The sequence below is a fragment of the Puma concolor genome, chromosome A3, assembly GCF_028749965.1.
Source record: "Puma concolor isolate L17-30 chromosome A3, mPumCon1.1.hap2, whole genome shotgun sequence".
NCBI classification, from domain to species: Eukaryota; Metazoa; Chordata; class Mammalia; order Carnivora; family Felidae; genus Puma; species Puma concolor.
The window spans coordinates 50,602,020-50,710,502 of NC_141669.1; the positions used below are offsets into that span (position 1 = coordinate 50,602,020).

The 108,483-nt window shown below is 47.7% G+C and overlaps 1 protein-coding gene and 1 non-coding gene across 7 annotated transcripts; one reads left to right on the top strand and one right to left on the bottom strand.

Annotated features, from left to right (window-relative positions):
- Positions 1-1,037: 1,037 nt before the first annotated feature.
- On the bottom strand, positions 1,038-107,127 carry TET3 (tet methylcytosine dioxygenase 3). 6 transcript variants are annotated; one of them, XM_086700817.1, is made up of 12 exons: positions 107,000-107,127; positions 104,204-104,943; positions 90,145-90,201; positions 51,651-53,784; positions 33,011-33,101; positions 26,693-26,786; positions 19,896-20,104; positions 17,954-18,104; positions 15,183-15,272; positions 14,534-14,671; positions 9,483-9,819; positions 1,038-8,898 (listed from the first exon to the last, which is right to left on the bottom strand). In XM_086700817.1, the coding sequence occupies exons 2-12, from the start codon at positions 104,504-104,506 to the stop codon at positions 7,121-7,123; spliced, it is 5,382 nt and encodes a 1,793-aa protein (XP_086556943.1). In that variant the 5' UTR covers positions 104,507-104,943; positions 107,000-107,127; the 3' UTR covers positions 1,038-7,120. The 6 variants fall into 6 exon arrangements, with proteins under 6 accessions (XP_086556943.1, XP_086556944.1, XP_086556942.1 ...); XM_086700818.1 differs by lacking the exon at positions 107,000-107,127 and adding an exon at positions 106,562-106,711; XM_086700816.1 differs by lacking the exon at positions 107,000-107,127 and adding an exon at positions 105,786-106,008.
- Positions 65,302-65,403, top strand: LOC112869730 (U6 spliceosomal RNA). The gene has a single exon (XR_015249620.1). It is a non-coding gene; the product is annotated as a U6 spliceosomal RNA (small nuclear RNA).
- Positions 107,128-108,483: the final 1,356 nt, after the last annotated feature.

Consider the following 108,483-nt stretch of genomic DNA (forward strand, 5'->3'; position numbering starts at 1 on the left):
TGAGAAGAAATGATATTAACTCTTTAAATGTTTGGTAAACTTCTCCCATGAAACCATCTGGCCCTGGACTTTTGTGTGTTCGGAGTTTTTTTTATTGATTCAATTTCATTGCTGGTAATGGCTCTGTTCAAATTTTCTGCTTTTCTATTTTTGGTAGGTTACATGTTTCTAGGAATTTATCCAGTTCTTTGAAGTTGTCCAAATTGTTTGTATATAGATTTTAATAATATTCTGTTACAATTGTTTGTATTTCTGTGGTGGTATTTTTCCACTTTCATTAGCGATTTTATTATTTGTTTGATGAATCTGGCTAGAGGTTTATCAATTTTGATCATCTTTTCAGAGAACCTGGTTTCAGTAATCTGGTTTCAATAATCTGTTCCATTGTTTTTTTTTTAGTTTCTATATGATTTCTTTCTGCCCTAATCTTTATTTCCTTCCTTCTGTTGGTCTTCAGTTTTCTTTTTCTAGCTCCTTTAGATATAAGGTTAGGTTGTTTGAGATTTTTCTTGCTTCTTGAGGTAGGCCTATATTGCCATCAATTTACCATTTACTCTTAGAACCACTTTTGTAGCAGCAGATTGGCAATCTGAATTAAAAGAGGTAGCCCCAGGCATGGGACCTTATGGGAATGCTCCTCTCCCCAAGGACAGCCATATTTGGCCCTCCCTACTAGAGCTAGTGCTCAGGACCATCAGAATGAAGCAGTAATCAGCCATCCTTTAGCAAATATTACATCAGAAGTGAACAATTTTAATCAGTGTGGGGGGAGTCTCCAAGTTGAATAAAAGGAGGAAAAACAGAAACACAGATGAGAAAAAGGCCATCTCTATCTTGTCCCTTTCTATGCAGCTCTAAAAGCTCATGGCCTTTGAACATTATGCCGGTGGTGACAAGGACAGGCCCTACTGCTGCTGTCAGTGAGGGCTTCGTTGGTGCATCTACAACCTACAGTGGGAGGGTGGGATTATAGGGTATCTCAGATACCACAATCTGGGCCTGGTTTGAGGTGAGGGGAAAAAAGGACCCACTCTGAATTTGAGTGCAAAAAATAAATATAAAATTTATTAAAACACCCACAATATTTTAAAGATACCAGGAGTAATACAGTTCACAAACCCAGTTGTTTGTGTAAATTATAATAAAATACAAATCAAAAAAGGATACATACTTGCAATTTCTAGGCACCCTAAATTAAATTTACTGAAACACTGGGGGAGAAGGGAAGGTAAGGAGGGGTAGCTCAGGAGGCAAACCAATAAAGTGGGAGGAAAAAATATTAACAGAAAGGTAAAAATTATACAAAATAAAATTATCAGCATAAATTTACTGTACTAAGAATATCTACAGTTTAATAATACACATCCTATTGCCTTGAGACATTGCAAAAATCTACCATTCATCCATCAACCCCAGATAAACTTCATTTCAAGTAGCCACAGTTACAAAGTCAAGACGGAATATTCAAGTATGGTTGTTAAGTTCACCTCCATTGGAAGCCAAGTAACCAAACAGGAATTCAAAGAGAGAAGAAATAAAACACATCAAAAAGCTACAGGGATTCTAGGTTAAGTCTAATGCATTAATATGCCACAATTATGACCTGCCCTTATTTGTTTTTATAATTAGAATATGCGAAAAAGAAATGACACCACTCCTGTTTTTCTCCTCCTTTTTCCCCTCAAAAAAACAAACCAACAAAAAGCACTGGAATCAAGAAAATTTGGATGTTCAAAGGAGCCAAATAGTATTTTTTAAATCCCCATGTGAATAGTGATGAGTTATCCCTGAATGACGACGGGTAGTCAAAATGAGAAAAGAGCGCAAATGATACCACTACAAAAAGCATCCCTGATATCAGAATAGAAGCGAATGAGGAAGTAGGCCAAATCACTCAGATTCTCAGGCAAAAAGCAACTTTAGACCTTGCATTTCTGTGCCGCAGCCTCTGCTCAGGGGAGAAGCCTATTGCTCTGCTCTTGTCTGCAGCTCTGCGGGAGGAAGGGCTAGGAATGCCAGGACAGGGTCTCACATGGAAACACTCTGCGCACGTGTGGGTGTGGGGCCGTATAACCTATGCTGGGATATGCACCTCAAAAACAATTTTGGTCCAGGGTATGTCGAAGTTGGCCATGTACTACAACAGATGCAGCTGGCTAATAAAGTAAGTTTTGAGGAAGTGATTTCAAATGACAACAATGCCTGAAAAAGCTCAATGAGATGGGCATACGAGATTCACATTTTGTTCAAAAGCAAAACTTACAAAGAGAATGAAGTAAGTCAACCCCACTCCTTCCTTTAGATATTCTGCCATTTCAACTGCTGAAGAATGAAAAATAAGATGACCCCAGATTCTTCAAGGTCAAGTAAGTCATCAGATGGACAACCTGCAGGTATCAGACCTTCAAGGAATCTACTGAAGTTGTCACGATGTCCTGTTTTTGAGGTATTTAAAAAAATTGTGACAGTGGATGACATAAAAGGGAGCTTCCGGTTTTCAAAACATCAACTTTTGTGGACCCAAGAGGAAATTTAGAGTAGCACCAACTAAAAAGCAGCCTCAGTGGCGTCAAGTGAGCAAAGAAATCTCCTTCCTTTAGTTCGAACGTGAGGGGTTACCAGTGACAGGCAGAAGCAACACTGAAAGGTTACCAGTGATGGGCAGAAGCAATGCTGGGGCAGGGGCCGTGAAGAGCAAAGCAACAAGCCCACTGCCCACCACGGCGGGGCCAGTGCCAGGGGAGGAAGGAGGCCTGCTCGGAACGCCTCGGTGTACGAGTGCCTTGGAGGTCCTCAAAGGTGTCTGCTTGGCACCCTGCAGGTGGAAAATGTGTGTCCTTGGCAATGAGAATGCCTGCCATTTCAGAAGAGGCAGGAGTCCCACACTCCCCTTCCTCAAAAATGGAAGGGAAAAAAAAAAAAGCCCTTCACCTTTCCTTTCTCATTAGGCCTGAGGGGACAGATGTGTAACCAGAGCACCTGCCAAGCCAGGAAGGCCCACTCCCAGTACAGTTAGGGAGCTGGCTGTCTTCGGAACTTGCCTTTCAGGTTTTGGCCACCAAGGGAAGAGTACTAAAACAAAACAGAAAAACTGCTCAGAGCAGGTTTTAGCACGATAAACAGAGGTCTAAGGAGACAGCACCAAAGGGGGGGGGGGAAGCCAAGAGAGACTGGAGCCCACCTTGTTTTTGGTTGGTTGTGGTTTCAGAACCTTGATAGCACCTCAGCAGGACAGGATCAGGGACAGTCACATTAAAACACCATAGCACCATTTTATTTAGACTACGTCAATTCATAAAAATGCTTCCTAGTCCATAAAACACACTTCAGTAACAAAAGGAAAGAGATTGGTTGAGGCACGTCAGGGACATCACTTAAATTTTCCACCAGCATTGCCTTGGTTTGAGATCTGGTGGTGGTTAAACGTTACAAAGTCTGGCTGGATTTCTCTCCATGAAATCAGGTTACCATCCTACTGATCATCAACCATCCTCACGCCTCTACTGCTGTTCGGTGCAGAGCACTTAGGCTCTGCTACTTCTGTCCTTGCTTTAGCACTTTAAAAATCCCTTGCTCTGCAAACTCCTGTTTCCAAAAGAGTCTGGTGGAAGGACCAAGAGGGGGCAGGGTATGATCTCTTTCCATGCATACCACGGTCACCTCGGTGAGAGGGAAAGCCGGACCCACGAAGCCAGCGTGTGGGAAACTCAGGCCCTGCCAAGAAACAAACTACAATGACAGCAAAAACAACAAAACCTCAAAAATCCATGAAACAACTTTAGTCAAGATCTCTGATGGTTAGATAACGGTTTCTTGAGCTAGCACCAGTTATTTTGTGAGAACCTGCTGCAAAGTGATTTTTATTTTAAAAATCTCTCATTGAACTTTGCAAGCACTTCCCTTGCATGCAAAAGGCAGGGGGAAACAAAACGAAAGAGGAACCAAATATTCGCACTGCATGTGGATGGCATCTGTGGACAGGGCACACTGGGGAGATGAGGACTCCATCATTTCTCATTGCTATAATATTAACTCTAAAACTTGGTCATGCTGTTAGGTTCTTTAGTTGCAATGGCTTTATTTTTCTTCTCATGATAAAAACGTCTGTTAATCATCTTTAGGACTTAAAAAATGATAGTGCCAGTAAAAAATAAAAATTTGATTTTTCTCTTTAAGAAACCTTCAGCAGCAAGGAGGGGATAAAGAGCTGTGCATAGTTACTTTTTAAATATACGTCTAAAGCATGCTAATTTTAATGACTGAGATTTGAGGTAGGTTATACATGTAGTGTGTAAAAATCAGCATGGGCTCGAGCATAGCAACAGCACCACCTAATTTCTGAAACACCATTCTGAGGGGAATGGGAACATCCAATGGAGACTGCCTCTTGACTCACCTCTCAGCAGCCTATTTGCTAGTCTAGGAATTTATGAACCAAAGGCTGTTGGGGCTGCGGGGACAGACATCACATGCTTTTAGCTTGTATTGGTTTCTCCTTTCATCTAATGGCTTTGCTATCAAAGGGTGACGAGGGGAAGAGTATATTTAACATACATCAGGAAGATTCACACATGCCAAGGATCAGAATCACCTGGGTTACACTCGGGACCTTCCAAACCAACAGCCAACCTGGGGCTTTCCCGGGTCATACAGACGGTCACATTCTCCAAATGTTTCGTAAAATATTGTATTTCTTGCTTAAGATCATTTAAAATGAAGTTTTCAAGGCACCCCCGCATCTACCTAAGCACGGAGTCAAATGAGACCTGCATAAAAGTACGGATGCGATAAGCAAAATAGCATTTAAAGGACCCAACTTTTCCTCAAAACTAGAAAATTAGCATGCTTATTAAAGACTCTGCTTCCTTTAGCTTGTCACACTGAAGGTCAGAGGTTTTCCTATAAATCTGAGTTCTGAATAATTCTAAATCCTGATAAGCTCTTGGGTATTTATTTCAAAAGCAATAATATTTCATTTTTGTCCTGTAAAATAAATGCAACTTTACAGAATATGGTAAAAGTGAAGGATAGACAAAGCACGTTAAATATTCAGCTACTATTTACAATTTCTCCCACAATTACATGTTAAAACATACTTTTTTTTTCAAGTTGCTGTTTAAATCTAGGCAAAAGTGCTTAAAAAAATCTTTCACTATTTACAATTAAAACCAGACCACATAAATGCTCAGGACATCTTACAGCGACTCTCCGCCAGTGCTTCTGAACAGTTACAGCGAACAGCCAGCGGGTCGGTTCTCAGCTCTTACACAAGGCACCTGGAAGCTCAGGGACTTGCCTTTAGCATCGTCATCTGATTGTTAAACTCGTTTTACAAAGACCCACATCTGAAAAAAAAAAAAACTGCTCAATAAATATCTGACATTTATCTCAGGGCTTGGTTGTCATTTCACTGTGTGGCCATGATCCCCTCTGTGTGTCCTGATGAAACCTCCCATTCACCACACACATCCACATGGGTAGCTTCATAGGAACTTTGCTAATACCACAGGAAAAACAAACACTCCAGGAAGTCTGACTTGCTGTCGACAAATGTTGCTTCCACCAGTTAGGCCCAGCCTCTCTCAACGAAGTTGCAAAAATTAAGCACCACATTCTCATTTCAAAGAACTGAACAAATGCACCAGAATTTTAGAACGGGCGAGTTCAAGTGGGTGGAGAGGGAAGGAAGGAAAGGAGAAAATGATCAAATAGAGAAATGGCACCAATTAGGGAGGACAATCATAGCTACCTGCTGAAAACGTTTGACTCCTGCATTTTAAAATTGATAAGTGTAAGCCCACCCCCACCAATGGTAGCATGGCGGGGGCTGGCTTGGGCGTGAGGCCTGCACCATTGTCCAACATGGAAATCCAGGAATAGAGAGAGATGCGTTAACTGCCGTTACACTGGTGTGCTGAGCTCCTGCAGGATGTGACCTGCCCAAGAGTCAAGCAAGTCCCAGCACAATACTACAGCACCAGGCTCTGCACAGCACTGTGCATGGAGGGACGGCACAATGCTGGCTTTTCACAGCTTGGGTTCAACTTCTTGTTTTTAGAGATACAGTAGCCCTTTTTCAGGATCAGCATAGACTCTCGGGCATTTTAGGAAAGGCTGCCACTAAGACAAATTCCTTCAGCCCAGTATTCATTGGCTTGTCAACCCCGGTGGAAACGGCTCCTAAGAGCCTCTCAACTCCAGCTCCATCAGGAGGTGCTGCCTAGGGAACCATGACATCATGTGACTTGATAAATAACGGACAGAGAGGATTCAGTGTGGAGACTAGCAAGCTTGAAGCTGTCTACTACCAACCTAGTTTCTGGGGAAATCTACACCAGCATCTCAGGTGCCTGGCCTGGGGTGCACCTGCCCCCCGCCCCGTCCCCGATGCCAAGCCGGTGACTGGAAAAGGGACTCCAGCTGTTTTTCTACAGATTCTCCCATCCTACTGGAGAGGACAGAAGCGGTCCTGAGGGATCCCTCCCCTGAAGGGAAGGTGCATCTGTCAGGAGGGATGGACCGGGTGGCTACAAATCTGCACTTGGCTCATGAGGGGCAGATGGCTGAGAGAACCTTGTCAGCTCCCAAGAGGGCCAGGCTCACTGGGCCCAGCAAGACTGGGCAGGAAGGAGCGCTTTTGGCCTTTCCTGCCGATCCTTTACCATTACTATTGTCGCTTTTTAAAAAATCCAATAAATACACATTTTAAATGGAATTTAAAACTACTCCTTTGTGAAAGGACACTATAAACTTTCTTTCCATTATTGTGATATACAAGGATAAAGTTTTAAAAACAAGAGGAAATAAAAGCCACCCCCCCCAAACAAGGGGGGGGGAAAAAAAACCAACGTGGAGATATAAATATTAAGATCACGAAAAAAATCACCCGACAGCCGTAGTTTCTTCTTCAAAGTGCTGGGGAAGTGGGGGAAAGGGAGGGGCGGGTCAGTTCTGAGGTTTGGACCATAAATACATATATATGCATATCTATATATGTATATATAGATAAAAAGACTTCTGCACCCCCAACCCGCCCCCAGGTGTGAGGGCAAAAGCACCACAGAGGCAGCTCGGGCGGGGCCCGACGCTGAGGTACGCTGGCTCCCTGGCACCCTGGCACCTAGATCCAGCGGCTGTAGGGCCCAGTGACCTTCGTGTAGGCGTAGGAGGACACGGTGACTGCTGAGTCTGTGGGCATGGCCAGTGCCTGCCGGGTGGGGACAGTCCCCTTCTTCTCCTTATGCTGAGGCTCAGCAACCATGGCGCCCCCCCATTTGCGCTTCTTCCCGTAGAGCTTGGCCTCCTGCTGGCCCAGGCCCAGCCGGGCGGCCTCCTCCTGCCGCGCCCGGGCCCTCTCCGCCAGCTGCTTCATCTTGGCCTCCCAGAGGGCCAGCCCATGATTGGGCTGGTTGAGGTTCTTATGCTGGTAGAAGACCAGCGAGATGCGGGTGGGGTGGCAGCGGTTGGGTTTCTTGAGGGGCGTGGTGGCATGCAGCTCCCGCCGGGCACACTCGATGAGGATTGAGCCGTGAGCAGGGGCCACGGCCACGCCGCCGATGTTTTCGTCCAGGAAGTTGTGTTCGCTGTCAGACCACAGCTCCTCCTCCTCCTCGGCCCCACCGTTCTTCTCCTCCTTCACCGCCCCCTTGTTAGGGGGGTCCTCAGCAGCGCCCTCCTCCAGGCTGAAGGGATCCCACAGCTTCTCCTCCGACTTCAGGGCCCCAAACAGCTTCTCAGTGGAGCCCAGGGGCAGGCCGAAGGACTGCCAGGCTTTGTCCAGCTGGCTCGCCCCCGGGGTTGGAATCCTTCCCTCCTCTCCCTTCAAGGGGCTCCACAACTTGTCTTGGAAGCCAGAACCACCTTTCAGGGCAGAGCTGAAATCCCCGGCCCCAACCCCCCAAGGCTTCTCAGTCAGGCTGGGCCCGGCCAAGGCCGAGGTGTTGGTCCCAAACTTGCAGGGGCTCCACGGTTTGCCTCGGAGCCGTCCTCCAGGCTGGGGGGCTGGCTGCTGCCCCTCCCCAGGGAACAACCCCCACTGGCCATCTGGGAAGTGGGAAGGGGTCAGGCAGCCAGCCCCAAAAGAGCTGAGCTTGTCGGGGATGATCGCAGGGCTCTCCCCAGGATGGAACACACCCCAGCTGCCACCCACACTGTTAGTCCTCTTAGGGGACATGCTTGGGCCTCCTGAGTACTGTCCCCATAGGTGGTTGGGTCCCCCGTTCTGAGAAGCCTCGGGCAAAGGTGTTTTGTTCATCTTACCAGGGTCTCTGGGTATAGATTCGGCCTGGACCAGTGGGTCTACTGGCTCTTGCTTGATGGATCTGTTGTAGCAGTTGGAACTCTGTGCAAAGGGAGAGGGGTCCCTGGATGCTGGGTGGATCTGGGGAGCCTTGGGAAGCAGATACTCCTGGGGGCCTGGATAAGCAGGCTGCTGGTGGTGAGGAGTGGGGTGGTGGGTGTCCGTGGGAACAGCCTGGCCAGGCAGCTCGGCAAACTCAGCACCACCGTAGGCCGGGCTCAGGCTGCTGTGCAGAGCGTGGAGGTCTGGCTTCTTTTCAAAACTGCTGCTGCTGCCACTGTGTCCCCAGGTGCTAGGACCCAGGAACTGCGAGGGGAAGACGGGGTTGCTGGATGGAAAGCCATAGTAGCCGAATGACGGAAGAGCATACTTGGAGTGGAAGCCATTGACAGAGGTCAGGCTGGGCTGTGCATAGTAGGAGTGGTAGGAGTACACGCTGTTCATGCTGTACGGGTCAGAAGGCCGGCAGTTGCCCAGCACCGAGTAGCTCTCCACGACTGCGTTGCCGCTGTACTTAAAGGAGCTGAAGTGGTTCTGCGGCTCCACTTTGAGGGAGGGCTTCAGGCCTTGCTGGGAAAGTCCACCCTTCAGAGCCAGGCCTGGGGAACACAGGAATCAACACGGAGAAGGAGCAGAGGGAACCCCGGCCCGCAAAGGCCCTGGGCGAGGGGGCCAGGGGTGCAACCTCCCTGTTCCCTTAGGGGTTTCCCGGCCCCACTGAAGCACCGGGAAAAGCGGGGGCAGAGCCCACACAGCACTCCTCCTCCTCCCTGGCACACCCCCACAAGTCCTCGCTGAAACCCCACCCCCCTCATGCTGGCCTCTGCAGGACAAGGGTCAGGGGAAATGAGAGCTGCCCCCACTGCAGACCACGTGCCTGAGGCCGTGGGATTCTCTGCAGACGCTCAGGCAGGCTGGAGGAGAAGCCCAGCTCCTCTTCTGCTGGCTCCGCAGGTGCCACCCGCCCCCGCCCCCAGGTACTCCGGCGTCCTGAGGCTGCCGTGGATACTGCGCCGGCTGAAAGTTAAGGTAACGTGTGGTCCACAGGGCGGAGAGAGGCCCCGGACTTTAGTCTGGAGTGCAATCTTGAAGCAGGAAGAGGGGCAGCGAAGGAGCTGTCCAGGGCCACAACCCTCCCCGCTCCGCCCGTGCCACCTCTGGTGGGCACCCTCTCCCTACACACCTGGGTCAGTGGAGATGCCGGCCAGCTCCAGGGCCTCCTGTTTGATCTTCTCGGGAGTACTCAGCTTCTCTTTCTGAACCTTCTTCTTCTCGGCTGCCGCCTTTCTGGCTTCCAGCTGCCGCTGGCGGCAGGACTTGGCAGGCTCGGGCAGGCGCCGGACCTCACGGGGGAAGGCGGTGAGCACCTGGATGGCCCCGCTGCCCACCTTGGCATTCTGGTTCTCCTCACTGCCAAACTCGTCTGTGTTGGACATCTTGTACAGGGGGAGCACGTGCAGCTGCTCGTCCTCGGGAATCTTGCCCACGCAGCGATTGTCTTCCTTGGTCAGGGTGCAGACCTGCCCCGGGCAGAGAGAGGGAGGGTACATGGGGTTGGGGGGACCCGGCGCTCAGAGAAAGAGGCTGAGCATCTGCATGCATGACCCACCCACCCTTCCCCACACAGTCCCAACACCAGCCATCCATGGTTTCTAGAATGTCTAAAAGCACAGCTGTCCTGGTTCATGCAGTAACAGTATCCCCAGCACTTAGAATCTCCTCTACACCTTCAAAGGACATCCATTCACTTTGCCTCCTGGGACCCTCATGTGGCTGAGGAGAAGAGATGACCGGCCCAAGGTCGCATGGCTGGAAAGGGGCCGGGTCAGGCCTAGTGGCCATGCTCTGCCCGCCAGTGGAATATTATTGTCACTGTGCTTTATCACCTTGCTGAGCCTCAGACCTTCTACCATTACACTCCTTGCCCTGAACACTCAGCCTCCTTTTGCTCTTAAAATACTTTTTATTAAAAACTATTATGTGCTGGTTGTAGAAAATTTAGGCCACCAAAAAAGGAAATAATAATTTTCTCCATAATCCCACCACCCAGAAATAACCACTATAAACAGTTTGATCATATATGCATATATACACATACACACAGTTTTTGTATAATGTGATCCTATTTCATTACCACAGTTTTATAGTAACTTCATTTAAAAAAAATTTTTTTTTAACATTTATTTATTTTTGAGACAGAGAGAGACAGAGCATGAATGGGGGGAGGGCCAGAGAGAGAGGGAGACACAGAATCTGAAGCAGGCTCCAGGCTCTGAGCTGTCAGCACAGAGCCTGATGCGGGGCTCGAACTCACGGACCGTGAGATCGTGGCCTGAGCGAAGCTGGACGCTCAACCGACTGAGCCACCCAGGCGCCCCAGTATAGTAACTTCATTTTTAAAAGATAGTATATTTTCTTATGCATTAAATATTCTCCTTCAGTATGATTTAAGAACTTGCATAATATTATTCTATTGTATCAATGTATTCATTTAACTAATCCCTCATTACTATTAAAACTTGTTTCTAATTTTTTCCTATCATAAACAGTACTTTTAAGCTAAATCTTCCAAAACACGTAATTCCTTAGAATAAATGCTGTGAAGTAAACAGCCATACGTTGCTGCCCTCCAAACTGCCCTCCAAAATGATTATCACATTTTTCACTCATACTGGCTGAAGCTGAGCTTCCATTTTCCTATACTTTTGCTTATAATTTTGCCACTAACTTCTGAAAAACATTTTGCTCATTATCAAAATGTATCTCGTTGGTCTGCATTTCTCTGATTACTAATAGGGCTTAATCTTTTTTTTTTTTTTTCTGTCAAGTTTACTCTTTAACTCTTGGGTTGATTATATTTTATTTTCTGTGTTCTTGATGTTCTGGCAGCTGGGGCCTTGACCCTGGAGGGACGTCCTTCCCCGAAGACTAGCTAATTCCTGGAGATAGCAAATGACCCCCCTTCAGGTGCACTCTGATATACAAACTGACCAATCCAGGGCCCACACCCCTAACTCTCTCTTCTTATCAAACTCTCACACACCAAGCAAATATTCCCCCTGCCCTCCATCACCCAGGACCAGGGAGGACAACTGGGGACCACCCCTATGGCCCAGAGCTCACAAACTATTCAAACTCTCCAGTTCTCAGCTTACTTAACTCTGCCTTGCCCACTCGTTCTCACCAAATCTCCAACAACTGCGCTGGGCCACACTCTCACCACTCACTCCTCTGCCTCCTGACCAATCCTGGTGCTTCCCTGGGTGGCCTTGTGGGCACATGCTTCTTGGGCTCTGTGAGTATAAAGTTCGGCCCTCCTGACAATCCTGTGTCTTCCTCTCTTATCATACTTCATTAAAACAAACCTTGGGTATATTTTAATACAACTCTCTTCTTTTTTTGGTGAGTTTTATGCCTCTTGCCCATTTTTATACTAGACTATTCATTTTTTTTTATCATTTATGTAAAGTAATCTTTGTCTATGAAAGTTATCATTCACTTTGTCACTTGTTACAAATGCTGTTTTCCAGTTTGTACAGGCCTTTCAATTTTGATCACGGTGTTTTATTATTGAACAGAAACTGTACATTTTTATGAAGTCAACCATGTTCATGCTTTCGTCTGCAGTTTCCCCTTTGGTGTGATGCTCTACCAAGTGTGTTTCTTCCCAGCGTATGTATGTCTCTTCAGACTTGACCTGCTCTGAGCGGACCCCACAGGCTTTCTGGGTTTGACTGACCACCGGCCCTGCTTCCCATCATTCCCTAAAACCCAATGTGATAAACAACACAGCAAAAGTAAAAAGCAAAGGATGAGATATGATAGAAACTGCGTTTCTCTCCCTAACATAGATACCTTACCAATGTCGACAGACAGCTATCCTTGTTTAAAAAAAAAAAAAAAAAAAAAAAAGGACATACGGGTAGTCACAAAGATAAAATTTAAATGGGCAAAAAAAAAAGAGAAAAAGACGTTCACCCTCTCTAGTCATAAAAGAAACACAAATTACAGTGAGCTCGTACATTTGCCGCTCAGGTGGGCAAAGACTAAAGAAACTGTGAAACCCCTGTGTTGCCAAGTAAGCCAGAGAAGCAGCACTCTAAACTTATAAATGTCCTTACTCTGGGACGTCAAGGGGATTGTTCCACCACCGCACCAAGATGTGGTAAGGATGGACCCCCACTCTGGTTTACAGAGGGGGAGTCTGGAAACACTCACTGTCCATCCACAGGGGAAGTGGTCAAATAAATGATGGCAGAGCCATACATACTGCCTTACAACACGCTGAAGTGAGTCTACATCCAGTGACACAGAGAGCTGTCCATCATGCATTCTTACAAAAAGCGGGTCATGGAACAGCACATATACTGTGATCACATCTGTGTAAAACTGACACAGCTGTGCACACACGCACATGCATATATTCAGGTGCCTGAACGGATGGTCATCACAATGCTAACACTAGTTAGGTCTCTAAGATTTCAGGCAATTTTTACTTTATGCTTTCTTATACTGTTTACTTTTTTAGACAATAAATAGTTTAATTGAAAAAAAAAAAAAACACTGTTCATTTTGGAAGAGGTTTACTTTTTTCCACTCCAAATGCTACAAAGCTCTGGGATCAAAATAACCTCACTGTGCTCCTATCTCCTGATGTCTCCTCCTCCTTCCCTGCCCCTCTTCTAATCCTGGAGGTCCCTCCCTTTCTCTGTGTGTCAGCTCGAAACCCTCACAATACAGTGTGGACAGGGGCCTGCCTCATCTTGCTTCTAGCCTTGCACATAAGGGAAGGAGGACAAGGTAGAGAAATAAAATCTCGTGCTGGGCCATCAATCCCTGTGTTACACCCCAGTTATACCCAGACTCTGGGAGCCCCCTTTCAGGTGAATTGCCATTGCGTCTGCCTCTTCCACAGTTCCCCGGGGAGCCCTGCCTTCCCAGGACCTAGTTAAAAAGCAAAGAAGAGAGCTGGCATCATCCCTTTGAGGGGGTCCCCACTGAAGTCCAAACCTCCCCTCTTCTCCATCTGCACTCACTCCCCTAGTGACGGCATCTAGCCTCGTGCCTGAAACTGTGAACTACATGTCCTCCAGACAGCCCGCTCCCCTGCCTGCTCCACGTGTCCACCTGGACATCTGCCAGGGATCTCAAAACAGAACTCTTCATTTTTGCCATCAAACTGGGCTTCTCCTGTGATTCTACATCTCAGCGTGTCGCACCAACACTTGACCAGGTGCTCAAGCAAAAAGCCTTGGGTGGCTCTCTAGTCCTTCCCTGTCATATCCTACATCTGTCCATCAGCAACCCCCACTTGGCTGGCTGTATCTTCGAGATCACCCAAAGTCTGTCCAACCACCCGCCTCCCTACCCTTGCTCCTGTCCAAGCCCTGTCACCTCTAGCCTAGACACACACTGTCCCAGCCTAATTGGCTTTCTCCTTTGATTCTCTCCCACTCACCCCATCTCCACATACTTCTTTTCTATCTGCAGGAGCAAGAGAGCACTTTATCAAGGAGACCCTACCACTCCCAGCTTCCCCTCACACTCGGAGCACAACCCACAGCCCTGCCCACCTTCTGGGCTCACTGTGACCTGGTCCCTGCCTGCCCCTGAATCTCTGTGTATGCTGGTCCTTCTGCCTGGAGCACTCCATCCCCAGACATTCGGGTCCCTTACTCTCTTGCTTCATTCATGTCTCAGCTCAGGTACCCCTCCTCAGAGGGACCTCTCTGCCCATGGCATCCCAAATGGCATCTGCTATCACTCTACCCCTTACCCTATTTCATATCTTCCTCACAGCCTTCAACACTACCAGACATTAACTGTATCACATACTTGGGCAGGGCTTGGTCCATTTTATTCTCCAATATCTACAGCAGCATCTGGGGCACAATAAACATTTGCTCGGTGGATGAATCAAGAGTGGTTTGGATTTAAATCCAGTGTTCAGAGACCTGGAACAGTCTTTAGGTAAGGACTCCAGGTGCCCAACAGACTGTGTCCTACAGCATCCACCTAAGACATGGAGACGAGACCAGCCTTGTCCAAGCATTCCGGTCCATGCATTTCTCAGAGAAGTGGGCAGGGGCAGCCAGTATGGCAGGGCACCTCCCAGAGATCTGAGACTCTTGTCTCCAGGTCCCTCCCTACTCTGAGCCCTCCTGTCTGCTTAAACCAGTCCCCCTCCCAGGACCATCCCGCAGGGGGAGCTGTGACAGGTCCAGAGTTCCTTACCACTGTGCAGCCGTTGTAGAGGTTATGCTGGTCCTTGTGGGCATGGGCACAGAAATCCATGCAGGCTGTGACCCCCGAGAAGGGCCGCCCTTCCTTCAGCCCCAGGCGGCAGTCAATCGCTATTTCCTCATTGGTCACCTGTGTGGACAGCCAAGGAGAACTGCTCGTGTGACCTGAGGTCAGTGGCCTAGATTCTGTGCTGAGGAGGCAAAGCTAGGTCTTGGAGGGAAGGAGGTTAAGGACCATGGAGGCCTTGCAGAGGGGCTGCAGGAGGTAGGCTTTCCGGATGAAGCCTCCGTAGAAATTACTTCCTTCTGAGTTAACTCAAGTCCTCCTCACCTCATCTGGGAGATGCACAGGTGACAGGAGAGAGAAACTTGAGCCTCCCCAGGAGAAGCCAGACCAGGAGAGGTGAAAGATTACTATGGGGGGATGCATGAAAGCAAGGGATAGGGGAAAGATGGTCTGGGACGCAGTTAGCTCGTTGTCAACAAAGGATCTCATCAAAGACCTACATCACTGCTCTATCTCTAGCTGAGCTTTTCCCATAAGGAGCACAAATGAGCCCACTCTCCCATTTCCTGACTTCAGGGAACACGGACAGAGATGCAGATGACACGTGGGCAGAGAAAAGCCCAAGACCCAGTACCTGGTTCTGATAGGCCTGGGGGGCTAGCCTCTTGTACAGGGGAGCAACTTCAGTAGCCAGGTCCTGGAAACTCTTCCGGAGCACTTCTTCCTGTGGAGAGAACAGCAGTCACACGTATCCAAAGCAGCCCCACCTGGCAAACTCTACACACTGGAAATTAACCTCCATTCTAGAACCACTGCTGGGTTGCTGGGAAGGTAGGAAGTGCCATCAGGTGTTTTTACAGGTTCCGTCTGGGAGGCATAGGGTACCATGTCTGTTTTAATGTTGGAGACACAGAAGCTCAGGAAAAGCTGTGGCCTGAAGGTCCAGCCATCCTGACTGCTAAGCTACTAACTCAGTGCCGCTCAGAACACATAAAACAGGTTGTTGGTTTTGAGTGCTCAACACCCTAGGTCAGAAGTTCGATGAAGTAGGCAGGTAAAAGCAGGATCAAAAGGTGTGGCTTTTTCTTCTGGTGTTGCAGACAGGCAAATGAAGGCAGAGAGGGGCGGGTCAAAGTCTAGGCCAGGAATTCCACAGCCAGCCAGGCCCAGAGCCTGTCATGAGCCAGGGACACTCTATTCTCTAGACCTGCACCATTGCATGTGTTAGTCATGAGCTCTGTGCTGCTTCTGAAATGTATATTAAATTTAATTAAAATTAGATAAAATTGGGGCACAGAGAGTCAGCTCTGAGCCTGTGTGGCTCAGTTGGTTAAGTGTCTGACTCTTCATCTGGTTCAGGTCCTATCTCACCCTTTGTGAGATTGAGCCCCATGTGGGGCTCTGTGCTGACAGCATGGAGCCTGCTTGGGATTCTCTCTCTCTCTCTCTCTCTCTCTCTCTCTCTCTCTCTCTGCCCTTCCCCCACTCACTCTCTTTCTCTCTCGTAATAAGTAAACATCTAAAGAAAGTTAAATAAAATTAAAAACCCAGTTCCCGTTTTACGAGCCACATTTCAAGTGCTCAGTGGTTATATGTGGCTCCTGGGCTACACGTTTTTTACAGAGAACGTTTCCATCATCACAGAAGGAGTTCCACTGGATAGTGCTGCCCCAGACAAAGCAGCCGCACCCCAGCTACATTTGGCCAAGGGTTTCAGGTATCCACAGCCTCTCCCTGGCCCTCTGAGGGTGGCAGGTAGAGCTGGGGGGCGGGGGCTGTTTCTACAAGGCCTTGAGCACAGACAGGCATGAAGAGTTTGCAGAGAAGAAAGAGGAAGAAGGGAGAAAAAGAACCAAGTTCATAGAAGTAGAGATGGAAGAGCAAGACCAATGGCTCAGCGGTCTGTCCAGTAGGGTGGCCAGAGCTGCCAGCCACTGCCAGCTGCCTGTCTCTGGCTGCAGCCCAGAGGCTGCCACCAACACGGTAAGCCCACGGCCAGCACAGCACAGGGCTGAGGCCCGTGAGCTCTGGGAAGACCCAGACCTGACTTCACCATTACTGCCACACGGCCCTGGGCAAGCCATTTGCCTCATCTGTAAGGTGAGTAGCAACAGGGCCTACATCTGGGGTGTCTTGAGGTTAACGGAGATGCACACCTGGGAGGTGCTGGCCAGAATACTCAGCACTAAGTGCACAGAAATGGCAGCTGATAGAACAGGGGAAGTACGTGTGAGAAATTAAAGCCATGCCTTTTCACTCCTGGTCATTCCTAGTTCCTGTGGCCCTGGGGCTCCTCTCTTCATTGAAACAACTGCATTGAAACAACTTGCTTCCAGGGGAGGGCGGATGCCACCATAGAGAAAAGTCCAGTGTCAAATCAGACTATCAAACTAGCTTGTGCAATAGTCGAAAAGCCAGGCTTTGAGGCAAATAAAGTTCTGCACTTGAAAATGCTTCCTTTTACTTCTGAAAAGCACGACTGGATACCCAGAGCATAGAAGTTTATTACACATAGGGTAGAAAAACGTGTGCCCCAGGGGAGTCCCCACGCCCATGGAAAAGGAGGAAACCCTTCTTGTACAAGGAGCTCGGGGAGATGTGGAAGGTAGAACGGGGGATCAGGATGTTGCCTAGATCCCCACAAAGGGACCCAGTACCCTACCTCACAAGAGCTCAGGTAGTGGGGAGGGGGTAGGGTCGGAGACAGATGGCAGGGAACCCAGACAGACCTGTACCTTCTCTGCATTTGGAACTCTGCGTGGAGACCACCTCCTGGGATGGCCTTCACAAGCACAGCAACAGAGGGGAAGGGGCAGGGAGGAAGGCAACCTGACCTGACCGGGAGGCTGCAGACAGGAGGCCATTGTGGACCCTAGTCCGGTGCCTAAGAGACAGGCTAGGCTCCCAGCAAGAAGACAGCAAGAGCCTGGAAATGTGGACAACCGCACAGAGACATGTGCCTGGCTGCCAGGTAGAATGAGGGGCACTTCGGGAAGCCCAGCACTGGCCCCAGAAAGTGGCCGAGGCCTAGAGGCCTCTTCCTGCCATACCTCCCATCCCTACAAACACACCTTAGAAAGAATGAAGAAAAGAAATGACTCTTGAAGAAGATCAAATTCTGGTGAGGAATTTGACCATTTACCTCAAAGAGACTGTTTTAAGCTGGGAGAGTCTGAAATGCCCATAATTGGTTAGGTTTAATTTTTCACTCATCACACCCCTCCACACCACACCCCACATACCTTACTTCCCGGCAAGATAAGGTCAGTTAAAAAAATAAAGCCAGTTGCATTATCTGCACATGTGAGTCAGGGTGTGCTAACCCACCCCCCACCACACTACCAGAGACAGGAGGCAGGGTAGGACGAGCCGGAGGGCCCCACTGCTCCGCGGAACTCTGCTTACCTCCTTGGGGTTGTCCCCCACGAGGCGGAACTTGCGAGGCGTCTTGCTCCGAGCGTATTTGCAGCCGTTGAAGTACATGCTCCAGGAACAACCAAAGGAGAAGGAGGCACCGCAGGTGTTGGGGTCTTTGCCTTGACAAGCGCAGGTCCGGCTGCAATACGCATCGCACGTTAGGCATACAGACACATTTTTTGTTCGGAAATCGTCCTCCTACATCAGGGGTAGGTCCTGCTGAGGCCTGGCACCCATGGTCTCCCAGTGACTGGGACCACATCCCTCCCGCCTTTAACTCCTTCCCCAAATTTCCTCGCATAGGGAGTCAGCTCTGAGCAGCTCTTTCTGCTCCCACCCCTGAGCCTGAAGGTCTAAGGATCTGTCTTTGGGAGGGCAGCCTGGGTGGCTCAGTCGGGTTAAGCGTCAGAATTCGGCTCAGGTCATGATCTCACGGTTCGTGAGGTCGAACCCCATGTCGGACCCTGTGCTGACAGCTCAGAGCCTGAAGCCTGCTTGGGATTCTGTGTCTCCTTCGCTCTGCCCCTCCCCAGCTCGCACTCTGTCTCTCTCAAAAATAAACAAACATTAAAAAGATTTTTTGTGGAATCTGTTGCTGGGAGAAACCCCTGGGTGTTTTGAGGCAAGTGGGAAAAATCTAGTCAAAACCCCAGTAAGGTTTATACTTTGCCTTAACACTAATATCATGACGGGTTCCAACACAGACGACACAATCAGGGAAGTGACATGGGCTACAGAGTTTGAACACACCTGCTTCCTTCAGGCTCAGGTGCTGACAGGCCTTTAAATAAATAAGCACTGACATTATAATCCAACAACTAATCAAACCTGGAAATGCTCCAGATGCCCCTCAACTGGGGAGTGGGTAAATGAACTGTGAGGCGTCCAGCAGTGGCAAACTACTCAGCAATCAGAAAGAATGAGCTACACACCTCCACAGCTGAAGCCCAGAAACGCTATGCTCAGGGGAAAAAGAAGCCAGACTCAGGAGGCTACACCCCGTATGGTTCCGTCTCTACAACCTTCTTGCAAAGGCAAACTCACAGGGACGAGAAGCAAGAGTGGTGGTTGCCACGGGCAGAAGGAAACTTGCTTACAAAGCAGGCACAGGGGAACTGGAGGGGATGATGGAATGGTTATACATCTTCCCGGCGGCTACGTGACTGTAAACATTTGTCAAAACTCTTCAAACTTGGACGCCTGAAACCGATACTATGTTGTATGCTACCTAAATGGAATTTAAATACTTAAAAAGAAACCTCTTCAAACTGTATATCTAAGTAAAAATACCTTAATTTAAGAAGTGGGGGTGGGGGACTCGGGAGCTCAGTCGGTGAAGCGTCCGACTTGGGCTCAGGTCATGATCTTGCAGTCCGTGGTTTCGAGCCTGTGTTGGGCTCTGTGATGACAGCTCAGAGCCTGGAGTCTGCTTCAGAGTCTGTCTCCCTCTTTCTCTGCCCCTCCCCTGCTCACGCGCACTCTCTCAAAAATTAACATTAAAAATTAAAAAAAAAGAAAAACACCTTAATTTAAAAAGTGGCATTTAATTTAAACACCTTAATTTTAAAAGACCCTAGAGGGGCAGGTTTTATGAATACCACTGATGCCTTAGATTTGTGGGACACTCATGCACTCATAGCTGTTCCACCATTAGAACCTCAGAGTCCCTCTGAGGTTCACCAGCAGAGCCAAGCCAAGTCAAGGGACCCTTCTCTTGCCGGGACCAGAAGAACCCAGGTCAGGATTGTGGGAGAACTTCTTTCACCACAGTCCCGACTGCAGGACAGACAGGGCCCTGGGAGGGACCTGGACACAGCGCTGCCCTCAGGGGGGCCCAGAATCTCCCCCTGCATCTGCCCCCCAAGGCCCTGCCAATGGACACTTGGCCCAGCCACCCCAACCCTTGCACGCCGAGATCCCACCCACGTACTCATCGTTGAGGCCACATCTCCGGCTGGTGGGGTTCCCGTACTTCCGGAGGGTGTCGGTGAGCTCTTGGTAGAGGGTGTCTCCGAGGCTGCGGGGGATGCCCTCCCAGGCCAGGATGAGGATGACGATCACCGCGTTCTGGCAGTGGTGGCCTGCCCGGTGCCGCACCAGGCACAGTAGCTTCTCCTCCAGCGTGTGCCTGCGGATCACCTGCAGGGGGGTGGGGTGGGGAGGGCACTGCTAACTGTGGGAGCCACGCCCCCACACTCCTCTGCATGGGATGCCATACACCCCCCACCTCTGCTGACCAGACCTGGGGACGCAGGTCTTTAGGGCACTGTCCACAGGATACCACAACCTGGTAATGGCAACCATACAGGCTAAGAGACCATTACAATTAAGGAATAATAAATGCAAAAGTTATTTTTTAAGAGCAAAATAAAAAATATTTACTACAAAATGGAAGTTACTGATGAATCACACAGACTTAGGACTAAAAACACACAGATAAATTGGTAAGCCAAAATATATTCAGAGATTTTTATGTATCTTAAGATATTTACAGAGAAAATGCTGCATATCTGTATGATTTTAATTAAAAAATAAGGGCCTTGGTGCTGTGGAAAACAATTTTGGGTAGTTTCTCCAAAAGCTAAATATGTAATTACCATATGACCGAGCAATGCCATTCCTAGGAATATACCCAAGGTGACCGAGAGCAGGGACTGGGTCAGGTACTGTTCATAACAGCCAAACAGCGGGCACAAGTGTCCATCAGTGGATGCATGGATAAACAAAATGTGGCCCCTCCAAACAACGGAATAGTCCTCAATCTTAAAAAGGAAGAAAAATCTGACTCATGCGACAACATGGATGAACCTGGATAGCATCATGTTAAGCGAAAGAAGCCACACACTAAAGGATCCACACTGTGTGATTCCACTTACAGAGGGTACCTAGAATAGTCAAATTCGTAGAGACAGAAAGTAGAACAGTGGCTGCCAGGGTTGGGGCGGAGAGAGTGGGGAATTATTACTTAACAGGTATAGAGTTTCTGTATGGGATGGTGAAGAAGTTTTGAAAACATAGAGTAGTGATGGTTGCAAAACAATGTGAATGTTGGGGTGCCTGGGTGGCTCAGTCAGTGGAGCGTCTGAATCTTGATTTCAGCTCAGGTCATGAACCCAGGGATGTGGGATCAAGCCCTGTGTCGGGCTCTGCACAGACAGCGTGGAGCCTGCTTAAGATCCTCTCTCTCCCTCCCTCTGCCCCTCCCTTGCTCTCTCAAAAACAAAACAAGAATGTGAATGTAGTGGATACCACTGAACAGTACACTTAAAAATGGTTAAAATGGCCAAGTTTATGTTATGTATACTTTAACACAACTTTAAAAAATAATATACCCCAAACCAGTGAACTATATACTTTGAATGGATACACTGTATGGTGTGTGAATTATATCTCAATAAGGCTCTTAAAGAAAACAAAAAGCAAGGGCCTTGGGCTCTGCACTGCTGCCCAGCCAGGTTCTCACCTAACTCTCACACCCAGAACTCTGTCCAAAAAGATACGGCATGGCAAAGGACCCGGGAGCTGGGGGACGAGGTGGCTGATCTCCCATTAAGAGCCCAAACTAATTCTGTGACCTGATAAGATGAGGGCCTGTGAAGAGGGGAGGGATGAGGGCAGACTGGGAAGGGCTTTCAGGGGAAAAGAACTCAAGGCAGGGGTTCCACAAAGAAGTCTGTACAAGGGGCTTTCATAAGTAGCTTCCTGCTCTAGAAGAGGAGCAGGCAGATGGCAGGGTGGAGGCGGAGAGTGACAGGGAGACCACTAACAAACAAAAAACAAAAGTGGATAAAGTGCTGAAGTAGGGCAGCGGGGAGTGAAACAGGAAAAGAAATGCATTCAGACTCATTGAGGAGAAAGGTGACCTTGGGACCATCTGACTCTAGGGGCTGAGGGACCGGGCAAAGTCTTAAACGGACTTCCACTTTTGTGGCACAGGACAGTGGGTGGGGTGGGGGTTGTTTACTGGGATGAGTTAACTGGGAACACGCTGGGGCTGAGGTACTTGGGAATGTCTGAGTGGCTATTTCTAGTAAGACCCCAATACACTGGGTCTGGAGGTCAGGAGAGGCCTGGGCTGGAGACGCACTTGGTCATGAGTACAGCAGTGCAGGGAGCTGTCCAAAGAGGCAGCCAGGCAGGCAGTATAAATAAGGAAAGTGGGCCAGATGGACAACTGGGGGTGGTGTGGACCATGGCCAAGTGAAAAAGCACACGCCCCTTCAAAATGGGTAAGCCAGGCCTTCTCTCCATCAACCACTGCCTGATGGGAATCCCAGCCTAGTGCAACTACCTCTTCCAATTTTAACAAGAAGAAAACAGAAACCTAGATTTTTACATGAAATCTCCCCTTTTAAAGATGTGAGCACCTAATTCAATTTTTAAAATCACGGTAAAATACACATGACGTAAAATTTACCACTGCAGCCATTGTTAAGTGTATGGCTCAGTCGCAGAAGTACCTTCACGCTGTTCTGCAGCCGTCACCAGACCTCTGTCCACCTCTACAATGTTCTATCTTCCCAAACAGAAAACTCTGTACCCACTTACCACTCACTCTCCCTTCTCTCTGGCCCCTAGTCCATGGTAACAACCATTCTGCTTTCTGACTCTCTGAATAGTTTGACTACTGGCAGTGCTTCATACATGTGGAGTCATACAGAATTGGTCCCTGGCATAACAGCCTCAAAGTTCATCCAGGTTGTAGCAGAGGTCAGGATTTCCTTCAAAATTTTTAGGGACACGTTAAACAAAACATATCCCTGGCCCATGAGTTCCTGCTCTGAGCCAACCCACAGAAGCATCGGTTATATCCTTATTTTTAAAACTTTTTGGGATCGGGGCACCTGGGTGGCGCAGTCGGTTAAGCGTCCGACTTCAGTCAGGTCACGATCTCGCGGTCCGTGAGTTCGAGCCCCGCGTCAGGCTCTGGGCGGATGGCTCAGAGCCTGGAGCCTGTTTCCAATTCTGTGTCTCCCTCTCTCTCTGCCCCTCCCCCGTTCATGCTCTGTCTCTCTCTGTCCCAAAAATAAATAAACTTTGAAAAAAAAATTAAAAAAAAAAAAAAACTTTTTGGGATCAGTAACACACGAACATGTCATTAAGTCATGCAGTATTAGAGCTCCCTGTGTGATTGCCTGGCCTCCGCAGACTGAGCCGGGCACATCGTGAACACAGGTTCACGATCACACATCACAGGTACTGATAAGACAGCAGTCCCTGTCACCAGGGTTTCTGAGGCACTACTGTCAATCTCTGCTCAGTGCCCAGGGTAGGGCACTGGCTAATTAATCGCCCTCACGTGCAACATGTGTTCAGAGCACACAGGGAAACACCTGACCTACCAAAGCTGAGGTTGAGGCCACGTCTCTTTGGTTTCCCAAGTGGCAAACACATAAACGTGATAAGCACAAGCAGACAGCTCTCTGTGGCCACACCCTCACAGGCCGATGGGTACACTCAAAAAAACTATAAGAAAACAATAAAGTGGAGCTCCCTACCCACACTATGAAGGAAGGAAGCCAGCAGGACTGAATGCCCCAAGCGCAAAAATCAAAAGGCCAAGGGAAGGCAGGAAGACACCAGTACCTGAGTGTGGCCATACGGATAGTTCATATCCCATCACAGAACACAGACAGCCCCCCCCCCCCCCCCCCCCCCGGCCAAGCTGGGCAGGAATCTCCCGTGCACTGAACAAGAATAGCACAGCACCAAAGGAAGCCCACATCTGTCTTCCTACTCCCGGTACTTAGTTCCAACCCTTGGGGTTCCCCAGGAGGTCTGTTCCAATCCTGCCCTCAAGGGGCCTTCAAATATCTGCTTTCTGACCCCTGTTATCTTTACAGACTGGCCCAAGCAGCATCTCCAAGGTTCTTGTATCCAAAGCGCATTTTTGCTGTCTGTGGTGTTTGCTTCTGGCACGTCTCCATTTATTCTGAGCCTTTGGAATGCTACCTGGTCACTCCCTTACTCCCATGCTTGCCGACTTCCATACTCTGTACAAGCCACCTCAAAACTGCAGGTTATCAGTGGGCTCCCTGGGCTATCTCACTGCTTTCTTAGATCCTTCTCTCAACACACATTTGCTGGGTACCCATGATGCGCCTCAACTTTGTCCCCCAAGAGCCTGGCCAGGCAAGTCGAGAATTTGTCAGACACACTGCTTTTAGATGAACCTACTGGTTGGGGGTTCAGGCTGTAGACAAAGACATGAACCTGGTTCAGATGAAAACCCAGGCTCTAGATGGGAGACCAGAACAGGCGGTGGGCAGGAAGAACCACAGGAAGCACCGTCCACCACAGGCAGCTGGATGCTGCCGCTTGCCCGTAGCCACAGACTACTTCCTGGGTTCTTGACGCCACACTGACACTAAGGACAATCTGCCCCTCTTGGCACTTATGGGTCACTTCCCAGTGTGTGTGTGTGGATGGGGGGGGGGGGGAAGCAGGTGAAGGGAACATCTGCCCTTCTCTAACTTCCAAGGAGGTAGAACTCTTTAGATGAGCTCTACCACCAAAATAGATAGGGTATTTGGTGGCTGTGTAGGCAAAAACCAAGAGAAGTCCACTGCACTAAGGGAGATAGCTAGAAAAGAAAAACACAACTCCGCACCACCATTTTCTTACCACTGTGATAGTCTATGACTACCACCATTTGCCCTTCCTATAAAACACCATTTCTTTCCTCTCTCCTTTTATCTTCCCTCGTCAGATACAAGAATTTCCCCACCTCTGGGAACGTGGTCACTATGCATTCCCTTCTATCTGGGCTTTTCTTTCAAAGCTGGCATCACCCACTGGGGTTTGGTGATACCCATAAGCTGTTTCATCTTTTGGACAAAACATCAGGTGCCACGTGTGCTCCGCTCTGGGCATCTGCGCACAGACCCTGGAGGACCAACGTGTGAAGACCAAGTTCCTCCCCCTCCATCATTCTGCTTCCCTCTTCCTGCCCCCAGGAACTAAGCTCACTGCTTCACCTGGGCACCTCCTTCCTCAGCCCTAGCAGAGACGCACAGGTGCTGCTCCCCAGAGCTCTGGGGCCAGAAATGCATATTCTCTTCTTCGACACCACCTACATAGCCAGTTGTTTTCTTCCCTTGATCCAACTGTTTCTGAAGATGGAAAAGTCCCCAGGCTCCACCTGTGTGAGGATCTTCAGTTTCCCATCCAGGACTGTGGAATTCTCCAATGACTACACGGATTAGCAGAAATAAGGGCAGATGCCATGTCGCCGATGGGTTCTCTGAGGGATAACACTGCACCCTGATCAGCCACAGACGGATACAGTCCCCCTCCCACTGTAATACCTATCTTTCAGGAGGGTGGGGACACTATATTTCTTCATACCTGTGAAGGCTCTATGTAGCTCCAGATTCTTTTATTATATATAATTCTGCAATACTGACCGAAAATTGCTAAAAAAAAAAGGTATGTGATAGTTCAGGTACAGACACCTTTCATATTCATTAAAAACAAAGGTGCAAAGGTATGGCATATATGAGACAAAAACAGCCATGTGCACATGGACACAGGCTGACAAAGGTCTTCTTCCCACCTTCCCTCACTCAGTGACCTGTATATTCACACAGCCTGTTACCTTTGCTCACATGACTCTCCTTGCCAGAAATGCTTCTACTCTCCCATCAGCCCATTTATTTATTTTTTAAAAGAACTTTTTAATGTTTATTTATTTTCGAGAGGGAAGGGGGGGCAGAGAGAGAGGAGACACAGAATCCCAAACAGGCTCCAGGCTCTGAGCTGTCAGCACAGAGCCCGACACGGGGCTCGAACCCACGAACCATGAGATCATGACCTGAGCCAAAGTCGGACGCTTAACCGACTGAGCCACCCAGGCGCCCCTCATCAGCCCATTTAATGTGGCCCTGTATTTGTGATCCCATGCACATCACCCTCCTCTGAGAAACAAAGCCTCACATTCCTCCCACCATTCATATCGCTTGACCCTGAACTCTACCGCACTGAGTTCGCCTCTCATAATTGGACCTTGATCACTCAAGTCTCCGTGATCTTATCTCATGTGTCTCTACACCATAAGCAGCTTGAGCACAGGGACAGACCCTTTCATTTTCAAGGCATATCCCCGTGCCGAGCACCCAGCACAGTGCTGAGCTCACACCTGATGACTTGCTGCTGCTCTTGAGCTTCTGCAGTGATGCTAAATATCTCCTCGAGGACTGGAAGAGCAAGGTCAGAAAACTGTGTGGGGGTGAAACGAGGGTCACAGTCACTGACGCTCCCCTCGCTGGGACACTCAGGCTGCCTTGTAGGGAACAGTGGCTCAGAAGTAAAGTAGATGCAAGATTGTCCCGACCCTGCCTAGAGGCCTAGCTAGTTCTTCTGGACCAGAGATAGGAACGCCACCGGCATATGGAGGGGCAGAGGGGTCAAATGGTGCACAGTGGGGCCCAGCTTTGAGTAAGATGACATCTTTCAGCCTCCCCTCAACCACATCCCTGATCCACGGGGAGAGTATGAACCAAGCATAATGACTAGAGCTTTTCTGAGGCCAGCCCAGAATGCCAGGGGCTGGTGTTTAGATAAAACGAGGCTAGCTCAGGCTGGGGGAAAATGACCCTAACCAAGCACAGATGCAAGCTCCCACGTTCCCCTAAACAATAAACATGTCTGTTTCCACACACACACCTCTGGCCTGGCCTGCGGTGAGGGAAGTGAGGCAGCAGCCCCGGCCACAGGGTTGACACTCACCCACTTTGCAATGGGGCAGCCGCGTGAGCTCTTCCCCTCCTTCCCAGTGTAGATGACCTTCTCGATCCGGATGGCTTTCCCCTTCTCTCCATACCTGGTGAGGGAGACAGAAGCCACCATCAGCACAGTGAAGCCCCAGAAGAGAGCAGTTTATGGTAAGAAGGCAAGCCTCAGTGTGCTTCAGCATGGGTTTAGTTACTGTGGGGTCAACAGAGAAGGAGAAGGATTTAAATGTTTGTTCTGTGCTTAGAGCCTCTGGAGACACAGCAGCCACGTACAGGTCCACAGGGCCTCCGGTCCATCTTGCCCAGCTCTGTCTCAGGGTAGAGGGGGTCATCAAACACAGTGTCCCTGATTATTATTCTGAACCTCCAGGGAAGGTACTCAAACCAAAGGCTAAACATGGGTATTTGCATCCAGCCTTGTTAGTGGAGTCACCCTGTTCTTTATACAGTCAATAAACAGAAGAAAACAAATGGGGGAAAATCTTACTGTTTTCTTTCAACAATCCCCAGCTGACATTTCAACACGATGAGGACAGAGAGCTGAGGCCAGGGGAAGTGACCCTACCAAGCACCATCTGGCTCCGAGACTGCCCTGGCAGTAAACACACACTGCACACACTCGTGCCCTGGCCCACACACACTCGGGGATTCCGAGACCGTCTAATTCAGAAGTGATCAAACTATGGCCCCAGAGCTGAACTGACCTGCCCAAGGCCATACAACTATGGTGCCACAGGCATCGGTGGCTTGAATGCTCTCCCAGCCACTTTCTGGCTGCAGCACTGTAGTCAAATGACTGAAGTTCTCAAGGCCTGAGTTTCCTAATCTAACATGAAGATAGAAAGGGCCCATACTTCCCAGGCTTGGAAGGAGAACAAATTACATAATCCATAGGGATGCACTGTTTTAAGTGTTTTGAAGCTCCTGAGTGAGGGTTAGAGAGCCTGCTAAATATTAATTCTTAACCACGTAAGTAGCCATCTTACTGAACCGTCTTATTTTTAATAGCTTTTTAGCTTCAGGCACAAAATCATATCATCGACAAACAGGGTGATTTGTCACCTCCTCCTGTTCACTCTTCATGCCCTTCTTTCACTCTCTTGCCTCACTGTACCAGCCAAGGCTTCTGAAGTGCTAGTGGGCATCTCTGCTTATTTCCTCACTTGACTGTAAAATGTTGCCAACTATTCATCACTGAGAAGGAAGCTAGCCGAGTTTGGGAAAGAGACAGAGATTGACTTAGTTTGAAGGCATCTTCAAGCCTTGATTTTTAATCAAGAATGGGTTCTTTTTATCAAAAGCACTTTTAGCAACAAAGGACACAGATGACTGTTGTTTTTTTTTTTTTTCCTTTGATCAATTAATATGAATGTGCTATTTTAACAGAGTATCTAAATCAAACTATCCTTATATTTCTATAACGAATCCACTCTGGTCATGGCCCTTTTTAATATACTACTTTAATAGAGAGATATCTCATCATACACACTACAGTTAACATAGTCTCTACAAACACACATAGACAATTACACATACAGGTATCCCTCACCTTTCAGAAGCTCATGTTATGCCACTTTGCTTTTACGAAAGACCTACATCAGTACCTGTTTTTTTGGTAACCAAAAGAAATCCAAAGAGAATTTTTGCTTTTACGAAAAAAGGCAAAGAGTGAAAATAGCGTTCAGCGTTCGTTTGGCAACGCGCCATTACAGAGGCAATGCACACCCCAAGTGGTGCCGCGAGAGTGGCGCCACCAAGCTCCTGGCCCAGGAACTGCACTCAGCATTCCAGCCACCAGACTGCGGAACTGTGTCTGTGAGCATCTGTGCTTTATCTTGATTTATCTTAAGGTATCAGAAAAGCCTAAAAGAGATTATTTTTGGGGGTCCAGGAACTCAGACGTTTTCCCATATACATTAATGGTAACTGCTTCTTCGCTTCATTGCCATTTTCAGTTTAGGAAAGTTTTCAAAGGGATGCTCTACTTTTGGGTAGCGAGGGAGATCTGTATTCCTTTATCTCATCCACTCCACTTTCAGGAATCTCCACACCTCTGAAATAACTGTACAGATACACCAAGACTTAGGCACAAGGTGTTCCTTGTGCCAACAACTGAAAAATTAGGAACTGAAATATCTAGTACAGAATTGGCTAAACTATAATAAATATAATAAACTTCCGTATGTTGGAAAACCATGTAGCCATTCAAAGGGATTCGACAGAATTCTATGTACTAACATGGAAGAAATTAAGCTGGGGGCTGGAGGGGTAGCGGCTACAAATAGTGGGTACATTATGACTGATCCCATTTGGTTTAAAATCTCTCTCTATATATGCGCATCTATAAATGCTGACAAAAAACTAAAGAGTAGACATCAAACTTTTTAAAAAAGGTTTCTTCTGGATAATTGCTGGAAGGCTTTATTCTAAACTTTTTTTAAAAAAGACTTTTATAGACAGGTTTTATTTTGGTAGTTGGGAAAGAGAATACATTTTTTTAAAGTATTGATGTACGGTTTCTTTGGTTTCTTGAGTGAAACAGAGCACACTGCCAAGGTGAAAAGTGTTTCTGATAATTAGCACATTAAAATTCTAAGGCTATGTTAGTCCCTTATAGAATGTGTTTGGAGACAGGACTCTGGGGGAGTTTATATAGTGTAGCCTGTCTCAAGAGGAAAAGACCAGATAGTGCTGCTTTTGTTTGGTTCCTGGAAAACTTTCAATTTCACAAACATTTATCAGGAAGTGGCCCCCAAGTGCAAAGCCTGGGTGCGTGGTGTGTCCTGGGGTCCCTGTGGGATGAACAGCCCGAGGCGTCCACGCTGCTCTCACCGAAACAGGATATTGTGTTCCCCTCAGGAGGGTGAGCAGAGGACACTGACGCGAGCTCTCTGACCAGTACCTTCCCCCCATCCCACCCATCAGAGGAACACTTTCTGCACTGAACTTCGTATTCAAGAGCAAATAAAAGGGCCAAGCACTCTGATCAGCTAGACCTTTTCTTTTTTTTTTTTCCCTTCAAACGAGAAATTTCTCTGTGCTTAATGACAACCAATCAACTCCGGATTTAGCTCTTTTTTCTTAAATGTCTTACTCTCTGGCCTAGCATTAAAATGATATTCTAGAACATCTGAATAATGTTCATTCCTGCATACAGATGAACTCCTAGACCCTAAGCTAAGTCTGAAAAGAATAGGCTGAAACCTTATCTTGAAAGATAACCTGATCATCTTAGCAAGTGGTTCTCAAAGGATGGTGTTGAGATCAGCATCACTTGGGAATTTGGGAGGAATACAGACTCTCAGGTCTCATCCCAGCCCTGCTGGGTCAGGAATTCTGGGGTAGGGCCAAGGATCTGTGCTTTCACAAGCACTCCAGGAGACCCTGAAGCACGCTCAAGTTTGATAACCACTGATCTAAAGTTGTACTTCTTTGGGGTTACCTTTATCACCCAGTAATGAGACTAGTTCCCTAAACTCAGAGGATCTGCTAGCACAGTGGTGATTCTCTGTTTTCAGAATGAACATTTAATGAGCTCCTAGGCTGCAGAGAATCCCCTTCCCAGATAGACGACATGGGGCTCTGTGCAGCACACCATTCTGAGATACGGGTTTGTACAACTGACCACAAGAATGTACATCAATGGGGACCTGGATTCCCATGTGTGGAACCCATAAATAAATTGGGATAATATTTTAGGATTTGCGTTTGACCGCCCCTCCTTTTTCCAAATCTTTACCAGAGAAGCTAAAAGCACCAACGTCTCCTTGATTTCAGCTCGTTTCCCCTTCCTGACTTTGGCCCACTTCTGGTGGTAGAGTGGTCCTGTAGAGAGAGGGTGGGGGAGACAGCCTGGACCATTCACAAACTAGACCCCCAGCCTGGTGATGTTCACTGGTTATTCATTCCTCTCCTTGTCCCACAAGAAAACTTAAAAAAAAAAAAAAGATGTCTATTAAGATAAAAACAGGTGATGAAATCAGAGTAAAAGGGGGGGGGGGAAGATGAACGTAACGTTGGTACACAGAATGCAAGCAGTACGGTCTTGTGTGTATTTTTGAGAGATGAGCCTAGAAAATTTCATCATAGGAGAAATCAGGAAGCTAATGAAGGTTCCTTAGGATTATGTCAAAAGGACTCAGGAGTGAACCTGAATAGGTTCTCATGGGCCAAAGATGAGAAATTACATTCCTCCCAATAGGGGGTACACAAATCTGGCTCTAAGCTTACCCAGTAGCCAACAAAGATGGAAATACAATCTGTTACATAATTTACAAGGTCCTTAAGATAAAAATAAACCAGCTGCTGAGGAAAAACACAAGTATTCCTGGTCTCGACAGGAATTCCTCCCTTGGATCAGTTTCTGAAGATTCTACAGTTGGCTGTTATTTTTAAAGCAATGGGGGGGGTGGGGGAGGACAAATCTCAACTTTATCACTATCTCTTAATCCTTGTTTCAAAACATACTCTTCCATAACTAAAGGTTATTTAGAGAGCTGTCTAGAAATTTTGTAGAACTGTTTCCAAGAAACAAACGCAAAAACTGTCCCAGGTCAACTTGTATATGTGACTCCCCTGCAGCCCTCAACCTGCAAATAAGAGCGTCGCTATTTCTCACCAAAAAGTCACTGGCCAAAATGCTGCCTGCCCCAACCCTGGCACCGCAATGCACACGCACGTTGGCACACACGTGCAACACACACCTTGTTTTAAATGTTTCGTTCTCACGGCCTCAGAGGTCCACTTTCAAGCAGGCTTGAATTTACAGATTGAGTCTTTGAATGCTTTTCTGATGGGCTACTTTGAATACAAATGTTGCCAGATGGTACAGGACAATTAAGAGTCGTTGGGGGAGATCACAGTCCTCTATCCATCTTACCATTTATTGACTCAAGGATGCCAATACAGTTTTTCAGTTCAAATTCACGTTCCCTGCTAGACTGATGACAGGATTCACTTGGCTCCCCTGCTCAGACAAAATATGGTACCCAGATCTGAGGAAACTCTAAGCCACTCTGCCTTCCACACATCTGTGTGTATATGATGTATACGAATGAGCAAACATGTTTATGTCTACATAGTCTTTGCCTTTGCTATACTAATGCTTGTTATAAGATCTCAATCAGTAGATGTTGTATGAGACAAGATACCCTATGTGTGGTACTTCCCTATAAGCACTAAGTGCTTTCCAGACATCAATTCAGTTTATCTTCATAATTCTCCTACAATGTGTATGTACTTTTACATTATCTCCATTTTGCAGATAAGAAAACTGAGTCACAGAGCAGTAGAGCAACTTACCCAAGGACTCAGCAGGAAGTGGCAGGGCCAGGATTAGACCTTACGTCTAGTTTCAGCATTCACATGCTCTCAATCACCAAGCTATTTTACCTTTCTGTACATTGGAACTCATAGCATTTAATATCTGCTGTGGACCCACCCATAAAATTTAAAGTCTCTAGCTACACGAGCTGCTTAGAAAAACAAAACTGGGCTGTTATGTAAAAACCGTGTAGTCTTGAGTTTGAATTCTAGTGTCAATGTAAACTCATGATGTATTTAATCACAATCAAGAACAAAAATAAAAAATCTACACATACATCTTAGCTCTTTCTACTGAAATGGCCTAGAAATGATGAGCACACCTCGTACCAGAGTTTGTTTTCTGAAAACTTTTTCCCCCAATAAAAAGGACCAGGACTTCGTGGATAGACACAGAATGTGAGCCCAGATCCTACAGTCGTACAAGGAATCGAGAAAGCTATGAGAGACTCCTGGGATGGTATCAGAACGACTCAGGACACACTGAATAGGCGCCTACTGGCCAAAGAGGAGACATTATATTCTTCCTAGTGGAGGTACAAAATAGCACCTATAAAGTAGTTTTGAAAAACAAGAAAGAAAGAAAAAATGATGTGATTTCCATGAAGTCTTTAGCTCTGACTGTGAACTTATAGGCCACAGAGAGGGCAGAAGAACATGACGATAGCACAGAAAAGCCAGCAGCAAAATTCAGACCTCAGGAAACACTATGGGACACAGAGTCATTTAACCAGACCTCATCAGTAAGAAAATATTTCAAGAGAGAGAGAAAAGCCGGGGAGGGGAAGATCTAGAGGGCAGACCAACAGACAGAGAGAGAAATCCAGAAGCACTGTGGGTGAGAATCCCGTATTCAACCCTCCACAGTCCAGATATCCTGGCTTCCTTTCTGTGTGTGGTCTGCTCAAGGAAATGAAAACGACAGGTGCTTCAATTCCATGCTCTACTAACAACTTGCCCAGCTCTCCTTGGACATTTGTGCGTCACTCACCGCTCCTCCATGAGTTCCCGGATAGAGGCTACCGTGGGGCCAGATCCCAGGTGAGTATAATATGGACCTTCATCTTTCTCCACTATTTGTTCTGCAGAAACACAGAGTAAACATTATTTGGAGGCATCAACTCATCAACATTAATTTAGCAAGTCAAACCACCAACAGGAAAACTAACGGGCACGTTACAAAGCAGGAAATTTGAGTGGCTTATAAATATGTGAAAATGTGTTCAACTCCATCAGGAATCATTAATACAAATTAAAATAACAGTGAAACACCATAACACACAGGGCATATTGGCAAAAACTGAAGAATCTGGTAAAATCAAGTGTCGTCAAGATTGTGGTGTAACCACTCTGCAATTCAGTTTACTACTCTGTGTGTTTAGACTGGGGTAGGCAAGCCACTCTACTACAAGGGATATACACAAAAGAATAAAAAATAATGACTCCAACAGATACTTGGATGCCAATTTCACAGCAGCATTATTCACAAGAGCCAAAAGGTGAAAACAACACAAAAGTCCATCGATAGACGGACAAAATTCGGGGTATCTACACAATGGAATATTACCCAACCAGAAAAAGGAATGAAGTTCTGATACATGCCACACCATGGATGAGCCTGGAAAGCATTATGGTGAAATAAGCCAGACACAAAAGGACAACTATTGCATAATTCCATTTAGATTAGATATCCAGAATAGGCAAGTTCATAGAGGTAAAAATTAGAGGTCACCAGGGGCTGGAAGGGGTGGAGAAGGAGGACTTATTGCCTCGTGGGTACCGAGTTTCTGTTTAGGGGGATGAAACAGTATTGGAAATGGGTAGTGGTGACGGTTGTACAATATTGTGAGTGTAGTTAATGCCACTAAACCGTACACTTAAAAACAGTATACAAAAATGGCAAACTTTATGTTACGTACATTTTACCACAATTTAAAAAAAGAAAGGAATGAAGGACTGACACATGCTACAATGTAGATAAACCTCAAAAACATTATGCTCAGTGAAAGAAGCATCACATAACCTCCAGAATGGGTGAAGCCACAGAAACAGAAAGCAGACTGACAGCTGCCGGAGGCTGGGAGGAGGGAAAGAACGTGTGAGTAACCACTAAGTGAGTACCGGGTTTGGTTTTGGGGTGACGAACGTGTTTTGGAACTAGACAGAGGTGGTGGTTGTCCACTGTAACTATACTAAATGCCAGGCAACTGCTTACTTTAAAAGTTCATTTTATATGACGCTCACTACAATTTTTTTTTTAATTATTATTATTTTTTTTAACGTTTATTTATTTTTGAGACAGAGAGAGACAGAGCATGAACAGGGGAGGAGCAGAGAGAGAGGGAGACACAGAATCTGAAACAGGCTCCAGGCTCTGAGCTGTCAGCACAGAGCCCAACGTGGGGCTTGAAATCACGGACTGTGAGATCATGACCGGAGCCGAAGTCGGACGCTTAACCGACCAAGCCACCCAGGCGCCCCTACAATTATTTTTAAAAAGAACAAATTATCGCTGCACACAACATGGATGAATTTTAAATGAATTTTTCTCAGTGAAAGAAACGCGACCCAAATGACTATGTAATAGTAGCTGTGGAAAGCAGTTTTGACGGGCTACTACAAGGCTAAAAACAAAAAGAACTTTCCACAAATACTGTACTATAGTTGGTAAGTTTGTTTTATGTCTAAAGAAAATACAACAACTAAATGCAACGTGGTATCCCACATTGGTCCTCGAATAGGAAAAGGACATCAGTGGAAACACTGACAAAATCCAAAGTCTGCAGTTAATAGTGTTGTACCAACAGGAATGTCTTATTTTTAAATGCACCGTGATCATGTAAGACATTAGGGGCAGCTGGATAAAGGGTATACAGGAACTCCCTGTACCAATTCTGCAACTCTTCTATAAATGTAAAATTATCTCAAAATTAAAAGCTTTCAAAAAATAAAAAAACTAGGCAGTGCACCCCACTTTACTGATTCTGTCCTAGAAGAAATCTTAGTTACATGCATCAAAACACAGGTACAAAGATTTTCAGAGCAACACTGTTTGCAATAGTCAAAACTGGAAACCTATAATCCAGCAACAGTGAATAAATACAATGTAGCACAGTCGTGCAATGGGTTCTATCTAGCACTGAGAATCCACAACCTTCCACAACATGGTTGAATACCACAACATCACGGCAAGTGAAAGACACATACCAAAGAACAAAAGCAGTAAGATTACATTTAAATAATATACAAAAACAGCCTCAACTAAACTATACTATTTAAAGGCCCACACAGAGGTGGTAAAATTACCAGGTTAAAATATGAGCTTGCAGACATTCAACGGTTTTTTATCTACAAACAATGGTGATTTTATACGGTTGTATAAAGAAACACAAGAAAATGATTGTCACAAGTTGAGAGAGTTGTTGCCTCTGGAGGGTGGAAGAGGAATGTGAACAGGGCCGGTACAGGGATCAAGGTTGTGATTACACCGGTATTCACTTTATACATTTTCATTGAGTTGTATATGAATGTTCTGCATACTTTCCACTATCATTCACGATTTTTTTAATGCAGAAAAAAAAAAAAAAACCTGTCACACCTATTTTATGCAGAACATTATGCTCAACTTTATGGGGGATTCAAGACGGGATAATAGGTGATGGCTGCCTTTCAAGAGTTTATGATCTACCTGGATAGAGAAGATCCACACAGAAGAAGCTACCTAATGGCATTTCAAATTAATGGGGAAAGATGAATTTTTCAGTGCATGATACTGACAAAAAGTCTGATCCACACTTAATACCTTACCCCAAAATACATTCCAAATAGAGGATTTTTTAATTTTTCTTTAAAAATATTTATTTACATTTGAGAAAGACAGTGCATGAATGGGGGAGGGGCAGAGAGGTTGGAGACAGAATCTGAAGCAGGCGCCAGGCTCCGAGCTGTCAGCCTAGAGCCTGATGCGGGGCCGAACCCACAAGCAGTGAGATCGTGACCAGAGCTGAAGTCGGATGCTCAACTGACTGAGCCACCCAGGCGCCCCTAGTTGGAGGATTTAAATACAAAAAAAATTTAGACGATGCAAGTTCTGAAAGGAAAACAATGGGAGGTTTTTTGTTTTTTGTTTGTAAGTTTTTATATGAGAGAGAGAGAGAGAGAGAGAGAGAGAGAGAGAGAGAACAAGCGGGGGAGGGGCAGAGAGAAGGAGAGCCAGAATTCCAAGCAGGCTCTGCGCCATCAGCGAAAAGCCCGACGTGGGGCTCAAACTCACGAACCCGTGAGAACGTAACCTGAGCCAAGGTCAAGAGTCGGATGCCCAAGTGACTGTGCCACCCAGGCACCCCAATGGGAGAGTCTTTAAAAATAATCATGGAAATGGGAAGTCTTCACAAAGTATAACAAGAAATTCTAAAGCTCCCCGCCCAAACCCTGATAAATTTAACTTAAAAAAAAATTATAATAATAACTAACAAAAGTCAAGCTGAAAGACAAACAACACACTGAGGAGAAATATCTGGAATCATACCAGATAAAAGGCTAATTTCCTTAATATATCAAGAGCACCTGTAGCTGAGTAAGGTCAGTAATTCAAGAAAAAAATTTAAAAAGGATAAAAAGGGAAATGCAAATGGCTCAAACACATGTAAAGCTACAATAAGATACCCGTTTTACCCTTCCCTTCAGATGAGTTACCACCATCAGTGTCTTGTGCTGATGAGGGTGTAGGAAAACAGGCAGTTATGGAGAGTAATTTAGCAAAATATTAAAATAACAACTGCACATGAATCCATTCGACTCAGCAATTCCAAAGAATCTCAAGTCTTCTAAGAATTTGTTTCTGGAAATGTGGATATGTACACAATTATATGTATATTCGTATATATGAATATATTCATATATATGAATACATATATATGAATACTCACTGCATCTTTTGTAATGACAAAATCTGTGCAATGACAAAATGTTCCTCATGATACGTTATGTATTCTAAACATATTATGGCATATCCATATAATGAACTACTGAGCACTATCAAAAGAAACCAGGCAGCTCCAGATTTACTGACAAAAAATGACCTCCAAGATATTTTAGGCGGGAAAAAAAGAAAGCAAATTTCAATATTTCATGTATAACATACCATAGTTAGTATATACAGTCACACATACGTTAGTATATACGCACCACATCCAAGTAAAAACAGTGTTTGGGTTACTACCCACACTAAGTGTAAGAGCAAGTCTGTGAAAATGAGTTCAGGTGTGTTCCTGTCTTTAACAACAAAGGGTGTGGAAGGCTTTCCGGCGATTATGAAGCTGGGGAGATCCTGGCCAGACTGAGGACGTCAGATCTCATTGAACCTTTCCCTGAAGCCCCTCAATAAAAACGGTTTGATTCCCTCCCTCCCGCCCCCACAAAAAAGGTTTGCAATGGTGTGTGCAGTCCCTGCGGATGAACTGATGGGACACGCCTACCTCTTGTGGCTGCCACTCGTGGAGTCTCTTCATCCCCTTCATGTCCTGGGTCAGGCTCTTGTCTAAATTATCCTACCCAATCCCACCAGTTAATACACCCAAAACAAAAGTCTGACCACACCACTTCCCACTGATGACTTGGCGTGAGACAAAAGAAAGAACCCAAATTCCAGAGCAGCATCCACAAGGCCCCTCTGGAGCCGCCCGTGCACAGCGCTACAGCCGGCAGCGTTCCTGGCACACAACTGTGCCGCCCCTCCGTGTCTTTAACGTGCTTTCTCACTGACAACGGTGCCTTCCTTTATTTCTCTCTTTGGAAGAACTCTCCTCTTAAGGTCTAAATGCCACCTCTTCTGTGAAACTCCAGTGCACTTCTCAGGTCCGCTTTGCCTCTGGATTCCCAGAACACCTTGCATACAACGGAAATATCCAGGCATGTATCACAGCACATTTTTATCATTAGCATGGCACAGCAGAACGGACATGGATTTTGCAGACAGTCCTGGGCAAATGTGACGAGTTACCTTCCCGGCCTCTAATACTCATGCCTTCAACTACACAGAGGGCTCTGTGCAGTATTTGGCGCATAATATGAATTCAATAGGCAGCTGCTGTCCAGACTCTGCCAAACAAATTGTGCGACCGTGGCCAAATTACACAACCCTTATGAGCCTTAAAAGCAGTTAAAATAATGTTCCTACATTACGGAGTTGTTAAAGATTAGATGAGATGCAGTCACCTAGTACTGTTCTCAACCGATCAATGCTTAAATGTTTCATGAATGAAGGAATATTTTCAAGTAAAGGATTAAAAATGACTTGCTCCAAATATACACTATTTTGAACCATAAAACAGAGAGCATTACAGAAGGGAACATATGGAGTGTGGGGGTGGGGGGATACCAGGGGAGGGGAGGGAAAGAAAATGTAAGAATGTGGGTGCTGGAGGTAGTGGTCTGAAAGCTCTTTATAGGCACTAGGAGACTACATGGTATATAAAAAGTAGAACCTAAGAATATGCCAGAACTTCTGGGCCCCATTCCAGTTTCTATTATCTGGAAAAAAGTCAAAGTAATGGACTGACTGCAGGATCTTCCACTGGAACTAGAACATAATGTAGCTTTTAGTGACTACCTTCTGCCCCAAATCAGAAAAGCTCAAAACTTACACAGTTAAAGGCAGAGAAAGATTTTCAAGGAGAAGATGCAAACTAAGTCTTGGCAACTCCACCCTAGCAGCTATGAAAAAAGATAAAGATCCAAAACCGAGCCAACCTAGAAACTGGATGGTCGGTCAGGTTTCTCTGGGAAGGCCCTTAGAACACCAAGGGCAGACATAGCTCCAAGTACTAAACAAAAAGCAAAATTATTCTTTCCCTTTTAGAGGTTCATAAGGCAGCCCAAGGAGCCCTTCGGAAGCATTTTCTTTTAATTATATCCTTTTTCCTGTTTTACATATATAAAAAATACGTAAGATATATGTACAGATAGACTTTAAATTATAGAGACAAACAGATCCCTTTCCTGGATTATACGTCTATATCAGGGAGAAGATATTCTATGGAAAAAAACTAAACTTAAAACTAAGTATGCTTAGCTATAAAACTAGTATACATGTACAAACTTAATTATCCTTACATGTTTATATATCCATAAGGCTATATATCTCATTATATATATTTACATAAATATGAGAAAATACATCTCATTATACACACATATAGATAGATAAATCTCGATATATCTTCTGTGTAGCAATGGGCTTATCCTCAGTTATGGTGGTGGGCAAGTGACAATACTTTGTCAGGTTGGGGGAATGTTCTGCAGAATGCAGTATATACAGTGAATCAGTGACCAATATGTGCTTCTGTTTTTTCATAGCAAAATAAGATTTATTAACCTTTTGGTTGTGTTTAATGCTATAATCTTAAATTTAATACGTGAGTTTACCCTATTTTAGTTATAACCTATGTATGGTCTTCTGTCATTTTGTTTTCTGTGCTTGTATCCTTGGTTTTTTTCTTTCCTATCTTTTGTTATAGGTTTTGTATTTTCTATTACTCCCCACCCCATACCCCTGGTAATTTGGAAAAATCTACAGTATGTCTTTAGTGATGCTAAATGTACTTTTGCAGAGAAAGAAGTTAGCACGCTTACAATTTTTCCCATCTCCTCCTTCATTTCATCTCCTGCTTTTTGTTGGTGTCCTTGTGAACATATTTCTTCCTCTCTATTATAAAAGAGATATTTAATATAAAATAATTTAAAGTATAAGTAAGTATATCACCTTCGTTTTAGGAAAAAATTATCACACTTCTTTAAATTTAGACGTCACATTTGAATACATTTAGTGTTCACTACCCGCCCCTTCATAACACAGAACTTCCCCAATCTGTTACTCATCAGACTCATCTCTAGAAAATGTGAGTTCTTGCATATTCGGAAATGTTTCAATCAAGTTTTTATGTGTGAATGGCAACTTAACTGGGTATAGAATTCCTGGGTCAAACATTTATCTTAATATTCCGAGAACTGCAATGCGCATATCCAACAAAAAATGATATCCAGCATAAATAAAGAACCCCCAACAATCAATAAGAAAAAGAGAAACACAACAGAGAAACAGGCAAATGACTTGAACAGGTATGAACAGGTATGAAAAGGTGCTTAAACTCATTAGTCATCAGGGAAACGCACATTAAAGCCACAACGAGATACACCTACCACAGTGACAGGAAGACTTAATACTGTTTGCTGGTGAGGATGTGGAGCACCAGCGGTAGGAGTTTACACTGTCACAACCACTTTGGAAAAACGAATAGTACCAACTAGAGCCGAACATACACAATTTCAGTGTCATTAGGTATATACCCAACAGAAATACGTAAATGTATACGTGTATGTTCGGAGAGACATACAGAAGAATATCTTATATCGGCATGATTCATAATAACCCCCAAATTGGAAACAATCCAAATGATCAGTGGTCAAATGGATAACTGTAGCCTATTCATAAAACTGAGTAGTACGCAGCAATGAGCATGAACAGATCATAGGTACCTCTACACACACATACATAAACCTCATAAGCACGGCACTGAACAAAAAAGTCATAACATAAAGGAATACATGCACACGTATTTATGGTAGATACCTATGAAATTCAAGAACAGGCAAACTGATCAATGTGATTTTAAAAGTTAGAAAAGGAGTTACCACCTGAGGACAGGGGTTGGCAAAGTTTTTATGTTAAGGGCCAGATAGCAAACATTTAAGGCTCTGCGGGGCATGGAGTCTCTCTGGTAAGAGCTCATCTTTGCTGATGGAGTGAAAAGGCAAACGTAGATAATACATAAACAAATGAGCGTGGCTATGTTCCATTAAAGCTTACGGACACTGAAATTCGGGCTTCGTATAATTTGTCAGTCATGAAATATTCTTCTTTTGATATATTTTTTAGGCCATTTAAAAACATAAACATCATTTTTAGCTCACAGAGAAGAGCCAGATATGGTCTGCAGACCTAGTGTGCTTTCGAGAGTCGGGTGCAGGTGACTGGGTGTGGGGCTGCTGAGGGGCTGGAAAAACTCTGTTTCTTGACCTAGATGTGGTTACACAAGTACGTGCCTTTCATAGCACTGAGTTGTACACTTAAGGTTTATGTACCTTCCTACATGTGTTTCAATCAAAAGAATGTTTTTTAAAAGTATTTCTTTTAAGTTAAAAAAAACTGAACATGTGTGACTAACAATTTGTCAGTTAATTTATTGGTAGACTATTCTTCATTCTTGAAATTCAGGAAGTTCCTCAGGATCGTTATTTGTTGATTTTTATTCGTTTTCTTTCATTTCAGAAAAGTTTTCTATTCTTTGACTCTTGCCTTTGTTCAGTTTGTTCTAGGCTCTTCACCAGCGACTGCCAGTATTTCTGACAGAATGAATCTGTGTATAGAATCCCTCCCCCTGCCTCTCTTCCGTACCCCTTATCTCCCCACTCTACGATCATTCCTGTTTTCTTTTCCTGTTTTGGAGTGACCTCCAAGTCCCTCTTCCTCACTGATTTGCCCTTCCTGTAACTCTGATTCCGCTTTTTCCAGCCTCTAGTGCAGCTGTGCGGGCTTTATGCAACAGCACACTTCTGGAATTTAATCCATACCTCTTGTGGCTTCTTTGTAACTCTATTCTAGCACCTCACCTTTCACCTCCTGTTTCAGAGAGAACATCTTTTTCAACTTCCTTGACAGTATATATCAGTTCTTCAAGTTTCTGTTTTTTCTAATGTAAGTTTTCATTCTAAATGTTATAATAATCCCTCCCCTTTCCCCATAGAATCTGAATGGGTTGCGTGTTGGTTGCTTATTAATTCATCTTTCCGTGGAAAAAGTTCATCTCCAGGGTTTCTCCCCTTCGGCACTATAGTTTGGACTAGATAGCCCTGTGTTGTAATGCCCTACATATCACTGTAGAATATTCAGCAGCATCCCTGGCCTCTACCCACTAGATGCCAGTAGCACCACACCGACTGTGACAGCAGAAACTGTCCATGCATTGCCAAATGTCCCCTGGGGAGAAGAGGGGCAAAACAGCCCCTCGTTGAAAGCCACTGGTCTACTCATTTGCCCCAAAAGAGAATGAGGAGAATCTCCTTATTGGACACTGCTCAAATTCTTCCTTACACTTTAAGCTAGAGAACTGGATGCTGTAGAGGTTTCAATTATTAGTTCAAAAGTTCAACAGCCTGAAGGGGGATGGGAAGAATTGGGGCTGGCTGTTGACTGTCGCAGCTGGGAAATTTCATCTCTAGGCACTCGGTTGTTGGGACCAACGCCTCTAAATATACACCTATTTTGTGTATTGAGGGCTGGGTCATGCTCTGCCTTGATGCTAGGATTTTGGTTCTTTTCCTCATATGGGAGTAAGCTGGTCACTCTGATAAGACATCAAGTTAAAATAAAGCCCCACAGATTGCAGGATTTTTGTTTGGTGGTTCAGCAAATATTTCTCTGTGCACAATGGCCTTTGTTTGGTGCTGCTGGCCCTCGGCTACAAAGCTGGCTCCTAGGATATGGCTTCCAGTCTCTCTGGCCAACTGTCCTCACCCCATACCTCATCCCCATCAGAAGCTGGAATAGGCAGGGAAAAGGGGCTGGTTTGCATCCCCCACTTTCCAGAATGTCTTCTAGATGGATGGTTTCCAGCCCATCTCTCCAAGCTTCAGGGTCCCTCTGAGACTCCTCCAGTGTTTCTCCCAACAGTAGGGGTCGTATACATCATATCATCCTTTATTTTAATTCAACTGATCTATCTTTCTTTTTCTTTCTTTCTTTCTTTCTTTCTTTCTTTCTTTCTTTCTTTCTTTCTTTCTTTCTTTCTTTCTTTTCTTTCTAGCATTTATTTATTGTTGAGAGACAGAGAGGGACATAGCATGAGGGGGGAGGGGCAGAGAGAGAGGGAGACACAGAATCTGATGCAGGCTCCAGGCTCTGAGCTGTCAGCACAGAACCCGATGCGGGGCTTTGAACCCACGAACCACGAGATCATGACCTGAGCTGAAGTCGGATGCTTAACTGACTGAGCCCCCTTAAATTCAACTGATCTTAAGCTAGCAGACAGCCCCTGGAATTCATGGTTTAAGATTGGGGCTATTTCCAAACTTCAGTTGACGAATTTTCTCTTCTGTTTTTGTCGTTCCTTTCACCAGGTGTCAGGAAAGGGTTATTTTGCTACCTTGCTTTAAGTCATTAATTCTCCTTTTAGTCTCCAACACTGTAGTAGGGTCTTCCTCCTCTACAGAGGTAGAGCAGGGAAACAGCTCAACTCTCCTTAAAGAGAAATCTGTTTTAGGTCTCATTTTGAGCAGTTGGAGCAGAAAGAAGTGAATTTTTTCCCTAAAATACATGGTAGGAGCTCAGGAGAGAAAAATCCAATCTTTGAGAAAATGTTGGTTATGTGGCTCCAGGTGCTTTTCTCTGCCCTATGCACTTAATTTTACGCTCATTAAGATAGAAAAATATGCTCTGTTCCACTTGTGTACTAGGCTAGGGAAAAAATGAAATGTATCCTTTCTGCTATCTGCAAGAGATACTAAACACAAGAAACTACTCATGACTGCCTAACAGAAAGAAGGATCCTTAATTTCTAAATGAACCTCCCATCTTCCTGGGTCAAGGCATTTCTTCTCTTTATGCCATTGATAGAGACAATAACTGGTATAATTAATGCATAGGTGTCAAGATCACACAAAAGGTTTATGTACTGGTCTTCTTTTTCCAAACAATCCTATATAAATGCCTCAGTTTCCTGTATCAATTTCAGTGTACTTCAAGCTGACCAGATTAAGCTTATAGAACTAATTAGATTCTATTTCCATAACAGTCAATAACCAACTGCTAGCTCATTGCTTCCTGGCAGCCATAAATCCACACAGTGGGCAGGCAGATGGTTGGGCCCTACCCTGGATTAGGTGTGCTAGATGAATTTTTGTTTTGTTTTGTTTTGCTTTTAAACTAAAATCACAGGTCAGGCTGCCTGCAGGCAGCATGCCAGGCCTGCTGGTTATAGACACAAATACCTTTATAACATGGATACACTCACTGATGACAAAGATTAAAGGGAAGGAGATCGTGCCTAAACCCATCTGACATCTTTGTAGAGTTTAAATATGGAAGTAGAATAAGGTTGACCAGTTAACCAAAAAATATGAAGAGCACTTACCACAGTGCTCAGCACTAGTCTGAATGTTTTAGAAATACAACATTCAGTCCCTGATCCTAAGGAACCTGGGATTTAACTGATGAGACTAGTGCACATATAATAACACATCATGGGGGTGCCTGGGTAGCTCAGTCGGTTGAGTGTCCGACTTCGGCCTAGATCATGATCCTGCGTTTTGTGGGTTTGAGCCCCGTGTCAGGCTCTGTGCTGACAGCCCGGAGCCTGCTTCAGATTCTCTGTCTCCCTCTCTCTCTGCCCCTCCCCTGCTTGCACTCTGTCTCCCAAAAGTAAATAAATATTTAAAAAAAAACACACATCATGGAAGACAAAGAAGAATTCAGCATTAAATCCTGGGTTCTTAGCCCTCCCAACCTCCCAAACTATATGCTGGTCCTTTAAGCTTCCCTTTCCTCAATTTCCTCCCACCTCTCTTTCACACCTCCTTCACAGTCTCCTATTTGAGACCCTCTAAACGCTAGTATCCTCCCTTCGCACGCCTCTTCTCAATCTATACATTTAACCTGGTGAAATGATCATAATTGAAACTTCAACTGCCATCAGTTTGCTCTAGAACCTCCAATTCACAGACCCACATGGATGCACACCTTCAGACCCCATAGACATCTCAAAGGCTGGATGTCCAAACGTACTTCCTTCCCAGTATTTTGATTCTTGGTGAATGGCACCACCATCCACTCAGCAACTTCAGGAATCACCTGTGGCTGTTTTTTCTTCCTTACTCTTTTTTTGTTTTGTTTTAAACAGGTACTATTTCTTTTTTTAATGTTTGTTTATTTTGAGAGAGAAGGAGAGCATGAGCAGGGGAGGGGCAGAGAGAGAGGGAGAGACAGAATTCCCAAGCAGGCTCCATGTTATCAACCCACGGCCTGATGCGGGGCTCGTACCCACAAACTGTGTGATTACGACCTGAGCTGAAACCAAGAGTTGGACACTCAACTGACTGAGCAACCCAGGAGCCCCTCTTCTTCCTTACTTACAACCAACCATTAGTTCTTTTTCCTAATCTTACTTTTATCCACTCACTCCTCTCCTCCCTCCTACTCAATGTCATTCTCTGAGTTCAGGCACTGATTATTTCTTGCCTGAACCACACCTGAGCTTACAAACTGGTTTCTCTACTTTTGGTATCGTCTCTTCTTCCCCTGAACTCCCCCTCTCTGGCCACTCCCAATCTTTCATCCAATGTACCAACTACTTGTATTTCCCCATGTCTTCTCATCTCTACATCTTCATGTGGTTTTTCATGTATTTTTCATCTCCATAATCTTCATGTCCCTTTGCCTGGAACACTCTACCTTCTTCCTATTAATCCATTAAACTTCCACTTATCCTTTAAAACTCAGATCAAACATCACCTCCTCCAGGAACTTCTTTCTGATACTCACCTACCCAAAGTCATATTCTCCACCTTTATGCTGGGATCCATATATTCCACTGTCTAAAAAAATACTTAAAACACATACAATTCCTCTTTATCTCCAACTGAGTGGGGGGGAGAGGGAGATACTTTCTCATAAAAACTATAGGAAATAGACTTTCCATTACTGCAAACAGAGGTAAGTCTCTGTGTCCCCCATTCAGAACTATGGTCTGTATTGAAGCACCCAGTGGACACTGCTACCAACCACATTTTCTGGACAACACCCCCCCGCTCACCCAGACTCTCACCATGCTCTAGGCAAAAGGAGAGGTTTTTTCTTGTATTGGCCTTTGGCTACTCCTTTAGGGCAGGATGATCGACTGGATAAAAATACAGCATTTCTGTGAAGGCGACTCCCACCATCTAACTCCTAATCTGCTTCTCCTACAGTTTGATGTCTCTAGCTGTCTGTAGGATGCTCCTCAGAGAAATCAGGACAAGGTTCAAAAGGGGCGCCTGGGTGGCTCAGTCGGTTAAGCGTCTGACTTCGGCTCAGGTCATGATCTCACGGCTCGTGAGTTCGAGCCCCGCGTCGGGCTCTGTGCTGACAGCTCAGAGCCTGGAGCCTGTTTCAGATTCTGTGTCTCCCTCTCTCTCTCTGACCCTCCCCCGTTCATCCTCTGTCTCTGTCTCAAAAGTAAATAAACGTTAAAAAAAAAACTTAAAAAAAAAAGTTAACACAAACCAGTTTCCTTAACCATGAAATGATGAGCAGGTGATCTCCAGGGATGCATTCCCACTAAAAAGTCACCTGAACTCATCCCCTGTCCTAAACTGGCTCTTGTGAATTTCCCCATTTCTAGGGATAGATAAAATACATAGAGCCTAGTTATTGCAGCTCACTAGCTTGTGACAGTGGTATTACAGGATGGTTAAGGGGATCTCAAATGTGTGTCTCAAGATATTAGAAATGTATCAATACTCTCTTCCTCCAATAATTCAATATAGAACTTCAACTTGTACTAAGATTCCCCAAACCTTTACATACCACACTACCTTCTGGAGGAAGGCATTTCCTTTCACATATTCTAAATTTATTTCTTTGAAGCTTCAAGGGGTGCCTTTAATTCTAGTATTTCAAGATTTGGAGAATAAGTCCATACGAAGGCCATCCATACCTTCAGAAACTCATAGTCTGTATACAAGGGAAAAACAGTGCTCTTGGTGTTTGGGTTTCTGGTTCTCCAGTAAAGCCTATATTGGCCAAAACTGCCGATTTGGCATACATCACCACATTGAATATTAAGTTTCTTTTGCTATGCTATAAAACCTTTCAAAGTTGTTTGTTATTAGTGCATAATGGCATCTCCAAACTTCACCGTCACTTCCATGGAAAATTCTTCCTTATACTGACCTGCTCTGCACCTACCTACCACAGTTGAGGGGATGAGTTTCTGGAATATGAGATGGTTCCCATCTGACATCAATCCCAGAGTGAGCAGCCTTTATTCCTAACCCTTGTCCTGAGCCCGAGTTCACAGAGACAAATTCTGCCATACTGGCTGATGGAAGCAACAGTCCAGAAATGGGGTCTCCAGATACTTCTGGAAAACAGGATGGCTTTCCCTAGCATGAACCCCCAGCACCTAGAAACTGTTTCTAAGTGAATCCCTTCTTCTTTGCCCCTCTTCACACCTAATACCACTATTTTACTTAGGACTCATTTCTCAATTAAACAATTTAAGAGTCCAACTGCCTAGGTTCAAATCTCACTTTTACCATGTGCTAGATGTGGACCTGGGTAAATTGCTGAATCTGAGTTTGTTTCCTTCGTCATTAAGATGGAACTACTGACAGTACCCCCTTCATATATACTATTGGGATGAAATGACTAACTGTAAAGTACTTGGCACGGTGCCTGGAATAGAGCAAGTGTTTCATAAATATTATTATTACTATTACCATTACTACTACTACTACTATTATTATTTTTATTCTCAATAGCTTCCTAACCAGTTTTCTGCCACAGGCTATTACCCTTCACCAATCTATCTTCCAAGCTACTTCCAGGATACGCTGTCAAAACATTTCTTGATTATAAAATGCATATTTTATTATAGAAAGTTCAGAAAACATATAAGGGAAAAGTCAGCCACTGTCTGACCACAGAGACAACCACTAGTGATGTATTTCCTTCCATTCTTTTTCTTTTTCCTTTTTTTCTTCAAATGTTTTTATTTGAGAGAGAGTGCGCACGCGTGTGCGCGTGAACACAGTGAGTAGGGGAGGGGCAGAGAGACTGGGAGACACAGAATCCAAAGCAAGCTCGAGGCTCCGAGCTGTCAGTGCAGAGCCCAACGCGGGGCTCAAACCCATGAACCATGAGATCATGACCTGAGCTGAAGTCGGTCGCTTGACTAAGCCACCCAGGTGCCCCCCACCTTTTTTTTTTTTTTTTTATGTAGGTGAGATGATCATTTATGTACCGTTTAGGTGTGTACATTGTTTCCAACTAAGCATTACCCCATAATTTAACATTTAACACCACGAGGTAGGTTTGGTTCTAATTCTCTGTTTAGGATGAGATGCAGATAAAACACGAACCAGAACAATAAATGACTGGTGGTAGGACTCTCCACTCCCCTTATCTCTCGCCCACTGCCCCGCCTTCCGGGCTGAGAGGCAACAGCTGCTGGCATTGCTACTGCCTGGTGTCTGTGATGCCGACACTCTCCTCCCTGCTCCTCTGCTCTCCAGCTTCAAGCTGAGACTTGTCCTCTCTGATGGAATGTAGAGCCCTGAGGGTTCGGGTCCACCCCTGTGCTACCGGCCTGCCGGCTTGCCTGCCAGCCTGCTCTGTTGCCCCGAACACAGTGCTCACACACACCTGGGACTTCAGTGGCCACCGTCTCCCCTCTCCCCATCGGTGTTCACTACATGTTTCAAAACCCAGCCTGGAACAAGAGTTTCCAAAAGAAAACATGACCCTCCCTAACAACAACCAAGCCCGGGGTTTCGGAGCGCTCTTGGCTCTTACTGTTTAGCCACATCCATTATGACTGCACAGGCACTGGGCCAACAGCTGTTGAATGGGTGACTGAATATCTTATTGTTTCTGTTGTCTCTTCAAGCAGACCACAGAGTCCTTCAGAGAGGAACCATGTCTCCTAATTTTTATCCTTAACGGTAGTTAGTACAGAACTAGTAATCAACAAATGACTGATGAATAAAGTAATAGCCAATACTTTTCTTCCTTTGTAACACGCATATTTTTACTTCTTTCTCTTGCCTTACTGCACTCAACAGGCTCGGTGACAGCTAACACTCTTATAGTGTTTACAATGTGCCAGACACAATTCTAAGTGCTTTATACATTTCAACTAATTTAAACCTTCCAACAGCCCTGGTGAGGGGATACTATTATCTTTTTATTTTGTGCACGAGGAAGTGATGGAGTTAGAATTCAAATTTCTTTATTTTTAAAAAAATTTTTTTTAATGTGTATTTATTTTTGAGACAGAGACAGAGCATGAACGGGGGAGGGTCAGAGAGAAAGGGAGACACAGAATCTGAAACAGGCTCCAGGCTCTGAGCTGTCAGCACAGAGCCCAATGCGGGGCTCGAACTCACGAGCCGTGAGATCATGACCTGAGCCAAAGTCGGATGCTTAACCGACTGAGCCACCCAGGCGCCCCAGAATTCAAATTTAAAAAACTAGTTTGATCAAGGGCACCTGGGTGGCTCACTCGGTTAGGCATCTGACCAGCTCAGGTAATGATCTCATGGTCAGTGAGTTTGAGTCCTACATCGGGTGAGCTCCAGCCCTGCTTCAGATGAGCCCCACTTCTCTCTCTCTCCCTCTCTGCCCCTCGTAGGATTCTCTCTCTCTCTCTCTCTCTCTCTGCCCTTTGTTCACTTGCACCCTCTCTCAAAAAAACAAACCAAAAAAAACCCGCCAAAAACTAGTTCGATCAAATATCACATCCATATAATTGAATTCAACAAAATATTTCTTTTTAAAATATTTTTTTAATTTATTTTTGAGAGAGAGAGAGAGGGAGAGAGCGAGCACCCAAAGAAGCTGGCGAGGGGCAAAGAGAGAGAGGGGAAACACAGAATCCGAATCAGGCTCAGAGCCTGACGTGGGGCTTAAACGCACTAACCAGGAGATCATGACGTGAGCCAAAGTCACTTAACCAACTGAGCCACCTAGACGCCCCAACAATATACACATATAGATATATTACCAATTAATATATATATATATTTTTAATGTTTATTTTTGAGAGAGAGAGAGAGAGAGAGAGAGAGAGAGAGAGAACGCGCGAGCAAGCATGAGTGGGGGAGGGGCAGAGAGCGAGGGAGACACAGAATCTGAAGCAGGCTCCAGGCTCTGAGCTGTCAGCACAGAGCCCGACGCGGGGCTCGAACTCGGGAACGGCGAGGTCATGACGTAGGCCGAAGACAGACACTTAACCAACTGAGCCACCCAGGTGCCCCTTAATATGTTTAGTAAGGACCAACTATGGCCTAAGCATTATGTAAGGTTATGTCCTACTCTGCAGAGGAAGAAATACCTAACAATGTACTAAGTATCAGGCAGATGGGACAGATACACACCAAGGCAAAGAAAGAAAAGGGCAAAGGGAAGGGCCCAATTCCTATGATCAGAACAAGCCTCTCCAAAATGTTGAGAAATAAGGAGGCCCCCAAAGGCATCTCATTATTAAGATCCAAGAATGAACAGGGTTGGCCGTCGACGAGGCCACAATCCCAAAACATGTCTGTGAGCATTCGGCAGGACCCTCCACTTCTGTGCACTCTCAGACAGAAATATGGGGGCCAACTTGCCCTTGTTCCCCAGGTGATTCCTTATCTGGACTACAGGAGTCTGGGGTAGCTGGAGTGGGCAGGACAGCCCAGCTCCTCCTTCCTGACAAGGACACAGCATTCCAACTAGTCACACAATTGACCTAATATTAATTTATTTTAATACTCAGAGAACACAGACTTTTTGCAAGACTTGTTTTGTGTATCATAAAATCACAAGAATTTCAACATGCTCCTCACCGGCATCCATGTGCTTTTTGAGCAACACCTGAAACACATCTTTTACAGAACGCTTCATAAATAGCAGAGTCACAGTCTAGCATAGACCTGGGGCTTCCTGATAACGTCACTGACCTCCCGACACAGAAGCTCCCAGGAGCGGTCCTCGTAGCCTTCGCTGTGTTTTCACTGGAAGGCACGGCTCAGAAATGGACCAATTCCTCAGTGCTCTTACCCATTAGGCTTCAGCCACCACCTGATGCTAACTATGTCCAAACCCACAGCTCAGAGCTCTAGGCTTTCAGCCTACCCAAACTCATCCCTCCTCCAAATATGTTTTTGGGGACCAGCACCACCGAGGTAGAGACCTGGGCTGTCCTAACCCCATACGTCCTCCTCCTGAGAGGCCCTCCACCCACCCGCTCTCTCAGTCAGGCCATTGTTATTTCTTGTTTGGCTCGTGACACCTTTCTTATAGGTTCCCCCACCAGGCAGGCTTTCTTCTTCACCACAAGCTAGAAAAGTCTTTCAGAAGCACAAAGTGACAGATCATTACTTGCTTTAAAACCCTCAGGAGGTCACTATTACCTATAAGATCAAGTCAGACTCCTGACCTCAGCTCATTATGTTGTGCAAGACCTGGCCCCTGGCTGCATCTCAGGCCACCTTTTGTTCCTACCCACATGTACTCCTCTCCTTTTGCTCCCCCTAGACCAAGAGCAGTCCAAATAAGCCCCACCCCCTCACAGCCACTAGGCTCAGGCCTCAACACACAAGGACCACCACCTCCTCTACGATGCCGTTGCCTCCATCTGGGCGACAAAGCGCCCATGCCCACCTCCACTGACATGCCCCATCACTGTCTGTTTCTTTCAATGTCTTTTCCATTAGCGTGTGAGCTCTTTTCTGTGTCCCCAGCCCTCAAGAGAATGACTCGCACACAGTAAACGTTTGCCAAACAACAGAATGAGCCCACCAGGCTTCGCCTTTCCCTGACACCCAGGTGGACTTACCGACACAATCGCAGGTGGGGAACTCAGCCTGGGCTCTCTTTGCAGGTGTGTCCAGCAGACTCTTGGTGGGTGTGTCCAGATACTTAAGAGGTGACTCCAGGAAGCCACTGAGGGTGGGTGTGAGTGGGTTCTCGGCCTTGGTGGGTGTGGCCTCCTGGCCTCCCTCCTCTGAATGGAAGCAGGTGGTTGAGAGTACAGTCACAGCCCCTGAAGACTCGATCTTGATTTGCTTGGGGGAACGGGTAGAAAAAGGACTCTCGGGGGCTGGGAGACATGTTGGCTGGTTCTCGGGGTCCTGAATGGGCACAGATGGGGGGCCGGGAAGCCCAAAGCTATCCCCGAATTCAGCTTCAAACTGCCGGATGAGCTCTTCCAGCTTGTCATCGGCAGGGGGAAGAGGGCCGGCAGAGCCCGGCTGCAGGGTCACCATGGGGCTAGGGGACCTCATTTCCTGAGTAGGGGGCAGCAGGCTGTCCCCGGAGGGACTAGGTGCAAATAGCGCAAGAGAAGGTTCTGGGGGCAAGGGGACAGCAGAGCCCTGTGAAGCTGGGACAGGGGCAGGTGGATGTGCCTGCGCATCCTCAGAGGCTGGGGACCTCAGCCCTTCCAGGACAATTTGCCGCAGAGGCGGGAAGAGAGGCTGTGCTTCCCGTGGCCTGGACTTCTTGATCTGAATGGGCTTCCGGACACTGGGCTTGATCCCAAGGGCGGCTTTCTCAGTTCCCACGAGACCTCCAGCTGGTGCCAGGGGCTTCTTCTTCTTCTCCTTGGGTGGTCTGTCTGGAGGCCGTGGGGCAGGTGAACTTGGTGGGGCCCACCAGCCCGGAGCAGGAGGCTCCGTGGGAGGGGGGAAGGAGCCATCGTGGGCCTGGTCCAGGAAAAGAGTGCGCTTATGGTGAAGGTGCTGCTGCAGGGCGGTCTGGGCCTTCTGGTGGGTGTCGGGCTCTGCGGGTGCGGCGGGAGCCTCCCTCTGGAGCATGGGGGATGGGGATGGGGCTGGGGAGGAAGAGGGCTCCTCCACCTTGACCTTGGGCTTGGTGGGCAGGGCCTCAGGCCGCTTGAATACTGACTGGATGTAATCACTGGCGCTGCCCAACAACTGCTCCAGTTCAGCCATGGGGTCAGGGCTTGGGCGGGGCATGGGCCAAGAGCTCCGTGGAGTTGCTGGTGGGGTATCAGTGCCCCAGGCTTCAGGAAACTCTGTCCTAGGAGTTGCTGGAGGGAAGGCAGGGCTATCAGGAGCAAAGGACGCGTGCTCTTCAGCGGGGACCACAGGCCATGAGGGAGCCCGGAGGTAGGACTGGGGAGACCGGAAAGGGGCAGGAGGGGACAAGGCCTCAGGGAGGGGGCAAGAAGCCTGGGAGGAGGAGTGGGAAGGCTGAGGGAGGGCAGAGGAGAGCTGTGTGAGGGCCTCAATGGCGATGGCTGTCTGCAGGCTGATGTTCTTTTCCTTGGCAATGCTCAGGGCACTCTGGGACAGGGGCAGGCCCTCTGGGGGAGGTATCTGGGGAACCTCAGAGCTGAGGAGTGGCCTGGTGCTGGGTGCTGGGAGGCCAGCCTCACCAGAAGGTAGAGTCCCTGGGAGCCTGGGCCGCTCTTCCCCTCCCTCCACGACCACAGACTTGATCTTCCCCTCCAGCCACTCGAGGTAGTCAGGGCATTCTGGGCCATCGCAGTTGCAGTTGGGCGGTTTCATGCCATGCCGAGCGAGGGCCAGGGCCGTCTGCAGTGTATCCAGGTCTTCGCTGCCAGCAGAGCAGCCCTCGGGCCCTGACCGGGGTCCCCTGCTGTTGTTCCCAGCCTCGCGATTCATCTCACGGTTGAAGGTTTCATAAAGCCGGGTGCTAAGGGCCCCATAAGAGGACACAGCTTCGGCCACAGCCGAAAAGGCCACCAGATCGTGGGCATCTTCCAGGCGAGCAGTGTGAGCTGGGCCTGGGGCAGCGTCCCAGTCGGGCTTCTGGTCTACTCGCCAAGGACCCCCAGTCCCCAGCAGACTGGGTCCAGCGGGTTCTCTAGCACCATTGACCGGCACCCCTGAGGCGCTTAGCTGCCGTGAGTCCCCATGGTACACTGGCCCTGAGTCCATCTGACCTGGAACAGGTCCATCAACTGGGCTGAGCTCTGAGCCTGTCTGAAGAAAGAAAGAGAGAGAGAAAAAGAGGAAAAAGATGAGCCATAATATTAGAAATGCACTGTCCTGCTTCACACCATTCAGATGCACACCTAAACCCTGCTTTTCTTGCAAACTCTGTCTCTGATACAGCTTGAACCTGAACTCATCTTGTCTCCTTTCCCAGCTAGCTGCACCAACAAAAATGAAAGGTAGGTCTTTAAAAGGTCCTAATCCAGAATTCTGAATTCTGTCGCTCACATCCTTTTAGAGCCTAAGATCAATCACACTGACAAGGCTCCCCAGAAACCAAGCATTTATTAAGAAGTTCCCCAAAAGATCGTTAACTCTCAATAACCAAAGTGACACCAGGACTACACTGATTTTGGTTTTTGTCAAGAGAAAGCTAACCAAGCACACCAACTAGCAATATGCCATAAGTGTGCAGTGTGTGTGTGTACAGGGAGGGAGCGAGCAGCCTTTATGAACAAATGCAGCCCGGACAAGGGGTCAGCCACAGCTTTTCAGTGGGAAGGAACCCACAGTATTTTTTCTCTGCCTGTTACTGTCCTCACTTAAGCCCTGGCTGAGCTCTGAGAGCTGGCGACAAGATGACATTCCCACTCCCAGTCCCAGCCAGGCCCAAGGGAAACACTGATGATTGGACACTGCGTGCGCTTAGCACCTCTTGCCGAGCCGGTCATGCCAGTAACAAGCAAGTTGCTATTTGGATGAAGATCCAGGCCTCTTCCCAAGCCCAAAACCACCCCTATACACCTGGTACCCAGCAAAGCACACAGAAGGGGGAGGGCATAAAAAGGAAGGAGCCAGGTGGCCCAGCCCAGCAACTTAAAAGCTGATACAAAAATGTGAAATTCAGTTTGCAGAATTCATCCCTCCAGAAAGGAAAGTTCTTCCTTACAACAGAATGCCAACAAAAAAATGTAGGAGGGATGGATGATGGATTTGGGAAGTCCTCAGTGGATGCTACAATTAGCAGGTGAAAGCTTGATGGGGCACAGGATATATACATGGTCTCAAAGTATTTCGTCAAAAATCACTGAGTTATAATAGTAAAGAGAAATCTGGCAGACATCACCTTAACCGAATGATCAAAGTTATCATCACCAATATTGCAACCAACATCATGAGATTCTTGATATGATACACTGAGAAGGTTATAACATCACTCACACAGAACTCCAGCCAAAATGTACAACCTGAATCTAATTATGAGGAAACATAAAATAAATCCAAATTGGAGGGCATTCGAGATAGCACCTGGATTGTTTTCTTCAAAAATTTCAAAGACAAGAAAGACAAACATCTCTGCAAACATCTTCAGCTTACTGAAGACACAGGATGGTGAAATGCATGCTCATGGGTTAGCTCTTGGACTGGGGAAAACAGCTTAAACGTACACCATTGGGACATGTGATGCAATTTGAATATGGATGTGGATAAGATCACACTGTGTCAATCTCGGTCTTCTTGACTTGGGATTATTTTACTGATTATGTAAAAGGATGTCTTTGTCCTTAGGACACGGAAAACACACACTGAAGTATTCAGGGTAAAGGAACAGAGTATCTCTAACAATCTCAAGTGGTTCAGAAAAGTATTATATGCATATAAAAAATATACACATATAAAGAAAATGACAAAGCGAAATGTGAACCATTTTAGTATGTGGGAGTCCCAGGTACTTTTCTTGCAACCTTTCTATAAACGCTAAAATAAAGTGTATTAAACAGAGGGTTAAAATGATACTAGTCCCCGGACTGTCAGACATGGCCATCCTGGGCTCCAAAGCAGTGGTGGGAAGGTGGGATTTGGGATCAGCCCTACGGGAGGTGAGCAGAGGTCCAGCCTACGGTTCCCACCCCATCCTCGTCATTGCTCCAACTCTGGTCACTAAGGACTCACATGCTTTTCCAACAGACTTTTCTGAGATTTGCACGTGTAATTCTCATTGCCGGGAATGCCCTGCCCAGCCTCTGTGGGGCCACTCTAGCTTATCCTCAAACACCAGCTCAATGTCACCTCCTCCCCGACCTGGTTGGCAGACATACCTGTGGCTCCTTCCCCCAGCCTCCCATAGCACCTTGTAGATGCCTCTATTAGCACTTTTCACATGCTCCTACTATTATTCAAGCAGCTGCCTCTCCCACCAGATGCTAGCTCCTTCAAGACAAAGTCCGAATCTTAACCACTTCTGCACCTCCTGCCCACAGCTGCTGCAGTAACACCCTCGCAGCCCAGGGAAAGGCTTCCCATCCCCCACCGGCCACAGACTAAGCTGCCTTTCCCTGACTCTCTCTCCAAACGTGGAACTAGGAAAGAAACCTTTCCCTTAGGAATGTGGTTGATCACCCAGTAGTCCCTTCCCTCCTTCTCAAAACCTAAACTACCACAACAGCAAAGGCTACAAAGTCTGAAGTGGCCAAATTTTACACGCTTCCGTGTAAAAGACAGAAGGAGCACGCGTAACCCAGAAGAAACATGAGGGAGTAGCAAGGATTTACAAAAACAGTGTCAGGAAGACTAATGCTGTGTGAGCTGAGGCTTCCCCAAAATGGTCAAGACAACTAAAAGGATTTAAAAAGTTATTTTTGGTTTGTGAATAAGAACAAGGAAGGGCTAGGCTGGCGCTTGTGCCTCTGAATTTCCTGGGAAAGAAAATGCTCTTCAGACCAAAAAGAGAAGGGCAGAGTGGACACAAAAAGGAAGGAAAGTAAAGCCAGGATGGGTGGGGAGATTTTAAGAAACTCTAAACTGCAGTTTCTCGGCCAGGGGATCCCACTGATCCATTCCTCAACACCTGCTGGTGATCCTGGAAGAAATATGCCGCCAGGAGAAGGTGTCTTCAGGCGAGAAAAGGGCAGGGATCATTCCCGACTTTAGTCCACTGAGCGAGGTCTGCCCCAGTAAGATTTCTGAATGGGTGACTGAGGAAACGAACCACAAAGAGCCAGGTTCACCAAAGGCCATCAACATCCAACTAATCTGCTTTTGTGTCCTATGGTCATCGGACCAGGGGATGGGGAGACATCCTGCCTTACAGGTCACAAACTCAAGCAAGCAAGGCAGTTCAAGGGCTGCAGGCCAAATGAGCCACAGATCTGTTTTGTTTGGCCTACACAGTATTTTTATTTGTCTTTCCAACACTAAAAAAATAATAATCAAATTTTACACGAAACCCAGATTATCTCAAAGGTCCACACTTCACCCGGCAGAAGAGCAACAGCTACCACTCCAGGTCACGCCCACACTCGCCATCTGACACTGCTTTCTTGAAACCAAGGCCAGGGGTCAGAGGTTACTTATTAATTGTCTGAATTCATGATCACTTCATTCGTTTGTGTTACTTGCCAAGCCCTTGCAGGCATTTGCACTTGTAACTTGGGCTACAGATGTTGAAGTTTCCTAAGATCTGCCATGATCCCTTCGTGGGCCAGAGAATTAATTACAGGGCCAGACAGGCTGGCTCACCACTGGCAGGATGACTACACTCAAACTCAAGTGGTGTATCAACTGGAGGGGGAAGGTCTTTAGTGGTCTGCCACAGGCCCCTGTCCTCAGAACTGTCCTGTTCAACATATTTATCAAGAATAATAGAGAAGGCACACTTATTAAACAGTCAAATGTTGAAAATAAGACGGATAGAGACAGGTTGACTGACAGGACCCGATGCCAAAAGGTCAACAGGCTGGAGAGAGAAAAAAAAAAAACCTAACAGGGTAAACAGGGTCTTATACTTAGGCCCCAAATCATGTATGTGCAAATCAAAGATGGCAGCACTGCACATAAAAATGTCTTCGGACGGGGCACCTGGGAGTCTCAGTCGGTTAAACGGCTGACTTCGGCTCAGGTCATGATCTCATGGTTTGTGAGTTCGAGCCCCACATCGGGCTCTGCACTGTCGGCTCAGAGCCTGGAGCATGCTTCAGATTCTGTATCACCCTCTCTCTCTGTCCCTTCCCCCCTCAGGCTCTCTCCCTGCCTCAAAAAGTAAATAAACATTAATAAATGGTGTTTAAAAAAAATGTCTTCGGAATCAGGAGAGGTGAAAGACCAGCTGATGATACACGCAAAGTGATCATTTGGCAACTTCAATTTTTTTTTTAACGTCTATTTTTGAGGGAGAGAATGAGACAGCACAAGTGGGGGCAGGGGGAGACAGACACACAGACACACACACACACAGAATCCAAAACAGGTTCCAGGCTCTTGAGCTGTCAGCACAGAGCCAAACATGGGGCCTGAACTCATGAACTGCAAGACCATGACCTGAACCAAAGTCAGACACTTAACCGACTGAGCCACCCAGGCGCCCCATGATTTGGCGGTTTCAAAAGGTCTTATAACTCGGGATTTTTTCCAACTTCTTTACTACAATCCACAGTAAGAAATGCATCTTACAACATGACCCATTATGCACTTACATATATGACAAGTTGGACAGATATTTCCCCTTACTAGACACACAAATGCCTCCCTCCCTCTCTCTTTCTGGCAGGTTTCAACCTTGTAAATTGATTTTATAGTCCACTAGTGGGTTGCAAGCCATAGCTGGACACATACACAGCCATAACCTGACTGGAGCAGGACCCACAGCACAGGTACTGACAGCCCCACTCTGCCCACCCAGTCCCTTCCTGACCTAGGATTTCCCTTGGGGCTACCCCTGAGGGGGCACAGAGCAGAGCAAGCCAGGCAGTTCAAAACCATAGAGGAACCCTTTGGGTTCTAACGAAGATAAATTCATGAAAGTCTTTAAACATCTGAAGTCTGTCAGTACACTGTTTCGAGTGACTTTAAGCTTTAGAGAAGTGAACTTAGGCTCAACTTAGGCAAGACTTAAAAATTTTTTTTAACATTTATATATTTTTGAGAGAGAGCGAGAGAGAGAGAGAGAGAACGCAAGCAGGGAAGGGAGCAGAGACACAGAATCTGAAGCAGGCTCTAGGCTCTGAACTGTCACCACAGAGCCCAACACTGGGATCAAATCCACCAGCTGGGAGATCATGACCTGAGCTGAAGTCTGAGGCTTAAACAACTGAGCCACCCAGGTGCCCCTAGGGAAGACTTTTAAAACTTAGAGATGCTAATGCACTGAATCTTGTCTCCCCTAACAACCAGGAGGCAGCAAGTCCTTATCAATGGAGACTTGAAAAAGGAACAAGACAGTTATCAGGCGATTACTGGAAGAGAGGCAGGACAATGCTGGAGGGTGGATGCTAGTTGAGGCCGTTCCAAAATCTCAGTTCAGAAATACCCCAGCTCTAAACCCTTCCAAGCTCTCTCTCTCAATCCTTGCTCCCCTCTGGGCTCCAGCAAGTGCCACTCCAAGGATGTTCCTCAGTGTCTGCTTTTTGTCTGGACCTCTCAACCAACCTCCAGCTGGCTCCAACCTCTGAGACGTGTTACAAGCCGAGAGAGAGCCAGCTTGTCTCAAACAGAACTGAACTCCTCTCCCCACCTACAACAGCCCCTTTTCCAATTTCCTATTCTTGCCGGCATGCTTACGCTCGCCAATGTTCCTAACCCCAACGTCACCCGTGTTCTTCCAGTGTGCCTGGTCACCAGACCCAAACAATTCTAAGTGAGAACACCTCTCTGTTCTATCTCCTCCCTCCCCATTCCTGCCCCAATTTGAGCCTTGGTGTGTGTGCACACTTCCGAATTGTCAACCTGCCAGTGTCCCCTTTAAGCAACTCTGTGTGCCCCCAGCCCCCACCTCAGCCACTATCTCTGTTGCTGATGATGTCTCACCTTCCCTCAAGACTCCCAGCACACTCTCAGGCCCAGCCACTATGCTGTGAGGTAGCCCAGGCCACATGCAAAGGGTACCTGCAGGTATCTGAGCTGACATTCTGAGAAGTCCCAGCCAATAGCTGCATCACCTGCCAAATGTGTGAGTAAAGGAATCCTTCAAGGATTTGAGCCCAGGGGTCAAGTTACCTCCAAGTTTTGAGCCTCCCCAGCTGAGGCCCTAAAAACATCAAGGGCCAGAGCCAAGCTTCCCATGCCATATCCTCCCTGACTTCTGAATCCAAGGGCTCCATGAGCATAATAAAATGATTACTTTATGCCACTAAATTTTGGGGTGGCATTAAAAACCAGACTGTATTTCAGGAACATTAAGACGTTTATAAGTGAAAAAAGACAGACTATAAACAAATGCCCCAAAGCACATGAGTGCTGTGAAAACAGTGTGGAACCCAGGGTGGGGGGTCACTTCTATCTGGGCGGGTGAACAGGGGAGTCAGGAAAAGTCTCACTTTGAGGGCACCTGGCTGGCAAAACTACTCTGCAAAGCTATTCCTGTCCCAAATTTACAGATGAAGAAACTGAGGCTCAGAGAGTTTAAGGAACTTGTCCATGATGCACAGGTAACAGGAAATAAAGCCAGAATTTAGAATCAGGTCCACCTGTCTCCACACTTCCTCCTTGGAGGTGTTCAAGTGGGAAGCCATGGCAGACAGGCTGTGGAGGATTCAGACACCTGTTGGGAGAATTAATTGTATGCTCATCACCATCTCTCCCAGCCCTGTGGTCCTTGGTCTCGAGGTCATGAGTTTTGAGCCCCAAGTTGGGCATAGAGATTACTTAAAAAAAAAAAAAAAAAAAAAAAAAAAGATCTCAACTCAAAGTAACCTTGGGGATAGGCAGGTATTTTGGAGGAGGGGGAGGAGAAGGAATTCCTGGAGGAGGGAGAAGCATATGCAAAAGCACAGATTCCTGAGAAGGCCTGCAGGCCCAGGGAAAGGTTAAGCTGGGGAGCACTGCTTGAGCACGTGTGTGGTGAGGACAGGCCTGTGGCTCACTGCAGAACTGATTTACCTTTTAGGAGGGGCAACCAAATGTCCCCGGGGAACTCAGACTGTAGGCTACAAGGCCGGCGGCCTAAAGACCAGTTAGGAGACGACACCAGGGTAAGGGCCTGAACTGAGTAAGGCAGCAGCAGGGAGATGAAGATGAACGACAGTGATGGGAAGAAATGATTAAATGTAGGGGCAAGAAACGGAACCAAGCGCCCCTGATGAAGTCCTTCTTCACCAGTCCTGCCCACCACAGGGTATGAACCAGACCCCACAGTCACCATGCACAGCCACCTTCTGTTGGGGGATCTCTTCCTGGGAGTATGACCAAGTACACTGCAAGCTCCTGCACTAAAGCTTCCATCACACCTTCAGAACCTGGCAGAGTACTCAGTAGATGTTCAGAAAGATCTGCTGCTTCTTCCTCCCAGGAGCTGGCAGCTAGTAGCCTTGAAAAGAGGGTCTGTGAAGCTCTGGGCAGAGCGGGCGGCGGCTCCTCTACTGGGCACCTGGCAACAACGTTCACACTATAGACGCCCGTGAAGCTGCCAGTGCCGTCAGGAATACCTTGTCATAAGTGACTTAGGAACCTGACAACTCATCTTGGAACAGCCTGCCCCAACTCTGCCCTCCAGAGAAAGGCCCACCAAAAGTGGGCCCCTTATGGCCTCTTTCCAGGTATAAAACCTCGCCTTGGCCTCCACATACCTACCTTATGTGGAGGTAGGGATCCACATACCCTACCTTACCCAGTCCGTTCCCTGCCTCACAGTGTGACTAGCAAGGCTCTGACCCATCCCAAGCTCAGCCTTGTCCAAGCTGGGGGTGCCCCTCAATGGGGGGACAACAGGGGCTTGTTACTACCAGACTAAATCCCCTTCTCAGATCCAAGAAGAGTCTTAATCCCTCACCCCACTTCATGAAGACTTGCCAAGTGCATCCAGCATTGCCAGCCCATCCTCATGATTCTAACCCTGAGGGGACCCAGGTCTCCCTCCAGTGGTCTAGGAACCTCTATTGGGATTGGTCCCTGTACCCTGCCTAGTCGGGATTCCCAAGATTCCTCCCACCTCCCCCTTTACAGCCAACTCCTTCTGCTCCCAATTCCCCATAGCTGGTCCCCCAGACATCTGCAGGTATTCAACAACAGCCCACCCTCCCCACCTGAGGGGCTCCAGAGAAGTATGAAACCACATCCCCAAACATCTCATTTTGTCTAGAACACAGGGAGAGCAGCAGAAAAATACTACATTTTTCCAAGTCTTTTCTGACTCTCAGACTATCAATACACTGAAACCAAATCAGCAATCCCCTATCAAAGGAAACAGAAGGAAGGAAGGAAGATAAAGACTACCATCTTGAGAGATCAAAGTCCTCGTTGACCATACCATCTCAGGGCCTCTAGGAAAGGAGGAGTCATAAGAGGCACAGAGTCCAGAGGGTTTTCTGCTGGCCGTCAGCACTTACACACCATGTTAGAAGAAACCTGTCTGGGAAGGTGTATCCAGCCAGGATGAAAAAGTCTGCAGTCAATAAAGGCCAGTGGCTGGGAGGTAGGGCCGGTCTAGGGTGCATCCTTACGGTGGAATCTCCAAGAACGAATTCTCGTGGGATTCCAAGACAGTGGTGGCCACTCCCCACCCAGCTGGCCAGTAGACCCCACCCAGCACTTTCCCGCCTCTGCCAGCAGCTCAGCTCCTCTGCCCTCCAGCAGCTGTTCAGGGGGTTGGACTTCCCAGCTCCGCCCTTTCCCCTAGTCCTAGAGGTCGGCAGCCAAGCCCTTCCTCCCCTCCCCCAATGTCTCATTGCACAGGGGCTGTATTTATGGCAAGCTCCGTCTAGAGGTGATCAATTATTCATCTCTTAAGAGGATTCTCCCCTCCTGGGATTTACTGATGAAACAAATCTGTGAGTGGGAAAGGAGACTTTCAGGGGAGCCCTTTCAGGGGATGTGCGTGCGTGCGTGCGTGCGTGTGTGTGTGTGTGTGTGTGTGTGTGTGTGTGTGTATACACTGGCTAGCCCGGTCCCATGTCTGCACTCTCCACACCAAGCTCTCTGCAAACAGCAAATCTCGGGAGTTATGTCTAACTTCTGGAGACTGTCACGTATTGGCAAAGGGTGTTCCTGTATGAGGTGGGGGGAGGCAGTGGCTCTTGCGGTTAGTATGTACATATCAATAAAACACTTTAAAATCTAATTTTTTTTTTCCTACTACAAATTGGATACAGATGCAGCAGATCTCTCAATGGCTGGGATGATGCTTGGGAAAAAGCTGAATTAGACTTGATGACCTCAGACCTAATTCCCTGAGCTCACCATATCTGGCAGAAGCACAGGCTGTCACTGTTCATGCCCTCTGCCCCAACAGTAATCAATGTGGTTTCAGGGAAGAAAGGAAGAGAAACTAGGAAAAGTCTAAGGACTCTGATGGAACACTTTTAGACGGGCTGAGCATCATGCTAATCACTACCCCCTCACTTATTTCCTCCAATCATCATAAACTTCTACAAGATAGAGATGTACCTCCACAGATGAGGACCCTGAACACAGGCTAAGTAACTTTCGCAAGATCACAAAGCAATCCAGAAGAGCACAGCGATTTTTAACCATTAAGTATTCCTAATCTCACTTCAGGAAATGTAAACAAAATAAGACAATTAGGGGCGCCTGGGTGGCGCAGTCGGTTAAGCGTCCGACTTCAGCCAGGTCACGATCTCACGGTCCGGGAGTTCGAGCCCCGCGTCGGGCTCTGGGCTGATGGCTCAGAGCCTGGAGCCTGTTTCCGATTCTGTGTCTCCCTCTCTCTCTGCCCCTCCCCCGTTCATGCTCTGTCTCTCTCTGTCCCAAAAATAAATAAACGTTGAAAAAAAAAATTTTTTTTAAAAAATAAAGAAACAAAAAAGTTACATGTGCCAAAGATTTCCCCTAAAGCATTAACGGTAAAAAATTACAAATACCTTAAGTGTCCCAACAATCGGGGATTGGTTTTAAAGTGCTTTGTTAGTTCTTCTTCACAAAAAGAAAATGGGGAATAAACATGAAAAAAAAATACTCGACTCCATTAGTAATCAGAGAAATACAAAATAAGACCGCTGTGAGACTCCATTTTATATTCTCTATATAGCATTTAGTTTCAGCTTAATTCTGCTGGTATACACTAGAGAAAAATCATCAATGTCCAATCATTCCTAGTCTCACCGGCTATTTTTTTTTTTTTTAATATTTTGTCTTTTAAGTAGTGTTTTTTTAGTGTTTATTTTTGAGACAGCGAGCGAGAGAGTGAGCGAGTGGGGTAGGGCAGAGAGAGAGGGAGACACAGAATCCGAAAGCAGGCTCCAGGCTTTGAGCTGTCAGCACAGAGCCTGACGCAGGGCTCGAACTCATGAACCGCAAGATCATGACCTGAGCCGAAGCGGGACAGATGTTTAACCGACGGAGCCACCCAGGTGCCCTTCACTGGCTATTTCTGAAATAAGTACTGGTACACTGTCCATAGAATATGTTGTTATTTCTTTTATGAATACTTGTCTTAGGCCTTTTCTTCCACATGGCAACCTTTCTTTGGAAAATAAAGTACATAAATATTCATTCTTTCATCCTAATTGTTATTCTGTACATGTATTAGCATGCCTCTTTAGTTTACTTAGGGTAGGACAGGATGCTAAGATATCACTTGAAGTACAATCTTGGTTAATTGGAATCTAGCTTACTCTTATTTTAATAACTTTATTTTAATAAAATGAACAAGATCTCAAAATGAAGAAAAAAAAAGACTGTTTAATTCATATTTTGCCCTCACCAGTTACTAGCTGTGTGAACTTCCACAAGTTAGTTAACCTGTGTCTCATTCCTTTATCTGTAAATCTGGGGTTAAAAGTGAACCTCTCTGTGCCTTTGTTTCCTCATCTGTATATCAGGGGTTAATAACAGTACCTAACCTCACAAGGTTGTCATGATTAAACAAATTAACACGTGAAGAACACTTACAATAGTACCAGGTACCTAATAAGTCCCATGAAAGGGTACTTTTGTTTCACACGAAGTGCTGGTGGGGTTTAGCAGGAATTTTTTTTCTCACACACCACCAGTAGAGGGCAAAACAGAAGAACCATTTTGGAAACGTTTGTGGTGTTTCTTTTGATGTTAAACATACCCATACCCCATCATCTTGCAATTCCACTCCCAGAGAAACTCTGCACACATGCATCAGGAGATGTGTACTCAAGGGTTCATCGCAGCATTACTCATAAAAACCAAATTGTGGAAATACTTTTAACTGCCCACCAACCAGAGGGACAAAAGAATATTATACAGCAGTGCAAACAAATGAACCACAGGAACACAAACAAATCTCAGAAACTACACTGAGTTAAAAAAAAAAAAAAAAAGTAAGCCTCGGAAGACTATATATAGACTACCAATTCTACAAAGCTCAAACAAAAAAATAAAATTAAATGTATAAGATTTAACAAAATGTATGTAATTAAAACTTGTTTTTAAAGCAAGAGAATGATAAACACAAAATTCAAGGGATTGGTAACCTCGGTAAAGAAGGGGTACAGGGCTAGGGGAAACACCCAGGTGGTTTCAGTGATGTTGGCAATGTTCTAGTTTTTATCTTGGGTAGGTACTTCACATGTGTGCATTATCATGCTTTATCTGTTTAACGTACGTAAAACACTAGGTCAAGTATGTTTCAAATAATATGTAAGAGTGCTCGCTTTGGTAGCACATACTAAAATTGGATACAGAGAAGATGAACATGGTCCCTACCCAAGGATGACACCCAAATAATACGTAAGAACAGTTATAATACATACTACTTCATCAGTACACGTATAACTGCTTAAAACGATAAAAAAAAAAAAAAAAAGAACGTTTTGGGGTGCCTGGGTGGCTCAGTCGGTTAAGGGACCGGTTCTCGCTTTCAGCTCAGGTCATGATCTCAGAGTTCCTAAGTTCCAGGGCCAGGATGTCCAAACAGCCTAGCGTTTGCTCGGGGCTATGCTACAAGTGCAGAGCCTGCTTGGGATTCTCTTTCTCCCTCTCTCTCTGCTCCTGCCCAGCTCACGCTTGCATGCTCTTTCTCTCAAAATAAATAAGCAAACGTTAAAAAAAAAAAAAGAACATTTTTATAAAAACACAGGGAAATGTCTGAAATGAAAAAAGAAACTCAAGAATGTACTTGTACTCATAAATAGATGCTTCCTGAGGGTTTTTATGACGGGGAAGTGTTTATACACTATTTGAAGTGGAAAAACGAAACAAGATCCAAAATATTGCCCAATTTAAGAATTCAGTTCTGTCCACGATGCACGCTTGTGCACACACACAAAACACCAAGGGAAAATACGCAGAAATGTTAACAATGCTCATCGCATGGTAGTATAGAATGGGAATATTTTCTTGTTCATAGTCCCCATAATTCATTTGAAGCATCAGATTTTTATTTAAGGGGAAAGTGTTAGAATAGAGTAGGTACAACACACCTGAAACCTCACACACACTAGGCTTGAACAAAGACTGGAAGGGGGCTTCAGGGAGAGGAATTTGTGGATGAAGTTTCTTCTTGCTATTTCTGTTGCTACGGAGTTGTTTGTATTACCCATCTCCCGAACACGCGCGCGCGCGCGCGCGCACACACACACACACACACACACACACACTCACACACACAGAGGGAGGGAGGAGGGGAGGGGAGGGGAGGGGAGGGGAGGGGAGGGGAGGGGAGGGGAGGGAAAAAGTAGGAAAAATCCTACAACATGAGCGCACTCTGAAGGGGAAAACTGGGTGTGGGTGAGGTGGAGTGAGGAGCCTGAAGTTCCCCGCCCATCAAAAGTTCTCTGTAGCTCGCTGTGCTCCCACCAAGGTCCAAGGTAAAGCCCCACCACGCAGCGCCCGCACGGAAGCCTCCTCCCCCAGCAGCGCCATCCTCAGCCGGAGCGACCCGGCAGCTGGCGGGGTGCGTGCTGGGTGGGGGCGGGGAGCCCAGTCCAGGCGCCGCCCCCTGATCTGTGGCCAACGCGGCCAGCTCTCCCGACGGAAGCCCCTGCCTCGAGCAGCCGGTGGCGGCCCGGCCAGGGGCCAGCGGGGAGGAAATCGAGCCGACCACATCTGAGGCCTGGCGAAAGGCGCAGCAGCTGCCTCCGAAGCCGCCAGCGCACGAGAACCAGGGCAGGACGAAGAGGCGGCTCCTTGGCCAGACAGCAAAACACACACACACACAAACACACACACACACGCACGCATACACGCACACGCACGCACGCGCCCCTCCAGCAGCCGCTGGGGCCATCGGCCAAGCCACGCAGTGCACGTCCAGACAAGCCCCCATCAACCCCCAGCGAGGCTGGGCACTCCCACAGCTCCACCCACCCGACTGCCCATACCCGGTTCTCACCACCCACCTCCCACCCCCAAGTCTAAACGTGGAGGAAATGAGAAAGCAAACCCGCCATCGCCACAGTCTGATGAGCACCAACCCTGACCAACAGCCCCATGCACTTTCCCTAAAGGTACCCCAAAGCGTACAAAACCTACTGGCCCTTCAGGTGTACCAAAGGACAAGGCTGATGATGAGAGCAGCTAACAGTTTTGAATGCCTCGTGCGAAACCGTGGATTAAGCAAGTACTTTCATGTCCAAATGTAACCTTTTCAAGTCTTCCAACAACCCAACATCCATTTTAGTGGATAAGCAAATAAATAAGGCACAGTTAAGGAACATACTCCAAGGCTCAACGCTGGTGCGAGGAAAGCCCAATCTAACAGCGGAGGGAAGTGTGCATGCCCCTGGCCAAGCTTCTCATCTATTGAGAATGAGCTCCCTTATGTGCAGGAGAGTCTCGCAATCCGTGGATTTCAGCCTCCCTCGGACCCCTGTCAAGTGAGTTTGCCCCCAGTCATTCCTTTCTCAAGGACTCAAGAGGCCTTACATTTTTTCATTCAACAACAACAAAAACTTTAAGCCACCACCCAAAAATCTGGAGGAAAAGTAGATTTTGGCAGAGGGGCCTCCAGCCATCAGTCATAAGACTGACTTCCCATGGTTGGCTAGGAAATGGAAAGGGGTGGGGCTGGCACTGCCACTTAGAAAAGCCTGGTGATGGGAAATTAGGGAATGCAGCTAAATTCTATTTATCCTAAACCCCTGGGGGGAAAAAAAATCACTCAACATATCTCAGTATAAAGTCTCATTTATACTACTTCTTTTTGGTTTCAATGGTAAAAATAAGCAAATAGGTAGATAGGTAAGTAGGCAGATACATGTATCAAAGGCAATAAAGATCCTGCCATCTCGCTCCTAGGAATTCAGGTTTATAAATTTGCACTTCAAAAAATGTTCTCTACACATTAGTGAAAATTGAAAACTCTGGATGAGGGGAACAGTTTGGTACATAACACAATTCAATGGAATATTATACAGTCATCAAAAGCCATAAAGTATGAACACGAAGGAAATGCTAAAATGGACAGTAAAAATAGAGTACCACACTATATGAAGGTTATTACTACAACTATGTAAAACCATGCAGAAAAATGACAAAAGAGGGAAGACAGTCTTTTTAAAAAGCAGAAACAGCTAGAGTGGCCCCACAGAATAATAAAATTTCACCTACTGATGCCATCAGCACATCATAACAATCACAGCTGTCATACATGCATACATATGTATTAATTCACGTATCCTTCCAACAAACGTGTGTTGAGTACTTACAACATGAATGCTACTTTTAGGCACTGGGGACGCAGCAGTGAATGAGCAGTCTCTGCCTCATGAACAGAGACTTTTTAGATGTTTGGATTTGTCTTAGATCTCATTCAAAGGAAAGTTCCTTTAGGACAGACCCGTACCACTATCTCTAAAATGTGTATGGCAGCATTAATCTACGGTATGCACTCTGTGGCTTTGAATAGGTGATGAAAGCATTGAAAACTGATACTAATTATGAGTTTATCTCTGAATGAAGCTGCCCTTTGTGCGGTTGCTGTTAGAATATCACAGCCACTCTAAAACTCATTACAGAGCCAAGGAAAACTCTGGTGGATGACCCAAAAGAATAAAGAGGGGTTCTAAAAATAGAATGATAAGAAAGGTAAAGAAGAGGTTCAACAGAAGACGCCGAGGGAGGTGGAAGAACAGGAGTTTCTGTCCCTGAAAAGTGGAAAGTAAGTAAAAACTAGGAGCTCCCATTTCCCAGAGACAACTACAGTTTATATCTGGTGCCTTTTTTTTCCTATGCAACATGTACTTCGTTTATAAAATTGGGATCACTGGGGGCACCTGGGTGGCTCAGTCGGTTAAGCGGCCGACTTCGGCTCAGGTCATGATCTCGTGGTCCGTGAGTTCAAGCCCCGCGTCGGGCTCTGTGCTGACTGCTCAGAGCCTGGAGCCTGTTTCAGATTCTGTGTCTCCCTCTCTCTGACTCTCCCCCGTTCATGGTCTGTCTCTATCTCAAAAATAAATAAATGTTAAAAAAAAATTAAAAAATAAAAATTAAAAAAAAATAAAATTGGGATCACTGAATATATTCGGGGTTTTTAAATGTTTTTTAATTTCGGTTTTAAATAAATTCGGGGTTTCTTCCCTTACTGTATCATAGGTATTTTCATAGTGTCAACTCTTCTTCAAGAGTTTCACTGCGGACAGCTGCACTGCCTTCCCTGGCACGTTTGTGGGGTACACACACACACGGTATACGTATATAGAACACACGCAGGGCATACATATAACCCCTCAAGTGAATGCCAAGGTTCCCTTGTGTTTTTGTTGCATTCCCATGGCACAGACTGACTACGGGGGTAGTTTCTTTCCTTATCCTCCTGCCTCTGTTTGGGGTTGTGATTCCTCTGAGGACAGGAATGGACAGTTGGCACAAGTCAGGGCTCTGGTCAGCTGAACGGGTAGACGCTACCAGCCCCAAAGGCTGTAGGTAACAACCCTGACAACAAGTAGGATTTAACTCACGTTAGTACAAGCGTTTCATCTCATTTCAGTGACAGTTCACTAGTTATGTCTCTGATCTGCCTTTGGGGAGGAATATTACACAGCCATAAAAAGGAATGATGTCCTGGTACATGGTACAACATAGATGAACCTTGAAAATATCACATTAAGTGAAAGAAGTCAGACACGAAAGGCCACATACTGTATGACTGCATTTACATGAAACGTCCAGATTAGGCAAATCCATAGAGACAAAAAGACTAGTGGTTGCTGGAGAACAAGGATCAGGTAAATGCTATTGAGTAGTTTCTTTCTGAGGTGATGGAAATGTTCTGAAAGAGAAGTGATGGTTGCACAACTCTCAATATACTCAAAACCACTGAATTATACACCTTACATGGTATGTGAATTGAATCGCAATAAAACTGTAATTAAAAAAAAATCTTTTCAAGAAAACCTACATCTCCATTTCTGTAAGAAGCTTCAGGACAAAAGCAGAAACAACATGTGCTCAAGAGAGGATGGCTGAGCTGGTGAGCCCACTGCAAAGGTGAAGGGTAAGGGACAGAGGAATGTCAGGAAACTTAATGGAAACTCTTCTTTGTAACTCTTTCACAAGGATCTGACACTTCCTTTATTTCCCCATTGGGTCACAGTGAAAGTGAAAACAAGGGAGGTCTTAACTCGGGGTGAGTGCTGGTGGTCAGGAGGGGGAGACCACCTTCCACTCCACCACCACACTTAGAAAGGAAAAGCTCTTCAGCACAGCAGGGGCATGGTACCTCCTATGAGGCGCAGAAAGCAGGCTGGTGTGGCCACGAGCTGTATGCTGAGAAAGAAAGAGATGGCCACTGAAGATGCATAGGAAGGGCCCCCAAAACCAAGAATCACTGACATAAACTCCACTGATCAGCTGAGCAGTCTTAGGCAACAGTCATGACATATAGGTGGGTTCAAAAGGTCCTTACTGAAGAAGGAGGAAAACAAGAATGAGAAGAAGAAGAAAAATTGGGAAAGGGTATCTGCAAGAGGTTGAGTAAAATTAAAGCAAATAAGACAGAGAATATATATTAAGCAATCAGCATGCCCTTAAAAAGTGTAATGCAAACCATTTTGTTGAAAAAACGAATGTTTTTAATATCCACAATATAAGAGGGTACTGCTACTGCCAGATAACCTTGCAGTCAACTACCTGCTAAGTGTTCCCCCTGTCATGTGAATGACTGCTCTAGAACCTCCCCGGGAGGAGCTGGGGCAGGTGAGCAGGTGACTTACATCCTCAGGCCCAGCTTCAAGACATATCCCGAGCTCCCACTTTGGCTGGAGATGAACAAGTCCTAGCCACCAACCCCAAAACTGCCAGGGGAGGGAGATTAAAAATCACATCCCCAACCCGAGGGTGTCACTCCTCAGAAAGCAGCTGCCGTGCCCCACCCAAGGCCATAATCCTTGCTCCTCAGCTTGTTCTCAAGGGAAAGGCTGGACCAGTTTTAAAGTCCCTCTGTCTCCCCAGCTATGGCCTTGATCTCTGGCCAACACCGAATCAGCTAGGAAAGGGGTGGGGGTGGGGCACTGTGGCCTGGCACTACAAAGACAGAGGGGCAAAGCCAAAGGCAGAAGGCGGCAGGTGGCTGATGATAAAGACCTAGCAGCAAGGTATTCACCTGGAGCTGGGGGGCATGTGAGCAGGACAGCACTTCAGCAGAGATACCAGCTGGCCAGCCCCGCTTTTCTAAGATTGTTTTACATAGCCCTGGATAAGTCATTTTATCTCTAGGCCTCAAATTCCTCATCTGCTTTTAAAAAATTCTTTATAAATGTCAGGAAAATCTGAGGATCTGCTCTAGATTGAAGGAGACAAAGAAACCTGAGCACACAGAATATGTGTGACCTGGGTTTGTTTTTTTTTCCTACAAAAGGTTGTGACAATGGGGAAAATGTGAACAAAGCCTATAGATTAGTTTATTAATGTTAATGTTAGTGTTCGTAAAGTCTGTAGATCAGGTCTGTAGCAGTAGTGTATCTATGTTAATTTCCTGAGTTTGATCATGGCGCTGCAGTTTTTTATGTGATTTTAGAAAATTCACATTCGGGACACCTGGCTGGATCATTCGGTAGAACATGTGACTGTTGATCTTGAGGTTGTAAATTCAAGCCCCGTGTTGGGTGTGGAGATTACTTAAAAAATAAAATCTAAAAAAAAAAAAAAAAAAAAAAGAAGAAGGGGCACCTGGGTGGCTTAGTTGGTTAAGAATCAGATTCTTGATTTCAGCTCAGGTCATTATCTAATGGTTTGTGAGTTCGAGCCCCACACTGGGCTCTGCACTGAGGGCAAGGAGCCTGCTTGGGATTCTTGGGATTCTCCGTCTCCCTCTGTCTCTGCCCCTCCCCCGCCTGCATGTGTGCTCTAGCTCTCAAAAATAAATAAATAAACATTAAAAAAGAAAATCCACACTCAAGTAGTTAGAAGTGAAAGGCATCATGTCTGCTACTTACTTTCAAATGGTTCAAATAAAAATTACGGAGAAAAAGAAAACAAAGCAAATGTAGTAAAATGTTAACATTTGGAAATCTGAGTGAAGAGAATTCTTTGTACATCCTTGCAACTCTTCTGAAACTCTGAAAGTATGCCAAAATTAAAATAGTTTTTAAAAGAATTATGTTACTAGATGATTGCTAAGACTCTTCTAGTTTCTGTAAAAAGGTAACACTCTCCACATTTTACAGACAAGGAACAGGAAACAGGAAGAGGTCAGCTCCTCAGCAGCAGGAGGGCTCTACAACTAGGGTCTCTGACTCAAGTCCTCCCTCCACCCAACCCCCAGATCTTCCTACCAGCAAAGGACAATGAGCCCCAGACACCACCTCAGATACTGGACAAGAACCTCAGAGCATAAGGCAATTAAGAAAGGGGCCACCTGGACAATGTCCGGGAGGCTGTCAAGAGAAGCAGAAAGCTTCGGAAAACAGACCACCCTGCTCTCCTCCCAAGATCCCTGCCCTCCACATGCACAGGGCACAGACAGTTCCTCTCATGCACACCCCACAGGCTAACCAGAGGCTTCAGCAACACGAGTGCACAAACTCCACCAGAACACAGCCTGGACAGGCAAGCACGGCAGCCCTCAGCCCCTCTGACGGAAATAACACAACATCTGGAAATCCTGTCAGTCTCCTAAATAAATCTAGGGTCAAGGGGGAAAAAAGAAATAAAAATCACAATTACATTGGTTTACTATTTATGCTACCTGTATGGGTCATGGTAAGTATGTACATTAACTATCATTAGTATATAAACTGATATGGGTATAAAAATAGAGTGGTTTCTGTGGAAAAAAGTCACAACTGCAGATGTGAAGATTAATGTCAATGAAAACAACTATTAACAGGGAAAAATTCTATATCCTTCTAAAACTGCTTCTATAAATAACTTTTGGTAAATATGAAGGAAATAAGTTAAGGCTCAATCCAAGAAGTTAGAAAATAAAAACTTTAAAAATGTAGGAAAGGAGCACCTGGCTGGCTCAGTCAGAGGAACATGCTGCTTTTGATCTCAGGGTCGTGAGTTTGAGCCCCATGTGGGATGTAGAGATTACTTAAATAGAACTTTAAAAAAATAAAAATAAATAAAAACGTAGGAAAAAGGAATCAGTAGACAGAAATAGTTGATTAGAAAACAAAATGTAGTAGTATTTATAAATGGAATCTAAGAGATGGCTCTCCAAAAGGCCATTAAAATAAACAAGCTTCTGGCAAAGCGATCATTTGAAAAATAAAAATATAAATAAACAGGGCTGAGTTGCCTGGGTGGCTCAGTCGGTTAAGCGTCTGACTTTGGCTCAGTTCATGATCTCACGGTCCGTGGGTTCAAGCCCCGCACTGGGCTCTGTGCTGACATCTCAGAGCCTGAAGCCTGCTTGGGATTCTGTGTGTGTGTGTGTGTGTCTCTCTCTCTCTGCCCCTCTGCTGCTTGTGCTCTCTTTCTCTCTCAAAAATAAATAACATCAAAAAAAATTTTTTTAAATATATATAGGGGTGCCTGGTTGACTCAGTCGGTTAAGCGTTGGACTTTGGCTCAGATTATCATCTCACAAGCCCCACGTCGGGCTCCATGCTGACAGCTCAAAGCCTGGAGCCTGCTTCAGATTCTGTGCCTCCTTCTCTCTCTGCCCCTCCCCTAGCTCATGCGCGCGCTCCCTCTCTCTCTCTCTCTCTCCAAAATAAACAAACATTAAAAAACATTTTTTAAAATATATATATAAACAATGTTGGAAATGTGAAAAGGAATATAACTATTATCAGTAAATAAGACATGAAATGCATTACTAAAAGCTTTGAAAATATTAATGAAAGGACAATTTTCTAAGAGGTAGAAATATTGAAAGTATCAATCACCAGACAAGTAGAAATGTATCAGAGAACTACCTCCCCCCAAAAGGGCACCACGCCCAGTAGTTATTACATTATTTTTCTAGCTCATAAAAATGGTGATCTCTTTTATTCTTTCATTTAATTCTCCCAGATCCCTATGAGGTAAGCACTATCTCTCTGTTTCACAGAAAAGGAATCCAAGGGCTCAGAGAGGCTAAAGCATTGTCTCTAAGTCACTGAGCCACACGTGGCTAACCTGGGACTCAGTCCCACAGCCTGACATTTCTGGGGTAAAGCCCAGAAAATTCTGTGTTCCAAAATGCTCAAGCACCTCTGTGATCAGCCAGGGTTAGAAACTTCTGGGCCCTTGCTACTTCGAGTGTGGTCCAACAAATAGCAGCATCAACCCCACCTGAAAGCTTGTTAGAAATGCAGAATCTCCTCTCTCTCTGGCCCCTCCCTCCCCCACTCAGAAAGAAAGGGGGAGGGGAGGGGAGGGGAGGGGAGGGGAGGGGAGGGGGGGGGGAGGGAAGGAAAAAGAAAGAAATACAGAATCTCAGGCCCCACCCCAGACCTGCTGCATTGGAAAATGCATTGTAAAGAGATTCCCAGGTGATTTGGATGAACATTAAAATGTGAGAAGCACTGGTCTGTCCTATATCCACCTGCCCAATCTCCTTCAATTCCTTTTAAAATCTGCAAAACCAGTGCCTGTTCTGTGTAGCACAACCAAAAATATCAGTCAATAAGTCAACTGACAACCGGAACTAGATTTGGTCGTATAACCATGTACCAAAAAAGTGTGACAAAATAAAACATTAAAAAATTAAAAGAAATGTCTAACATTTATCAAGGTCTGATAAAGACTTAATGCCACTAATATATGAAACTCTTACCCATAACAACACACCAAAAAATGGGCAAAAGAAATAAAAATATATTCACATAGAAGTGCCAATCCAACTAAACACAGCAATAAGAGATTTCAAATGTTATGCCAATTTTTATACCAATTAAAGAATAAAGGTTTTAAAACAAACATGTATTATTTTGTTGATAATCAGGGGAAAAATCAATTAAAATTAAAAAATATATATATATGATTGTTCTAGAAACACCAAAATATTAATAGGAATGCTAAGTGGTAAAATTATAGATGTTTCATTTTCTCCATTTGTTTATCTGAACTTCCTAGTTTTTCTGCAATGAATCTGTATTCTTTGTAACAGACAACAACAAAAACGTTTTACCTATTTCCTAGAGCCTGACCTTATTCTGAAATTTAACAGCTTTTACACTTAGTCTCTTGGCTTTTCACGAGCCTTTGAACAATATTTGGCCTTTTCACAAATCAGTCTTACAGGCATGTCCTCTCAATCATCAAGTGCTGGAACCCCAAATAAACAGAGCCTTTTTACATTACTCTGCACCCTGGCAATACTCCAACCCCAGTGGGCACGGGAATCGCCTGTAGGAAGCCGGCTACAGATGCAGACCCCCAGGTCCTACCCTTAGAGATCAACCCTGTGTGTCCACAGAGGGGATATGGACACAGGTGGTACCCCAACTACCTTGTGAGAAGCCCCCCAGCCTGCCAACAACCCTATGGGAGGGTAAGTGCAAAAAAGGGGAAAGTCTCAACTGGTTTAGAAATTGGGTGAACCGAGGGTCTCACAGGTTGTCAGGCAACTGGGTTCTCTTTCCACCCCTCCCCCTGCCGTGTGCGCACACAGGCTTGACCAGTCAACAGTCAGTGCTTCTGCTCTTTAAAGAGGGCAACAAGTGGGCAGGGGTAGGAAAAGCCTTCTCCAACAGGTGAGCTGAAGCCCTGAGGAGCCCTGCGTCGCAGCCTTCCTGCCAGAATGCACTCTGCTCCGGGAGAAGGCATTTGGAACGGCTCCACGGGTTTACGGAGGTCCATCTGTCAGAGTTTCTGCTCGGCACCCTGAGAAGGCGGCTCCTCCAGAGCTGGCAAAGATGCAACCTGGCTGCCACGAGGGACCCTGGGACCTGGCATGGCACTGGCGGGGCCCGTGATGACCTCCTGCAGCCCTGGGGCTGCTCCCCTGCCCTAGGTAGGCAGTAGGAGAGGGAGTAAGGCACGGGTGGGGTGGGGGCCCAGGGAAGTACATCCCCTCCCTCGTGGACCTCTTGGGCATCCCTTGGTTCCACTGTTTCCCAGGGGACTCTGGCAGAAGAGCCAGAGAAAGCGCTGCTCTCAGCTATGCCGCCTGAACATGAGAGAGGAGAATGAGCACAGACCACTGGCTAAATGCGAACCGTTCACCGCTGCTGCAAACACAACCTGGTGACACACTGAACCAGATGCACCACGGCTGTTACTGAGATTGGGAAGCTCACAGCCCACCTCTAACTGGCGTTTCTTTTACATACACAAGCCGAGTTAAGCCCTCCCCCACCTTCTTTTTAGGCAGGGCCAGAGGCAGGAATCTGACAGCAGCAGGGATTCCCACGCCTCCCAGTCTGTAGCCTGATGCCCCGGGGAAGGAGGTTCGCAGGTCCCGGTGGACACAGCCCTTCCTAGGCAGGCAGGCAGCTCCAACTCCATCCTCGTTCTCGGGGCAGCAGAGACCAGGGACCAGCTCCTATGGCACAAGTGCCATGGGGTCAGGACAGAGGGGCTTGCGCTGGCCAGCTCCATCAAGAGCTAGTGCCTCTCTAGGGGCACCTGAGTGGCTCAGTCAGCTAAGTGTCCGAGTCTTGATTTTGGCTCAGGTCATGATCTCACACTTTGTGCGATCGAGCCCCACAGGGGATCTGCACTGACAGCGCAGAGCCTGCTTGAGATTCTGTCGCTCCCTCTCTCTCTGCACCTCCTCCACTCGAGTGTACTTGCATGCACACGTGTGTGCTCTCTCTCAAAAACAAATAAACATTAAAAAAAACCTAGCGCCACTCATTCCCCAGTTACAAGTAGAAGCTTAAAATGCAAATGTGATGGGAAGGGTTAGCACATTGATAGGCTTTACCTAGAAGCTACGTGGTGGAAGTCTTAGACTCTGGAGAACAGTAGGGCAAAGAAGAAAGATGCCAGCTTCCTCAAGAAAGGAGACCAGGGACACAGAAGTGGAGCCAATTTCACAAGTGGTCTTTATAAGCTCCACTTTCAGCCTCCATGAATCTCCATCCCCAAAGAGCAGCCGCAGGTAAGTCTGTGTTTTGTGCTACCTTCAGGTGTCTGGGAACCGAGGAGGCAAGTCTCCCTACTAGTTAGTACTAATGAGAGTTAATGACAAGTGGGCTGTTGGTCTCAGGGTAATTATAAGGTGTGGGTTCACAGGACTCCTCCCTAATGTCTGCCTGTGGGAAAACAGCCCAGGACCTTCTTTTTGCCGTGGGGATCAGGCAGGTGCCCCATCTCTGTTATCCAGCTCACAGCCTCCAGGCTTGCAGCCAGGGCTGCTTTAGATTCTGCTCCTCAGACTGGCCCAGGTTGTCACACTTTGAGGAGGTGAAGCTCATTGCCTCTCTCATCAATTTGGTTCTACAGCCTTCATTAAAAGGATTTACTGCATGCTAGGCTTTGTGCCAGGTACTGGGAAACGAAATCAAGTAAGAAGAGCACCTCACCACAGAAACTCATACGAGGCCCTAAAGTACTGTTGCAGAGGTACCAACTTCGTGCATGGGGAATGGGGTAATGAGGGAATGAGGGGCTGCTGGCGCCCAGGGAGTGGGAGTGTTAGGGACCGTATCACAGAGCAGGGGACAAAAACCAGAACATTTCCACTATGTAATGTGTAACACAGGGGCATCTGGCTGGCTCAGTCGGAGGAGCATGCGACTCTTGATCTCAGGAATGTGAGTTCAAGCCCCATGCTGGGAGTAGAGATTACTTAACTAAATAAAAAAAATTTTAAGAGTGTAATAGAAAAAGTCTCATTCAGTACAGCAATAACAAGACCTACAACATCCTAGAAATGAACCTAATGAGAAGTGTGTAAGAGCCAAAACTTTAAAACTCGGGTTGACACACAAAAAAGACTACAATAGATGGAAAGATATACTTCCCATTTCCTGGATACAAAGACTCGTTGTAAAGCTCTCCACTCTCCCCCAAATAACCTATAAATTCCATGTAATTCCAACAGAAAAATCACATTTTTCACAGAACTTGACAAGTTGTTTATAAACTTACTTGGAAAAGGAAATACAAAAGAAAAGCCAAAAAAAAGTGGAAAAAATGAGTTTTGGTTTTTTTTAACCCAACTGTTATATAAAAACTGCAGTAATTAAGACAATAAAATACTGACATAGAATCAGCCAAATACTTCAATGGAACTGAAGAGAGGCCCATGAGTGTGTAAGGTAGAATTATAAACCATTTGGGAAACTGTAAATATTCAATGACTAAACTAGAGATAATAGGCTTTCTGAGAAAAATTCAATCCCTATCTTAAATCATATACAAAAATTAATCTTGAACAAGTGACCAAAAAAACATATGTACAAATAGGTAAATTACCACATCATTTATAATTGCAAAAAAATAGAACTGTACATGTCCATCAATAGGAGTCAATTTAATTACAACAAACCTGTAAAATGAAAGATTCCACAGCCTCTTAAAAGGCTAAAAGAGACATACTGCCATGGAAGGACATCCTTCCATGGTAAAGTAGTAAGCTCAGATACTCATTCTAAAGTCTAGAAAGATATGTATGAATTATTAATAGAGATTACAATAGGATGGAGGAGAAATAGCAATCTTCAGTTTCTAATTTATATACTTTTATATTATTTGAGTTCATTAAATGGGCATATATTACTTTTACCTAAAGTCCAAAAGTTTATTTTCCATTTGGGAAAAAAAAGAAGGAGTAATATTACTACTGGTTTCTAGGTCGAACTCCATTCCTTCTCTATTCCCAGGCCTTTACTATTCTCCATGGAGTCAAGATAAAGGGTAAGAAAATCTATCCCCCAAGGTGTTGCACAGTCTCCCTTGAGTGTAACCCCTGGGCCAAATCATTTCTCTGCTGGCTTCAACAAGTTCAGGCTGAGGTACAGAGGGCTCCCCATCACACCAGACCCAGCTGGACGTGGAGAGGGGAGGTATGCCTTCCCAGTTGGGATCACTGTTGCCCTACACCCTGAGCTCTTGGGGGGAATGTGTAACACAGAATGAGTAACACAGAAATGGAGTTTCAGTGGAGCACTGGAGAGTGTCCTCAAGAGATGCTCACGCTGTTTTTCCTAGCACTATGAATCCCTCTTTTACCCTACTGTCCTCTCCATCCTAGTGCAGTTTTCACAGCCTCAGGACATCAACTGGGCCATATCTTCCAGAAGTGCATGAAAGAGGGACAGAGCAAGACTTGAACCTGCAGCCTAGGCCAGCTCAGCTAGGCCAGGAGTTTGGGTCAAAGTTCTATCTTCCTCCCCGAACACTTCACTGTCCTTAGCTTCTAGCTTCATCTTCTCTGATGCTAATGCAAGAGGCTTTTCTAAATACTACTAAAACTTCTATACGGGCCCAGGATATGCTCTGATCCCAGGCAGTAAGTTCAAATTGGCTTTGCTTAGGTTAAAAAAATTTTTTTTCCTACAGGTCTGGCTGCTAAGCTGGTAAACTATTATTACTAGGTGCCCAGTAATGGAGACAAAGCCCCTGAAAGTAATCAAGTGCATTGTCTGGCCCTGCCATTGTTCCATGTACAGTGATGCTCCCTTGTTGGAAGGACAAGGAGCCAGGCTGCATCAGGACTTGGTCTTCTCACACTGGGTGTGCCATCAGCATCTCCCCAAGAGCACTAGCACACATGAAATATAAAAACCTGCAGAAAAGGCCAGTAGAACTTAGAGGGAAAAGTCATATTTTTAAATGTGTCTGTGATTTAAAAAAAAAAAAAGTAGAAAAAATAGAGCGTCTTACAGATCCAGCGGAGAGCCTAAAAAAGCACATACCAAATAAACCTAAGGAAAAGAAGACAACAAAGACCAAAGCAGAAAGTCATCTTTTAGAAAACCAGAAAGCATAAGTGACAGATCTATGTGCTTTTAAATTACATACAACACTTACAAAGCTAAGAAAGAAAAGAGAAAATATACAATGTTAGAAATTAAGAAAGCAAAAAAAAAAAAATCACACTGAGGGAACTGAAAAGCAACAATTGCATACACATTACGCTATTAAATTTGAAAATATTTCACTTTCATGGAAAACACAAAGTGAACGTTTTATACCAACAGCCATGGCAAGGGGTGGGGGTCACAAAGATGCAAAGACCCACCCTTCAAAAAAGGTACCAGGCTCAGATGGTTTCATCAAATCCTTAAGGAATGAAATTACTATTTAAACTGTATTATTTAAATGGTTCTAGAGCACAAAGAGAAAGTTTCACAATCCATTATATGAAGTTGCTATTACTCTAATACCACCATCTGACAATGAAAACACGAAAGGTAAATTATAGGTCAATCTCATTCACAAAAACAAATGCAAAACTCCCACACTGATAAATCAAATCAAACAGCATGCTAAAATAAATACCCCATTACCAAGTATGGATTATTCAAGGAATGTAAAAATTGTGCAATATTAAGAAATGCGTTAACACAATTCATCCTATTAACAGGCAAAGGAGAAATATTTCACCTTCAAACCATGTTCAATATATTTGACGAAATGAAACATCCACTACTAATAGGGGAAAACTTCTTAAAATGGAATGAGAGAGGAGTTGACACAAAGACCTCAAACAATCAGCAATACCACGCTTTATGGGTAACACACTACAGACATTCACATTAGAGTGAAAAGGGAAAAAAAATCACTAAGGATCACAATGGCCTCTGCTCACTAAATATTTGCCAAATGAATTTAACATGGAAGGACAGTCTTAGGAAAGAGGCAGTAGTCTACTGACAACGGGATCAGCTCTGAAGTCAGACATCTCTGGCCTCAATTTCAGCTCTACCCCCTCGGGAAACCTCAGTCCTCGGTCACACTACTGGCCTGAATCTCAGTTTTCTTATCTGAAAGTTGGAGCTACTACCACCTGCCTCGGAGTTGTCCACAAAACTGTGAAAACTGCCCCATGCACCACACACATGATAAGCACTCAACAGACAGCATTACAGCTAGTTATTAACATAAAGTGAGCAATAATGCAGTAGGACTCTATTTTCATAAACAACACAAAACAAGTAGTTCACTCTTGAACAACTTGAGGTTAGGGGCACTGACCCCCATGCAGCTGAAAATCTGCATATGGCTTCTGACTCCCCAAAAAGTGAACTACTAATAGCCTACTGTGGACAGGAAGCCTTACTGATAACATAAACACTTGATTACCACGTAGTTTATATGTTATATATATGACATACCATGCACTTATAATAAAGCTGGAGAAAACATTATTACGAAAATCATAAGGAGGGGTCCCGCGTGGCTCAGTTGGTTAAGCATCCGAATTCAGCTCAGGTCATGATCTCATGGTTCATGAGTCTGAGCCTCACATTGGGCTCTGTGCTGACAGCACAGAGGATCCTCTGTCCCCCTCTCGCTGCCCCTCCCCCCACACTCATGTGCTCCCTCTCAAAAATAAACATTAAAACAAAGAAAATCATAAGGAAAACACATTTACAGTACCATGCTGTATTTACTGGGGAAAAAAACATATAAGTCCACATATAAGTGGACCCACACAGTTCAAACCCATCTTGTTCAAGGGTCAAGTATGTGCACAAAGTCTGGAGGAACACTAGTTAACAGTGGTTAACTGGGTTGTGAAATTATGGGCAAATTCCCCTCCTGTCTATTTTCTTTTTTTTTTTTTTTAATTTTTGATGTTTACTTATTTATTTTGAAAGAGAGCACACGTGCGCACACATGCCCATGAGTTGGGGAGAAGCAGAGAAAGAGAGGGAGAGAAATTCCAAGCAGGCTCCACGTTCAGTGCAGAGCCTGAGGCAGGGCTTGATCCCATGTCCCATGAGATTATGACCTGGGCCAAAATCAAGAATCGCTTAACCAATTGAACCACCCAGGTGCCCCATGCCTATTTCTATTTTCTAATTTCTCCAAAGAACATGTATTATCTGTAAAACAAAAAAGAGAGAACAAAAAGCCAAACAACGATAACAGATTTTTGGATTTAGCCAAGATTAAGGACTGGCAAGCCTAAAGGCTAAGGTGGAAAAGGAACTAAAGGTGATAGGGGAGTAACACAGGGGAGGGTCTGGCAGGCTTCCTCTGCCCTGGGTCCTATCATCAGGAAACCCGCTCGGTTTCAGGAGCACCCACACAGGCATGGAACGATGCTCCTGGCAGAGGACGAGCTGAAGCCCTCCAGGCCCAAGGCCAGCACACCGTGCTGTACCATGCATATCCTGACCTGACTTTGCGCAATGACACAGAAATTCTGGGTGGTGGGAATGGAGTGAAAGTACTCATTTCTTAAGCCAGATGCTGGTTTTACAGGTGTGTTTACCTTGTGAAAATTCACCAAACTGCATACAGCGTGTACCCTTTCATGTGTATGCTATACTTCAATAAATTTTTTTTTTCATTAAAAACTGAGAGGAGAATACTCTGTTTCTATTATCTGCCACAGAGTCTCCCTCTTAAATTCTGGTTTTAATAAATATGAACTCATGGATCAGTTTCATGGAACAGAACATTTAATCCAGTATTTTGTCTGACATGTCTCGTCTTAATCTTTCCAGACTCTATTGATTACTACTAAAATTAGCAATGAACAAGAAAAAAAATTCTGGGGCAGTATGGGAGACACAAGAAAAGCCAAACAGGATGAGGGCAGTGGCTTTCACCCTGGACACACATTTGAATCACCTGAGGAGTCCTGAAAGATGCTGGTGCCTGGGCTCTACTCCACACTAATCACATCAGACTCTCAGGGGCTGGGGTCCAGGCATTGATACTTCCTTTTTTTAAAGTTCCCCTGATGATTCTAATACTCAGTAGTGCTGAGAAACACTAAACTAGCTGAAGCAGAGGGACTGGACACTCTCTCAGCAAGTTTAAGCGTGGTCCCTGTTTGTCCTGGTGGAGGCTATGAGGGGAGTGGGAGCAAGTGTTTAGGGGCTGAAGTGCCCTGGCACCCTCCCAGGTCCTCCTCCACATCCCAGTTCCCCCAGACCTCAGACAGAGACCAGTGGGGAACAATGCCCCCATGTGAAGGAGGCAGCCGCTGAAGAGTGGGGGAGGAGCTTCCCAAGGGTTGGACGGTTGGACACAGAACCCTGGGTTCTGGCCCCCAGCCGAGTGTTCAGAGGGCCCTGGACCACTTGCCAGTACAGCCCCAAGACATGTACCACTGCAACCACACAACCCCAGAGCTAAGCCCTAACTACTACCCAGGGTCCAAATGACACCACTGGGAACCCACAGCTGGAAAACAGGAAACCGAGGAAAAATAACAATTAGAAGATAGGCCACAGGGCAGAGGTCAGCATACAGCTCAACCATCACATAGGACCTGGCTCTGGGACAAGTGGCAGGGCCAATGAGGAGGGGATGCCCCAGGGCCAACCTGCCCAGAGTTTCCAACACTAACCTCTGGGGCCCCCATATCACCCTCATGTTGCAAGCACCCTACCTAAATGTGTGAGAGGAACACACGTCTGACCCTAGCAGACAGCTATCTTGGCCCAGCAGACCCACAGCATTTTGTAAGTTCCTAGATAAAACCAGGATGTAAGGAGTCCCTGGCCCATACCACACGAAGCAGCCCCCTCAAAGGACCTCTCTTCTCAGTCTAGAACTTAGGGATGAGCTCAAACCACAAAGAGCGAGACCGGGGGTGGGCTGAAGCCATGAACAGTGTTCTAGGATGGAGAACACAGCAGGGGAATAGAAAGGGATGTGTTGCACCAAGAAGAACAGAATGGGCATCTCCAGGGCACAGCCTCCCCCACTCCACTGAAAATCCATCTCTGTGTGCCCACGAGACCTCAGGGTATAGGGCAACAAAGATTCCACTTGGGAAGGGAGTCTCTCCTCTCTGGATCCAGCAGAGCCTGGTGGTCAGAGGGAGCTCCCTGTACCCAGCCTGAACTTGTTCAAGTCAGCAGAGAAATGATTTGGCCCAGGAGACCTGGGCCTTGTCCCACATTCAAGGATGAAGGTAGAGCAGAGAGTCTGTCTGGGGATGCAGAGAAGACTCTCAGCCCAGCACCATTCCAGGGTCTCTGCCTCTGGCAGAGTTACTAACCGCCCCCCCCCCCCCCCGCCCTAGTTCTTCCACCTTATGCAGAGAAGCCAGCAGGAATCAGGGATGGAAACTTCCTAAGGTATAGGACAGTGGACGGGCAGAAACAGCTCCTTCTGTCTAGCAGGGCTGGGAACCAAGGGCCACAGGCTAAAAGAGCAGAGAAGAACGTTGGGAAGGAGACATGGGTGCATGCTGAAGAAGATGCAAAGCAGGAAAACTCAGTCAACAGGGCAGAGAGTTTAGGAGCTCACCGTCAGGGACAAGTTGCAAACCCTTTCAATGTCTTTGTTCCCCTGGCAAAGCCCATGAGGTTAGGATTACATGTGAAAAATGCTTGGAGGCGGGGTTGAGAAATCCAATTACTTAAGCACCAAGGGCATAAGAGTTCCAGGCCACAGAGGTAACCAGGATTTGCTCAGACCCTAATCTTACTGTCTTTAGGATGTTTGCCTCTTAAGGAATATTTCTGTGGCAAGACAGTGTTCCCTATACCTTAGCCCCTGCCCCCGCTTTCCTCTAGGATGAGGCAGCCAGGGTAGTAGGAAATGAATTAAAAATTTTTTTTTGTCTAGCCTTCAGCATCCTAAATGGAGAGGCCAAACATCCTCAGCAGAGAAGTAAAACAAACTTTGCAGAGCATGCAGGGGGGAGATGGGATAAACTAGGAGGGAGAGACCCAAACTCATGCAATCAAAAATGCTGGGATGTCTGTCCTTACAGGAAATCAGGGCAGAATTTGTGATCAGCCCTCAGATGAAAAGGGCTCCACTTCTGGATGACTGGGAGCCACCACATGGAAAAAGCTCAAAAGGCAAGGTGCCTTGCCTGAAGCGATGGACCTTTAGTGTCTCGCAGGGCACGAGTCAGCTCTGGCATCTACAGGAAACCTGGCCTCCCCTTAACCATTCTCTTCCTTCAAGGCATGGAGTACAGGCACACATGCACGCGCACACTCTTGCCCCTTCAGGGGGCTCCACAGGTTCTGACACTTCTCCATCAGAATCTGAGACATGCAGAGAAGAAAGGGCAAACAGGAAGCATCCTTATCTACAGAAGCTAGAGAGGCAAGTAAATCTTTCGAGGTACTCAGGAAGAATCTCTGGGATAGCAAGATCTTTATTCTTCCAAGAATCCTCCAGATGAACAGTACTGAAAAGAGGGGAAGTCATGTCCAGAAAGGAGTGGGGGGAGAGGGTCAAAACAGAGACCCTCTGCTCTCTCAGAAGCAAAGTTGAGAAGTAATGCAGTTCAGGGTATGGCCCATAAACTGTTTATCACTAGTCCACAACTCCTAAAGCCATCATAGCGATATGAACCTGCCGCAACATGCAAGAGCATGTCCACTGGACACACCCCATCCAGTGGCTCACAGACCAATCCGAATGGTGAACTCCCAAGGTGAGCCATGCCTGGCACAAGCTGCAAACTCCTTGTACAAAGTAGGACCGTGTTTCCATTCGCAACATTTTGGGTGTTAAGAAAAAAAGAAAACTGGCACTTTGTGCCACACTGAGTTTGAGAAAAACTAACTTTGGGTAACCCCTTCATTTCACAAAGAAAATGGAAGTCCAAGGACACTAAGTACCCCCAAGCTAAATGACAGCACCCAGACACCGGAGCAGCGTTGGGAACAGAAAGGAGAAGAAACCAGACAACTGCACTTCTCAGCTTCCTCTTCGCAGCCAGTGGTCTCCATGGGAACCCCAATGCAGGAAGGGCTGCAGGACCCACATACTCCCACTGAGTAGGGGGCAATTCAGGGTTCAAGGCAGAATGTGCAGACACAGTATTTCGATTCTGCTTTACCTGAATCTCAAACCCAACACATCCATACCCAACACTTTCCTTTCAAAACTAAGCTTTCTTCCTAGCTGTTCAATTCCTGACCCCACTACCCTAATAATCTGTAAGCACCAGATCCCGGAAACACTAACTTACTGAAAACAAGGCTGGTGTGTGGATTCTTCGGGCACAGTCCCTTGAGGTCCACCGAACCAGTATGAAAGCAAACATACAGAGCTAGGAGCTAGGCACAGCTCGGGGTGAAGGGGTTGGTCAGCCACGTGCAAGTTCACAGCCCCATACACAAAGATCAAAAGCCTTTACTACATAAAAAACAAAACTCGCCAATGCTGGTTTTCCCCCTCAGAGTTATGAGTGTTGGTGATTTAGTCAATGTCTCTTGCTTCCAATGATATGGTGAAGATCAAATAATGATTTCTCTCTTTTTTTTTTTTTTCAGGATCTAGTATTGCACCTAGAACATGGTAAATGCTCATAAACACTGAAAGACAAAGGGAAGAAAAAAGGGAGATAGAGTGAGTGGGGTCACAGTCCTTCAAATCTCACCCTCTGAGCCATTCCTGTCCCCTATTTGCCCAAAGGCTTCTTAAACTAACCCCCAAGGAAGTCACCTCCTTCTCAGAAGCTGCACACATGCTGGGAACAAGGGGGAGTCCTCAGCTGACTGCCAGATGCGAGAGTGTGAGAGGAAATGAGGCCAAAAGCCCAAGAGGTCAGGGTGGGAAAAAGAGAACTGGGAGACCCGGAAGCTCAGCCAAACCAAAGCCCCTCCCCATGCTCCCCGCCCCCCACCTCCAGCCAGCCAAACCCCTTGCTAGGGAGGGGACTGGGAGGGGCGGGAGGGGACTTGGCAGGACCACAAAGACCATTTCTAGCAGCTGGAGGGAACCCAGAGCCCAGGCCCCTCCTCAGCAAGCCCAGCAAGAGGGCCACCAGAGTCCTCACTGTGATCCCTGTGCCCTGGCAGGCAGGAAGGCTCTCCCTCCGGCTCACTCACACATCTATCCTGCAATGTCCTCTCCCTTCCCAGGACATTCAAAAGTGGTTGGGGTCACTAAGGAGGTGGGGCTCTGAGACTCTAACTGCAGTCCTTATCACGTGGGGCGGGGGAAGCCCTCACTCTCTCCATTCTCAAACTCCACTCTGAAGTCCTCTGTGCTCCATTCGCTTCCTGCACTCGCCTACTTCTGTATCTCCCCAAGTTCACTGCTGCTTGTAAACTTACCTGGGGGGGCGGGGGGGGGGAGTTTCCACTAGACGCTCACCAGTGGCTGGAGAATAGGAAGAGCAGGCAAGAAAGATCTAGTACGAATCACCCACGGTGTGTGGATCACAAATCCTCAACAAAGGGGGATTTCTGCAGTGGTCCAAAGGAGAGACAGAAGGCAGAGATCCCGGGCATAGTCCCAAAATAGTTTCCAGACATCCTCAGCCAGTTGAGGATTCCCATGGGGCAGAGCGTGGGAGCAGCGTGGGAGCCCGAAAGCAGGGTGGCCTGGAGCTCTCGGCACTGGGCACTCACTCCTGTCCAGGCTGCCAAGAAGGAGGTGGTGGCAACAGTGTGTGCTGTGGCATGTTCCTCAGGATATCATGGGCACACACATAACACGCTAGCCAGTTAAATGACAAACTGCGTTTATCAAGCTCAACTCTATGCCTGTGCGAGGCATCACTTATGCACACCCTACATCGTGGATATTCCTGAAACTCTGGCGGGACTGAACACACAGCAGACGAGCACATTCCCACCTCCTGCTGCATACCATTCACCCATGAAGTTTACCTATCTCGCACCCATACTATGGGAGCACAGACTCTGACATGTGACACCCCCTCGTCCCATGTCCCAGAGTCTTGGCCTGAACTCAGAATGAGCTCACACACCAGACACATCTTCCTACACCACGACCTGCTGAGGGAAGAGGATCTGATAAGACTGCCTCATCTGGGTATGTGGGACCTCACCCAACTCGCCACCTAAGAAAACTCCATGTGGGGGAAAGGCAGCACCAGGAAAGGGGCTGGCAGGGGGGTAGTCAGATCTGAGTGCTTTCTGGCAATGCCCAAGCCGAGCCAAGAGGAGGATAGGATTCTCAGACAGACGACTCAACAATAAAAACAAGCACAGACACAATCTCAGAACTTTAAAAACCAAGCCAGCTCAGGCCCTGCTCTGAGAAGAGGGAAGGAGGAAGACGTGTTTGAAAGGCTTCCTCTACTTTTGCAAGTAGCCTCTGCCGCATGCCCACAACACCAAAGGTTGAGGTATTAGGCTGGGAGCTTCCAGCAGCACTGCAGGGCCAGCAGAATGCAGGCAGGGAGAAACGGAGAACACACTTGGAAAGAGCTGAAGAGAAGCCATCGCTAGGCAGGAGGGGGGTGCTTTGGGGAGTAAACAAACCTGCCAGCAGTCCTTCCTCCCAGCAGAGAGGGAAGCTCTGGCTGACAAGGCCGGAGACACAGAGGAAGGAGGGAGCTGCCCCCTGCCCTGAGCCCATCTGTCCTCATCCCCTTGTCCTGTTTTCCCCAGGGTGGGGGGAAGAACAGGTGCACTCCATGATCTCTGTGCCCACAGCCCTCAATAGGACACACGGTGATTACAGCTCCCCCAGTCAGCAGTGGGAGGCCAGGGAAGGAAGCGGAGGTGGAACCGGGGGTTCTGCTCCGGAGAAGAGAGCGAGTGAGCTCACAGCTCTCTCCTCCCCACCCACAGCACCGCCAGTATCAACCACCCTCTGCTTGCCTCAGGGGCCGCCCACTACTCCCAGCCTCACCAAGACGTGCCCAGCTCCCCAGGGGAGCTAATGCCACCTGGCTCTTCTTCTTCCCCCAGAACAGGTTTCAGAAGCAAAATTTATGCCCTCCCCTAAGCACTTCCTTGCCTCAAGTTCCTTGGGAGGAGTCCAGGGAACCACCCTGGCTCCTGATCCACCCGGCAGCCTCACCCAGGAGCCCCCATCCCACGTGGGGAAGCAGAGCCCCTCCCTGCCAGCGTCCCCACCCAGGCAGTGAGGCGGCAGGGTGCCACTTCCAGCACCTCCACAGAGCTTCCCACAGCTTTCCCAGGAAGTGGGAGGAGGATTTCCAGGGACCAAAGTCTAAAAGCATCCAGGGACTACAGCAGCTCGTCTACCTGCTACCCAAGCAACCTGATTCCCCCAGCTCCCCATAGGCTCCATGGGCCAAAGGGGAAAGAAGAGCTGAGCCAGGGGCAGGGACAGGCTCCCTCCCTCCCAGGAGAAGTCCCCTCCGTACTGCCCTTGCCCAGCACTCCTTCCCCAGCCTCTCTGCTTGGACTTGAGAGGCAGCCACATGAAACTGCCTCCTGCTCAGTTTTCTCCACCCTGGGCCAGCAGAGGATACTGCTGAGTAATCCCAAACACTCAGCGGGTCCCTGGCCCTGAAAAGAGGGGCAAAGCCCAGGGAAACCTACGATCCTGGTCCTTGCCAATCTGAGAGGAACATCTGTATTCCCTAGTAATGGCTGATACCCCCACCAGATTCTGCCCTGCCCCAAATACCCGAGTCCTGGCCCTCAGGCGATCACATGGAGAAGCTCAATGCCCCCTTCTCTGCTTCCCACGCACCTGGTAACATTCCCTTCCCAGTCCCCCAGACACCAATCTGCACAGAGTAACAGCCGCCCGCCGGATTCCCAGTCATGATATTGCATCAGCCCCCACCCTACCCAAAATATCCTCACCCCCACCACCTCCTCTCATCTCCAGCCATCTCCATGGTGACAGCAGCATGACTAATGACACCCTATCAGCTTCAGACACAGAAGCACAATCCCCCCCTCCCCCTGAACCCCCCCCCCCCCCGGGATTTCTGCAGGTTGGATGCTAACCAACCCAGCAGCGCCAGGGACATTCTCGAGAGATTTCCAGAGGCCAGGGTGGGGAGTGGGTTGCATGTCTTAAAAAAAAAAAAAAAAAAAAAAAAAAAAAAAACAGTTCAACAAACCCAATCCCAACTGCACCCAAACCATCCAGCTGAGAAAGCAAAAAGAATCCAAACAAAACCCACACAGGCCTGAGAATTCATTGGTCGCCCACACCCCCGCCACCCCTCCCCCTCAGCTGCTGCTACACACACAGTGGGAGATTAAGGGATCACCAGAGGAGACCCTTTATTTTTATCCAATCCAGTCAAACACTTCACCCCCACCACACACACACACACACACATACACGCACGCACGCGTGCGCGCGCGCGCACGCACACACACAAGGTACCTTGACAGCAGCCCCTTGTCCCCACGGCCCGGCTCCTTCACCAGCCTTTATTTCCACCTGCAAAAGAAGCCAGAGAGACTGATGAGCCCGGCTGACACTAGCAAAGAAGCAAAGTCCTTCTGCTGCACACCCCCAGCACCACTGCAGGGGAAGGAGGAGAATGGGAGGGAGGGGGCCTCGGAAAGAAAGGATAGCAGGGACCATCTTCCTGCCTCCAGCTGCCGCCCAGACTCTCGGTGGATCTGCTCATTCGCCTTCCTGTGTTTTTGTTTTCATTTCTCCTCTTTCCACCCTCCAGAGATCCAGGAGGGCACTGCCCCTCCTCCTGCGTCCTGTCTGGCCTCGTCCCTCCCCGCCCTGCCCGCTCTACCTCGGCCGGCCTCCTCTGGTGCATCGGCCGGCGGGCCTCCCATTATCCCCGCCGGAGCACACGGAGGGAGGCACTGCAGAGGAGGCGGCGGCCAGCTGCCGGCTTGGCTCCCCTCCCCGCCGCCGGCGAGGCTTGTGTGGAGGGGGCGGCGCGCTCGCCAGCCAATCCCCGTGGCCCGCCGGGCGGGGGCAGGGCCGCCGGGGGCTGGACCTGCCCAGCCGGGAGGCGGGGGCGCCGCCAAGGGTGCCGCGGAGCTGCGCTGGCTGCTGCCCAGGCCTGCCGCCGCCGCTCCCAGGCCTGCCGGGGATCCCGGGGCACCCCACTTCCTCCCGAGTAGGGGACCCTGAAGGTAATACCCAGGGCGTCTCCTGCATCTCGGGGGTCAGAGATAACAGACTGCGCCTGAGGTCGAGCTGGGGCGGACTGGTGGGATTCCCCCTCCAGCCACTCTCTAAGCCCAGGAACACTAGCACACTGCCTCATCCCGGCGGCAGCCAGGCCGGTGCCAGGTGCTAGGAGAAGAGAGCCGGAGGAGTGACAGCCTCTGCAATCTTCCAAGAAGAAGAAGAAAGCCTTGGCACTATGAACCTTTACCCCATTTTTGCAGATGAGGAAACAAGGCAAGGCAAGTAAAGGAACTTACCCAAGGTGACAATAGCTAGAACACAGCAGGATTGGGACTCCAAGCCAGGTTCATCTGGCTCTAAAGACCAGACTCTTAACCCTTAAAAACAGTCCTGCTCCTCCCTCCCTCTAGCGCCCACCTCAGAAAATAGACTTCTTGAAGCCCACCCACACTGCCTGTGGCTCAGACTCATGGAGTCAGCCTTGCCCTCCCCATACACACCAACACCCACAGCTCACCCTAGATCACTCATCCCTCATGCCTGAACATACCCCACCCCATCCAGACAGCCTCCTCCACCACTACCACCAGTAGGATGTTTCCTCCTCTCTCAGAAAGGTCATGGATGAAGGTGGCCCTCCAGGCCCCAGAGCCTCCCCAGACCTCAGGACTTTCTATCCCCAGAAAAGGCTGAGGAGGGGAGGTGACCCAGACCCAAAAAACTCTGGCCTCCAGTTCCTGGACTCTGAGCCTTTGAAGCCTACAACAACCTGGAGACTAAAAGGGCAGCAGGAGAACAGAATGGGGAGAGCAAAGTCTTACAAACCACTCCTGGATTTAATTTCCTGGGTATCCCTGAGCACACCCTGCTTCACCCTATCTCCTCCCTGTAGCTGAACACCCCAAAGTTTCCACCTCCTGGGAAGGGGACTGCCACAGACTCTGGTGCTCACACATCTGGTTCGGTTTCCAGCTCCATCACGACCTAGCTGCAGCACCTTGGTGGTGTTACTTTACCTGTCTTAGCCTCACTTTGCTCTTCTGTAAAATGGAACTACAAACAGTAGCTAACTCATGCGCAGCCAGGATTCTATGAAGAAATGCAGCTGCTACTTCTTGAGAATCTTACAGATGAAGAAGCTGAGGTCACAGAGGAGAAGTGACTGGTAGGACTAGTTAGGATCTGTGAAAGCCCCTGTTTCAGTGATGTGTTCTGCTATCCGCTCCACCATAGATGCCCAACTGCTGCGCCCTCCACGGGGCCCCAAGGAGATACTCAGAATGGGATGAGCTGCCTTGGGAGAGACAGCAAAGCTGGCCTCTGGTGAGGAGACTCCAAGAGGCACTGCACTGGGGCCTCACCCCTGGGGATAAAGGGCAGCCCTCATGGGCTCCTCCCCAGGGCAGGTAACAAGGTAAAGGCAAGGAGCAGTGTCCTGAGCCATGGCTCAAGATGGAAAACGGTTTCTGCACCCCCTAGCTCTTACCTTGGCCAAGCCAAGTGAAGTTCTTCCTTTATTCTGGTCCCCAGAACCCCTGGCCCGCCCACCCACACCACACACAGTCTGCTGCTGGATAAGAGTGACTAACACTGCTTGGACAGTAACAATTAATACTGTTGCTGCTGCGGCTGCCACAGTTTATCAAGCCCCTGCTACGTCCCAGGCCCTGTGCCAATTACGCTGTAGGAGCATCTCATTGGACTTATTCCACACACAACCTCGTCTTTAACGGAGAAGCAGACTTAGAGATGTGAAGTTACTTGCCCATCAACACACAGCTGGTGGGCAGTGAGCTAGAATTCCAATCTATGCTTTTCTCATTCCAGTTCTTTAATCCCTCTCTCTGCCAATCCTGGGGAAACGCAAAAAGGGATAGGGTCATTTGAACCTAACCACTTCCCTTCAAACTATGGGTCTGAGAATAGTAATGTTTTTCATGCCTCAGAGACTTCTTGAAGCTGCTCCTTGACTCAGTTCCCCTCCCCTTCTCCACACCCCCCCACCCCCAGGCCTGGTGCAAGGCTTCATCCAACTGTCACCTCCCTCTGAGGCTTTCCCAGTTCATCTAGCTTCTGTGAGTATGCCCCATTCCTCCAAGGGCCTCATAGCGCAGTGCACAGCCTTTCCTCCAGCACCAGTCACAACCAAGTGCAGTTATTTATTTACACGGCGGTCTTCCCCACGTGGGCGGGGGCCCTGTCTTCCCCACTTTACTAGGCTCTGCACAGAGCTGGAATGTGCTGAGCTGACTTTCTAGGCAAGGAGGGAGGAGAGACAGGGGGTTGGGCACTGAAATGGAGACGCCACTTTCCCGGCTGACCTTCCCTTTGAGGTCCCCAAGGATCAGAGGGACACCTGCTCTCATGGGAGGGCAGGACCTGCTAGAACTAAACTACAGCTGAGTCTCAGCCAGCACATATCTTCCTCACCAGCCTGCAAGAGCCATTTGGGCTGCTTGACCCCCACTCCCACCCCACTGCTAACTCAGTCCTACCCCACCCACAGGTCCTGGCCCACCCCCCAGCAGCCTGCAGATACTCTAGAATAGCCCAGGGTCCCAGAGGCAGTCCACCTGCTCCCATCCCATCTCTGTCCCACACTGGAATGCCAGGGCTCTAAGGAGTCACAAAGGTGCATGCTCCCAGCAGAGACACGCGCCATACCCCCACAATACAATCAACTATCTCCCATCTCTATTGGCCTTTCTACATTTTGGTCTTCTCAGGGACTAACCCAGAGGTACTTGGGACCCCTGGGGACTGAGGGTTCCTCCCCACTTTCTATCATGACCCCAGTCCCACTATACTCCCAGCAAGAGGAATGGGGCTACAGCCCTCCCCACTGGGGAGAGGCAGATGGATTCACTCACTCTCAGAACACACAAATTACCCAATACTGAGAACCTCCGGAACACGGATACCCACAGGCCGGAAACCACACTGATATACAAAGACTAGGGAATGGGGACACATCCAGACATAGATTCAGGAACCTGTACAGGAACGTCAAACAAACATCAACCTCGTTGTAGGGCCCCATACTTGGAACATGATGTATCATCTCTTACTTAATCCTCAAAACAAACCAGGGAAACAGGAGTTATTCATGCCCATTCTAAAGATAAGAAAAATCAGTTTACAGGATGGCCAAGCACCTTGCCTAAGGTCACACAGTGAGAGAATGACTGAGCAGGGCTCTTGCCACCCCTTAACTTGCAGTGATACAGTTGGGGCTGCTCTGTGTAGTTCTATGATTTTCATATCAACTTACCTCTTCTAGAGTTGGCAGGAGGTAGACAGACTTCTCTGGCATAGCTGTGTCCTGAATGAGGTCATTCCCCACAAAGCTTTCCTTTAAAGCTCAGTTCAAGACCCACTTCCTCCAGGAAGCCTTCTAGGGTTACCCCAGTCCTCCGCCAGCTGACAGCACTTCTAATGTTTCTCATTTGACACTTGCTACGGATATTTGTCCCTCTGGGTGTCCTGCCTCCTCAACCAGAATGGTTGGAGTCGTGACTTCCCCAAGCCCCTGAGGGGTTTTGCGCACACTGAAGGCACCTGGAGTCAACTGTGGGGGAGTCACACCCTCGTTTCCTTCCCTCTCCATCACACAAAGGATCCTGCCAAAGAAACCCAATACCCCCTCCACCTTCAGAGCCTATGTTTGAAGTCCCCGGTGTCCACGCATCAATTTCCACCCAAGTAATTGCAGCCCATCACACACATCATCCCCTATATTTGAAACTCTTTGCGGTTGTCATGGGAACTGCCTTTGCCTTCATTCACTGATCAGGCCTCACAATTAGCTTTGGCAGCGGAAGTCTGTGTCAACAGCAATCACAAGGAAGAGGAGGAGGAGATGGAGTGTGCAGTGTGCGGAGGAGAAGGAGAGGAGGAGAAAAGGTGCTTCTGGAGATGCAGCGGAAACAAACTGAACCCATGCACCCAGCAATGTCCGAGGGAATACTATCAGAACCAGCCAACAACCCCACCACAAGTTTCCATACTAACAAACAGAATGCACCTGCCCCCTCCCCCACCCCAGCTAACAGGTAGCAGCTGTAGCTCTGCCCACACCCTGCCCGCCCTCCTAGATGCTTGTGAGAAAGTCTTGCAGTCTACGAGCCGCATCTGGGTTTCCCCACCCCAACTACAACAGCCTTGGGCCACCAAATGTTCCAGGATCCAGGCAAACAACACGGACCTTAAGAGGTGGTTGAGAGGTGGGACAGGAATGCTGAGTGGCTTAGAAACCTGTGGACAGCGCCCATGGAGACTTCCAAGAGGAATTAACACAAAGCGCGTCTTACCTTTCACCCGGAGGACCTGGGAACACCCTCAGGTGGCCCGTTGCTGTCTGTCCGCAGCCTTCCACACCCTGCCACCAGCCATGAGCATTCAAGAAGCATCTCTACACACCTCAAGCTCAGGGACAATGCTCCCTTCCTCCTGGAAGCCCCCTTGTCCTTCACATATCGCTACACTGAAACTCAGAATCTGTCCCTTCCCCTCCCCACTGAGCCCAAAGGTAAGTAAGGCTCATCTCTGCCTTGGAGGCGTCCCTCTCTTATAGCCCTGACACACCGTACTGTAATTATTTGTTTCCATGCTTGTCTCCCTCCCCAGACTGTGAGCTCATTAAGGACGGAGTAAGCGCTGCCTCCTCTTTACCCGCAGCTGAGGCTCCAAGCGCGCGCGTGCCTTGCGCACAGCCAGTCCCAGGCAATTCTCTGAATCAGGCTGGGAAGGCAACTCGCAGGTCTACAAGTCAAAGCAGAGGACGTCCTGCCCATCCCCCCACCACTGAAAACTGTGGCCGATGCCAGAGAGAGGAATTGCCCTCCCCCTCGCACTGGGGACGCTGTGAGGCCCGGGACCAAGGAAACATTCTGGGAAGGTGCCTCTCCTCCTTGTCCTAGCACTTAGCTTTTCCCAACACCCCACTCCTTACTGGGGCATGAATCCTTACCCTTGAAGAGCAGAACAATCAATAAAAAGAGAAAAGTCAAGAGCAAGCCGCTCAGGGTCCTTCCCGCACGAATGGCTCAGAAGTGCAACAGAATCTAGTCCAGTGCCTCAGTATTCGTTTTTGACCAGGCACCTCCACACTCTTCCTGAGGCTTCCTCTGGCAGTAATGAGGAGGGGTGGGGGCCTATGGGGCACAGTGCAGTCTGGCACATACCCCCAAATGACTCTGCCCACTAGAATTTCCCTTCCATGTAGAAAATCCAGAATTGCTGCCCGACCAGCAGTGATAGGTACACTACTCTGTCCACGGACTCCCTGACAGGTGTGGGGAGGTAGGGCATACTGCACTTGGCTCTTGTACAGGTCAGAGCCAGCAGTGCAGGAAGATCTTGTGCAACCTGAAGCAAGCAGGCAACCCCCAGACCTGGGGTCACCGGAAGGCCAGCCAGTCACCCTACAATGAGCTGCCTGCCCGCTTTCTTTTCTCCCTCCCTCAAAGACCAATAAAAACTTAGGTTATCAGATTTCTTATGCAAATGACAGGAGACAAGGCCACAGAGGGGTGTGTCCACTCCAGGTGTGCCAGCAGCCTCCGCCCTGCACGGCCACACTCAGGTAGAGGCCCACGCAGCAGCCCTGAACGCCTCTCCCTGGAACAGCCAGCTGAGCTACAGCACAGCTCAAGGAAGATGAAGGGGTGCCTTTCCTTTCTAACACCTCTCTTCCTGAGCACCTGCCCTCAACCCACAAGGGAGCTGCAAAGAAGTGATGGGAAGGAGGGCGTGGAAGTAGTGACAACTCCTGAGACCCCTGATGTGGCCTTCCAACTCGCCTGGTCCCCACACTGCCTTCTCCAGAATGAGAGGCTCAACGCTGAGAGGAGACAACAGGCTCAGGGCTGGATGTAAACATGGACAAGGTCCACCAAGGCCGCTGGTCAAGACTGTGGGCGTTAGAGACCACTTCTCCCTAGGGAGCTTCAGAGACAGCCTTTGATGGGGGAGCCCCACCACATTTCTATTGTTATTCTTTCCCCATGGCAGGTAAATAAAACATGGCCCATGCCCTCAAGGAGAAGCAATGAGCTTCAGCGTGTGTTAGAACCCAGGAAAAGCACTATTCATTTCCACACCCTTCACCACCTACCTTAGGGTGGGGACAGGGATCCCAACCCAAAATATCCTTCTGAGAGCAGACAACAGAAACCACGATTTCCCCAACCCAGATACAGATTTCAGTGAGGGCTCAGAGATCACAGGGAAACTCCATGTTCAATAGAACTTCTCATAATAATGGAAATATATCTTGTGCTGTCCCATACCCAAGACACTAGCCACTGAAAAGTAGCTAGTGCAACTGAGTTACTGAATTTAATGTTATTTCATTTTAATTAAAATTTAAACAGCCACACATGGCTAATGAATACTATACTGGACAGCTCAGGTAGGGCATATTTCTTAAATATGGGGAGGCCATGAATACTACTGAGAATCTGCACAAAATCACTGACCCTCTCCCCTGAAGAAACACACCCCTCTACAGTCACATACCAATTGGCAGAAAGTTTCAGAAAGTTCACACTCTATTCCAACCTAGGTCTGCGATTAGGTCTGCGATTGTCTAGATCTTGACCAAAAACTTTTACGGCCTAAGAGAGGTGTTTCTTCTGCAATGTAGTTGTCTGAGGAATACAAAAACAGACCTGATGTTATACTCTACGGTCTTAGCAAGAGACACCAAACATAGAAGTCCCACCTGATACAGAAAGTCCTCATAAAACCCCTGCCAGTCAATACCCAGCCTCTACCCAGACATGTACAGGTACAGGTACAGGAAATGCACTCCTCTCTCAGGCCTGGCTCTCCACTTCTGGAATAGCTGTAAATGTCACATGATTCTTTTGTCTTATCTCTTTTTTTTTGTTTCAAGTAAGTTCTATGCCCAAAGTAGGGCTTGAACTCATGACCCCGTGATCAAGAGTCATATGTTCCAACGACTGAGCCAGCAAGGCGCCCCTAGACGATTCTTTTTTTTCTAACATAGGTTCAATCTCCCTGCTTATAACTTCCACGCACTTCCAAAAGTTCTGCACACCCCTCTACACATAGAAATTGACTCCCTCTTTCACATAAGACTTACCTTAGCATTCCTCATTTCCAAGCGGCAGAGCCATTTCCTTCAGTCATCCTGCATGTGGCCACTCTGACAGATCGAGATAGGCTGTCAACATCTCTTTTAGAGTTTCAGCTCTTCTTACTTGCTAGGAAACCAGGGTTTCTTGCTTGTGCATTTTCTCTTTTTAAACAAGCACAATACCCTAGATTTACCCTGATTACATTCCATCAAGTTTGGTTGGAGCCCATTGCTCTAGACTGCCCCAATCTCCTTAACCCCTCGTTCTACCATTCAACTTAACACCTGCACTGCCACCATCAGCACGCCACCCCACCCACCTATCTATCTGACACACCTACTACTCCCTACCTACATCTTCTGAAGACGGTACACATGCTTTCTCCTCCATAAGTCCCCAGACCCTCCCATAAGACCCAAGGTTCTATAAACACACGTCTCCTCTTCACAACCACCACCAACTACTACTCTCTCATCGACTCCAAGATTCTGAGTCAGGCTGCTTAGCAGCAGACATCTTCTGAGAGCTCTTTCCTGACTATTCTAAACACACACACACACACACACACACACACACACACACACACACAAAAGGGTTTTATTGATAACTCACTAGACTACAAAATAATGGGCACCAGAAGAACAAGAATAAACCTGAAGTAAATCTCAAGAGGATCTTGTCTCCCTGGCCTGCAGGTAAAGAAATGGATTAGTCATCTTCCTTATTCTTGTTGGCAACTGGAGTTCTCTACCTGTTCATCAAGATTGACTTTTGCCCCCTTCTCCAACTCCATCCCCTTCTCCCAGTCACAGAGGCGCTGCAGATCAGCTCCTCAAACTCTCATGGACATGCAAATCACGTGGGAATCTGGTAAAAGTACAGATTCTGATTCAGGAGGTCCTAGATAGGGCCCAAGACTGCATTTCTAACAAGCTCCCAGGCAATGTCCATGCTGCTGGTCCACTGATCAGCAAAGGAGGATGTATGGTCGTTCACATACTCTAAGACTCAGGCAAGCACTCTGCAGAAGAGCCCAGGTCGGTGCCCATAACCTCAGTCTCTCAACTGCATCAGAGAATTTCCACTCTAACTCAACACCAGATACACCTGGGGTGCCCCAGCCCAACTGGGTTCACCACAGACCAGTTAAATCAGAATCCCTGGGAGTGGGACCCAGGGGATCACAATGTGGAATCCCTGATCCACGTGGTTGATAAAAAGATTGAACGGGCAGTTACCCCAGTGCCCTCTCTTCAGGATGACTTTAAATCAAAAACCGACCCTCTGATCTGTCCAAGAAGCTGCAGGAGATACCATCATTTATTTGCAGAAATCCAGATTTATTAATTTGGCTGAACTGCTTTAGAGAAAGCCAAAGGGACACCCCACCTCCCAAGGCTCATCACTTGCCTTTCTAGTCTCCCAAACCATCTTTCTAACAATCTGCTCTAGAGCTGTCCAAAATTAACGTCAAGCTTATGCGTTTATCGTTTCCAAAATCTCTTTGAAGAATTGGACTTTTTGCCTGTCTCTGATCTTTTAGTCCTCTTTCAACCATCATAATTGCATAAAAATTGGCATTCTGTGAGCATATGTGAAGGTGTTCGTCAGGGAGTGAATGGCTCAGACTCAGGTTAAGGCAGCTGGCTGGCCCTCCTTTCCTAACCACACACGCTGCGGTCTTTCCCCAGCTCACTCCTCCCAACACGACAGGGGCCCAGTGGCTGTTCTCTGTCACCAGCTATGTACCCGAAGTTGTAAGCCTACACTTCCTTCTCGCTGGGAATATATAAAAGACGTTTATTGTCTTGAGTATTTTCCACCAGCCTCAGCACATTCTGGCCACTGTACTTCCTGACACTCCTCTTAAGGGGTCAGGCCACTCCTCAATCTGCCTTCCGTGACACACACCCCCTTTCCGCATAAGGAGCATGGTCTTCCACCATCTGCGCTCACACAACAGCAGCCCATGTAGCCACACAGATGGCTCAGTTCTCCCAGAGTCCCATCACCTTCCTCCTTGGGGCACCATTCAGGACTGTTCTGTCAGCATTTCCTTTTTAAAGAGCAATCCCATCCTTCCAGCTAACTTCCCTTTTAGTCTGTGGGCCTGGGGTTAAAAACTCTTTGCATTTGAAAGATGATTTCTGAAGTCTGTGGTAAATGCCGCTCCTTGCCCAGTCTTCACTCTGGCTTCACAAAGGGGGAAGATGGGGTTCCTTTCTCTAAAGAATTTCATCACTTCTATCTTACCAACTACTTCTCCCTTTTGCTGGTGGGAACTGGTGCCAGCCTGAAAGCATCCCTCCCCACAGCCTCTGTCTTCAGGAACATTGGACTACCGACAGGAAAGGCAAGAATCGGTAGATACTCTCGTATTGTTGAGAGATCCCCAATTTTGAGGTATCTTGTCTCAAAACGGCAACAGAGAGCTGTTTCAGCCACTAAATCCACTTGGCTGAGAGCTAGATGGTGTTTTCACACTATATATATTCCCATCTCTCTTCATTTTTCACCCACAATGTTCTCAATCATGCTTCCAACCTTCCACACATGTTTTTCCAAACAGGGTTTGTTTGCTTTTTCCATAGTTATTCTCCTACCCTTCCTATCAGGTGCTCACCCACGAGCAATTTCTCAGTCAGGCCCAAGAAGGCCCAAGACCACAGCAGCTCCTTGCTCCTGGGTGTTTAACCTCCTTCCTCAGCAGGGAGGCTGGCAAATTCTTCCCTCCTTCTGCCTGGCTCCATGGTTCTTTTATAAGCAAGCTAGTAGATGTCTTGAGATAAACACCTAATTTGTATTATATCTTTACAATTACGACTTAGAGATGAATGCACAATCATTTATGCGTGAAGGTACCACACTGTTTCCGTTTCTTCACCCATCTCCACCCCCGCAGAGTTGAGGCTAATTCCCAGCCATCTTCCCTAGATGTTCTAGGAATGTGTTGTCACTGCCTTTTGATTACCTACTATGTGCCAGACACTATGCATATTTTAATCTCCATTAATCCTCACAACAACCCTGCAGAGAAAAGTTACCCCATCTGACAAATGAGAAACCAACGCTCAAGACAGTAAGCAGCACAGGGCTTACTTTGGGGTCTGAGGCCTACTTTGTCTCCATACCCACCACGTCCTATCTTCTAATTAGACATCTTCTTTGTGCTACAAGCCACGACTCAGGTGAAAAGAATGTGAAGTCTAACAGTCTCGGACATCAGCCTAGGATCTAAATTCTTCCTGCCACTAGAAAGGAAAATCACGGTACAGGAATAAACCACTCGAAGGTGTTTACCTCACTTTTGGTCCCAGAGAAGCAGTCACCTGGTTCTGGTGGGAGGGCCCTTCCCTGGGAACTGTTTCTAGTCTTAAAATGCTGAACTTCTTTTCTGAGTGAAGGGGCTCCACAGCACCTCCCCCTTCACACACACACACTGCAAAAAAGAGTGAGGAGCAGAGAAACCCAAGATAACGTTCCCCCTTACAGAATGACACAAAGCAGTTGTCAGACAGCTCAAAGAAGCAGGGGGAGGTGGAGACAGGCTGGAAGGAAAAGGTGCGTAGAAGAGGAAATGCCAGGGAGCAGGGATGCAAGGAGATGGACTGGTTCCCAGGAGACTCCTGGATGCTGTGTCTTGTCCCACCTGAAGAATCAGGGCCAAAGTCTAAAGTCCTATACCCGAGCCGGGAAAAAAAAAAAAAAAAAACACTCTGATGCCAGTCACAGGTCTCCCCTTTTCCCAACCTCCCCAATCCTGGGACTCTCCTGTGACATGGTGACATGGCTGCTCCGATCTAATGGTTAAGGTCCCAGCAGTCCCCCCGGGGCTGGTTCTCTTGGACTCACTCAGGCAGAGCCTCTCGGGGCGTTTCTTGGCTCCGTGACTACGCCAGAGATACATTCATTAAATGCAGTGTAGCCTGGACAGTGGTTCCCCTGCTTTCGGCTTTCACGGACCAATAAAAAAAGTTGTGGATGTAGACACCAGTTACCATTTTATATTTTACCAAGTAAAGATTTAAAAAAAAAATAGATTTACTTTCTACCAACACCTTCGAATTGTAAAAGATACTGCATTTCGAGCATCAATTAGAAAGGCCCTATCCTTAAAACAAGTCAAAAATAGTTTTAAGAAAAAAGGTCACTTCATTGTCCCCTTTCCATGGTTTCTCTAGAAACCAAAGAACTTTGTTGCGGGCCAGCGCTGGTCTATACACCAGTGTGTAGTCCTTCTGTCTTGGGACACCACGGGCCACCAGCCACAGACCCTGGTGGCTGAGATGGGCAGCCATCACCGATGAGCTCTACATGGATACGGATCTCTCAGCAGGGCTGTGTCTAAGCCTCAGCCAACCCAGATCCCTGTATCTTAACCATGATCACCAAGCAGCCCAGGTCAGCAGCTTATGCAGGAGGATGACAGGACACTGGCCTCACTCCCTGACCCTTTCACTCAGATGTGTGCATCAGTGCCATAAGAAAAGCTTAAACACAGTTCACCATGTCCTCTACTTCCAGGAACACCCAGTTCAGAAAGCTCAGCCCCCCTACTCCTCAGGTCTGATCACAGGAGGAGTGGAGTGAAACAAAGAGAGTGGCAAGATGGGATGGATGCCTCAAGGAAGCAAGCAGAGGAACCAAGCTTTAAAAGTAGACCGAACAACTCTTCCTTACTCCAAAACACTAGATCTCATCCCTGCTCTTCCCCTGCTCCCTTTCAGAAGTGACCCACAGGGCCCTGGGCCAGCAGGATGCCAACTCCCCACAACACCAGCAACATACAGGGACCGGACACTGCTTCCCAGCTGGGGGGGGGTGGGTGGGTGAGGGGGAGCTGCACATGTGATCCAGATGTCTGCTTTCATCAGAGACCAGGGAAACAGAGCACAGAGTCTGTGGTCCTGGGCCGCTATATGCAGCTTCCACAGGAGTGGACAAGAGAAAGTGAAAAGGGGCAGAAGACATCCCAACAACACCCACTTCCCTGCCCCCAACACTTGGAGCTCTCTTCCCAGCCACGGGACCACAGCCCCACCAAGCTCACGGCACAGCTGGGCGCTCAGCGGACAGGGAAATCCCGAGCGCCAGCCGCCAGCCCATCGAAGCCACAGGTGCCCTAGCCCTCAGAAGCGCGGCGGCTCCCAGCCCAGCTGGAAAGGGCTTCAAAGGCCATCAAGCGCAACCCCTCCATTTCCCAGGGGAGAAGACAACCCCGGAGAGGGGGCCTGAGTTGTCTGAGCCCTTGGACAAATCAGTGGCGGAGCACAGGAGCCCCACAGACAGCGCAGGCCTCCGGCTCTGTCCAGCGCCAGTTCCGCTGCCTGGAGCGACCTCAAGCCGCTACACCGCTCTCCCGAGCTGCTCGACTTCGCTCGGCCCTACTTCTGCCAACTCTGCGCTATGGAGGCTGCCACCAACCTCGTGCTGGCAGCCAGCCACCAGAACAGAAGGGAACGATGGCCAGTGCAGGGTCACTACCTCTCCGCTTCCCCCTTTCATTTCGTCCCCACTCCTCCTTTCCTCCCTCCATCCCCCTATTCCAAATGAAGGCAGTACTCTTCCCTGAGCTGGACAGTGTCTCAAAAGCACATCATTCATTCATTCAATTAGTATCTGAGTGCCGACTACACATCAAGGAACTGAGCCAGGTCCTGAGAACACAGAGATAAAGAAAAGTCTCGGACCCCAAGAAGTCCTCAGTCCAGTAGGGAAACCCAAATCATGGGTTGTCTTTAAATCTCCAGTTCCAATAGGCTCTCCTGCTTTCTGAGAAAAACGGTGGTACTCGAGAAAAGGTTTAGGAAAAACAAAACATCCCATTCATCAGGGCAGCACAAAAGCACCCTGTCACTCCAAATCTTTCTTTCCAAATCCACCCCTTACCTGACACCATCACTCCCATGCCACCCAAGCATTCGTGTGACCTTGAAATACATCTGAGGCTTCAAGTAGGACACACACACACACACACACACACACACAACTTCTAGAAATAAGGCTGGGTATGTCCTCCATCAAATGCAAACATCAGAGAGGAGCGTGCTAGCTGGAGACCCCCGCTCCGTGGTTACTCTCTTACAAACTGTCAGCAAGACAGCTCCCACACATGGCCCCAGTGAAAGTTAGACCAAAAGGATCAGCATGGTAGACTGGGCTTAACCGTCTTCAGCAAGACCCTGTGAGGACAGCACCCTCACGGCAAGGGCAGGGTAGCCAAACAAAGGCCAGCTTACCTCCTTGAGAAGCCCCACTTTTTTCTTCAGCACCTCACACTTGCGCAGTTTGCAGATCTGGTGCGTGCGGCGGTTGGTGCAGCTGGTGCAAGCCCCGCAGTTTTCCAGCCGCCGGCACGGCTCACAAGTACCACACCGTTTTCGTTTCTTTCGCCCATCTCCACCCCCTCGGAGTTGGGGTTCACTTCCGGCCATGGGGAGCCCAGGTCCCTGGAAACCCCCTACCATCACCTGGCCCTGAGGGAAGTCATAAAGACCTGGCAGGTCCGGTTGGACTGCCAGGGGCACCTGAAACTGGCTCATGACACTGCCAGAGGTAGGGGCATAGGTGCCAGAGTAAAGCCACGGTCCAGCTTCTTGCCTGCCTGCAAAGGCCACCACCAGGTCCTTCTTTCCTAAAACAGTCAAGAGTGTACGCGGGTGAAGGGTGAAGGCAAGTAACTCCAGACTCCAGGATGGGCGCCTCTTCTCAACCCCTCTTCACCTCCTCTGCAGCAGTCTGATAGGGCTCAGCTGGGGGCCACTCTCCCAACTGCTGGGGCCCAGGATCTGGGGCAGGACACCAGCAGCGGTCCCCAGAGAAGGGATCATCTTGACTGGGTGGGTTCTTCACCCTCACCCACCCTGCACCCAGGCATGAGGTGAGCAGGTGAGTGTGTGGTGGGGGCTGGGCAGGGTGAGGAGTTTCTCCTCCTGGTAATTGTCCTCTGGGGTCAGGATGATGGAGAAGGCAGCGCTGCCTAAAAGAGAGACAGAAAGAGGAAGCGCATCACTTGAGGCTCAGGGACAACTTTCACATGTTACCTCTTCCTGCTTCTGGAAGGAGAGAAAATGGGGGAAGAGAAAGGGCTTGCTCAAATGAAGTCCTGCCCAGAACCTCTGGCAGGGCGCACCAGCACCCGCTCCCTGCCTGGGGGAGGAGGCCTAGCGCCTGATGGGGTGCTGAGGGAACCTGCTCAATGAATTTAAAGGGGTGGTCAAGGTGAGATGTCTAATAAAGTTGTCCTCTGCCCCACCCCCACGGGCTTGGGAGAGTTTCACCAAAATTCCCACACACACCCCTCACTGGAGGTCGCTAGGGCCTCCCCAAGGGAGCAGAGCTTTCAAAATAAAGTTTGCTGAGAGCTTCACTCGGCGGGGCTGCCCGAGCGCCCCCGGCACGGAAGCGGCCTGGACAGGGGCGCGCCCGGGGTAGCCCGCACCGGCCGCCCCGCCGCGCCCCCCGCCCGCCGGCCAGACTGGGGAGGGCGGCCCGCTCCGACGAGGGGGCGCGGGGAGGGGGGCGCGCTCCAGCTCGGGCCGGGCCGCGCGCGCGCCGCCGCTCGGGCTCCTTTGTTCTGGGGCCTCGGCCGCTCGGCTCTGGCGGCTCCGCAGCCCCCGCCCCGCCCCGCCGCCCCCGCCCGGCTCCGCTACACTGTGACCCGTAGCACCCCCGCCCCGTCCCCCGCAACAAAGTAGCGGCCCCCCCGGCCGGCCCCCGGGCCGTCCCCTCCCCCATTCCCCCACACCCCCCCCTCCGGGCAGGGCCCCCCACGCCTCCCCTCCCCCACCCCGGAGCCGGAAAGGCACCGACTGCACCGACCTGCCCGCCGCCTCCGGGGCGGAGCGCACAAAGGGGCAAAGTTTCCCGGCCCGCGCTGCCGCCGCCACCACCGTCGCGGCCGCCGCCGCCGCCTGGGGCGCCCGCCTCACGGAGCGCCTGGCCGGGCCGAGCTGGGCGCGCGGAGCCCCCCGCCCGGGCCGAGGAGGGGACGGCGCAGGAGGAAGGAAGAGGCAGCGGCGGCCGCGGCGGCAGCAGCAGCAATGAAGGCGTCCGCGGGACTCCCCGCCCCCCGCGCGCCGCGGCACGTGCTCGCCCGGGGACTCCCCCGCCCGGGAGGGCGCGCACGTGCGGCCCCGCCGAGCCCCGCCGGCCCCGCCGCCCCCTCCACCGGGCCGGGGGCTGCGCGAGGGGAGAGTTCCCGCGAAGGGGGAGGGGACGGAGCGAGCAGCCTGCAAGCGGGTGGCGGCCGGGCCCGGCTCGGCCGCCGCGCCTTTGCACCTGCAGTACCTCCCCACCCCCGCGTCGGCCCTCCCAGGACCCTGCCGCCCCCTTCAGGCTAGTGGCCCCCGCCCTCCCGCGCTTCTGCAGCCCAGGCGGGCCGCGCGGGGTGGGGCACGCGGACCTCCTAGCCTAGGCCCTCGGCCGAGCCGGCCCCGGTGTCCCCACTTCCTGCCGCTCCCTGCGGGCCCGAGAGGTCTGGGACGGCCCCGGAGCCCCCGGGGGCCCTGAGCTCCGGGCCTGACTGACCCCCCTCTCCCTGCTGCCGCTCGCTCATTCCGAGGCAGGACAATGGGGGACGTCGCGCGTTTGCGTACCGAGTCAGCCTGGCCGGCAAGGAAAGGGTACCCGGGGGCAGAGGCTGCGGGCCGGCTACGGGACACCCTCGCAGGGGTCACGGCTGAGCGCCGTACTCAGGCGGACCCCAGGGCCCTGCCATCGCGAGCCTCCCCCGCGCCGCGCTCGGCTCTTTCGCGTCGAAAACAAAGACTAATCCGATACCCCCGCCCTGCCTCCCACAGGAGGGGGAACGGGCGCGTCGCGGAGGGTAACGGAGGAGGACAGCGTTCAGGAGGGGCTCGGAGAGCCTATGAAGGGGGCCGTGGTGCAACCAAGCCCCATTACCCGGTGCAGACACTTTGAGAAGTCACCCCGGACTATTTTCCAGGCAGGGGACAAGGGACAAGGCACAAGAATATTTCCAAGTTGCCAAACTGCCCGTTCACTCTGCTGCTTTTTTTTTTTTTTCCCCTCACCTGTTGTGCAGGCCAAGTTGAAATTCCAGGTTAGATTAATTCAGCTCCACCCATCTGGCCTGACTGCCAGGCTGGTGCCCGCAGCTGCCTTCCACCTACCTGGGTTGCTGGAGAGAAGGGTGGGTCTCTAACATACACACACACACACACACACACACACACACACACACTCGCGCGCGCGGGCAAGTTCTGGCAGAAACAGCCATGGGGCGGACTGGCCTGACCAGTTTGGGCGGTGCTCACAGAGCCAGGTACCTGGCAGGCATCCCTGCCCGGCTGAAGCTAACAACTCAGCCAGAACTGGAAAAAGAGCATTCGGCCGGCTATTTAGAAGAAACAAAAAAAGTAACTGATCTCAAGTAGCGCTGTCCAGAAAGCCCTAGGCGGTAGGAGAAGCCGGGGTTCTGCCTGGAACTTCCCTCCTCCTCCCAGGCCTTATTTTGACAGTCTGCTCCAGTGGCCAGGTTGTCAGTTGTGGGTGGGTGGGGAATATGGCTGCAATACCTACTTCCTACTCCCGTGTTACAGAGGACTAAAGAGTTTCTGTTCAGGGAAGTAAGTCTAGAACTGAGAAGAGATACTTAGTGTAATTTTCAATCAAACATGAGAACAGGTTGTGGACTTGCAATTGTCACTGTAATGAATGTTTAATGTTTTAAGTAATTTTGTTTTAATAAAATTATATATATTAAAGAAAATGTAGAAAATACAGAGAATTAGAAGACAGACATCACCAAAATACAACCACGTTTAACCATTCTCTATAATTCTTTCTAGCCTTTTCTATTTGTAGATCGGTTTCCTTTTTTAAATTTTATAACAGTTGTATGCACACTGATTACACAATTTTCTGCCCTCTTTTCACTAACGTTATAACATGAGCATTTCCCCATTTGTTATACAATCTCCAGACAGACCGTGTGACAATTGGGTTGAAGAAGGTGGCTTAGGGACAGAGAATTCTGGGTTCCAGACCTGGCTGTGCCATTTGCTAGCAGAGTGACCTTGGACAAGGTACTCACCATTTCTGAGACAATCCAAGTAAATAAAGTACTTGGCCTAGGGCTTTCTGGACAGCACTACTTGTGATCAGTTAGTTTTTTTGTTTCTTCGTAGGGAATAATAAATGACAACTGTTATTGTTTCGTCCATAGAACAACCTTGTGAACTAGGTATTATCATTAAACTCATTTTACAGATAAAGAAACAGAGATTAAGTAACTTGCCCAAGGTCACTCAGCTAGTAAATGGTAGATTCCAGGGGTGTCTGGGTGGCTCAGTTGGTTGGGCATCCAACTCTTGATTTTGTCTCACGGCTCCCCAGATCGAGCCCCGAGTTGGGACCTGCGCTGACAGCACGGAGCCTGCTTGGGATTCTCTCTCCCCTCTCTCTCTGCCCCTCCCTCTCTCCCCCTCTCTCTTAAAATAAATAAATAGGGGCGCCTGGGTGGCGCAGTCGGTTAAGCGTCCGACTTCAGCCAGGT

Excerpts from the sequence above, each read along its gene's own strand:
- TET3 (XM_086700817.1), bottom strand. The coding sequence starts at position 104,506 with ATGAGCCAGTTTCAGGTGCCCCTGGCAGTCCAACCGGACCTGCCAGGT. Across the intron at positions 26,787-33,010 it reads CGGGAACTCATGGAGGAGCG|GTATGGAGAGAAGGGGAAAG; the intron begins GTGAGTGACGCA and ends CTCCCTCACCAG. Across the intron at positions 9,820-14,533 it reads TCTACAACGGCTGCACAGTG|GTCTGCACCCTGACCAAGGA; the intron begins GTAAGGAACTCT and ends TGCCCGGGGCAG.